This window comes from Homo sapiens, chromosome 5, assembly GCF_000001405.40.
Source record: "Homo sapiens chromosome 5, GRCh38.p14 Primary Assembly".
Lineage (NCBI taxonomy): Eukaryota > Metazoa > Chordata > Mammalia > Primates > Hominidae > Homo > Homo sapiens.
In genome coordinates, this window is record NC_000005.10 from 3,232,253 (window position 1) to 3,376,431 (window position 144,179).

Here is a 144,179-nt window from a genome sequence, read left to right on the forward strand (position 1 = left end):
AGCAGCATCATAATTTGACTAGAAGCACAAATATTTTAGTGAATTAAGTAGCAGAAATTGGAGTGAATCAATGAAATAAAACATTATGTTTTGTAAAATTAGTAAGCTTCAAATGTGGAACAGTTTACTACCAAATGCAATCAGTAGGGTCTTCTGGACCTTTTGTACCACTGTAATTATGGTGTGAGCTATAGATTTTGCTGCGTTGTTGGGATACATTACTGATTTCTCCCTACTTCCATCACACAAATTAAAATAATGTCGAGTTTTACTTCAGGTCTTGTATTATTCTTTTTTTTTTTGTAGCTACAATTTAGAGCCAACTCTGGATGAAAAGAGGGCATTCTGTATTGACCGCTGACATTCTACTTCTGATTCTAGAAATAATATTTCTTTTAAGAATTACCTTTATTAGTTATAGATTGTGTAACTTGAGGGACCTCTGATCTAGGATAATCAAGATTGACTAAGTTAAAGCTGAAAAATAATGTTAATGAAATACGGTATGAGTCACAATTTTAAACACAGTGGTCACTCCCACTGTTCACTGTAGACTCATTTGAACTCTATGGAGTATATTTGCATCTCCAGAATCTTCCCAATAATGTAATCCATTCCAGTGAAGCTCTAAATGGAAAGCAAGGATCTAGGTTCTTTTTAAAAATTGAAACATAATATTTGTATATATTTATTGGGTACATATGATATTTTGTTACATGCATAGAAGGCGGAATGATTAAGTTAAGGCATTTAGGATGTTCGTCACCTTGAGTATTTATCATTTCTATGTATTGGAAACATTACAAGTCTTCCCTTTAGCTAGTTTGAAATATATAATACATCCTTGTTAACTATAGTCACCTCCTCTCCCAGTGATCAATAGGAAAAAAAAAACATAAAACTATAGTCCCCCCTCCCACCCACACACCTTTCCCAGTCTCTGGAATCTATTATTCTACTGTCTAACTCTGTGAGACTTTTTTTTTTTTAGCTCCCACATATGAATAAAAGTGTGATATTTGTCTTTCTGTGAGTGGCTTATGTCACTTAACGTAATGACTTTCAGTTCCATCTGTGTTGCTGCAAATGATATGATTCTTCTTTTTTATGGCTGCATAGTATTCCACTATATATATATTATATATATAATATATATATATATATGTGATGATCTCCCAAAAAACTAAAAATAGAACTACCACACAATCCAGCAATCCCACTACTGAATATTTATTCAAAGGAAAGGAAATATATATATATATATATATAAAACTCTCTATATATATATGTGTGTGTGTGTGTACATATATATGTGTGTGTGTGGAGATATATATATATATATATATATATATATATATATATATACAGTTTCTTTATCCACTCATCTATAGATAGGCACTTTGGTTGATTTCTTATCTTTACTCTTGTGAACAGTCTGTGATAAATAGGAGGATGCCATATGGGTTCCCTTTCCTTTGAATAAATATTCAGTAGTGGGATTGCTGGACTGTGTGGTAGTTCTATTTTTAGTTTTTTGGGTGATCATCACCCTGTTTTCCATAGTGGCTGTACTATAGGACCACAACTCTGAACAGAAAAATACACTGTAAATAATCAGCTTGTGGCCAGGATGCTGCCAGTGGCATTATTTCATTAATAATGCATTTTTGGTTGTCAAAAACAATCAGTATTGTAGCTCTTTCCTAGATATTGTTTATTAGAAATCACTTTGCAACAGTGCATTATTTTGCAGAGAATAAAAAGCAAAACCATTCCATCAGCTGGAATTAACAGTCAGGAAAGACAATCTTTCAGAAAAGGAAAGAGATAAATTAGCATATGGAAATCTGTTCTAAAACATCAGCCTATATTTGTTGACATAGGAAAATGAACAATGTGTATTCAAGCACAGAGATTAAAGTTACTTGAAACATTTCCTAATTGTTGTTGTTGATTAATAAGAAAGTACTGTTTGAGGAATGTCAAATTCTTGTTGTTGTTGTTTTTCAATCCCAGTTGGGGTTTGTACCACATGTAAAATAGATATTTCATGAGCAAGCCTTACAAGAAGACAGAATTGCTTAAATCAGACTGTAATATCGTAACCATATGGTAATCCTCTTCTCAGACCTTTAAAAATCCTATTGTCTACCAATTGCAATAAGATTTCAATTTGTACTTGAGCCTTATTTAGGTGGAATAGAAGAAGACATTGACCACTGTGGTTGCACTTTCAGCACACATGGGTGTGGCCCCGCACTGGCGGGCAGAGTGCTTCTGCCTTTGGAGCAAGAGGCCGAGTTGTGCACCTTCTCCGCCATTGCGATGAGAAGAGACCTTTCCCTGTGGATAAATGGGGCAAAAGTTGTTCAATCCTGAGCTCCATGTGTTTTCTTATGGTGTGGAAACCCAACCTGCCCCATGTCTGGATGTGTGTTTTGTCCCCGCCACCTGTGGAAGCCAGCAGGCCTGTGTGCAGTACGGTTGGCTCAGCTAATTGCCCACTTGCCTAAAGGAAAATGTGAAGCAGCATGTTAAAACTTATTGGAAGGAATCCTGAGTCAAAGTCACAGCTGAGATATCTGCCGGGGGTGTCTAAGGAACAAGGACACCCGGTTGTGACGCTCGGGGGCTCTCGGACTCCAATGAGGGTGCATAAGCCTTTTGTATAAGTAATGGAATAATCCACACTACTCTTCACCTGTTTGGGACAGGAACAGACTCAGTCTTACAATGGAGAAACATGAGATGTGGTATTAAAAGAATTCACTTTTTAAAAACTTAGTCCAGAGACGATGAGCTGCACACCCAACTCAAGAATTAGAACAGGCTGGCCAGCACTCACTCACTCTTTCACTGGTGCATAATTAGAAGACAGAGAGAGACAATGTAAATATTCAAGTCACCATACCTCCACATCGTATAAACTGTAGCACAAGTCAGGGGAGAACATTACTTGCTTCTTTTTCCCTATGTGACCATTTTCAAGGGAGAGCTCTAGAAGAACAAAAGGCCAGACATCCCCTACATCATGCCACTGCTGACACTGACAGAAATGGCAATCTCAGACTTTTGTATCAGAAGGTGTCCATCTGAATCATAACAGGTTGTCCCAGTTATTCTTGGCAGCTATCAGTCCAAGGGTCAAAAGAGCATCTCACCCAGCACCTGTATACAGGTGCATTTGGTTGTGATGACTGTGGGAGGTGTGGCCGGGCACCACAGGGTGACAGGGAGGAAGCCATAGACACACCATGAACAGAAAGGGCCACCTGACCAAGGCTCTTCCACCTTCATGGGGCCTATATTTTGCCTGTTTTCTAGCAAGCTGGGCTCTGCCCAACTTCAAACTAGAAAAGACTTTCTCCCACGGAAATGGATGCCAGGCATTCACCATCAAGAGGCATCTTATGCTCGCCCTTTCTCCGTTCGTTGGCCATTGAACTCAGAGCCCACCTGGCTGTTATGGTGTCTTCTCTCCTGCCATGTTGGATGCACACCTTCCTCACTCCTGGTACGAGTGAGCTTCCTCCAGAATGTCACTGTTCCAGTTCATCCAGGCAACTAGCTCAAGGACCCGCATCAGTACACCCCACATCTTGGCCTAGCCCTGGCACCCTGCTCCCCAAGAGCCTTCCTGGGAGGGGCCATGCTCCCCATTGGCCTGATCTTCCTGGGTCTCAGGTCCCAGGGCTTACACTTAGTGGACTTTGTAGAGTCCACAGGGACCTAATGTTGATGCCTAAGAAGAAATTTGATGCATGGTTTGCTAAACTCAGACCTCATGGCCAACTGTAGGAACAAGGACTGAAGCAGTGTGGCCCTGGAATCACAACCCTGCTCCCTGTCTTCCCTTCTCCCTGTCTTCCCTGCTCCCTGTCTTCCCTTCTGAAACCTTATGCCCCAGGCCCAGTTCCCAGTGAGTGGAGCCTCTGGGCAACCACAAGAATTCTTTCCTGCCATCTGATACCTCACCATATGGCCAGTACCACGCATGCTCCCTTGGCTGCAAGACGGAGAGGGAGCCTTCACGAGTGGGAATGTCACTCATGCACGGTGGCGGGAAAGGGTGCTCCACATCTGCTGCTCCAAAGTGTCCCTGAGAGGACCGTGAGGAGCTCCGCAGGACTGGCGTGACGCTCCATTTGCCACCTCCCCCGCTTTGTCTCATCTGCCTATTCCCAGTGGATGAAGGAACACATGAAATCCTTGCCTCCTCTGTTCAAAGAGGAGGGTCAGCCATTATGTTGGCAAATTGACACTTTCTGTACAGAAACTGATGTGAATGGCTGCCCTGATGAATGCATCAGTTTCTGTGATGAAAAGCCTCTTTTAGCTTGAAGCTGGACAAAACCTAGTTTGTTAGAAAACAAGCAAAATACTGGTGTTGGGGCCCCATCAAGGTGGAAGAGCCTTGGTCAGGTGGCCCTCTCTGTTCATGGTGCGCCAATGGCTTCCTCCCTGCCACCCTGTGGTGCCCGGCCACACCTCCCACAGTCTTTACAACCGAAATGTGAGGAGACAACCGCACCCTCTGTCCTATGATCTGGCCCTACGTGAGGTGCTGGGAAGAGTGACCAGGCAGGTGATTCAGGGCCAGCCTCACCTGCCAGGATCCCAGAGTGGATGGGGCCTGAGGTGCTGGCAGAAAAGTGTCCCCCATGCTGGTGGCCTCTGTGTCCACCTGGCACAATGACCAAGCACTTACTGATCAGTTTCTTAATTCAGGTAGGCTTGATCTGTGGGTGGATTCATCGTATAGGAGAGTACATGCACTAGATAAAGCATGATTCACGGTCCACACTGGGTGCGGTCAGCGACGGCCACCATCAGCAGTGAGCTCTAGTCAGAAACAGACACATGAGGAAGGGGAGCCACACCATTGATTCCAAGGCCAAGTGCTATGTCGTGGTGTTCACTGGATACATCTCTCAAATTGGAAGCAGGAGCTCATTCCAAAAAAAATGGTCCCGAGAGGCACGAAAACACTCCCTTGGGGTGGCCTGCCTATCTGCTGCAACCATGGGGTTTGGCCGCCACCGTCTGGAGCAAGTGCAGCCCCATGGAAGCAGGCAGCAGAAGGGTGGAACTGTTTCCAATGCCTTTGTCTCTAGGCTGTCCATGTATGCAATGGCCTCACTGCCGAGCTGGCCCCCATTCCATGTGTCTGTGCAGCACCACAGAGCACTGACCCTGGGGACCTCCTTGCCTGGAGAACTTCATTGACTTGTTGGCTTACCTTGATTAGGTGGATCGTGTTCCAATCAGTCACAGGTACCATCCACAGATTCAAGGTGGCTGAAGAACCGCTCCAGCGAGAGGCATTCTCATGCTCCTAGCCCAAGGTACCTTCAAGAAGTCTGGGTCTGACACCAAGTCCTGCCGGTTCGCCATGGAGGTAGGTACCTGCTGGTTCGCCATGGAGGTGGGTACCTGCTGGTTCGCCATGGCAGTACTCACACCATGCAGGGGCCTCTGCCTTATTCTGCACTAAGTCTACTAAGCTCCTGGGGTCCTGAGCTGCATTGCTGCACAGAGCTTGGGTTTGGGGAGAGGCGTTGAGGGAGCCACAGGGTCCTAGGGCAGAGTTGGGAGTTCTGTGCCTATGCTCAGTGTCAGCACTCACAGCATGGGGCAGGGGAGGGGAGGGCCAGGTTTTTTTTCTCGAAATTGCCTCCTCTGAGACCATAACTCTCTTGTCTTGTTGGTAAAATGGCTCGTTTTGCTTCTGGAATTGGACATTCCTCAGTCTACTGGCCTCATTCCCATGGGAGGTGTCTGCATGATGATCTGTTTCATGAGGTAGGTTCCCACTTTGGAGAAGACATTTAAGACATTTGAGATGTTAATTCACTTTGTCCATACCTACCAGTTCCGGACCCTGACCAGATAAAACTTTCAAGAGGTTTCCAGAGAAGTTTCCCAGGCCTCTTCCCAGCCAGCACAGGACTGGGCACTTTCCCATAAATGCACCCTGCCCAAGGACCACTGTCTCCGGGGAGCCGCATCGGCCTCAGCATTTCCTGTATCCTTTGCTTCACCAGGCTTGATGGATGACAACTTATCTGAACTCTGTGACACTGAGGGAGACCTTTGAGATAGGCTTTGCCCGGCGAGCAACTGAGCACAGCCTCACACCAGCCCTGTCAGGAGAGACAATCTTCCACAAAGCCAACCAGTTACACTTGGCCACACAGCTGTTGCCCACAAAACCTTGGCAGCCACCCTTTGCATGGCTAAAGTCACCAATCTCTCTGATGGACAGTCCATTTTTGCCATTTTGTAAACAGCAGAGTCCCTGTACAGACATGAGAGGTTGAGGAAGCGGTATAGGATCATTGATGCTGGACAGCTAAGCTGCTAAGACCACCAGCATTGGCAACAACAACTCCTGTGCTTAGCCCAGCAGGGGAGCGTAGGAATGGCATGGGGAGAAAGTGGGAAACCTCTCTCCCTACCCCAGACATGCTCTGCTGCTGTTCGGAAATTATGGAGAATTTCAAAATAGTGGCAGCAGAGCCTACATTAAGCAGGGGACTTATAATTTCATAGGCTGCGACCCCGGGAAGATTGTCTGCTCAGCCCTATACCAGCTACCTTCAACCCAGCATAAACATCCCAGGAAAGAATATTCTCTAGGCTTCATGGGCCATTTCTGAATCCACTGGCACAGAGCCCATGCCCTGTATTGCTCTCCTCTCAACAAGCCCTGCCCTCCAGCCGTGGTGCATTCCCATCTCTGCTTCTTCACTTACCTCTGGCTTAGAATGCAGGTGTGACCTCTTGGGGCCCTCTAGACAGATGCATATTCTCTCCCTGCATTCCAGCAGAACATCTGCTGGCTGACTCAGAGATGCCTGGTAATGATGGGCAGGGTCCCAGAGACCCTCCTGTCCGAATCCCAGCATCTGACAAGTCACATCCCTTCATGGTTTCAATGCAGGATCCTTTCATCTTTACTAGAAAGAGACTCAGGGATTTTTTTTTTTTTTGAGACAGAGTCTTGCTATGTTGCCCAGGCTGAAGTGCAGTGGCGCGATCTCGGCTCACTGCAACCTCCGCCTCCCGGGTTTAAGTGATTCTCCTGCCTCAGCCTCCGGAGTAGCTGGGATTACAGGCGTGCACCACCACGCCTGGCTAAATTTTGTATTGATTCTGAAGGATTCCTAACAGAGGTATTGTTGCAATCACATATGGAGTTATCTGTATAGAGTTAGTCATCTGTTTAGAATTCTCTATAAAGTCTCTACAGTTATTTGTATAGAGAAACAACTGCATAGGCCAAACTGGGCATGCCCAAAGAAGAGATGATGTCAGTGTTATCGTTGATAATGGAACACACACAGGAGGGAACGTTCAAAAGCAAACAAAAAACATACAGAAAAAAATTTACTTGAGGACAAATAATTTATTATTTTGAGTGTTTCACCGTTTGTAAAATTAATAGAAATATAAATCTCAGCCTTAAAATAAAAGATGGAGTTGGAAATTTCTCAGAGCTTTGATAGTTCTAGGAAAACTTAAGTCTTTATTACACCATTGTGTTAAATCTAACAAATTAGAGAGGGAATGACATTTTCATATATTGAGTCTTCTGATACCTGAGCATGGTATATCTCTCTATTTATTGAGATATTTTAAAATTTTCCCCAGCAATGTTTTACAGTGTTCTGCTTACAGGTTTTGCACCTTATTATTTTTAAAAATTTATTTACTTATTTATTTATTTTGAGACAGAGTCTCGCTCTGTTGCCCAGGCTGGAGTGCAGTGGCACGATCTCAGCTCACTGCAAGCTCTGCCTCCCGGGTTCATGCCATTCTGCTGCCTCAGCCTCCTGAGTAGCTGGGACCACAGGCACCCGCCACCACACCTGGCTAATTTTTTGTATTTTTAGTACAGACAGCGTTTCGCCATGTTAGACAGGATGGTCTCCATCTCCTGACCTCATGATCCGCCCACCTCGGCCTCCCAAAGTGCTAGGATTACAGGCGTGAGCTACCGCGCCAGGCCACACATTATTTTGCAAATTTACCTTTATTCTTTAGAAAAATTTTGATACTGTTTTAAATAATAATTGTTTAAAATTTTTAATTTCTTATTTTTGTTGCTACTCTGTATCCTACACCCTTAGTAAACTCATAAGTTCTAATATCATTTTGTATATCCCTTTGAATTTTATAAAAAAGTATTAAATTTGTAAGTAGAAAAGGATTTGCTTCATTTCCCACCCAAATCCATATGATTTTGTTTCTTTTTCTCATCCTATTTCACTACTACAACCTCTAGAATATGTTGAATACAGGACATCTTTTCCTTTTCCTGATCTTATGCAATTTTATTTTAGAGCAATTTTGGTTTCATATAAAATTAAGTGAAAGTTACAGAGATTCCATGAAGGAAGCTATGTATGCTCTCACACATGCAGAGCTTCTCCCATTATCAGCATCCCCTACCAGAGTGGAACATTTGTTACACTTGATGAACCTGCATTAACACATCATAATCATCCAAAGTCTATAGTTTACCTTAGGGTTCACTCTTGCTGTAATGACATGTATCCAACATTGTAGGATAATACAGAGTATTTTTCACTGCCCTTAAAATCCTCTGCATTTCAACTATTCCTTTTTCTTCTCGCTTCCAATTCCTGACAACCATTTATATTTTTCTCTTTTGCCTTTTTGAGAATGTCATACTGATGGAATCACACAGGATGTAGCCCTTTCAGATTGGCTTTTTTTCACTTAGTAACATGCTTGATAGCTCATTTCCTTTTAGTTCTGAATAATATCATATTTTTTTGAAGAATCATGGTTAATTTATTTCATCACACAGGGAGTGACATCTTGGTTGACTCCAAGTTTTGGCAATTATGAATAAAGCTTTTATAAACATCTATGTGCAGGTTTTTGTACAGAACTAAGTTCTCATCTCTTTTGGGTAGATATCCAGAAGTGTGATTTCTGTATCACATGGCAACAGTGTGTTTAGTTTTGTAAGAAACTGCCAAACTGTTCCCCAGAGTGGCTGTACCATCCTGCATTTCTACCAGCAATAAAGGAGAGTTCCTGTTGCTCCACATCCTCACCAACATTTGATGTTGTCAGTGGTCTAGATTTTGGCCATTCTGATAGGTAAGTGGTCTCATTTTATTGATTTTTTTTTTTTTAGACCAAGTCTCACTCTTATCCCCCAGGCACGGTCTCAGCTCACTGCAACCTCTGCCTCTCGGCTTCAAGAGATTCTCATGCCTCAGCCTCCTGAGTAGCTGGGATTACCGACGGCTGCCACCACAACTGGCTAATTTTTGTATTTTTAGTAGAGATGGGGTTTCACCATGTTGGCCAGGCTGGTTTCGAACTCCTGACCTCAGGTCATCCATTCACCTCAGCCTCCCAAAGTGCTGGGATTACAGGCGTGAGCCACTGTGCCCGGCCTTATTGATGTTTTCATTTGCGCTTCTCTGATGACATATGAAGTGGAGCATCTTTTCCTATGCTTACTTGCCGTGTGTATATCTTTCTTGGTAAGATGTCTCTTAAGGTCCGGCTAATTTTGAAATCTGGTTGTTTGTTTTGTCATTGAGTTTTTAAATTTTGGATATTAGTCATTTATTCAATGTTTCCTTTGCAAATAGCTTCTTTTAGTCTGTGGCTTGTCTTCTCATTCTCCTGACATTGTCTTTCATAGAGCAGAACTTTTACATTTTATTGAAGCCTAGCTTATCAATTACTTTTCTCAAGGATTATGCCTTTGGCATATATCAAAAAAAGTTATCACCATCCAAGGTAATCTAGGTTTTCTCCTATATTTCTTCTAGGGTTTTATAGTTTTGCATGTTACATTTAAATCTGTGATCCATTTTGAGTTAATTTTTTGTGAAGAGTTTAAGGTCTGTGTCTGAATCCATTTTTACAGGTGGCAGTCCAGTTGTTCCAGCACCATTTGCTGAAAAAAGATTCTCTTTTCTTCATTGTATTTATCTTGCTCTGTCTCAAAAATCAACTGATTATATTTACGTGGGTCTATTCGTGGGCTTTCTGTTCTGTTCCACTGATCTATTTGTTAATACCCCACTGTATTTTATTATGGTAGCTTTATGGTAAGTCTGGAAGTTGGGTAGTATCAGTCCTGCAATGTTCTTCTCTGTCAATATTTCATTGGTCATCCTGGCCTTTTTGGTTTTCCCTATAAACTTTAGAATCATTTTTTGACACCTATAAAATCACAGTTGAAATTTTGATTGGAATAAAAATTCATCTACATATGAAAGTGATTCTATTAGGGAGAATTAACTCAAATGATTACAAAGGTGAAGTCCCATGACAGGCTGTCTGCAAGCTGGAGAAAGAGAAAAGCGAGTAGTGTGGCTTCCAGGGAAGGTGGTAGCATGGCACAGTTTAATTCCAAAAGCCTCAAAACCATAGAAGCTGACAATGTAGCCCCTGGTCCGAGGCCAATGGCCTGAGATCCCCTGGGTGGCTGCTGGTGCAAGATGCAGAGTTTGAAAGCCAAAGAAACAACCTGGAGTCTGATGTCCAAGGGCTGGAGGAGAAAAACTATCCTGCTCCAGAAGAGAAAGTACAGGGTGAGAGGCAGAGAGAGAGAAAGAGAACAGGCAAATGAGAGTTAAGCACCTGACATACCCCCTCTTCCACCTGCTTTGTTTTAGTCACGTCTGCAGCTGATTAGGTAGTACCCAACCTCATTAGGAAGCACCTTTCTCTCTCAGTCCACTGGCTCACAGGTAAATCTCTTATGGAAGCACCTTCACAGACACACCCAGAAACAACACTTCATCAGTCGTCTAGGCATATCTCAATCCAGTCAATTTGACACCTAATAATAATCATCCCAAGTTCGCCCTGCGTCAACTTGACATCCATATGCATCTCCTTAAGGTATACTTAATTTCCAAACAAAGACAATAGGAAGGTCATCATTCCACCTGATATACAACTGAAAACACACTAATCCTATCCCCAGAAAAGGAAGTAAATTATTGAGTAATGTTAATTTCTGATATCCAATAACTTAAACACTATGATGCAAAATTTATAATACTTAAATGCTGACATAAAGTTAATTAACATTACGTTACGTGATAAAGGAATAACAGAAAATAAAACAAAGATATTTTCTTAATATGAGTGTATATAGCACATATTCCTAACAAAATAAGGAGAAAATACTCATCACAATTTCAGTCTTTATTACTATAATCTGTCATGCGGTTGTAGCTGGTATTTGTAACTATCTTCATCTACTACTCATTGTGTATTCCCTTGGCCTTCAGCAGGCCCTCCAGCTGATCATGGTTCTTCACCTAGTGAGGTGACCCAAACCTTTGTTCCTGAAGGGCCTGGGCCATTCATAATCCCTCTTGGATTGGTTGTTGTAGTTTCCAATTGACCTTAATTACAGGGCACAGTAATATTAAAAGAAGCCCTAGGGACCTTGTGTATTCCAGACATAATCTTTCTTACTTCCATGTAGTCCAATTTCCTTTTGGTAGTTTGGATTAATCATCCCAGCCAACACTGTAACTCCCTTCTTAGACTTTTGACTAAGAGGCATGAGGAGCCCAAAGTGGCTGGGTGGCAATCCTAACTTCCAGTTTCGTAACATCATGGTTGCGTCTCCTGGTAGAAGCATTCCTCCCTCTGGAACTCTAGGCCAGCAGTGGAGCATCTTAAAGTCTTTGCCTTAGTCTCTGTTCTCCGCTTGTCTCATCACACCCTTAATCTTCCTCTTATAAGAATCTTTGTGATTACATTGGGCTTATTTAGACAGTCCAGAATAACCTCCCAACTCCCTTTCTTTTTGTTTTTTTTTTGAGATGGGTCTCTCTCTGTAGCCCAGGCTGGAGTACAGTGGCGCGATCTCCGCTCACTGCAAACTCTGCCTCCCGGGTTCACGCCATTCTCCTGCCTCAGCCTCCTGAGTAGCTGGGACTACAGGCGCCCGCCACCAAGCCCGGGTACTTTTTTTTGTAGTTTTAGTACAGACGGGGTTTCACCGTGTTAGCCAGGATGGTCTCGATCTCCTGACCTCATGATCCACCTGCCTCAGCCTCCCAAAGTGCTAGGATTACAGGCGTGAGCCACCGCGCCCGGCCTAACCTCCCCACTCTTAGTACCGAATTTCTGTCTTAGTTCTGTTCATGTTGCTATACAGGGATAGCTGAGTAATTTTTAAAGAAAAGAGGTTTATTTGGCTCTGTTCTGCAGGCTGTAGAAGCACGGCACAAGCTTCTGCTTGGCTTCTGATGGGAACTCATGCTGCTTCCACTCACCAGGAAGGCAAAAGGGAGCTGATGTGCAGAGATCATATAATGAGAGCAGAAGCAAGAGAGAGGAGTAGGAGGTGCTCGGCTTCCTTCAACAACCAGCTCTGGCAGGAACCAACAGAGTGAGAACTCAACTGTGACCTCAAGGATAGCACCAAGCCATTTACCAGGGAATCACCTACCCTATGACCAAACACCTTTCACAAGGCCCCACTCCAAACACTAGGACCAAATTCCAAAATGAGGAGTGGAGGGCCAAACATCCACACCAAAACATCAATGTATTTATTTTTGGGGGTGCTAATGTAAATAGTATTGCATTTTAAATTTTAAAATTCTGCTTGTTCATTGCTGGTATGTAAGAAAGCTAGTGATGATTGTATACTAACTTTATATACTGAAAACTTGCCGTAATTGCCCATTGTTCCAGGAAACTTTTGTTTGATTCACTTGGATTTTCTATATAATGACCATGTAATCTGCAAAAAGAGTTTTATTTCCTCTTTCCTAATAGTGTAACTTTTTTTTATTTCTTGTCTTATTGCATTAGCTAAAACTTTCAGTACAATGTTGAAAAGGAGCAGAAATAGGAAACATCCTTGCATTGTTTTCAACCTTAGTGAGAAAGCTTAAGTTTCTCACCATTAGGTATGATGTTAGCTGTAGGCTTTTTGTAGATATCTATTGTCAAGCTGAGCTAGTTCTCCTCTATTCCTGGCTTACTGAGAGATTTTATCAGGGCTGAGTGTTAGTTTTTTTCTTTTTTTTTCTGTGCTTTTTTGGTATCAATTAATATGATCACGTTTTTATTTTTTTAGCCTATTGATATGATGAATTATATTAACTGGCATTTGAATTTTGAACCAGCCTTGCATATTTAACATAAATCCTACATGGTCATGGTATATAATCAATTTTATACATTTATAGATTTGATTTGCTAATATTTTGTTGAGAATTTTTGCATCTAAGCTCATAAGAGATAGTGGTCTGTGTTTTCTTTTCTTGTAATATCTTTGTTTTATATTGGCATTAGAGTGATACCAGTCTCAAAGAGTTAGAAAATATTCCCTCTGCATTCTACCTTCTTAAAGAGATTATAGAGACTTGGTATAGTATTTTTCTTACATGATTGGTACAGTTTACCAGTGAACATATCTAAGTCTGGTGCTTTCAGATTACTTGTTCAATTTATTTAATATATACAGTTCTATTTAGATTGGTTATTTCTTCTTATGTGAGCTTTGGCAGATTGTGTCTTTCAATAATTTGTCTATTTCATCTAGGTTATCATAATTGCGGGCATAAAGTTATGCATATCATGGCTTGATTTTTATTTTAATATCTATGGAATCTGCAGTGATATCCTCTTTTTCATTTCTGATGTCCATAATTTGTATTACCTTTCTTTTTTTCTTAGTTACACTAGCTAGAGACTTATCAATTTTATTGATCTTTTCCAGTAATCAACTTTTAGTTTTGCTAGTTTTTAAAAATTTATTTCCTGTTTTCAATTTTATTGATTTCTATTGTACTGCTTTTTTCTTTTTCCTTCTGCTTACTTTGAATTTAATTTGTTATTCTTTTTCTAGTTCCCTAAGGTGGAAACTTAGATTATTGATTTTATGTATTTCTTATTTTCGAATACATGCATTCAATGCTATAAATTTCCCTTTATTCACTGGTTTTGCTGCATCCAACAAATTTTGATAAGTTGTTATTTCATCTTTAGTTAAAAATAATTTTTATTTTTTCTTGAGGTTTCTTCTTTGAACCATTTGTTGTTTGGAAGTGTGTTGTTTAATTTCTTCAAATTTTGAGATTTTCCAGTTGTCTTTCTGTTATTGATTTCTAGTTTAATTTGTTGTTGAGTTCAACTAGGTCCTCACTGACTTTCTGCCTGCTGAATCTGTCCATGTTTTATAGAGGATGTTTGAAATAATCTACTATGATATTTTATTTATTTATTTCTTCTTTCAGTTCTATCAGTTTTTGCCAAACGTAGTTTAACAGTCTGTTGTTAGGTGCATACATGTTAAGGATCATTACGTCTTCTTAGAGAACTGACTCTTTATCGTTATGTAATGCCTTTCTCTATCCCTGATAACTCTCCCTGCTTGGAAGTCTTTTCCGCCTGAAATTAATGTACCTATTCCATCTTTTTTAGATTAGTCTTAGTATGATATATTTTTCTTCATTCGTTTGCTTTTAATCTACATGTGTCTTTATTTTTAAAGTTGCTTTTTCCAGACAATATGGAGTGGGGTCTTATTTTTTGATTCACTCTGGCAGTATCTGTATGTTTTTTTCTTGGAGCATAGATTCAAGTTGCCCTGAATATATATGCACTCAGTCTCAGTTTTTGATTTTGGGAATTTAGTCTATTGAAGTTCAAAATGAATATTTATATAGTTGAATTAGTATCTGCCGTATTTCTTACTGTTTTCCATTTGTTGCCATTGCTTTTTATTCCTATTTTTATTTTTCACTTTTCTGCTTTTTGTGGTTTTAATTGAATGTTTTATATGATTCCCTTTTGTCTCCTTTCTTAGAGTAACAGTTACACCTTTATTAATTTTCTTGCGGTTCCCCTAGATTTTGTAATATTCATTCAACCTAATCTAAACCCTCTTTCAGGTAAAATTATACTATTCACTGATAGTGTGAGTATATTATAATAACAAATTAATCTCAATCACTTTCTCTTTCCTTCTTTATCATCGCTTTTATTCCTTTCTTGTATATGAGAATATAAGCTTATGTATAAGCATTCATTTCTTGTATATAAACATACATAAACATATATGTATACATATTATATATACATAAGCATATGTAATCAAATGCATTGCTGCTATTATTATTTTAGGCACTGTTATCTGTTAAATCAATTGAGAATAAGAACAATAAAAGTTTTCATGTTACCTTCATTTATACCCTTTTTGATGTTCTTTCTTTATCTATAAAAAGCTGAGTTTCTGACCTATATTATTTTTCTTCTCTCTAAAGAACTTCTTTTAATGTTCCTTGGAGGCAGGTCCACTGGCAACACATTCCCTTAATTTTTGTTTGCCTGAGAAATTTATACTTTTTTCTCCTTTACTTTTAAAGAATAATTTTTCAGGATATAAAATCATAACTTGGTGTTTTGTTTTGTTTTGCGTTTTTGCTCTCTCAGCACTTTAAATATAATCTGCTTGGTGTTCTCTAAGAATCCTGGATCTATGATTTAGTGTCTGATTTTAATTTGGATACTTAAAAAAAATTATTTGTGTATTTATTTTTGTTATACTTTAAGTTCTGGGATACATGTGCAGAACATGAAGGTTTGTTACATAGCTATACATATGCCATGGTGGTTTGCTGCACTCATCAACCCATCATCTACATTAGGTATTTCTCCTCATGCTATCCCTCCCCTAGCCCCCATCCCCCGACAGGTCCAGTTTGTGATGTTCCCCTCCCTGTGCCCACGTGTTCTCATTGTTCAACTCCCACTTATGAGTGGGAACATGTGGTGTTTGGTTTTCTGTTCCTGTGTTAGTTTGCTGAGGATAATGGTTTCCAGCTTCATCCGTATCCCTGCAAAGTGCATGAACTCATGCTTTTTTATGGCTGAATAGTATTCCGTGGTATATATGTGCCATATTTTCTTTATCCAGTCTACCATTGATGGGCATTTGGGTTGGTTCCAAGTCTTTGCTATTGTGAATAGTGCTGCAATAAACATACGTGTGCATATGTCTTTATAGTAGAATGATTTATAATCCTTTGGGTATCTACCCAGTAATGGGATTGCTGGGTCAAAATAGTATTTCTGGTTCTAGATCCTTGAGGAATCACCACACTGTCTTCCACAATGATTGAACTAATTTACACTCCCACCAACTGTGTAAAAGTGTTCCTATTTCTCCACACCCTTTCCAGCATCTGTTGTTTCCTGACTTTTTAATGATCTCCATTCTAATTGGCTTGAGATGGTATCTCATTGTGGTTTTGATTTGCATTTCTCTAACGACCAACGATGAGCTTTTTTTCATGTTTCTGGCCGCATAAATGTCTTCTTTTGGGAAGTGTCTGTTCATATCTTTCGCCTACCTTTTGATGGGGTTGTTTGTTTTTTTTCTTGCAAATTTGTTTAAGTCCCTTGTAGATTCTGCATATGAGCCCTTTGTCCGATGGATAGATCGCAAAAATTTTCTCCCATTCTGTAGGTTGCCTGCTCACACTGATGATAGTTTCTTTTGCTGTGCAGAAGCTCTTTAGTTTAATTAGATCCCATTTGTCAATTTTGGCTTTTGTTGCCATTGCTTTTGGTGTTTTAGTCATGAAGTCTTCACCTATGCCTATGTCCTGAACGGTATTGCCTAGGTTTTCTTCTAGGGTTTTTATGGTTCTAGGTCTTACATTTAAGTCTTTAATCCATCTTGAATTAATTTTTGAATTTGGAGACTTCTAAAGATATTATTGTTTCAAATATTTCTTCTTTTCTCTCTTCTCTCTCCTTATGGTATTCCTATTATGTGTGTGTTACATCTTTTATACTTGTCCCACAGTCCTTGGATATGTTGTTCTTTTTTTTTCCTTGTCTTTGTTTTCTTTGCTTCTCAGTTTTAGAGGGTTTTATTGATAAATCCTGAAGCTTAGAGATTCCTTCCTCAGTCATGTCCTGTCTATTAATAAGCCCATCAAAGGCATTCTTTTCTGTTCCAGTGTTTTTGATCTCTAACATTTATTTTTTGTTCTTTCTTAAGATTTTTATCTCTCTGCTTATATTGCCTATCTATTCTAGCATGTTGTCTACTTTATCTATTAGAGCCTTTAACATATTAATCCTTGTTGTTTTAAATTCTCAGTCTGATAATTCCAATATCTTTGCCATGTCTGATCCTGATGCTTTCTCTGTCTCTTCAAATTGTGCGTGTGTGTGTGTGTGTGTGTGTGTGTGTTGCCTTTTAGTATGCCTTGTTATTTTTCTTGATGACTAGACATAACGTACTGGGTAAAAGAAACTGCTGCAAAAAGGCCCTTAGTAATGCAGCAGTGAGGTGTGGGGGAGGAGAATTCTATAGTCCTGTGGTTAGTTGTTCATGTTTTCATAAGTCTGTGTCTCTGGACTTTAAACTTCACAATTGCTCATTAGTCCTCCTCCCCTTCTAAATGAGACAGGATGGGATCAGTGGCTAGAGTTGGATATTTGTCTTCTCTCATGCAGAAGACTAGAGCTGGAGTTGAGTACTTCCACCTCCTCAACATCAGTTAGGCTTTGATAAAACTGCAGCAGATTAAGCACTGGTTGTATTACTTCTTCAGAGGGGAGAGCTTCTGAGGAAGAATGGAGTGTTCTGAACTATTTTAAACTGATATGTTTTGACCTACCCCTGCTAGGAGCAAGAGGAGATTTTTGTCCAATGTTTACTGTGAGAACCTGGTCTAGCTCCTGGAGGTGAAACTCATGAAGTGTGGGCACATGAGTGCACTGCATAATTGGGTCTTCCTGGAGTTTGGTGTTCTCAGGCTTGTCTTTTCTTAGCCTCCAGCAGTTTGCTCATTACAACTTAGGTTCTACTACCATGGCCCTGGCTCCCGTGGTGGTGGTTTCTGCTCCTGTGTTTCTGCTCCTGCAGTACGTGACTCCCTGTATTTGCCTGTCTCTTCAGTCTAGAGCTTAGCAGTTTGCCCTTTGTCTTCACCTTTTTATGGATCCAAGAAGGGGTTTAAGTTTTCAGTCTGTTCAGCTTTTCACCTGTGGTGAGGATGGAGTTGTATTTCCAAGCTTCTTACATGCAGAACTGATAAAGGAAAGTTTAGATGAGTCGACATTTTTAAAGTTAACTTATATTATGAATTACATTGATAAACCAGAAAATGTCTGAGACAGATTTCAATCTATTTAGAGGTTTATTTTGCCAAGGTTGAGGATGTGCTCAGGAAAAGACACACAAGTTCCAGCAGGATCTGCGATCCGTGCTTTTTCCAAGAAGGTTTTTGAGGACCTTACATTTAAAGGAAAAAGAGCAGGCAGGTGGGGAAGGAGGAATAAAAAAAAAGAAATAAACAGAGAAAGGGGGATATAGACGATGAAATGGTTACACTCTTGTGAAGCTTTGATTAGTGCTCACTGAATCCACATTTTACATGTGAGAAGAGGGGAGTAGAAAAAAATTGTTATGCATTCATCCTGTGTGCAGTAGCTCTACATTTTACATAAGATAAGGTCAGTATAGTGTAGAGGAAGAACTCGAATACGCAGTAGTCTCAGGGTGGTCAGGTGGATGATTTCTAGTCTTGTCTTTGTCCCATATCTGTGAAGACAAACTCTTAATTTACGCTGTCTGAGTGAGATTCAATAGACCTTTGTTTTAGGGTTAGTTTATGAGGGGGATATATATTCTGAAAGATTTGGGGGCCCACAAGAAATTTCCTTGTGAGCAATTTGTGAGGACCACCTGGAGAGAGACGTGGCCTTCTATGTCACAGCTATCTGGGAACAAACAAGAAAGCAGTTTTATTATTATTATTCTTACTATTTTGGCATGACTCAGTTCCCAAGTTAAACTTTCCCTCTGGGATAGTGAATGTGGGGTCCCAATATTTTATTTTCCTTTCATACAATGATTAATTTTTAAAATAAAAAGCAACATTGCATTCATGAGATGAAGCCTATTTAGTTAAGATGCATCAACATTTTTATATATTTTTAGACTTTATATTATACAGTTGTGTTAAAAATCGTTGCCCCTGTTTTCTTGAAAGGCATTGACCCATAGTTGATTTTTTTCTTCCTAATATTTTTATCAAGATAATGTTGCCTTCATGCCGAATTAGTTTATGTAGAATAGGTATTAATTCTTCTTTTAATATTTTCTAAAATTCACTAGTAAAGCCATTTGGATCTGGAGGTGTCTTTGTGAGAAAATCTTTAAATACAGGTTCAATTTCTTTAAAAGATACAGGGCTTTTGATATTATCAATTTTGTTTCAGGTGAGCTTACTTATATTGTATTTTTCAGTGAATATGTCCATTTCACTAAGTCATGAAATTCATTTTTATGCAATCTTTTATAATATGCCATTACATCTTTTAACTGTTTGCTGCATGAGTAGAAATGTACCTGCTGTCATTTATGATAGTAGTAATTTGTACCTTTGCTCTGTTTTTCCTAATCAGCCTGGCTAGAGATTTATCAGTTTTATTGATCTTCTCAAGGAAACAGCCTTCGGTTTATTTGATTTTCTATATCAATTTCCTGTTTTCTATTTTGTTGATTTTTGTTCTTATGCTAAGTATCTCTTTTTATCTGCCTTTCTTTGGTGTTAGGGCTTTCCCCTTTGTTATGTATGAGCAGACCCAGATGCCAGCACCAGATGACACGGCCCCTCCCTCCATTCCCTGTGTCCCCTCTGGGAAGGACCGCACACCTTCCTGCAGGAGGTAAGTTTGGGCTGTTGCCTTCCTTGATGTGCTGCCTGCTTTGGCCCGGGGCTCTCCTCCCTGAGGTACCCCCAGAGCACTGTCCTGTGGCTGTTTACACAGTTGTCCCATGTGGGCTGGACTTCAGACACAAGCGAGGAAGTCCAGAACTGTGGCCCCTCAGGTATTCGGTTTGGAGAATTACTCCTGGATACAATGGCATAAATCCCCTACTGTGAAGACTTAGAGAGCCTGGAGGTGTGAAGAGTGTTAACTACTTTAACTCAGAGCAATTATTAAAGTAATTGTCTACCTTGAGTCACATGTGAGGTAAATCACTGGGCATGAGCAGCAGCCTCAACTGATATCCTTTTAACACAGACAGAACATGCTTGGGACTTACCAAGGAAGGAGAAGCAACTTTCCCACTGTTATCAGAGCAGGAGGCCTCACCTTTCTCTGGGAGGAGAGGTCCTCAGCCCCCATCACTGCCCTTTCTGGAGAACTGTGAGTTCTTCTCCTGATGGCAGTGAGACTCTGGGCTGATGTGCTGCCTGATCCAGGGACGACCCTCTCTTGGGCAGTGAAAGGCAACTTCAACAGAATCTGAAGTTCAGCCCAGACATCAGAATCCAGAGAGAAGCCAGTGGGGAGGAGGATGAGAACTTAAAAAAATGGGCAATAAAAATTTCAAAATGGAAATGACAAGATACTCGTTACAGTGGCACCAAAAATGCAATATTTAGAGATAAATATAACACAATATATGTAATATCTGTACACTGAAAACTGCAGAATGCTGTAGTGAGGAATTTAAAAAGAACTAAATAATGGAGCGCCACCCCATCAGAAGCCACCATCGTGAAGAACACAGGCAAATTCTACATGATATTCTATGATCAGAAGACGCCACTGTTAAGAACAGAGGTGAAATCTTACATACTGGAAAGAAAAGAGGAGAGAAAGATTAGAACTTTTATAAGCAGAACATTGATTCTTAGTGTGCTAGGTCAGGACACGGAAGAGAGGGGCCTGTTGGTACAAACTGAGGTCAGATGAGAGAAGTAATCTGGGGACATGAGGCACTATAGAATACCTGGGGTCTAATGATGGGGCTTGATAGGGTTTCCTAAACTGAGACAGGAGGGACAAGAGGCCATAGCAGGCAACCTAAAAAATGGTTTCTACCCTCAAACAATTATTTGGTAAAGATTCAAAGGCTTCCATATCACCATCTCCCCACCCTCTGTTTTGTCACAATCCCCACAGAGGCTAAGTCCTCTGTTCCTCCTCCACTTCTCTGCTCAGAAGACACACTGCTAGTATCCTTTCTATTAGGGCATTAGCAACAATAGAGTTTTGGGACTTGACAACTTCTTACAGGCAACTTGGCTTGGAGTCCACAGATAGGTTTCCATCTAGGAAAAACACGTGTGTTTGTCAGTACTGTTCATGGATGTGATTGGAAGGGGCTGGGAAATTTCTGTTTTACTCACCTTGACCATTTCCCAAATCCTGTTAAATAGAGAAATTGGTTGACTTGGGAGAGGCCACCTAAGTTGGAAATGATGGGTGGTTTATTCCTTCCATTCCATGGTGGCACAGTGGGAGAACCACTAGCATGGATTAGGGAGTTTGAACAGCTGTGGGTCACTAGAAAATTTATTGAAGTCTGTGTGTCACCTGCATTGGTGGAGATTCAACCAATGGACTCATATTCCCTTTCAAGGTCAAACACGATATGGTTTTAGAAGGATGTTCTTCAAGTTCAGGAAACTGAGGAAAACCACAGAAAGCCCATCTGACTCTCTAGCAGTTTATCCTCTGTGCATCGCACAGAGCCCAGCAGAGAGGATCTCTCTGTGGGATCATGCACAGAAGCCAATGAAGATGATAAAAGAGGCAAGCTAGGAAAACTACAAAGCAATAAAACACTTGGAACCCCAGGCTAGGAAAGCTACGCAGGAATAAAACACTCTGGAATCCACAAAACCCAATGAGCTTGTAGGTATCAGTAAGGACGTTTTAAACTCCCAAGATTATAAACCTTAATGGGTGATTAAAAATATATGATTTATTTCTAGCCAATGTCAAAATTAAATGAACAGCAATACCCACTCAGATGTGAAAGTCTCCAGTTTTCAGCTTTTACTTTTGAAACCATATTCAATGTTCAATGTCAGTTAGTTGCTTTGCTAAACAAGTGTATGATTCTTGAAGAACACAAATATTCCACTTAATTTGGAAGAAGAGAGTGTCTGGCTGGAGAGAGAGAGGATAGTGGCTAATTTTTCTCCAGATTCACAAGAAGGAGCAAAGCTTGCAAGAAGACTAATGCTTCACCAGGCCTTCAACTCCTTGACTGTTGATTCAAAGGAAATGTCAGTGTACAAGATACACTATATGTGCAATTAACTGCAGGATTTTTAATAAAAGGCAAAAAGACTGGTTACAACGCAGCCGGGCTTGCATTGCCTATGCATGGCCACTTGCTGCTTCAGCCTGCAGAGGCCTCCCAGTAACTAACTGGGTACATGCGTTGAGGTGGCGGCTTGGGGCTCTCTCTCCCATTGGGGGTGCTGGCTTTACAATCAGATGGGTCAGTGCTCAGGGCTGATGAATGCTTCTGCCCTTCCTTCCTGATTCACCTGCCATGGATAGCAGGACCTAAAACATCTGACAAATACCCGTGGTTGAATGGTTGAATTAAAAGTTAAGAATAAGGCAGGAAGTGGTTTGAGCAGAAACTATGATCTTCTTCACCCCAGATCCATGCATGCTCTGCAAAGTTTTCCATGGACACATGCATTAAAATAAAATATTCCTTTAGCCTCATTAATCTGGCTCTGGAGACAAAAATACTATAAGAGTGAGGTGCTCACACCTGTCTGCTCACCTCAGAAGCCCATTCTGGGGGATGATGCAGTGTGAATATTGGGTTTACACTTGAAATATTCCAAGAAGCAGCTGTGTGCCTGGTAGAGGATGAAAGGCATTTTATTTTTAGTTTTTGCTTGCTTGTTGTTGCCCTTAAAGAGTGCATCTGGACATATTTCCAGCAGGTGGAAGCAACAGGAGGAAATCATAGCACTGTGGCACGGTGGAAGCACCATTAGCCCGGATTCCAAAAGCCAGGGGAGACTCAGGGCACTGGAGAATTCACTGAAGTCTCTGCATCTCACCTGCAAAATATGGGGATTGGGCCAGACTAACTCAAAGGCCCCTTCAAGGTTAATCATGATATGAGTTTGGAGGGAAGTAAACGTAACAGAGGTTGGCAGGATGGAAGATTTTCCTGCACATTTCACCACCATTTAAGATTGGAGGGTGGCACAATTGATTTTTATGGCTGCAGCAACCCTCTTCTATCCTCATAGCAACCTTTTCTCGGGGGTGTGATGAAAGAACAACTTTGAGGAAATAAGGAGAAACTCCAGTGTGTCCGGGGGTTGGTACTGATGTTATAAGCACAGAATGGTGAGAATCGCGTGCTTCTTCAGCTGCACGAGTTAGTTCAGCTCAGGACTGGAAACAGTTATGATGCAGGAACCTGCAGAATCCTCCTGTCATCCAGGGGCTCTGTAAAGCGTTTGATTTAGTGTCCCTGTTTGCAGATGACATGATTGTATATCTAGAAAACCCCATTGTCTCAGCCCAAAATCTCCTTAAGCTGATAAGCAACTTAAGCAAAGTCTCAGGATACAAAATCAATGTACAAAAATCACAAGCATTCTTATACACCAATAACAGACAAACAGAGAGCCAAATCATGAGTGAACCCCCATTCACAATTGCTTCAAAGAGAATAAAATACCTAGGAATCCAACTTACAAGGGACATGAAGGACCTCTTCAAGGAGAACTACAAACCACTGCTCAATGAAATAAAAGAGGATACAAAGAAATGGAAGAACATTCCATGCTCATGGGTAGGAAGAATCAATATCGTGAAAATGGCCATACTGCCCAAGGTAATTTATAGATTCAATGCCATCCCCATCAAGCTACCAATGACATTCTTCACAGAATTGGAAAAAACTACTTTAAAGTTCATATGGAACCAAAAAAGAGCCCGCATCACCAAGTCAATCCTAAGCCAAAAGAACAAAGCTGGAGGCATCACGCTACCTGACTTCAAACTATACTAAAAGGCTACAGTAACCACAACAGCATGGTACTGGTACCAAAACAGAGATATAGATCAATGGAACAGAACAGAGCCCTCAGAAACAATGCCACATATCTACAACTATCTGATCTTTGACAAACCTGAGAAAAACAAGCAATGGGGAAAAGATTCCCTATTTAATAAATGGTGCTGGGAAAACTGGCTAGCCATACGTAGAAAGCTGAAACTGGATCCCTTCCTTACACCTTATACAAAAATTAATTCAAGGTGGATTAAAGACTTAAAAGCTATACCTAAAACCATAAAAACCCTAGAAGAAAACCTAGGCATTACCATTCAGGACATAGGCATGGGCAAGGACTTCATGTCTAAAATACCAAAAGCAATGGCAACAAAAGCCAAAATCGACAAATCGGATCTCATTAAACTAAAGAGCTTCTGCACAGCAAAAGAAACTACCATCAGAGTGAACAGGCAACCTACAAAATGGGAGAAAATTTTCGCAACCTACTCATCTGACAAAGGGCTAATATCCAGAATCTACAATGAACTCAAACAAATTTACAAGAAAAAACAAACAACCCCATCCAAAAGTGGGTGAAGGACATGAACAGACACTTCTCAAAAGAAGACATCTATGCAGCCAAAAAACACATGAAAAAATGCTCATCATCACTGGCCATCAGACAAATGCAAATCAAAACCACAATGAGATACCATCTCACACCAGTTAGAATGGCGATCAGTAAAAAGTCAGGAAACAACAGGTGCTGGAGAGGATGTGGAGAAACAGGAACACTTTTACACTGTTGGTGGGACTGTAAACTAGTTCAACCACTGTGGAAGTCAGTGTGGCGATTCCTCAGGGATCTAGAACTAGAAATACCATTTGACCCAGCCATCCCATTACTGGGTATATACCCAAAGGACTATAAATCATGCTGCTATAAAGACACATGCACACGTATGTTTATTGCGGCACTATTCACAATAGCAAAGACTTGGAACCAACCCAAATGTCCAACAATGATAGACTGGATTAAGAAAATGTGGCACATATACACCATGCAATACTATGCAGCCATAAAAAATGATGAGTTCATGTCCTTTGTAGGGACATGGATGAAATTGGAAATCATCATTCTCAGTAAACTATCGCAAGGACAAAAAACCAAACACCGCATGTTCTCACTCACAGGTGGGTGAGAACAATGAGAACACGTGGACACAGGAAGGGGAACATAACACTCTGGGGACTGTTGTGGGGTGGGGAGATGGGGGAGGGATAGCATTAGGAGATATATCTAACGCTAAATGACGAGTTAATGGGTGCAGCACACCAGTATGGCAAATGTATACATATGTAACTAACCTGCACATTGTGCACATGTACCCTAAAACTTAAAGTATAATAATAATAAAATAAAATAAAATAAAGTAAAAAGAACACTCTAAGCACTCACATTTTATTTCCTTGCTATCTATAAAATTGACTAAAGAGAAATCCAAGTTTTGCTGCTAACAGGTGCCCCAAAAACAACCTTGGAAGACAAACCAGGAAGCCCAGGTCTTCCTCTGGCTCTGCTCCCAGCTTGCTCTGCGACCCGGAAAATTCCTCTCACCTTCCCGGGCTTTAGTTTGTTTGTCCCTAAAATGGAGCCAGGTGGACAAATTCATCATCACCATTTCACTGGCCGGAGTTAAACAAACAAACATAGCTCTATGCGTTGGTGGTGTATGCATTCCTAATGCATCTTGAGGTACTCATATATGAAAAAACAAAACCATGTTTTGCTTGGTAAATAGGTTACCTATACTGGTCATTAAAACAAGGCACCCACTGCTGAAAAAGAGAGCCTTCTGTACTAGGACGAATTGCAATCTTTTGAGAATAAAGCAGAATGAGATGGCTTGGGCTCATCTAACTTGCATAGGTCCAGTCTTCGAGCATTCCTGTTTATTTTTGTGTTCAAAATTGTTTGTCAAAATAGCAGTGAGAAAACAAGGTGGGTTTGTCTCTGTGGTAGCAGCGCCCGGTGCCCCTGCTGCCCTTCTGTCCAGGCAGACGAAGGGAGAGCTGTCCTCTGAAGCCATGGCGGCCTTTCCCAGTAGCTGCTCTCCGGTCATCTGACACCCTGACAGAGCCACCAACAGCCGCACATCTGATCTGGAAGAATTGTGTCTCATCTGCTGAGTGGAGGCATTGTGACTGCTGAACTTGCATTGGAGGTGATTCAGCACATCGTGTCTTGAAATCAGATCCCAAGAGGGCCACCAAACACATGGGAACCTCTGTGTGGGAAAGAGTTTGACCAAATCTTAGCATTTCACGCAGCAGCCCACGTGACTGGTAATGCTGTTCTAACCCAGCTCGGTAATGCTCATGAAGACATTTATTAGAATAGAAAGACTGTAAAAAGGAAACTGGAAGTCTAATTAAAAGAGGAGAAGACAAATCTAGTCTATGATAGCTCATCAGGATGGTGACGGTCAACAATAATTTACTGCAGATGTTAAAAATAACTAAAAGAGTATTTAAGTGGAATGTTTGTAGCACAAAGAAATGACAAACGCTTGAGGTGATGGACAGCCTGTTTGCCTTTATGTGATTGTTACGCATTGTATACCTAGATCAAAATAGTTCACTGACCCCATACTACTATACACCTACCCTGCACTCCTAAAAATTAAAAAGAAAAAAGAAATACAAGCAAGCAAGTGTATCACTGATATGTTTTCAGGAAGGTTCAAAAAACAACTAGCCATAGACAACAGGCTAATAAACATGTCACAAAGCAGGAAAAAAGTGAGGTTCTGATGCAACTTCAGCAGTATGTTTTCGTGAAAATAAAATTTTTCATTTTTTTACATTAAAATGTTTATCTGTATATTATTTGCCAAGTAAATGCTACAGATTCCATAATAAAAATAAGAGGGTTTCTATGAACCACAATGAGATCCATGAATGGTCTTAAAATGTTTGATTTGTGCACTACTCTATGCAGATCAAATAATTAAGCATTTTATTCTGACTGACAAAGATGAGCATGGTAGAGAAACAATTGCGAAATGCATATCTGTGTAAATCAAATTGTGCATTAAATCACAGAGGAATAAAAAGGAATAGGTAAATCTAAGCAGACTGATTAACTAAATCTAAGCAGACTGATTAAATAGTTATTTTAAATTTTTCCATTTAGGTTTTTGAGTGATAAAAATCAAAGACTCTCTCACATCATAAAACTGGTAATGTTTACTACACATGACTAAATAAAAATTGCATTTGGTAAGATAATATTTGCCGTGTTCATAGCACTTACACCGGCAAGGTATGTGGAAGCAGACAGCACGTTATTCTGTTTCCATGTAAGATTTTTACATATGTTGTTATACATGATATTCTCAAAAGCCTAAGAATCTAACCATAACAGGTGCTTGCTCCGAGCGCAGTGCCCCACTGCCATGAGTTCTCAGTTATAAATAACAAATCACTGGGTTCCCATGGACTTTCCTTTAAACACATCTACTGTTCTCAATCAATATAATTAATAGCAAGGAGCGCATATTTATATTGAAGATGGCGAAAGTCAATTTGTTGTGGAAATTCAAGGGGTCCCTTGGATATCAGTCCTCCATTTAGTGCGTGTTATCACCCTCAATCATATTAAGAAGTGGTTTTCAATGCATTTCTCAAAATTCCTCTTCTGATTTCTCATGTCAAGGGAGAGTCTAATTGGATTTTTAATCCTTGGCTAATCATGCTACACATGGCATGCTGGGTTTAGGTGGAAACTGAAAGGTGCTTTCCACCAACCTATTATTGCAAGGCAGGCTTGAATGTAACCCGAATCAGTAGAAAAATAATGCAGTAAGCCCTTCTACTGTATAGACATTACATGAAAACAATACGCTCCTTTCTTCACGAGGAAGCCCCTCCCCTGCCTTTGAAGCAGCTTTGAAATAATGGACTGCCATGGGCTATTTTCTTCTGGTTTCTATGTTTCAATACCAGGCTTGTCTCTTCTGTTTGTTTTCAGCTAATTGCCTCAAGATCTAATAAGTTAGTGATGACGGGTGTTGAGCACCAGTGACCCTGCCAAAAGAAATATCATGTCGCACCAAAGTTGAAGGAGCAGTCCTGGTGGGTCAAAAATGCTTTCTCTGAGGGGCTCTAATTCCTCTAGTGGGGTCAGGAATGGCACCAGTGATTGGATTGGGTTCCTTAAGAGTCTGCACAAGGGAGCTGCTCTAAGAGAGGGACCAATAGACACACTCGTCATTGGATGCTTGGGTTCTTGACCTTGTTGAAAAGACATTACCGTGGCACAGTCCTGTCTTCCTGCAAAGCACTCACGCCACCCTTTCTTTGAGAGCCATTACAGGAAAATTCAACTTTGATGAGAAGTTTAATCTGGTTGTTTCATTCTTCCCACGGAACATGCTTTCCTGAAGTTTTATCCAATGTACTTCCCTCCTCAGGGCAACGAAGTCTCATAAAGGAAATGGATGGTGTTGGTTGCAGGGAGCATCTCATTCCAGGAAGCTAAAACACACACTGGCCAACATTTGATCAATGAACAACATCTTCCATTAAAAGAAAAAATCAAGGTGTCTTAACAAAATGATGAGAGATTATACGCATGAACAAATCCAGAGGCAGAAGCCTGTGGTGTTGTAAACTGAAATCCCAGCTCAAAGTGAGGTCGGGGCAGTCTGGTTAATGCCAAAGCATTAGTACAACAGCGTCCCTTTCCCATTCTGAGAAATGCACATGGCATCCATTTCTTAGGGCTGCCATGACAAATTGCCACACAGTTGGTGGCTTAAAATTACAGAACTTTATTATCTCACAGTGCTGGAGGCCAGAAGTCTGGAATCAAGGTGCTGGAGTGTGGTGCTTGCTCTGAAGGCTCCAGGGAAGAGTCTGCTTCTTGTGTTTCTCCTCACTTCTAGGACTGTGGGTGCTCCTCGGCTTGTGTCTGCATCTCTCCAATCCTGTCTTTTCTTCACCTGGCCACACTCCCTCTGTGTGTCTCTTCTTTGTGTGTCTCTTCTGTGTGTTCTCCTTTGTGTGTCTTTGTGTCCACATTTCATCATTTTATAGGGACACCAGTCACTGGATTAAGGTCCACCCTAACCCCGTGTGATGCCACCTTGCCTTGATTATAGACACAAAGGCCCTATTTCCAGATAATGGCACATTGGCAGGTGCAAGGGCTGGGCCTCCAACATATCTTTCTGGGGGACACAGTTCCACCCACCACGCACACTGTGAAGGAAAGTTGCGCATTTATCTCACAGGTAATCTCCCCAAGCCCACTCTGGTCATCTGTGTGAAGGGGCTTTGGCGTTTCCATCATCAGCTTCTCTCCCCTCCTATTCTGTGCTTCTGATCTCCCAGTTATCACCCTGGGGCTCCCTGTGCCCTCAGTTGGCGTCCAGGATCTGGAAGAGCTCCAGCCTGGCAGGTTGACTCTTCCTGCAAGGATGTCTGATTACAGGTTCTCATGGGCGTGCAGAGCTTGCAACCTGAGTCTCAGCACCAGTCTTGTGTTTGGAGGTCTTCCAAAGCCCACGATTCTAATCCTTTCTTACAACACTGCAAAGCATGAGTGTTTTCTCAGGAGGTAATATTGAGAGCAGGGAGGAGGTATGGTGAGAAGACAGTGCTAAATTGCACAATACTAGGTGAGACTTCTGCCACCTGGCTGTACTCACCACACCTCTCATGCAAACACCCCAACCTCCAACCACATGTCCTTTGCCCCCTCATCCACTTCCCAGAGGGTCTCCTTCCTCTGGTTGCCCCCACTGGGTCTCTACTTGTCTATGCTCACCATCATCTCTTTGCATGCCACAGTCAACCATGGGACCACTGAGAAGCTCACTGAAGGGCAGGTGATATGGCTTGGCTCTGTGTCCCCACCCAAATCAATCTCATCTCAAATTGAAATCCCCATGTGTCAAGGGAGGGAGGTGGTTTGACCATGGGGGCGGTTTCTCCCATGCTGTTCTCATGGCAGTGAGTGAGTTCTCCCAAGATCTGATAGTTTTATAAGGGGCTCTTTCTCCTTCACTCCACCCTTCTCCCTCCTGTTGCCCTGTGAAGATGTGCTTACTTCCCCTTCACCTTCTGCCATGATTGGAAGCTTCCTGAGGCCTCCTGGCCATGCTTCTTGTACAGCATGCGGAACTGTGAGCCAATTAAACCTCTTTTCTTTATAAATTACCTAGTCTCAGATAGTATTCTTTATAGCAGTGTGAGAACAGACTAATAAAGCGGGAGAGGATGAAGCTATTGGTACTTGCACTTTTATATTTTTGTTCCTGTTACTGTTTTTTAATATGCAAAAACAAATTTATTTTTTGTTTATGAGCCACATGCTAAAACTGTTTTAAATATGCAGTTGTGTAAGTGCATGAAGAAAAGTGGTCAGGAAAGGGCCATGCTGGCCAGTGAGGCCCCAAGCTTCTGAGAGGGGAGGGGGGCTATGGAGGAGAAGCACAGGAGGGGAGCAAGTGGGCAGTGGGAGGAAACCGGGCTGGGATGGTCTGGAGCCCGGAGGCCAGGGACAAAGGAGGGCCACCAAAGACAAGATTCAGGGACAGTCAGAGGAGCTGTGGGCCGGAGACCTTGAGCAGGACTGAAGCATGTGACATACAATAGTCATCAACTGTCGTGACATATCTACCAGACAAGCAGTACCACCCTTTCACTGATGGAAAGAATGTGACACAGAGGTAAAATTCCTCACCCCAAATCTCTTCATGGATTGACGGTAGCACCAGGATTGGCCAAGTCAACCCGGGGCCAAACCCATGTTTACTAATTAAATGCAGAAACAACTGTTTTGAGCTATAAGTTACAGAGATTGTAAGACCCAATGAGAAAATATGTTGTGCTTTGTTCAAAGATTAGATGCAATGTAACTAAAAGCCTTCTGTGTGGACTTGGGAGGAGGGTGGGTGCCTGTGAGGGACCTTGGGATTGTCTGGGGTTGGGAGAGGCCAGGAAGGGGCCAGGACCCGAACCTCTGCAGACCTGACCCGCCTCCCTGGGACATGTGCACGACTCCCAGTCTTTTATTAGAAACCCGTTTTTCGCTGAAACCAATTGTTCCTGCTGGATTGAATTTTACGAGGATTAAAAAGTACATATAGGCCAGGCGCAATGGCTCACGCTTGTAATCTCAACACTTTGGGAGGCCTAGGTGGGAGGATCACTTGAGCCCAGGGGTTTGAGACCAGCCTGGGCAACACAGTGAGACCCCGTGTCTGAAAAAAAAAAAATTAACTGGGTGTGGTGGCACATGCCTGCAGTCCCAGTTATTTGGGGCTGAGGTGGGAGGATCACCTGGGTCTAGGGAGGTCGAGGCTTCAGTGAGCAGTGATCACACCGCCGCACTTCAGCCTGAGCTGCAGAGTGAGACCTTGTCTCAAAAAAACAAAACAAATTTCCAACATATAATTGGAGAAGGAAAATTAAGAAAAAACTGAGATCCAGGAAACCCAGAGTCAATGGGCAGAAATCCCTCCACCTTCCTGGGATCTCCCTGGTGGTGCCACCACACCCGCCTGTGGCATGAATCAGGCTCTGCCGTCCACAGGGACACTTCTGTGTCCATAGAAGCAGGGGAGGGAGAAGCCCACTCTTTCTTTCTTATTTGTGCAATAATTCAATCTTCTATCCACTTCATTTATCTCTCCAATTTGACTAGGGATTAGTTTTTATTTTATTACTATTTTTTCTTAATATTTTTTGCATATACTTGGATTTAGAAACCTACATTTAATCTGAGATATTTACCAAACTAAATATAAAATCTTCACATATAATAATATATTTAACTGGAAAGGTTTAGACTTGATTCACTCTCAGGAAAAAAGAAATCATTTTCTTAATAAGAAATATTATTTGGCTTGTTTTGAAAATAATTCTCCAAGTTAGAATTTATTTTGAATCATTTCCTGACACTGACATAGGTATCCTGCCGTGCTTCACAGATTTTGGTGATATCACACACCCTCTCAGTAGAAATCACAAATATACACTGAATGCATATGAGCTTTGAAAGTTGTGTTTTAAAGAGACTTAACCCCTTTTCTGATTGAGATCATGTTTGCTGTTCCCTTTGTTTAAAATATGTCTACGAATTCTTCTTCTCCTGCAAAAATAAATGATAAATTATTTATACATACCAATTATTTATTATTATTTATGCAAAGCTTGTCAGATTATGCATGCATGGGGGGATTGAATTGCTGTTGGCCCACAATGCCTTTAGGGGCATGATATGATGGGCAAAGGGTAGCAGGTGGGATTGCCATATGCATTCAGAGCCTACGCATTGTTTACATACATTGCTGGGCTGATAACAGGAAGAAAACCAGCACATCACAACCAGTATTGCTTATTCATCTAATTCTAAATTTTGTTACCTTGGCATTAAATAAATATCTCACCCAAGGAAAGAAGCATGAAAGTATGGCGGGCATTGTAAGGTAGACATAAAAATGCCCATGGGTTTAAGCTTAAAACTAAAAGAAACAGATGAGCTCAACTTAAAAAAATGATACTTTTCCTAGGGCAATTCTTTGACACATAATAACAACATATTACAATCAAGAAATAGAGATAAATCAGGAAAATACCATGATATGATGACTTGTCATGGTGCTTTCTGATAGCATTTTGAATTTCAAGGCAAATTCAGTGAAGGTTTTTTTTTTTCCAAAATACTAATGCATATAAATGAAATTATTAGCAGCATTCATTTTTAATGGGAAAGCTAATGGAGAGCTTGCAAAATGACATAACTATCCTTTGATCCTGTGAAGGAATGTTTTCCAGTTCCTAGGGCAAAAATTATATCCAATATGACAATGCTAAAAAGCCACCTATATTTGCAATTGACAGTTTCAAGATGTGGAGTATGTTTGGCCTCTGTGGGAAGTGTGTCAATGCATTTGCTGTGTAAGTTGGTGCAAGCGGGGTTTGCAGACAGGCTCTGGAAGGGCTGGCCCTAGAGCAGAAGCAGGCACGGAGAAGCTGAAAGTCCACGAGTCCACCTGATTATTTACAAACTTAATTTGCCTGTGGCATCCCAGAGAGTTGAGTGATTTGAAATCTTGTTTTCTTAACCAAAATTGCCCCATCACTTCTGTAATTTTGTGATGTTTATTGCTCATTCTGGTCACATTTCGGGTCATGTTTGTTCATCTTGTCCACATTGGCATTACTCAATTCTTCTTTGATGTTATGCAATATTCATAACCTTGAAAAATGTATCATGGTAACTCTAGGAATGGGTGAAACAAATGGCCCTTCCCTTTACAGCCCCAGCCCACCTCTGTTTTCCAGCCTCAGAAGCAATGACCTTGCCAAGATCCATGTGAAGTCTACCACTCAGGTCCTGCTTACAGGTCTCCTAAGACAAATCAAGTCAGATTCCTCTCACTTTTAAGCCTTCCAGTGAAATAAAATATGCATCTTCTTTGTAGCTATGCCTGGCAATTAGTACCCTCCAGAAGCTCTCTCTCTGATTTGTAGTAACACTTCCTCTTTGTTTTCAATCCGAGCTCTGCTGTGCTCTGTTTCTTTTGGTTCTGTCCTCAGACAATAGCTTTTCAGACATAGCACACTCTTTGTATTTGCAACAGATAGATTCTAAAACCTTTGTGAATTCCCAGATTCGCAAATATCAGTATGTAATATAATTCCCTTCGTAAGAGGCAGTTAAGTATAGTTGAAAAATGCAAATGACATGTTAAGACCATCAAGGAAGCAACAGAATACCAAAGGTATATACCAACTAATTAGCATAAGTTCTCCCCTGCAAAGTACATCACAGCAGAACATTACTGGACCAGTTTTAACCACGTGTGTCTCTACATTGGTAAAACTGGGGCAGAGGTGGGGCTCCATCCCTTCCTATAGGCATCTTGCAAGGGTGAAGGAGTGAGGAAACCTACTGTCCTACAGTAAGACATTAGGCTTCGGTGCCTCTGACAGAGCTGGCTCAGCCGTCTTCCACCCTGGCAAGGTAGCGGAATCCTAAGGGAGATTTGAAACACGCCAAGGCCCAGGACTCAGCCTCAGTGGCACTGACATAATTTGCCTGATGTACCACCCGGGGATTGGAAATGTTTTTGAACACTTAGGCTAGCCTAATGTACAGCCAGAGATGACCACTGGACTTATGGAAGACAGCCCTTCTGAGTGCTTGGTTGGCTTTTCTTTTCAAATTTGAATAGGTTTCTTGATAGATTTGTGTCTTGACTAATTGTCAGTCTCTATTGCATCAAGGTATTACAGGTGATGGAGATGGGGATGGCATTGCTGGTAGCAAATCCATGAGCATGCTCAGTGCCTTCTCCAGTAGGGAGGAAGGAGCCCCATTCAGGGACAAAGTGTACCTGGGCTGGGACCAGACCCCAGGATTAAGGTTCCCACTCTTCTGCGTGTTGGTTGGATGATCTTTGGCCTGCTACATAGCAAATCTGGGCCTCAGTTTCTCATTGATAAAATGAAGATATCGACAGTGCTGATTTTGGAGGGCTGAAAAGACTCTCTTAATAGCATGGACTATGTTGCCCTGTCCCTGCCTCATGGCTAACTCTGCAAACGTCCCTGCCTCCTGCGTGGCCTGTTAACCCCCATCTCTTGAAACTTCAGTGCTCTAGTTCTTAAGATCAAATGCACCATCAGCTTAAAGAAAATGCCCCGTGGCTGTCCAGCCAACAGCAGTGCTGGAGACACACGCTCTGGGCACACACAGCAGAAGGTGCAGGAGCCAGTGGACAAGAGCAGAGCTCTGTGTGTCACGCCTTCCGGTGTGGCTGTGTCAACAGCTGGGATTGTTTGCCTCAAAATGCTCAGTACAAATAATAAAGCCAACCCCCCACCTGTCCCTGGTGTCTGCAGGCGAGAGGACCCCAAAGGGAATGACAACCATAATGCCACCCTGAGCTGAGCCCAAGAACAAGCAGTGAAGTGCATGTCCACTCATCTGAGTGCCATCAGACGCAGTCTCCCTGAAAGGGAGGGTGGGCTGCCGGGGGATTCTCCTGGGTCTCCCTGGTCCTTCCTGGGAGGCCCACACCTGTGTAGATGGCTGTGAGTGGAGGAAAGGGAGGGGCTGGTCCATCCCCCAGTGCAGCAACAATCCCCAAAGGACACATGGACCTCCGCTGTGCTCCCAGGAAGCAGAGCTTCCACACCCTGGTGGCCATGGGGACTTGACCCTGATGACCGAGGTAAGGGAAGTTCAACTGGGTTGCTCGGCTTGAGGTTCTCGTCCTGCCCTGCTCTGCTGCCTCGCTGGGCCCGTGGGAAGCCCATCTCATCCAGGGGCTCTCTGTTCAAGGAGGGGTCCCACAGCACCTGGGCGGGGCCTCTGGGAAAGGCGCTATTTCATTCTTATCACCCAGGCTCTCACCCCGGGGCTCCTCCAGTCAAAATGGTTTGCCTCTGACTCTCCTATAGTACACGGCATTTATTTATTTATTTAAAGAGATGAGGACTCACTCTGTTGCCCTGGCTGGAGTGCAGTGGCACGATCTCAACTCCCCGCAGCCTCAAGCTCCAGGCCTCAGGTGATCATCCTGCCTCGGCCTCCTAAGTAGCTGGGACTGCAGGTGTGTGCCACCACACCCTGCTAATCTATATATAATATATATATGTAATATAAAAATATGGTATATAATGTGTGTGTGTATATATACATACACACATATATATATATATATTTGTAGAGAAGGGGTTTCACCATTTTTCTCAGGCTGCTCTCAAACTTCTGCACTCAAGCCATCTGTGCGCCTCTAACAGAAGCAATGCAACGGCCCCACTGCCCTCCAGAGCCTCCTCCCACACCGCACCCCACAGCCCTGGCCTCAGCCATCTGATGCCTCTGTGTCTGCCGCTCAGTGCCAAATAAGGCTGAGTTCTTTCCCGTGGACTCTAAGATGGTGGGAAAATGAGAAGACAGCTTTCTTGATGTTCAAGCTCACCCATCCAGAGCCGCCTCTGGATGTGGCAGGACTCCCAGGAGACCACCTTCCTCTGCCTTCATGATCTGGGGGGCAGGTGCCAGGCAACTGGGGACAGCCTAGTGGCTTAGAGCTGCCTTGCTCTGCCTGCCTTTCCCCCAGGAGCCCCAACAGCGCCGATGTCTGAAGCCTTCCCCTCTCTCCAGCCCTGCCTCCTGACCCCTTGGTTCTCTCCCATAGGGCCCGTGTGGAGCACTCGGCCTCCGGCCTCTAGGACCTGTGAGCATGGCAAACTGTGTTTTCCTGAGCCTTTTCTGTGTCTACTGTGTGGCTGCACCTGACTGACCATTTCATGTGAGAATTCATAACACGTGCACACACACATATGCACACACATGCACACACATGGCCACACACACAGGGTACTTGGGCCACATTGGCCACCTCCAGGTGACTTTAGGGCTCCAGGCCATGAATCTTAGAAGCCCTTTTCACCTCTGGTGGCCACCCTGCCTGTCGTGGGATCCAGTGTGGAGCCTGCCGTCTGCTTTTGCTCTCAAACCATCTAGGGTGCGGAGGAGGCTCTGTCTTCTGCTGTCTCAGCAGCAAACACCAACAGCTGAGTGTGCAAGGCCACATCCCCACCTTCCCCCTTAGAGGAGCTCCTTGAGGGGTGTGGAAAGACCCACATTCCAGCTCCGTACCCCAGACCTGCCAGAGAGGGCTCCAGAAGTGGACCCCAGCACCCATGCATTTCAGAAGTTAGTAAGGAGGGGTGGTTTCCAGGGAGAAGCTGGGTCATGGAAGGTGAAGACAGGAAGGCACCCTTTCAGGGGCGCATCCACCACGCTCTGACAACATCTGGCCTGGGCACTCTCCCCAGGAGACACACGTGAGGCCAACACAGCCCACTTAGCTCACACTTGAGTTCACACAATGCTGCCCGTCTGCATCTGTACATGTGGTATGAAGGCAGCTGGAGACACCCTCTGTGCTTTAAGAAACCCATTTCCCTACAGGTGGAACAGATGCAGAGTCCCAACCAGGGGCAGCCCCAGACCCACAGGGTCCTGAGAATGTCCCCAGCAGCTTGAGCTTTCCAAGGCTGTGCAGTGGACTGCAGGGGACTGCAGGGGACTCGAGGGAAGAAACCCACAGGAGGCCCTCATGCTCAAGGTTAGTGAAGAGAGGCAAGAGGGGAGTCACGTCCCCTTACGCCCCCTCAGCGTCTCTGTTGACTTCTGTGTCCAGGGTGGGATCGTGCGTGTGTGTGTGTGGGGGGGGGGGTGCAGAACATAGAACTGTTGCAAAATACAAACAGGTTGTCATCTGCAAAGCACAATTCCCCATGCATCCTGTGCACAGACGCTGATACGTGTCCGCAGTATCTCCTAGTCATTTAAAAGGGTAATTAGTACGCGGCATCTTCCTAGGGTCCTCGGAGGGTGAGTGTCCATCCTGTTTCTCACTGCTTCTCTCCTAATCCCCTCTAATGAGGGTTTATGTTAACACGGATAAGCCCTCGCGGTGTGCACTACCAGGCTGGCTGGGCCCACGGAGGACGGGCTGCTCAAATGTCACCGCCTTTGGCAATGTGGCTGTGAGACGTCAGAAGGGCGTCGCAGGAGAGCTTCTGTGTGGATCGCTCCATTTTGTAGAAGGGAAATCCCTTTCATAGGGTGCCTCTGCTTCTTTTCTGTTCTTTCCAGGATTTTGTCTCCATTTAATTTCTGCAGCTAGCAGCTGGTTCGCGGCGTTTTATTCTGGAGGAGGAGGCCCTGGCGTTGCTGTTTCAGGACGCACTGAGCCGGCCACCTCCTCCCCATGAAGATGCAGTCACTGCCCAGCTGAGCCTGCCTGAGCTTTGTTGTTCTCTAGGACCTGAAACTTCTGCAGAAGGCCAGTGAAGACTCGGGATTATCTGGAGTTGGTGGCAGGACTCAGACGTCATTGACCTTCAGAGCTGGTGCTAGGCCTTTCTTTCCCTCTGCAGTACTTAGTGAGACCTTCAGGGAGGGCACTGTGTGGGGAAGGCAGCTTCGCACCCATCAGCCGGGCCATCCGCTTCCCGCAGGTGTGTGCTTGCCACAACATTCATTTAAATTCAATATCATAATGAAAAAGGGAAACTATTGTAAAATAATACTTAACCAAATTCAACAAAAATTGACATTCGAGGTGTGCTACTGTGCACACATTCACACTCACATGGGCTATCTTATTTAGTCTACTTGATAATTCTGTGCTGGAAGCATAATTACCAGTCTTTTTTTTTTTTTTTTTTTTTGAGACGGACTCTCACTGTCGCCCAGGCTGGAGTACAGTGGCGTGATCTCAGCTCACTGCAGGCTTTGCCCCCTGGGGGTTCACGCCATTCTCCTGCCTCAGCCTCCCGAGTAGCTGGGACTACAGGCGCCCGCCACCTCGCCCAGCTAATTTTTTGGATTTTTAGTAGAGATGGGGTTTCACCGTGTTAGCCAGGATGGTCTCGATCTCCTGACCTCGTGCTCCACATGCCTTGGCCTCCCAAAGTGCTGGGATTACCGGCGTGAGCCACCGCGCCTGGCCAGTTACCAGTCTTCTTTTACATGGAAGCTCCAGTCTTCAGCACCCGGCCCCACTTCTGCTCTGCTGGGCTGGGTGGTCATATCAATCGTAAAGCTGCCCAAGTAAGGACTGACCTGTCCTCTGCCCGCTTAGCTGGATTTCTGTCCTTTTTGCAGAGTAAGATGGAGTTTCCTCCCTTCTCTATTATCATTTTCTTGGCAATGAGTTGTCATCTTCAAGACACATGATTTTTAAGTGTGTCATCTTGCGCACGCTGGGTTGAGCTGCCCATGACGGATAACAGGCTTGTGGCCACAGTGTTTCTCACTTCCTTCTGGACTTGCTTGATTCAGGCAACTAGTGTGGGAAAGGGGGTCAGAGACAGCGACTGGGCTGCGGGCTGCACACCGTTCACCGTGCAGGCTGCTGACATGGGACCCAGCACAGTGGCCACCCAGCACGGCCAGGGAAGGGCCCCTGTGCTTGCCCAGCAGCCCCCTTCCCTCCCTTCAAGCACTTCTGGAGACTCAGATGACTTTCAAGAACAAACAAGAGGACTGGACGCTGCTTAGCACCAGGCAAAATGGAAATCTCTGCCAACACAGGGGACCCACACACTTCGTTCATCCAGAGCACTTCCATTTTTAAAGACTGTTTAACAATGGTTCAGCTAAAGCAAAAGATCCATCCATGCTCCTGAGTCAGAGGGGAAGACGCTCAGAAATTTCCTGTTCTACCTGTCCCAGTTCTACCTGTGAGGACATCTCATAACGACATCTGTGCCCCCCACCCTGGGACAGGTAGAACCCATCACTGTGGATTGAGCTGTGACCACATTTATATGCTTGAGTTCTAATCCCTTGTTCCCCTAATAGAGAATGTGACTGTATTTGGAGATAGAGTCTTTATAGAGGTTACTCAGAGAAGTGAGGCCATGAGGAAGGTCTCAATCCAAGATGACTGGTCTCCTTACAAAAAGGAGAAATTAGACACCCACTCACGCAGAGGGGAAGGCTGTGTGAAGATGAAGGCAGAGACGGGGTGATGCTTCCAGAAGGCACGAACACCAAAGACTGCCAGCAGGCCGTGAGGAGCCACCGCCGAGGCTGCAGCAGGTCCTCCCACAGCCTTGGGAGGAACCAGCCCCGCCCACACCATGATCTCAAGCTTCCAGCCCCCAGGACTGTGAGGAAACAAGAGTCTGTGTTTAAGGCACCCATTCTGCAGGACTTCATGAAGGCAGCCCTAGCAAACAAACATACCCACCTAGAGAAAAATGTAAACGCCTTTTCCTTTGGTGAACCTGGCACTTTCAAATGTCATAAAATGCAAACATTCTACCTGGGGTCCATCTGTGCACAAAGCCCCAGTCTATACCTTAAGTAGAGGGAGAGGTAGCACAGGCGTGAGATGCCCGTCCAGAGTAGGATTGCCAGATTCAGCAAGTACACGGGGAAGACCCTGGCTGCATTTGAAATTCAGACAAACAATGAGTAACTTTTTTTTTTTTTTTGAGACAGCGTTTCACTCTTGTTGCCCAGGCTGGAATGCAATGGCACGATCTCTGCTCACCGCAACTTCCGCCTCTCGGGTTCAAGCGATTCTCATGCCTCAGCCTCTCAAGTAGCTGAGATTACAGGCATGCACCGCCACGCCCAGCTAATTCTGTATTTTTAATAGAGATGGGGTTTCTCCATGTTGGTCAGTCTGGTCTTGAACTCCTGACCTTAGGTGATCCGCCCGCCTCCGCCTCCCAAAGTGCTGGGATTACAGGCGTGAGCCACCGCGCCCGGCCATCAATGAGTAACTTTTAGAACAAGTGTGTCCCAGGCAGTATTTGGAGATGCTGACACTAAGCAATCGCTCCTGTTTCTCTGGAATTCACAGGTGACTGGGTGTCCCGTGTTTCATCTAAGTCCCCCTTCGTGGGGTCCCCTGCCATGACTTATTTAAAGCGGAGACACGAAGCTCACAGTACTCTGACAGTTTTTAAGAGCGTGACGGCATCTCCAGCCTTCTCTGCTAGGGGAGCTCCGTGGGCTTCCGCCTGACTCCCACACTGTTTGACTGAGATTCAGCAGCTTGTTCAGCCCCAGTGCCCCGTGGGGTTGCCTCAGTGTCCGCTGTTGACACAGTCGGAGCTGCATGCCCAGAAAACAGCCACCCGCAGGCAGAGCTGCCCCTCTTGCGGGGAGGATAAATCACTTCTCCAGCCCACTCCGCGCTTAGATTTTCTGCTGAGGCTGCAACACAGGGTCAGATTTATGACCTTTTGGGGCGAATTTTCATGGTCATCTCTCCTTTAGGAGCTATAACCAGACCTTCTCACACAGACCCTGAATCCAACGGAGGCCAAGGGCCTTGGCGGGAGAGCACTGGACCATGCTGAGTTGTGTGGCGCCCATGTGGCAAGACCTCACAGAATACTTTTTTTGGTTCAATTTCTGAAAACGAAAAACAAAAACCAAAAAAACCGATAAACCAGTCCCTCCAAAAACACAGTAATAAAACTACACTAAGCATGGATATAAATGGCTCCTGAACCTCAGAGGGTAGGAGCGCACTCAGGTTTGCTGTGCAGAGCTGGGGTAGGCTGCGTGCTGAGGCTCTGTCTGCACCAGGCATGGCCACAGTTTATCCCATTTGGGTTCACATCATGAGGCAGGGCGTACTGTGGCATGCATTGTTTTCTCAAGTCCAACATACACTCCCAGAATTATCTAGTCAACACTTTCATCAGAATTTTTTTAAAGTTCCTTTAGTAAAAGGATGAATGTGGAATATTTCTGCAGATGGTAGTATCTGTCTTCCAAATAATGCACATGTCTACAGCTAAGGTCATGCATACTCACATCGTGAAGAAGGAAAGTTAGTCTCCCATGTTCTAGCTCAAATTTGCAAGATGCATTCTCTTGGAAGAGCATGCATGAGTAAGGAGGCAGGATGCATGGCCTTCCTGGAGTGAAAGTGTTGCAAACAGAATGTAGAAGCTCGAAACTGAGGAGGAATCTTAGTTGTCATTCAACATGCTCATCCAACAGCGTTCCTGACAAATGCTTGAAACTGCCGTCAAGGTGGACATGTGTACCTCCCAAGGTCTAGCCTGCATCCTTCCCTTCTGAGGCAGATGCATTTGTATAAACACATCTCCTCACCCACCAGGTCCTGCACATGGCCCCAGCTCTCTGTGGCATCCACATCTTCGACAGAAGCCTGGGCCTGCAGAATCACTATTCCAGGACACTCCCTCCCCCATTTTTAGCCCACCAAGTATCCAACACCATCTGTCATAGTTCTTAAAAGCTTCTCTTTCCAAAAATAACAATTGAAACCCCCTTTACTGCTCTGCCGGTAGCATAATACACTGCAAATCATTTTATGTTTGAATTCTGCGCTGCTGGCTTTGTGCTCAAAAGTATCACTCTCGCTCAGAAACGTGCAATGTGGAAGCCAAATATGGCTTTTATATACATCCTTCTTCTGTTTCTGTTCATTCATTCCTGCAAATCTCTTCCCCTAATGGCACTTATTCCCAGGCACAGCAGGGGACCATCGTTGGGTGGAATCCATGGGTCTTCATACAGGAGCTATTATTTTCAACACAACTTCCCAAGAAAAGCAGATGACAAATTTCCAGCCAGGTCTAATACAGCTTCACCCACACCCCTATCTCCCCATTTAACTCCAGAGGTCACGGGAAGCCATGAGGGGTTGCGGACCCGCCCTCAAGGAGTCCATGGTGCTGAGTGCATCTCTCCAAATGTCCATCCCTGCCCTGCCTCACCCTATGTGGCTACCATGCAGCGGTCTCCCCACCAGACAGTGCCCCTGTTGAGAGTGAAGACTGTGTCCCCCCAGCTCTCCTTCCCTGGCCTACTGGGAGGTAGCAGCACCTGAGAAACACTGGCAGAATTCACGAGTTAGTTAGCAAAGCCCGAATCTGCAGCTCCACAGTGTGCAGAAATGAGGTCCTTCCCTGGGTTGTTTCTAATGCTCCATGCCATATGTGCTTTAAAAAAAATCATGCCCACCAATATGAGAAGAATCTCTTCCCTTTTTTATCACCTAATAGCATGGTCCCACTGTCACCTCTACCTTTACAGGCCACATTCTTTCACACCTATCATTTGACATCAGTGCCCCTTTACCCACCTCCCTAGATCTCTTTCCATGTTCTCAAGTTATTTTTCAAACCTCTCAACCTTCTTTTGTGCAGAGATAAGCCTTCCCTTGCTGTACACTGACTCCTCCCAAAAAGATGAAGGGTGGCAGCTGGCTCTGTGGAGCCTGGACCCTGCCGGGCCTATGCTGGCCCTTTATTCTGCCACACAGGGGGAGCAGCTGTCCAGACTGGGCCATTGGCTCCTGCCGTGAGCTGGATTTGGAAGTCCGTCCTTGTTGCTCGGCCCCTACGTGAGCTACAGGGTGTGGTCCAGGGTCCTCTGCCTCCCCCTCCTCTTTATCAAGGCTGGGCCTGTCCTGCCCTGGGCTGCCCACTCCACAGCTTCCTCTGCCTTTATGTGTCTCTGGAAACTCCCTGATGAGCAGCCCAGACAGTTATTTCTGGAGTGGGTGGGTGCCTGTCTCCATCCCCTCCCTCCCGACCTTGTGCAGGTGAGCCCTGCCCTCGTCCCTCACTGTCCAGCCCCACACCTTTCTGGGTCTCTTCACCGGATTCTCGCCAGGCTGCTTGGGGAGCTCGTGGTCATTTCTTTTGCTTGGCATTAGCTCTCACCCAATTCTCTGGCATGGTCAGTCTGGAAAATGAAGACACTGACACCTGTGCATGATGTGCCCGGCCGTGCCAACCCCCTGTGGAATTAGCAGTCCCTCCTCACAGGGCGAGGCCGTGCAGGGAACGCTCGGTCTGTTTGTTTCCCCATCGCCCTGTCACCTGCACTCGTGGGGCTCCTGCCTTTCCAGGTGAGCTGGGTCAGGCTGTGTTAAATTTTTGGACATTCTGATAATGATGAGGCTAACACAGGGGCAAGGAAGAAACATTCACTTAAAGTCTGCTGCTTCATTAAGTGCTAGTTTCCAGAAATTTCTATTTAACCTCAAATGGCTTATAATTCAGGGCAAATGTGCCCATAAAGCTCAAACATACAAAATGTTACCTATTCCAAGAACCCGTCCCATCTGCTTAGAGAAGTTAACTGTGAATCTGTGACTAGCTACCTCATCTACACTGAGGCCCTTGTTAGATCACGCCTGAAATCTATTCTCTTGTTCCTGGTGTTGCAAGATTGGCCTTAGATGAGAGGGAAAGGAGCACAAAGAAACTTGCACAATTCTGAAAGGGTCCGGTGTGTCAGCCCCTGCAGGGCAATGACAATGGCCTTAGTCCGGGCCCTCGGAGAAGCAGGTGCTAAAATCAAGATATTTTCTGATGTTATCAGGAGAAATGCTCACAGAGCCAGGAATGGCTTCAAGAACCCCAGACCACCATGCAAGTCTGACCCCAAATGAAGGAGGGAGGGGAGGAAGGAGGGAGAGGATGAAGGAGGGAGGGGAGGAAGGAGGGAGAGGATGAAGGAGGGAGAGGATGAAGGAGGGAGGGGAGGAAGGAGGGGGGGATGAAGGAGGGAGAGGATGAAGGAGGGAGGGGAGGAAGGAGGGAGAGGATGAAGGAGGGAGGGGAGGAAGGAGGGAGAGGATGAAGGAGGGAGGGGAGGAAGGAGGGAGAGGATGAAGGAGGGAGGGGAGGAAGGAGGGAGGGGAGGAAGGAGGGAGGGGAGGAAGGAGGGAGGGCAGGAAGGAGGGAGAGGATGAAGGAGGGAGGGGAGGAAGGAGGGAGAGGATGAAGGAGGGAGGGGAGGAAGGAGGGAGGGGATGGAGGGCGGGCAGGAAGGAAGGTTAGCAGATGCGTCAAAGAGACCATCTTCAGGTGTCCCAGGCCTGCGTCTGCCTCAGTGTCCGTGCCCTGCCAAGTCTTGAGCTGAGAGTAGCCCGGGGTTAGGACGGCCTCAGCAGCAAGACAGTGGTGGGGTTCAGACTTTGGTACCAAGAGCCCCGGGCAGCTTGACCCCACCCTTGGATCCTGCATGGAGCCTCCTCACCATGCCACAGCGTCATGTTTGCTGGGCTTGGTAGAGTGTTGGGCACACGTGGACTTCCTGAGATGGTGCAGTGCAGAAGCGGGGGTGGGACCCACACGGTTCTTACGCGGCCCTGCAGGGCAACAGGGGAAGCTTCCTCCCATCTTGAAGTTCCTTCCTTTCCCTGATCTGACTTTTTTGTTGGGCAAAGGCCAAGGCCTTCCTCCTGCTATCAACTCAATGGCACTGACACAATGCCCAGAGCCACCCTGAGCCTCCCCTGCTGTGCTCAGCCTCCTGGGTGCTGGGATCCGGGGCTCTGGGGCCTCTGGTGTGACCTGAGGGTGCCGAGGAGACAAGGGCTCAGGCTGAGGACAGCAGGTGGCTTCCACTGGGCCTCTGTGCTCTGAGCTCATTCCTGTGTTGAAGGGACTCTGACCACGTGGAACTCCAGGGATCCAGGAGAAACCACTGAAGCTAGGAGGCTGTGGGAGGTGGCGGTGAGGGGAGGCACTAGCAGAACTCTGAGAAAGAGACGGGGGAGGCGGAAGAGCAGGGCTTGTCTGCTGGCTTGTTTGAAGGGACTGTTCCAGGCAGGACTGCCTGGCGCTGCACACTGCTCAGACAGACATGGGGAGCAGGGCCGGGGGCTGCAGGCTGGAGGAATAGAGAGGAAAAAAGACTGGCCCCTGTGTGTTTAATAAATTTTTTTAAAAAAGAGATAATCATTCTGGGGCCAAAACAGGGAGAAAAAGGTGAGGAAAAGATAGGAAATAAAAGGAAGAGTCGGGGGACAGAAAGGGTAGGAAATGAGGGTGGAGGGAAGGGCAGGGCCGGGAAGGGGAGTAGAGGAGAGAGGAGGGAAGGGGAGGGGAGGAGAGGGGAGGGAGGGGAGAAGAGGGGAGGGGAGGGGAAGAGAGGAGAGGGTAGGGGGAGGGAAGGGGAGGGAGGGGGAGGGAAGGGGAGGGAAAGAGAGGGGAAGGGGAGGAGATGAGAAGGGAGGGGAGGGGAGGATTGAGGAGGAGAAGGGAAGCAGAGCTGAGTGAGAGAAGGTGTTTTAAGGATAAGAGCAGAAGAGAGAGAGGCAGGTAAAAAGAAAAGTACAATAAGTCTGGATTTAATAGGGAATTATCCCCGTATTTAAAACCTGTCAGTTCTCATTTAAGCTTGAGATAATTTCCCTGCAAAACCCTAACAGGCAGGCACATTAATGGAGGCTGTGAGAGGGCAGGTGTTTCTCAGGGCTCACTGTGGGCTGTGGGTGCAGCTTTCGAAGCCTTGGGGGTCCCCCTTCGAAGCCTTTTGGTTGTTCTTTTTTTTTCTAATTAAGGAGGGTATGCAAAGTGATTCCACAACAGTGATCCCACAACAAAGAGACGTGTGCTCCCGGGGAGAGGAAGTGCCTCTCAGAGCCAGCAGAGGTGGGGACAGCCCCTGCATGCAGTCTGAGTCCTCTTGCAGGGAGCAGGCCAGGCCATCCTTCCAGCTGCGAGATTATCCCCCCTGGGAGGATAAAATGGGACAAATTTTCCCTTCAGCTTTGCCGACTGCCCAGTGGGACAGGCTGAAGTCACATACTGATAACTGTTATAATTTCCATACCTTAAATAATTTAATGTGAAATCACATAAATAAAATGCTATAACTGAGCATAATTCTTTATACATTTTTCTAATAATCCTAGCCTTTTAAATTAGCATAATAACACTTAGAATAATTGAAGAATTTAATTGCATGGAGCGCTGGAATATTATCTGCTGTGCTGTGGGCCGCGATGAAACTCTGATTAGCTTTAATTTAGTTGGTTTTCTCAATTTAGTTTTCATATTAGATAATGCTGCAGAAGGTAGAAGCACATACAAATAAACTGTGGGATGTGTAATTGTTCCTAAGTGCCTACATGCTCTGAGGAAAACCTCTAGGCTTGCCGCTCTTGAACTTGAACGGAGGAAGAGAATTAGTGACTTCACAATATGAATGTTGCTTTTCTCACTGTTGTGCACTCACAATTATCCACACGCCCTGACATTAAGTTCTTCAGTGCTCTAGGCTAGAGGTAAAGGCTCTTTCCTTATTTTCCTTCTAATTTCCCCTTATTTCCTTCCTTTCTTTCTTTCTTCCTTCCTTTCTTCCTTTTTTCCTCCCTCCCTTCCTCCTCCTTCTCCTTCTTCCCTTCCCTTTCCTTACCTTCCTTTCCCTTCCTGCCCACTTCCCTTCCCTTCCTCCCCCTTCTCTTCTGTTCCTCCTCCCTCCCTTCCTTCCTCCCTCCCTTCCTCCCTCCCTCCTCCTTCCTTTCCCTTCCCTTCCTCCCCCTTCTCTTCTGTTCCTCCTCCCTCCCACCATCCCTCCATTCCTTCCTTCCTTCCTTCCCTCTTCCCTCCCTTCCTCCCTCCCTCCTTCCTCTCCTCCCATTCTTTCTTCCTTCCACAGTTATGCAATGATGGCTATGTACAAAATATTCAAGTCACTGCCTTTACAGCAGAACTGTGCTGTTAATTTAGGAATAACTTTCATTCTGCATGAGCTTTACAAATATAACCAGAAGAAGAAATTGTATTCTGTATACATTTTAGAAGTATAAATAAAGTTCTTTGTTTGTTTGTTTGTTTTTGAGACGGCGTTTTCCTCTTGTTGCCCAGGCTGGAGTGCAATGCCGTGATCTTGGCTCACTGCAACCTCCGCCTCCCAGATTCAAGTGATTCTCCTGACTCAGCCTCCTGAGTAGCTGGGATTACAGGCATGTGCCACCACACCCGGCTAACTTTGTATTTTTTTAATACAGATGGGGTTTCACCATGTTGGTCAGGCTCGTCTCGAACTCCTGACCTCAGGTGATCCATCTTCCTCGGCCTCCCAAAGTACTGGGATTACAGGCATGAGCCACCACGCCTGGCCCCTAAATAGTTTTTAAGGCCATTTCAAAGCCCCATGAGAAATAGACATCACCAATAAAAAATAACATTTTGCTTCAAGAAAAGTCTATATTTGCAAATTTTGATTCACAAAGTGGATGCATTAGTAGGGTCAGCAGATTTTTCAGTTTATGAGAGCGCTTAATTCCAATTTCTTTAATGATCTATTCTAACACATTTTTAAATCATGACAGTGCATTACTATTCTGTTGTTGCAGGAAAAATTACCAGAAATTTTGTGGCTTAAAAGGACATGCTTTCATGGTTTCAGAGTTTGTGGGTTGAGTCTTCTGCTTGGCTGTAGCTGAGGGGTCCCAGGCTGGGTGTGCATCTGAGGTTCTCCTGGGAAGGGATCTATTCCTAGGCTCACCTAGGTAATTGGCAGAGTTTATTTCCTTATGGATCCAGAACTGATGGCCCCAGCTTCTTGCTGGCATCGGACGGAGGCTGTTCTTAGCAACTATGAGTGACCCTTAGCTCCTTGCCCTCTGGGTCTCCCAACATGGCCACTTATTCTTCCAAGCCAGCAAGAGGGAGTCTCTAGAGTGAGTCTGCTAGCAAGACAGTCTTAGGTGCGTAATGCAATCACAGATGGGATGCCCCATCAATCACCTCGGCCATTGTACAGGCCCTGCCCACGCTCAGAGCAAAGGTTTTGGAGTTCCCCCATTGAGCAGCTTTGCCAAGTAATGTATACAACTGGATGGGAGTCCTGATGCAAACCCCAGTTTGTACGTGTGAGCCAATGGAAGGCGTGTGTGTGTGCGTGTGGTTTTAAAGAAGCCATAAATGTATTTCAAGTTCTATTTTCTCAAGTTTATCATATTGTTAATGTCTAATGATCATTTCTAGAATTTGAGAATTACATATATTCTCAAAGGAACAGAAAATGTCAGGTAGAGTTTTAATCTGCCTAACACAGGATCTCTGATCAAGGCATATGCACACACACACAATGCACACACACACAGACAATACCTAGGCACACATGCATACACAGACACACAGCCACAGTGCCTGAGGCAGCGGGATGTCCAGTCCTTCCTCCCTGCCCTGCCGTTCAGGATTCCTGGGGATGAGACTCCAAACGAGCAGGATTGCCCTGGGTCATAAGTCCGGGATTGACAAGGCTTGCCTGCACCCAGGAGTGGCTCCAGCCCCCTATGCTATCCCACTCTCCAGATCACTGCCCTGCCGACCTTGTACAAGCTTCATGTTGGCTCCAGCATTTCACAGACTGTTTTTAGAGCAATACTTATAAGACATTCTTTTTGGCAATTCAGGTCATACCTTCCGCACCTGGATGTACATAGCCACCCTACACCAAGTGTGTATAGTTCAGTGGTTGGAGGGTAGAGCCCTGAGCCCCACAGGTGCTGCACAAGGGTAGGTCTGGGACACACACTGAGTGACTCTCTGCAGTGCTGACTTTGATGCCAATGATTGCAAATGAGTTGGGACTCACGCTCAGGCTGATGAATGCTGCCAAGATGGAGGAGGCCAGGAGCTCTACTCCTACCAGGCTGATGGCTGGTGGTGCTGGATCCTAGACTCTCGGCGGTACACCAGTCACTAGTGAGAGATCTGCATATATAGGCCAGTCAGTGTCAGGGCCACAGAAGGAAAGTGTGGAGAGATGGTCTAAATCCAGCCCTCCTACTGGAAGAGATCATTTCAAATGATTACGTCGTTACAGATTGGGCAGATTTGAAGCTAAGGGCCATGCAACTGCTGAGAGACAAACTAGGTCTGGGTGCTCCTGGCATCAGAAGTCTCTTCATCCAGGTGGCCACTCCTCACTACCCCCGAGAGGAGAGAGGGGTGAGAATGAGCTCTCTGACATCTGGTTCCCCCAGTCAGTGACTTGGGCCCAGCATGATTCTTCCCCCAGGCACTGAGCAGGGTCCTATGGAGGGCCCCAGAGAGAATCTCAGGAGGAGGCTGCAGGCTGCAGTAAGGACGTGGGCTGATGACCAGGTTGAATCTGCGTTAAGCTGGCTGGAGCCAAGCAGAGTTGGTTACCGTGGAAGCAGCGAGTGCAGGGGACAGGTGAGGCTCAGGGAACTAGAGACCGTGCCTGGGGGTGTCTGGCCTGCAGGATATGATTCCTGGGATGCTGAGGATGCTGAGACCACATCCCAGATAAAGGGGCTGGCCGTCACAGGGCAGGAACACCCAGGGAAGAAGGAAAAGGAAGCAGGGTTGGTGCAGGTCTTCATTGCTGGAAGGCATTACCGGCAGACCCTCTGTCTCCGTAGCTCCTTGTCCTCTGCTCAGCGACAACAGAGCCTACATACCCTCGGCCCTCCTGGGGATGACCCAGGCCATCCATGGGCATGCGCTGAAAAGCTTCACCCTGCCACATCCACAGCTGATGAGACCAGGGATTGCCCTGCCCAGGACAGGCCGACAGTACAGTGGCCTTCATCAGGAGGTTTCTCGTTCATTCACATATGAAGCACCTGCTGTGTGCTGGCTCTATGCTAAGTACTAGAGATGTTGATGCTTTTTTTTTAATGGGGGGGGTGGAATTTGGAGAATTCACTGAAGGAAGTGGCTAACAGTGGGCTAAGATGGAAAGAAACGAAGGAGAAATCTGGAAAGTTGGTGAAAACGAGAGGGATTTTGGCCAGCCAAGGATGTGAGGGGTCAGAACTTTGAGTCCTCAGTAGAGGTCTGGGAGGAAGGGGCAGCTGGTAGTAAGTTAGTGTCCTGGGGCAGCTGAGACCAAAGACTGCTAAGGTGGATGAACACAACAGGTGCCATCCCCTCGCAGTGCCTAGGTTGCCCATTTGAAAAACTTGCTGTCCGATGTCACCTCTCCTGGGAGGAGCAAGCAAGAGGCTGGGGAAGCCAGTTACATAGGCAAAACCATCTCTGCTTTTGGCATAAGGGGTATAGCCCTGGGGCTGGATGGCCTCAGAGAGAGGCACAAACAGGTGCTAGGTGTGCCTGGGGTACTTGGGCCCTGCTTAAGCATGGCTGAACGTCCAGAGAACATTTCCAGGAACTGCAAATGCCCAGGTTCCTCCATGTGCAGCCACTGAGCCTGAGCCTAAGCCTTCCCCTCACGGGGAGCCTGCGTGGAGTGCGGCAGAGGTGTCAGAGGGGCCTGCAGACAGCTGGGCCTTGGGTTCCTGGTCTAAGCAGAGGGAAAGAGTCTTTGTGTCCTCACCTGGAAGTCTCATTTCTCCTCCTCCTCCTGCCTTTACTCACCTACAGATAGGCCCATGAGCACACACATGAACACAGGCACAGACATGCACAGGCGCACACATGGGCACAGACACGCACAGGCGCACACACGGGCACAGACACGCACAGGTGCACACACGGGCACAGACACGCACAGGCGCACACACATGAACACAGGCACAGACACGCACAGGCGGACACACAGGCACAGACACGCACAGGCGGACACACAGGCACAGACACACACAGGCGCACACACATGAACACAGGCACAGACACCCACAGGTGCACACACAGGCACAGACATGCACAGGCGCACACACGGGCACAGACACGCACAGGTGGACACACAGGCACAGACACACACAGGCGCACACACGGGCACAGACACGCACAGGTGCACACACAGGCACAGACACACACAGGTGCACACACAGGCACAGACACGCACAGGCGCACACACATGAACACAGGCACAGACACACACAGGCGCACACACGGGCACAGACACGCACGGGCGCACACAGGGATACACACAGGCAGGACCACCCCCAGGGTGCTGTGAGGTGAGCCTGCTGGTTGTGGCACAGTCCTGAGTGGGTGTGACCTCTTCCAAAGAAAACCCATAAAGCCGGTGATTGATTTCATCATTAAAATATCCTGTGGGTTTAACAACCAATTACAAGATCCTTAATAACCAGTTTGCTGAGAATATGGGTGTGCTCCTGCTTCCCAAGAACCCTAATTATCTCGTCTCCTTGTTTGACACGAGGCTGGCTGAAGCCTCCACTGTGGGAATCCGAATACGGAACTCAGGCTTTGGGGACACCACAAACCTGTGTCTGTTTTTCCCATTAAAACTGATGAGGGCTGCAGTCCTATGTTGGCGTCCACCCTGAGGAGGGAAGAAGAGCGTGCTAAGGCAGCCAGTATTGATGGAGCTATGAAGAGAAGGACTTTTAGAAGCAAAGGCCCTTGCCAGGTGCATCCTAGCATCTCACGCAGGGTGCACTCTGGGAGACTTCTTCCTCTCTTGGTATGTCTGTTTCTTCTCCCACAGTGGGTCTGGAGCTCACCTGTCCCAGGCGTGTGAGGCAGCTCAGGGTGAAACAGTGCAGGGTTCCCGGTTGGTTCTGCTCCAAGGAAAGTACCTGCTTGTCTAATTAACAGAAGTGGGCCCCAGTGGGCAGGAGTCCTCCTAGAGGAGGACAGACACCAGTGCGCCTGACACCATTGAGGTGGGTCCTGAATGTGGAGCCCTGGGGAGGTGGCATCCGGGCAGCCATTTCCTGGAGAGCCTGGCTGGGGGACACGCGTTGGGAGGGCATGCTCCTGCCATCATCAGATACAGGTGGATGGGGTCAAAGCCTATAAAGGCAGATTTCCTAAACACGAGAGGACAAGGGGTCCTGCAGGAGCCTGCCACATGCTTGGTGCTGCATTGTCCAGCCCAGGCTTGCCTGAAGGTCACAGGAGGCTGAGTCCAAGGACACAGGGCAGCGTCCAGAGCAGGGCAGCCTGGCTTGTGTCCCCATGATGCACTCCGTACCATCTAATCATGGCAAGCAAGGAAAACGTTTAGCTTCAGTCCTGGCACACAGGACACCCTCCTGTTGGAAGCCATGGCTCACTCCCCTTGAAGCAAGATAAGGTGTCAGGATGTTTGTCCCAAGGTCGTGTGTTTAGTGAGCCCTACATAGGGGAAAGGACCTGTGTGTGTCCCTGTGTGCACCTGTGCATGTCTGTGCCTGTGTGTGTCCATGCATATGTCCGTGTGTGTGCTTGTGTGGATGTCTCTAGGTGAGTAAACCTGCATCTTGGCAGGCTCGCCAATGGGTAGGAGGCTAGAGGCCACAGTGACAATCCACAGCTACCTTTCCCAGAAGGATGGGACCCTCACACTGAGGCCCGAGCAGGGGCCCTGTCCTGGCACCCTTACAAACATGCTTGAAGTTGGGTTGGGATTTGCAATCATTGTGAGCTTCATGGAGCAATGCCTCCACCGAGCTCACACTGCCTGCCCACAGCCTTTGTGCACAGTGGTCTGGCTGTTCCCATGCTTGGCATGGCATTCAGCAACAGGAAGGCTAGCTGGAGTTTACCTATATCTTCAAATCGGCAAAGTCTTATCTACACATCAGATGTCATTTATGTCCCAAGCTTGAGTTTTAGAACCAGCTATTTTTTTTTTTTTTAGAACCAGCTAATTTTGTCAGACATCCTCGAAAGTATTTTCTGAATCAGAAAAATATATGTTTTTATTGGTTTGCATAACTGAAAACAGGTTGAGAAATTCCCTTGTGTTTCCCAAAAACAAAACAAAACTCTAACACCTCTCATTTAATATGGAGTCTGGAAAATGTGTGATTTCTGGAAAACCATCATGTGATAATTTAATAAACATGGAGACTGTTTTTAAATTTTTATTGAAGCTCACTAAGAACAGATGGTAAAAACTACAGTCCCGACAGCCTTTTACATCCACGTTAGGAAAGTAAACTCGAAAATCTATCAATGAAGCCACTGTTGCCACTTCTGTTTTAAAGGGCAATGATTTCTTTCCATGAGATCCCAAGTCTTGACCTGGGCCAGAATTAGAGTGCAGGATATTTGCTTTTTGTGAGAGATGAATCCGGAGGTAATTACATTCATGTGTTTCTTTCTCCCTGTGCTTGTTCACATGTGTGTATTGGGGTTCTCTCGTGTCCATCCGGAGTGCGGAGCGCCAAGGAGTTTTCTGGCAGGGGTCAGAAGAACCAGCACATGAGGTATAAAGAGGTAAAGAAGCTTGGCCTGATTCTAAACCCATGGTTTATAGTCAAGATTCTTTCTTATTAAGGCAAACTTTGTATTATAAATAACACAGACACAGAAAACGTGCCCACATCCTAAGGGTGCGGCACAGTGAATTTTTCAAGCAAAAACGCAGTGATCAAGGACATTACAGGCACCCGGAAGCCTTCATCCAGCCCCTTCGGGTCATTAGGGACCCTCCCCCCACAGGTAATCAGGATGCCACCAAGGGCCAGCCCTGCCTGATGGTGAACTGACATCAACGCCTGAGCCTGGCTCTTTCCGTGGTGTTGGGTGTGACTGCAGCGACTTATTTCGATGGCTGTGTAGTATGCCATTGCAAGAGCACACTCCGATATACTTAAGCGGCGTGCTGGCAACAGTACGGTTCTTTTCAATCTGGGCAATTACAGAGAGTGTTGCTATAAGTGTTCTTCTCTGCCTTGTGTGACATGTCAGCATTTCCGTTGAATTTACACTGTGACATGGAATCGCCGGGTCATAGGCAGGGCACACTTAGCTTTTGTAGATTCTACCGGTTTTCCAAAATGGCTAAGCCAATTGACAAGCCCCGAACCTGGTGGATCCACACCCTCACTTGGCCATGTAACTCTGCTTCACGTACGTGTCCTCTGGGACGAAATGATGAGCGTGCCTACTTTGCAGAACCAATTCAAGAATTAAACAGAGCAGTAGGCATTTTTCCACACCCTGGGGACATGGTGGATTTTTGTTATCAGGGCTCTAACGATGAAGAAATGCTTGGAATATCTCACCGAGTGTAGTGGTGAAAGGCCAGCTCCCTTTCCAGCCCTCACATTTGCAATCGGAGGGGTGGAAGACAGAGGAAACTTTCAAGTTAGGAACAACAAAAGAGGTGAAGTTTCCAAAGTAGAATTTGCACATTGCTATGCTCAGGCAGGTTGTCCAACTTGCAGAAGAGTCTGGTCCCGGTCTTGTGAAACAGAACCCGGGCTCCCTTTCACTGCCAGCAGGCTCAGTCACTGGAACCACAGCTGCCAGGGAGGGGCTGCTCCAGGATGCGACCTGGGTTTGCTGCCCTGTCATTCATTCATTCAGTGAATATCTGCCCAGCTGCCACCATGTGCCAAGTCCTGCGGGATCTTGGGGCTTCGTGATGGGGAAGTTTCTGCCCTTGAGGAGGTCAGGGTCAGGGCAGGTGGGTGCAGGCAGGGGAATCAACCCTCACAACATGGCATGCTGCTTGCAGCTCAAGGCCCATCTGCCCCAGCACTCCCTGGTAAACAGGGTCTACCTCCAACTGCATGCCTGGGATGGGGTAGAATTTGAAGGCACGAGGGTCTCAGAAAGGGGAGAAGCCTTCCAGGTAGAGGAAGCATAAAGACGGGGCTTGTGACTATTTCCAGCAGAAATCATTTAGCATTGTTCTTAGAAAGAGAGAAATATCTCCAAACACCACTGAATTCTCCCTCACTAGGTATAATTCCCAGTCTCAGGACACTTTCCAGGAAACCCTCAGCTCACCTGTGTCTTTCCTCCCAAAATAAGGTTTTTATTCATTTAACAATTTTTTTTTGAGAAAATCTCTTAATTTGTTGCAGAATACAGGCGCTAAATCTGCCGCCAAAAGGTGGAGGGAGCTAGCGTGTAATTTTCACCCTTTACCAAAATGTCAAGTCCAATCTTCAAATGAGTAGATAAAATCAAGCTAGCCTTTTTGCGGCTAAATGTGATGTGCTGGAGTTTAACTTACAGTGCTGACAACACGAAGCTGAGTTCACATGCTCTAGTGGAACTGCAGACTTTTCAAGCATGGATTCTCATTGACTTAGAGAATTCGCTGTCTCTGGGGAGCAGTTGCTTTCTGTGGCCTTCCCCGCACAGTGGGATTTAGAGAATTTCTGCGCTTTCCCCCAAGGGGCGTGCATCAGCCATAAAACAGCAAATCCTACCTCCTGGGCCTTGGGGCCCTTCCCCCACCAGCACTGCACCGATCCCCATATTCTGGTATGACCTCTTCTTCCCTGAGAGCTGGGGTCACAGCTCACCTCTGCATGTGCAGAGAGCAGAGTGCATCACAGAGAAACCTGTTCCTGCCTCTGTGACCCTCCCAGCTCCATGCAGCCATGGAGGACGAGTCTGTGGGCCTGCAGGACACTGGGCGGCTGCCAGAGCAGTCTGCATTTCCACAGCCTTTGCGCCCCAGCACCCAGAGCTCAGACCCCCTGTCCACCGGCCAGGACTACCCCAGATAAGGACTACCCCAGGCAGCTCCTGGAGCAGGAGGCTGGGGCGCCAGAGCACAATGGAGTCGACACCGGGGCCTGACCCAAGGGTGTTTGTTCCTGACGCTCTGACCCCACTCTTGTCTCTGTCCCAATACCTGATGATGTCTCCATCCTGGCATGCTTGGGCATCCTCTCCTCCACCTCATTTATAAATGAATTCATTTTATAAATGAATACAAACCTAATGAATAGATTATTGATGGCTGGAAGTAAACTGCTAAACATTGTGAATCTAAGGATTTCATGTAACATGTGAACATGGCAAACATACACACATGCACACTCACATACATGCACACACACATGCTGATCCTAGAGGGAAAATCGTGGAGTTTCTCCAGATGGAAAAAAATTGAGATTAGTATTTTCTCTTTAATTGCAACGTCACAAGAAGGGTTACCTCCTTCACACCTCACACCCAAGTTTTAAAATAAATTCTCTACTTTTGACTTCAGTTTTGAAATTATCAATGATTTTACAAAAAGTGAATGGGTGTCTTTAGATAAATTATTTCTGCAATCTGCTTTGATTTGCCTTCTTTTATATACTAAAAGAGAACAAAAATCTAAAAATCAAGAGCTGGCACTGTCCTTCTGATCGTCTGAGGTATTTCGGGGGATATTTTCTGCTTCTCGGCGAGAGCGCGCGCTGACACAGGCTAGGTCCAGGCCGCCAGCAGCCAGGACTCAGGGAAGCGTGAGCCGGCCAGTGCGCTGAGGACAGTATTGCTCTCCGCGCGACGCGTGGGAAGCCCCTGGTTTCTAGCGGCCTGTGCCTGCCTTTCAATCACCATTCCCATACTTAATATGAGGTTTTTAAAATATTTTCCTCGTTTTCAAGCATGATTTACAAAAGGGTAAAAGGGCTGCTTTCCATTCTTCTTTTTATCTCTAGAAGTTGTGTGGAAATGAAAAACAGGATTGGCTAAGAAGGGAAAGTTGTTGACTCCAGGTTCTGAGAAACCAGTTGACTCAAATTCCATCGCCCTTCTTCGAGACAAAGCGGCCTCAGTGGTGACGTTTGTTCCTGTCCAAGTCTTTGTGAGTCGCTGCACACTTTCGGGCATGGTGTCCGAACTGCTCTGTGCACACCCACCTTTATTTTCTGTGTCATCTGTTCTTTTTCTGATCCTCAGTACATACACGCACACACAAGCACACGCACACACATGCACACGCACACACACACATGCCACACATGTTCTAATCACGACTGAAATGAGCCCCAAGTTCTCAACCACTGATTACATTTTTAAAAATATTCAGAACAATAAATATTCAACCCAAAAAAATTGAGAAATTCAGGAGAACATCTCTCTTTTCAATAATTCTCCTGAATATCACACTGCAGTTGGCCATGTTAAAAAAAAAAATAGAAAATCCAGGTGTTTGTGAGGGCGCACGCCTCCAAAGAATACATAAAATGCCCAACACCTGTTAAACCAATTAATCAACTTACTATATGTATTTTCTCTTAAAAAATTAATTAAAAAATACAAAGTACATTATAAGTCATATATTTATATTATACGTTATGGTGTTATATATTTTTTACTTTGTGTGTTATATGTAACAAGATATATGTTATGTTAAATTATAAACTGTAAATAAATTTATAACTATAGAATATACATTTATTACGTTATAACTTAATGTAAGCATAAAATCATAATTTAATAAGTAGAAATTATAGTGCCCTTGATCATGGAGAGTAGAAGCAGGTTTCTTTTAGCATCGTTCTTGGTTTCCCTTCAACGTGTGTACAATACTCATCAAGATGGGGATACTTAAATGCAGTCAATGCTCCAGCAAATTCTGGAGTGTAAGAGGCATCTCAGGTGAGAGTCTGTGTGGTCAACTTACTCAATTTAATTTAAACTTAAGTGTAAATAGTTTAAGGCGATAGCCCGTTACTGCTCACATCTGAATTCACATGGGCCCCCCGGCTGGAACAGAATCCAAACAAACAAACAAACAAACAAAACTAATCTAGACATCTGAAGTCTCCACTCTCTTGGTGAGTGACAGATCTGCAAGACAGGTCTGAAAAGGAACTTTCTCTTTATATTCCAAACATTGATTTTTTGCATCTACCCACAAACCCATCTGATCTATGAGATCTCAGTTCTGGGGACAAAGGCATGTAAGTGACCTATGGAGATATTTATGGTCAGTTCCAGAGAAGCAAGACACATACCCTGCCTACTGGACATTGATCTGTTTGTGGAATCACCCAAGAATGAACTGAAACAGGGCTATTGGCCTCTTTCTGAAATAACCTTTATGTCCAAATAAGGAAAAAAAAACATGTAACTAGCAAAATTGGCATGCACCTGGTTTTACTTACACAGTAGCCCTAATGGACCTGAAAAAACCAAACCATAGCCCTATTGCCACTACATTCAATTTGGCAATCTCCTAGTCATCCATTTTTTTTGTTTTTTTCTGAGACGGAGTCTTGCCCTGTCTCCCAGGCTAGAGTGCAGTGGCGCAATCTCCACTCACAGCAACCTCTGCCTGCGAGGTTCAAGAGATTTTCCTGCCCCAGACTCCTGAGTTGCTGGGATTACAGGCACATGCTGCCACGTCCAGCTAATTTTTTGTATTTTTAGTAGAGACAGGGTTTCACCATGTTGGCCAGGCTGGTTTCGAACTCCTGACCTCGTGATCTGCCCGCCTCGACCTCCCAAAGTGCTGAAATTACAGGTGTGAGCCACTGCACCTGGCCGGTTATCCATATTTTTGAGGTTACTTCAACTAATGAAGAAAAACTTGCTTCTCCACCGATACTGGTCTATTCAGACCACATCTTGATCTAGAAACCTACACAGAAGCATCTCTGCTTCAGAAACCATTAAAGGATATAGCCGTACTTCTTTTAGATTCCCTCTGCATAAGATACAGTTGCCAACTAAGAAATCCACACTGAGAAATTAGGGAAATGTCACAAGTGTTTCAAACCATGACACATGGTATGTTTTTAAGAGTTATTTCTTGCTCCTCCAAGTCTAAAAGAAGCAAGGACTCCTTCAAGGATCTAGTGCCAGCCACAAGGCCACCTGCTCTGTGCAGAATTTGTCAGGGTGGGAACAACGTGCTGTGGAGGTTTCAGGCACTAAAGCAAGACTGGGACTAACATGTTAGACCTAAAACCATAAAAACCCTAGAAGAAAATCTAGGCAGTACCATTCAGGACATAGGCATGGGCAAGGACTTCATGTCTAAAACACCAAAAGCAATGGCAACAAAAGCCAAAATTGACAAATGGGATCTCATTAAACTAAAGAGCTTCTGCACAGCAAAAGAAACTACCATCAGAGTGAACAGGCAACCTACAAAATGGGAGAAAATTTTCGCAACCTACTCATCTGACAAAGGGCTAATATCCAGAATCTACAATGAACTCAAATTTACAAGAGAAAAACAAACAACCCCATCAAAAAGTGGGAGAAGGATATGAACAGACACTTCTAAAAAGAAGACATTTATGCAGCCAAAAAACACATGAAAAAATGCTCACCATCACTGGCCATCAGAGAAATGCAAATCAAAACCACAATGAGATACCATCTCACACCAGTTAGAATGGCGATCAGTAAAAAGTCAGGAAACAACAGGCGCTGGAGAGGATGTGGAGAAATAGGAACACTTTTACACTGCTGGTGGGACTGTGAACTAGTTCAACCATTGTGGAAGTCAGTGTGGCGATTCCTCACGGATCTAGAACTAGAAATACCATTTGACCCAGCCATCCCATTACTGGGTATATACCCAAAGGATTATAAATCATGCTGCTATAAAGACACATGCACACGTATGTTTATTGCGGCACTATTCACAATAGCAAAGACTTGGAACCAACCCAAATGTCCAACAACGATAGACTGGATTAAGAAAATGTGGCACATATACACCATGGAATACTATGCAGCCATAAAAAATGAAGAGTTCATGTCCTTTGTAGGGACATGGATGAAACTGGAAACCATCATTCTCAGCAAACTATCACAAGGACAAAAAACCAAATACCGCATGTTCTCACTCATAGGTGGGAATTGAACAATGAGAACACATGGACACAGGAAGGGGAACATCACACTCCGGGGACTGTTGTGGGGTGGGGGGAGAGGGGAGGGATAGCATTAGGAGATATACCTAATGTAAATGATGAGTTAATGGGTGCAGCACACCAACATGGCATATGTATACATATGTAACTAACCTGCACATTGTGCACATGTACCCTAAAACTTAAAGTATAATAATAATAAAAAATAAAAATAAAAAAAAGACTGGGAACTGATGTGAGGCCTAATCCTGGAATGGCTTGCTTGAGTCAGTAAATGAACTGTTGATCCACATAAAGTTAAAAAGAATTCTGGAGGAATAAAAACACGGTCATTTGAGAGCAATCAGTGGATTTCAGGCTGATCAATCAGTGGTTAAAACAAGTGACCGGTTGAACTGCTGATGGATTTATTACCATAGTCCTCACTTAGGACATGCCAAAGTCTGCAGAGACTAATTGGTTTGCTCATTTTCAATAAACACACTTTTTCTCACACGATAAAGCTAAGTCATTCATTCATGTTCATTCATTAAAAAAAAAATTTAGTCAAACTTTGAATAACCTGGAGAAAATGTAAGATCTGCCACCAGTGGTTGGGATGGGAGAAATATAAAGGAATTTGGAAGGTTTCTGATGGGAAGAAATTTGAAAGTTACTTAAAAATATAAAAAGAAAAATTGAGAATATAATTAAATTAAAGATATCTATCCTGTTTAGCATTTCCCCCCTCTAAGCAAGAAACTTAATCTATCTTTTTCTCTGATCTATCCCTCATGCCTAGAATAGTGCCATGTACATAGTAAGTTCTTAATAAATATTTGTTGAATACATGAATGAACAAACACCTGTACTCAAAATATGAACAGGGCTGGAGAATGTTGAGGAGGTAAAAATCCGAGTCCACAATGTTATGGATAGGATAAAATTAACGGAATTTTTTTTTTTTTTTTTTTTTTTTTTTGAGACAGAGTCTCGCTCTGTCGCCCAGGCTGAAGTGCAGTAGCACTATCTTGGCTCACTGCAAGCTCCCCTTCAGCCTCTGTGTAGCTGGGACTACTAGCGCCCGCCACCACGCCCGGCTAATTTTTTGTATTTTTATTAGAGACGGGGTTTCACCATGTTAACCAGGATGGTCTCGATTTCCTGACCTCATGATCCACCCACCTCGGCCTCCCAAAGTGCTGGGATTGCAGGCGTGAGCCACTGTGCCCGGCCGATTAACGGATTTTTTTAGCACCCTCCTTGCTCTCTCTTCTCCTGAGCCTCTGAGTGCAGAAGACTGGACTTCGTCAATGCAAGGTAACTTTTTGTGATTTCCTGGTTTCATTTTCCTTCATCTCTCATGCCAAGAGTCCTTTGAGAGTGGACCTAAGCTTCTAAACTCTAAGAAGATGGATGCACTTTTCGAGGTGGAGTGGTTCTCATCTTGGTCCTCACCTGTTCAGGTTGGCCCCTGCTGTACTTCCTTCCTGTCCTCTGGCCTCCAATGAGATGTGCATGCTCCTGTTGTCTGGGCTTTGAGGGCACATGGGAAATGTGACTTGGTCCCCCCTTTGCACACCCGCACACACCCCACGCACTTTACTCTGCCCAGGTGTGCGAGGCAGTTGTTTCAACAGGGCATGGAAAACTCTGAGACGCTGGCGGCAAGTGGGAGGTGCAGAGGTTCCCCCATTCTTGGGGGCGCCAAACTCTTCTTCAGTTTCCATCACAACCCCTTTCCCTGCAGACCTTGGCTTAGGGAGGTGGAACATAGGCCCCTTCCTCAGAAGACCCATCAGGAACTTTCTAGATTCCCTTTGGATTCTATCTTTCAATCATTTAGGATTTGTACCCTGTTCCAGGGAAAGATCCTTAGGGTCTTCTATTCTTCACAATCTATGTGTGTTCCCATATTTTCTTGCAATAAAAAACCCTTTCTTTCAAAACTCAAGTTTTTGCCCTGAGTTTCAAAAACCTGTTTAGGCCGCAAGAGCCCAGCATTGACATCTCTGTGTGTTCCTCTTTTCTGCCTCTCACTGAGGCAGGCCATAAAGACTTCCCACCCTGGCTTGAGGGGTCTGCCAAAGTCCTGGGCACCCAAGGGAGGAAAGATGCCCCTGGTTAATTCCTGGAAACAATGCCTGGTTAGAGGTTAAGCCAGGTGGTCATCAATGCGGCCAGTAACTCATACTTGGGGACGCTTCTAGAAAAATGTGTTTTGAGCTGGGTCTACTAACAAGGAAAAAAGCTTGCCGAGCAGACAGATGGTCCCCAAAGTGTGGTTAGAGGGAGTGGCAAGAGTACATGCATGTGAGTGTCTATGGGCATATGTGTGTGGGCATCTGCATATATGTCCATGGTTGGGGGACCCTGCAGGAGCAAGAGTGAGATTATACAAAGGAAAACCCAGGAGATGGTTCCTGCAGAATGAGGATGGTTAGTTACAGAAAAGATGGTTGGTTGAAGATGATAATGTTTGAATTAGTTCCTCCAATAATCAGTTTTGTCTACTGAGTCATTTGTGGTGTCCAGTGATTTAATCAAACACTAATCTAGGTGTTGTTGTGGAGGCGGTTTATAGATGACTTTCAGTAAATCATGCTTGATTATCTGTGTGGGCCTGATCTAATCACATGAAAGAACTTAAGGGCAGAACTGAGGTTTCTGTGAAGAAGACTTTCCACCTGTGGACAGCAGCATCAGCTCCCGCCACAGTGTTTCCAGCCAACTGCCAGCTCTATGGATTTCAGACTTCCCTAGCTATGCTCCACAATGGAATGAATGAGCTGATTCTTTGCAATAAATATCTCTATCTGTCCCTATATCTATCTCTGTATCTATCTCTGTCTCTATCTCAGTATCCTTCTCTGTCTCTGTCTCATCTCTATCATTGCCTCTATCTCTGCAGCTACATCTATGTCTGTGTGTTTCCTCCTGGTTCTGTTCCTTTGCTGAAATCAAAACTCATGCAGATTTTGGCCTGGTGAGTGGTTCTAGAGGGATAAAATCTTAAGCATGAGTTTTCTGAGTTTTCTTAATTGGTTCTGGGGTTTCTAAGATTGGCTCTTTACTCTGGTTTGACTTAAAGGCATGAATGATTCTATTTCTGGTAGTGAAGAGATCATTGATAGTTATGCAATGTTGAAATAGAGATACGCAAACTATCACAACTAAATACTTGTAATCAAGTGCTTCTAAGAGGCAATGTTCTGATTGGTTGTGTATAGGAAACCTTAGAACATTTTAGTCAAACTGAGAGATTTGATGAGGTTGGCTGTTTGCTCTAAACTATGCTGGAAAAAGTGAGGAATGAAAATAATGAGCTCAGCTCTGCATAGGTGACCTGAAAGTTTCTACATCTTCCCTGGAAGAAATCTTTATCTCCTGTAGCTATAGCTGCTGAGGTTTCTAAGAATATAACTCAGAGGCTCAGTGTGAGTTGCTGAAATATAACCCAATTTGAATTCTCAACCAGGAAGGGTGTCTAGTGTCAGAGTGAGAGTGTTAATTAGGAAGAAATGAGGTCATAAAAATGGAATGAGGATATATGAGAAGATTCTGATGAAGCTAGAGACATTCAACCATTGAACCCCTAAATTCTGAGGAATCTTTTTTTTTTTTTTTTGAGACAGAGTCTTGCACTGTCACCCAGGCTGGAGTGCTGTGGTGCAATCTCAGCTCACTGCAAGGTCCACCTCCCAGGTTCATGCCATTCTCCTGCCTCAGCCTCCTAAGTAGCTGGGACTACAGGCGTCCACCACCGTGCCTGGCTAATTTTTTTGTATTTTTAGTAGAGACGGGGTTTCACCGTGTTAGCCAGAATGAGGAATCTTCTTTGCCAGTAAAAACAACTGTTCCACCCTGGTCTGAGGAGATTAACCCTGCTTTCCATGAGGAAGCGTCAATGGTCTTCCCTGAGGTCATTGCTTTGCTTAATCTTCCTTATTCTTTTTAGAGCCTATACACACCACACCTCCTTGCTTATAGACCAATAACTTGACTAAGGTCTCAGCAGGCTCCAAAGTGTAAGGTTAAGGTACAAAATGTGACCACTTCTAAAAATGGCATGATTTTTTCTCATTTATACAGACACCCAGAGGAAAAGACAAGAAGTATGAGGGACAGTGTGACCATAGAGACAGAGATTGGAGTGATCCAGCCCCAAGCCGAGGAACGCCTGCAGCCACCAGGAACTGGGAGAGATGAGGAAAGAGCCTCCTCTAGAGCCTTCTGAAGGAGTGTGAACCTGTCAACACCTTGATTTTGGACTTCTGACTTCCAGGACTGGGACATAACACATGTCTGTTATGTTAAACCTCCCAGTTTGTTGCAGTTTGTAACAGCAGGCCATGGAGGCTAGAACAGTCTCATTCAGCCTCAACAACTCCATCATACAGGCATATTTAGGCACCTTGGTCCTACTGTCTGGGGACATTCAGTCAGCCCACTGTAAGTTTCTGACCAGTGATTTGGTCCTAGTCTGAACATTTGTGTTGCAGGAAACTGTTCCAGGGCTCAGGAGACCTGCATTCTCAGTTTGCCACTTAGGTAGTCTTCTGGTCATAAACAAGACATTCAGCTTCTCTCATCTACAAAATAAAGGGAAAGATACTTATGCCCCAAAGGAGCTAAACGTGCACCTTTGAAGCACCTGGCTCGATGCTGGGTCTGGAGAATATGTTTGGCCACTGCTCTCCACTCTGCAGAGCCCCCTGAGGTCCTTGCTACAGCCAACGTCACGTGGTCTTATCATGGGTCTGACACCACTCCCCTATTGCCTTTACCTACTAAACTCACTTTTATTTTTAACTATGCCCTGGCTTAGATAATTAAATTTCTGTATTCAATTCGGGGAAAGAAATGTTTATAAAAACTCTTTAAAAAGGGCAAAGCTTCACGAGGGCTGATGGTCCCTATTTGGATGACTGTGCTACACCCACCTCACCTGTTGTTTTGACTTAAGGCTTAATGCCAGAACAATTTGAATTCTAATTTCAGTTTAATAGCATATTAAGAATATAGATACGTATTAAGAATATAGATAGCGTATTAAGAATATAGATGTATTAAGAATATAGCGTATTAAGAAATATAGAATATTTCACCTGTTTAAGCTTCAGTGTCTACACATATAAACTGGGAGTATTAATTGTGCATACTTTCTAAGGTTAGTGTGGTTATGAAATCACACACGTCAAACACTGAACACACCACAGCACTATCGGTGTTAGCTACTGTTGTCCCTATTGGAAAGTAGGGGATTTCTAAAAATTCAGGCAACTTCGTTTCACTCTTATAGTATAAAAATTGTTCTCCTTGAATGATGCAAACTTACATTTTTATACTGTCATATTCTTTCATTGAGGCTTTTCTCATTATTCCTTTATTCTCTTTGATAACTTTTCAGAAATTGTGTTAAAATATGTAACACTCAAGTGCACAGTTCTATGGCATTACATACATTCACATTATCATGCAACCATTACCACCATTTATTTCATCCCAAACTAAAACTCTGTCTCCATTAAATACTAACTCCCTATCCTTTCCTTCTCCACAGCCCCTGGTAACCTCTAATCCTCATTCTCTATGAATGTTCCTACTCTAGATATTTCATATAAATGGAATTATATGATATTTGTGCTTTTCTTTCTGGCTTATATCATTTAGTAATGTCTTCAAGGTTTATACAGGTTGTAACATGTGCCCCATTTCCTTCCTTTTTGAGGCTGAGTAATATCCCATTGTATGGACAGACCATGTTTTGTTTATTTCTTCATCTGATGATGGACTCTTCGGTTGTATCCATCTTTTGGCTATTGCAAATAATGCTGCTAATACCACTGGTGTACAAATATCTCTTTGAGACCTGCCTCTTAATGCTTTTGGGTATTTACTCAGAAGTGAAATTGCTTGATCACATCGTAATCCTATGTTTAAGTTTTTGAGGAATTACCATATCATTTTCTCTCTTTGATAGTTTTTCTTATTTTTATAATTTTTTTGATTATTCAAAAACTTGCAGTTCTTGGGGTCACTTTTTGGCTGGTTTTTGCTTCGCATGCTATTTTTTCCCAGTTTTGTTTCCCTTTGGCTTGTTTTGAGTAACAGTATGTGTTCAGCCCAGTGCACGTCCCCACAGAGGAGCAAGACATGAGCTTCTCTGAGGTCTTGCAGCTGGCTCAGCTCTGGATACACAAGTTCACGGGGAATAAAAGTGCTGCCCCACATAGTTTTGTGGGACAGGCTTGGGGTTTACTTAGTTTTAAGAGACTTTTCTTTAAACAATTTCTAGGTAAATATCATGCCACCTTGGTTTTTTTTGTTTTTGTTTTTGTTTGTTTTGTTTTTGTTTTTTCTGAAGCAGTGGGTCTATTTTCTCTTGCGGCAACACTTGATGAGTTATGCATTAATGTGGGAGTTTCAGTATCAGATCCTTGTCTTACTTGGGACCGAGGCTAAAGCACCTTGATTTGTGAAAGCCCAGCCTCTGATTTGTGATATCTGTGCCAGATAACCTGGCCACTGCAGTGGAAGTTCATACATTTAGCCTAAACTCAATTTTTACATTTCCTTTTTATTTTAAATTCCCTTCCTAGTAAAGATGTTTCCTTTGAGCTCAGAGATTTATGTGTATGTTAAGCTTTATATTTTGAAAGAATTGTAAACTCAAAGGAAGTCACAAAATAATAGAGAGATGTCCTGTCTACCTGGCTTTCTCCAAATGTATTTTTAGCTATGAATTTTTAGTTTTGAAAATTCTTGTATTTCTATTTTTTAATGGCATAAACAAATTAGAAGTTTATTTTTCTTTCAGGTAAGGTCCAGAAGTGAGCAGTTGAAATGGTGTGGCACTTCTATTCCACTAGGTCTTCAGGAACCTACACTTCTGTTTGCTCACAATGATCCTTGTGGTGCAAGATAGTGCCTAGAGCTCCAGCCATCACAACTGTATTCCAGGAATCACCTATGAATTTTCAACAATTATATTTTGTTAACTGTTTCTGTGCATTTGGAGCAGGAGAATCAGGTATATTTACTCAGTCTTCTCTGTTGCCGAAATCTGAATCCCCCTTTCAAATTCTCCCCAGAAGCTTTCTGATCATGACTTGTTATGTAGGTTTTCATCCTTTAGTGTGTCACTCTGGGGTGTGTGTGTGAGCGCACCTGCACATGTGTGTTCCTACATGTCCAGGTTCTCCCAGGGCAACACTGGCATTTCCTACATTTCTGTGGCCTGGTGTGATGGCGAGGCTCTCGTGCCTGCTTGCTGATGGAAGCATGGAAGAAGAGGGGCTCTCACAGATAGCTGAGCCCAGCACAGTGCAGGCAGCATCAACAGGGCTCCTAAATCCAGCCCAGCAATTCTAGCTTTCAAGTGAACACAATAAGGTAATTTTGAGTATTTGGTTTACAAGAAGGTGGGCAGGGAAGTTAAATATAAGGAATGGAAAAGGGTCTGACACTTCTTTTTTTGAAAAAGAGCAAGCCCTCATTTTTGGGGGTAGTATACAAATAGATAGCTATGACTCACTACACAGCTTGCATTCTTTAAAAAACCTATAGTCTTTAGGTGAGTATCTAGAAAACTTGACATTCTCATGTCATTCTAACCTTGATCACGTGTGAAAACCTAACTTGCATTGGAGATGAAACCCCCACGCATGGTCCAAGGTAACATCCTGAGACGGCTCCTCCAGGAGCTGGCCTCCTTTTTGAAGGGCCAGAGCAGGCTCTTCCCCCACAAACAACGCTCCCATGGGCCCTGCATGGGCTCCACTCAAAAGTGGCCCAGCTCTTCCTAGGGAGACCTCTCCAGACGGCTGTGGGGAGGCACTCCTCCTGGGGTTTCTGAGCTGGGCTGCAGGGATGGTGTAATGCACAGGGTTTCTTGGAGAAGGGCGCCCTGGAGATGCTGAGATACCTGTAGCACATAGGTATGCGTCAAACACTCTATTTGTTGGTTGTTTTTTCCATATGATGACTCTGAACTACTTCTGACACAGTGAAATGAAACCAAACCAAATCAAATCCAAACCAATCCAATCCAAAGAACTTGCTTAACCTCAGGCTTAGCTTGTGATCTTTTAGTTGGAAAGAAATCACAGTTCTCACAAGTGTAGTACCAACCACTTGCCTAAAAAGTTACTGCGGTGCTTAGTTAAGATTATCTTTATCTGGTGTATACCACCTTTTGGGTTATAGATAGATAGATAGATAGTTTCATTGTGCCACAACCTGGCATTTTCATGTTTCTTTGACCAAGTACAGAATTTGCTTGACTCTAACCTGGAGAGTTCCTTAGGTGATGACCTTTCATGGAAGTTCTATGACAGTAAATAAACTATTAACTGAAGGAAAATGTTATAATTAATATGTCTCTTTGCTGCATCGTATATGGATTAAGTGATAAAAACACTTAAGTAGTCGACCTTCAGAGCCATATATTTGAGAACACTCAAATCATTAACTATTATATTTTCCTACAAAATTTTTTTATAAATCTAGTTTTAAATTATGTTATAAAAATAGGAAACTCGGCATATATATATATATATATATATATATATATATATATATATATGTTATATAGTTTCAGGGATTTTGTCAGTGTTGAAAGCACCGATGTTCATCTTCATATTTATATACATGACTTAAATTTTGTCTCAAGTAATTTTGAAATTTTAAATAAAACTGCCATGATTTCTCAAAAATAAATAAATAAATAAATAAATAAAACCTGTGCTTTTTACATGGTGAACTTCCAAGCTTTGTCTGTAGAGCACTGCTGAAAAAAAAAAAAAAAAGATCCAGAGGGGGAAAATGGGTACCAGGGCTGAGTGCAGGCAGGCACACACCCCAGGGTACGGGGCTGCTGCTGTGCACATTAGCAGGTGTGGTCCTCAACAAAAACAGAGACCCAGTGACAACGATCCTCCGCCCCGGTGCACTGGCAAAGGAAGCCACGGTTTCCCCGTTTCACATTAACTGGGACCCGTTATCGGGGTGTGACCTCTGCCAGAAGCAGAAAGTGCTGATTCCTGCACAACCGGTAAGTGATGAGAAGGTGGAATCTCCCTTCTGCCAGTTACAACGGTGATTGCCATGCAAGGAAGTTAATGTTTTGTGGAATTTACAACCCGATATTAATGGTTTCTCTTCCAGCACTCTCTTCTTACTTTGTTTTCACCCCGATTTTTTTTTTTAACAACAAAGGAAACCGGACAATATGTGAAGCTTCATTAATTCTCTTTAGTTTTGATTTTTCCTTTCTTTTTTTTTCTCCCCTCCTTCTGGAGGTTAAGCGAGAGGCTTGTCATGGGGCCTTTCCATAAACTCTGGTTCATGGGAGGGTGAAAGTTACAGTCTCGCCTAGAAGCGGGCATGGGGTGGAGGGCTGGCTTTCAATTCCCCCAGCCCTTTAACTGCCCGCAGTTTTATGGCCCTCTTGATCACCAATTACACAACCAGGAACAATGGAACTACCACTTAAATGACCAGGCCTCAAATTTGCCTTGATTTGCCAATGTGTGTCATAGCAACACTTTCTTTGCACCTCGGGAGAGCCTAATTGCGGGAATGAAGATGGATCGGGACCTGAGAAAAGCTGCTCCCAGGAACAATATGCTCGGCCCCCTGCCCCCGTAGGCCGGACTGCATTCTCCTGACCCCGGGCTGCCCTGCTAGCACTCCCCCTGACCTGAGGCTGCTGAAAGGAAACTGTCTGTGTCTTCGGGACCTTTCAAGTGCTGCAGAAACTGTGTGGTGGGGTCAGGGGAGGGGGAGCGCTGAGTTCAGGGGCTCTGGAGTCTAGGAAAAATAAATTGTAGGATGGGACTCAGACAAGACGCAAGTCTCAGGATGCCAGGATGTGTCCTGGATCTCTGTTTTTATCTGGTAACTGTGGTGGAAATCTGAGCACCGCAATAAACATACTTGTGCATGTGTCTTTATAGCAGCATGATTTATATTCCTTTGGGTATATACCCAGTAATGGGATGGCTGGGTCAAATGGTATTTCTAGTTCTAGAACCCTGAAAAAAAAAAAAGAAATCTGAGCACCTTCACACTCTTGCCCCACTCAGGGCCCAGGGGAAAGCCTCTGCCTTCTGCCCTAGGCACACTTTAGTCACGCGGGGAAGTAGCTCTCCGTCTGTACATACTTTAAAAAAAAACTGTAAGAAAAATAATGAATGGTAAAAGTTGAGGATAACTGAAACATTTCCAAAGTGAAGAGGCTGATTCTGGCAGAAAATAAATGAGGAAAACATCATTTATCTAATAAGCATCTTTTCTATACAACTTTGTTGTTTATTATTCTTTTGTCCCGTGTTGGGGATCGCCAACTTAAGTATTACATCTGTTTTCTTTTTTCCCACACTGCATAGATGTTGCTTCAGAGCTGATGGTAAGTGCAGTCCACCCCTCACCACCTGCTGGAGTCCACCCCCAGGACAGGAAACTTGGTGTAGAAAAGGAAAACCACCTTAAAGAAACCAACAAGAGCAGAGAAGACAGACTTGCCTAAGGTTGTGGAATTTCTAGAACTGGTCTGTGCTGGTTTCCTAGGCCTGCACAAACATATTACTGTAAACTGGGTGACCTAAAGCAACAGAAATGTACTCTCACAGTTCTGGGGGCCAGACGTCTGAAATGAAGGTGTCTTGGGGCCAAGGTCTCTCTGGAGGCCCCAGGGGAGGACCCTTTCTGGCCTCCTCCAGGTCCCCCTGGGGGATGCCAGCTGTCCTGGGCTGCCTTTGCCTCACAGAAGCATCAGCCTTTTGCTGCCTCTGCTGTCTCTCCCTGTGTGTCCCTGTTGTGTTTCTGTCTTGTCTTCTCTTTGTAGGAACACCAGGCATGGCCTTAGGGACCACCTTAATCCAGTGTGGCCTCAGCTTAACTAATGGCATCTGCAAAGACCCAACTTCCAATGAGGCCACATTCACAAGGTACCAGGGGTTAGGGCTTCAACACATACTTCTGAGAAACACAATCTGACCCACCAGAGGCCTTGACCAAGATGCCGTTTACAGGGCGGGCCCAGAAGATAAGACTTTGACTTCCCTAGAGGGGTCTTCAATCCCAGGAGCCCCAGGCATCCTGTGGCTTCAGGGTCTGCAGTATGAGCTCCTCACCCCACTGAGAGCCCCCTCTATGTCGGAAGACACCCCCAAGCCTCCAGGATGCTTCACAAAGAAGAGCAGGGCCTACAATGTATGTGCAGGGAGAGGCCCTCATCTCCATTCCTTAGCCCCTGGAAGCATCCATTAGGAGAGACCCCGGCTGTGTCTGTGAACCCCATATTCTAAAACACATGATCAAGGCTAAAATGACGACAATCACATGTAAAGACTGTTAACAAGACTTTTTCCTTCTTCATCTAATTTTTCACTGACGGCTTAAATCTCTGTTCTTAACATAAAACCCTCCTTTGAGTGTTAGAGCATGTGTAAAAGGTGCAGCCTTAGTGAGAACAGACCATCCCATAGCATCTTTCCCTTTAAGAAATAAAGGAAAAAAATACCTTGACCAAGTTCAGAGTCAGTTGAGCCCAGTTTCCATCTTAATGAGCACTTTCTGGGATAAACTTGGTCCTTTAGAAATAGAAGCTTTCTGCTGGGCCAGGTGGCTCACGCCTGTAATCCCAGCACTCTAGGAGGCTGAGGTGAGTGGATCACCTGAGGTCAGGAGCTCGAGACCAGCCTGGCTAACATGGGGAAAAACCCTGTCTCTACCAAAAGTACAAAAGTTAGCCGGATGTGGTGGCGGGCCCTGTAATCCCAGCTACTCAGGAGGCTGAGGCGGGAGAATTGCTTCAACCAGGGAGGCGGAGGTTGCAGTGAGCTGAGATCGCGCCACTGCATTCCAGCCTGGGCGACAGAGAGACTGCCTCAAAAAAAAAAAAAAAAAAAGAAGAAGAAATAGGACCTTTCTTCGTATTTTGATGCTAATAAAATCTTGAGTGTTCTTTACTCTGAGCAATATTTTAAACACAGGAAGACATTTTTTAAAAATAACAAAAATGTGATCTCATTTCCCTTCCAACCCCGGGAAAAAAAAGTGCTGATTCCTTCCGGTGCTGTTTGCCAAGGGAAATCTATGCCTTAATTCAGGGCAGCTGTCATCTTTTGCAGTTTCTCCAGGAGAAAGAGTTATTCAGCCTCTCTGGGACTGCACAGCAAGGGAAGAAGGTACAGGAATATTCTGTGGTCTGATTTCTCAGTGACAGGCCACATGGTCTGTTGTGAGTTTCACCAAATAGCATTTTCTTATCTTTGGATCTCCTGTAATGGCCAGGGTGAAAACTCTGGATTCCACAGATTTGTCTAATTCTTACCGCAATTAAGGCAGTTGGGAAGTTTTTTCAGTTTTTATTTCATTTTAGCTCTTTTAAAAAGTCTTTTGCCCCAGATTGTTTTAATTTCTTGGTCTATCGGTGAACTGTTAATATAGTACTTGATACATGAATTGTGGGAAGAGCTTCAGCTATTCTATTGGGAGAAGGAGCCCAGCCGCCCAGGCCCACAGTCTCTGGCCCTGTTACCTTCATCTGGTGTGGGGCTGGCAGGGCCTGGGGTGGCTCTTGGACTGGCCTTCGCTGCCTCTGGTCTTCCTTTACTGAAAGCTGCCTTCACGTGGGGCATGCACGGCATCCTGGCCTTGCTGTCTGCTCTCCTCCAGGTCCAAACGGCAGATCAGAGGGTTGTTGGCACTGTAGAGACGTGCCCCCCACTCCCAGCCCTGCCACCTTCAGGGAGGGCTGGGGGCCTCTGACTATTGGCCCTGCCCCGACACCAAGAGGCCGACACAGGTGGCAGCAAGGGGTGTGAGACGCAGAGGCAGGCACGGTCCCCATAGCTCAGCTCTGGCCCCCAAGCCACCACCTATTGGCTGTGTACTTTAGAAGCCACAGCGGCCCTCCAGGGCCTTCTCCGTTATCTCCCAGCATGCCGAACAGTGCCAAAGGGAGCAGGAAAAAAGGACAAGAGGAAGCTTCCAGTTTCTATAAAAATTGCTTTTTGATAGCCCTGTCTTTTAGGCTCATCTCGGTATCTTGCATCTCTCTGCATATCTGTGAGAACTCGTTGAGAGGGAATGCAGTCTCTGGCCTACTCAGGCATCTACAATGGGGAGCTAATCTAGTCTAGGTTATTTGAAGCTCTGCTAAAATACTTTAAGTCTCTAAAGTTACTAGGGTTGCCTCCCGAGTAATCTAAGTCCCAGAGGTGAATTCTGGCACTTTCTAGGGATTTAGAGTCTTGTTATAAAAGAGAGTCAACCAACAGGGTGATCAATGAACTTTTGAATCTTATCCAATGACGTCCATTTGATGCTTATCATTAACTTCACCGAGAAATACACCAAGCATTGTGGGGGAATACGAATGAATTCTAAAACATGGTATATTGTACAGAATTCACAACTCAACAGTATATTTATGATTTAGATAAGGAGATAAGACTTAAGCAAATAAATCAGTGTGATAAAAAACCAAAATGAGATTAAAACAAACAAACCTGAGCGAGTGGTGTGCCCTGGTCCAGGAGACACAGGTGGAAGAGTCAGGACAAACATCTCGAAGGAGCTGGAGATTAACGGGACGTAGGGGTGATTTCACTAGCGTTGGGGCAGCGGTCCTCGGGCGCTGGGGCGAGCAGGAGTAACCGCACGGGTGTGAGGACAGGCACGGAGCGGCCCAGGCCGCGTTTCCCTGGAGGAGAGTGTGGGTGAGGGGCTGGGGGTGGGCAGGGAACCCGTGCACGCTGCGCCAGAATCCCAGGTTTCTCCTGGAGCCGCTGCAGGCCAGGACAGCTGCCGTGATGGGGGTGCTTTAGAAAGGTTCGTTTGGCGGCGGTGAGCAAGTGGAAGGTCATCTTGACTCTCCTTGGAAAATCGCCGTCCCCAGAGCCGCACTCTGAGCCTGCACGTGTTCCCCAGCGTCTGCCGCCCGTGCTTCTCCTGGTTCAGAAGGACGCGGAGCTCTCCCGCAGTGGCCGAGGCTCCCGCAGCGGGGGAGCGGAGATATTCATTTGCCTATTTCCAGCACTGCTATCTCAGTGGTATCTGCGCTCACAGAACAAGTGCCCATTGGCTGCCTTTTGCCCACCCGTGCAGATAAATCTCCCAGTTTATCTCCGCACACACAGGTGCCAAGTATTCACGAGGCTCCAGACCAGAGGCCCTTCTTAATTGCCCGCCATCAGGGTGCTCCCAGGGAGGCTTCCACAGCAAGGATAGCACCTGCCGCCTGCACATAGAGTCTTCGAATTCTACAGGGGTCGCTCCTGTCTTAGATCTTCTGGGAGCCTCGGAGTTACTGACTGAGGGCTGGGGAGAGACCAACTGGACCCACAGCAGCTCTGGGGGATCCCCAATCGGGGGTTCTGGCAGAGAACGAGCCCGGCCTGCTTCAGTAGCATGGAGCTGGGGGTCCAGAACGCTGCCCACTCGCAGGTCCCGCTCCTCGGCTGTGAACACCACTCCAGTTCATGTGAAGGAACCACACTGGCCAGAGAATAGCCCTTAAAGGTTATTCTCTAAATACTGATGCTTGAAAGCACCACCCCAGGGCTGAGAAAAGCACCTCCCAACAGGAGACGTTTGTTCTCAGTGTGGACTCTGCGGGAGGCTTTGGGGTCCTGTAGAGGACAACGACCCGCTGGGAGCCTTGAGTTTGTGTGGAGGGCAACTATCGTGCAAGACCAATGCTCTTCTCTGACACCGGTCACCTGGCACCTGCAACGCCATGCAGCTCACCACACCCCGCAGTTCCTGGGCATCTGCAGGCTCCTGTGGTTCCAGGGGGCCTGGGGAGCTCAGCTCTGCCATGTCTTTGGGAAGAGGCCTTCTCCCCACAGGGCTGCAGTGACCCTCAGGCCCACACATCTTAGTCACTGGTACATGTGCAGGTTACTAAGTGGGCCCTGGGGGACACTGGCTGTTACAGGAGGTGTCCTGAGTGTCATGGTGAGATCTCCAGCATCCCATGCTTTTCGGGTTGTGTGGAGGGCCACAGGCCCTGGCATCTGACCTGGGGAAGGTGTCCCGGGTCCTGTGCCCTGCACAAGTGGTGTGTCCCTCAGCATGCTTGCTGAGAGGTAACACGTGACACAGGTAGCTACTGCCCACTCCTCCACGGCTTCCAGCAACACACCTAGAGACTGTCTCCTCTTTCCCAGCATTCCCCAACTGACGACATCGTCTTGCAAAATGTTGTTTAACCATCCTATGACTTAACTTTACAATTGGTAAAACCCCAGGCAGTACCCGCCATAGTTCCACCCCAGCACTCACTGCAGAGGCATCTGTTCCGATGTCTGGATCTGTTGTGGAAGTGCCTTGGGATCTTCACCTGCAGTGGTTATTGGTCACAGTCTATGGCACACATCTGCAGGTGGAGGAGGAGGGGGAGAAGGGGTTTGGCCCATGGTGGTGACTGGCACCTCGAATGTCAGGCTTGGCGTAGCCCAGTGGTGCAGCCCACAGGCACTTCAGAGACATGGAGGGTGAGGCAGCGGGAGCTTCGAGATGAGCCCTAAGATTTGCAGCCTCTGATGTCCAGGCCCAAGTACACCCTTCCCCTGGGGTGTGATCAGACCTGTGGATGGCATGGGATTTTGATCCCATGATGATTAGGTGACTTTGTAGGATGCATTCCTCAGCCAAGGCTGCCGTAACAACACAGCCGCACAGCCTGGGGCTTGGACGATGGGGATTTGTCGTCTCACGGTGCTGGAGCTGAAGCCAGAGGTGAGGGGTCAGCATGGCCATTCCCTCCTGAGGCCTCTCTCCTGGGCATGTAGGCAGTGTCTTCTCTCCGTGTCCTCTGTGTCTGTGTCCTGACCTCCTCTTCTGAATCTGCTCCAGGCCTCTGTTCCAGCTCCTGGTAGTCGCTGGCAACTCTTGCTGTTGCTGGGCTGGTGGAAGCATCACCCCAGTCTCTGCCTTCACTGTCATGGGGCGTTCTCCCTGTTTGTATGTCTGTCTCCAAATATGTCCTTTGTATAAGGACAGCAGCCATAGTGGATTAGAACCCACCCCACATGGCCTCAGATAACTGTAATATCCTCTTTAAAGGATCCACCTCCAAATCCACTCACATTCTGAGGTATTGAGGGTTAGGACGTCAGCATATAGATTTTGTGGGGAATATACAATTTAGCCCAGAACATATGACCAAGATGAAGACATTTTGCATTTATAATTAAGGTCACAAATCAGGTGAGCTTTGAATCAATTAAAAGGAAAATTACCTTTGGTGGGCCTGACCTAATCAGGTGAGAACCCTAGAAGAGGGTCTGGGCTCTTCTGCAAAGAGAATGACACTTCTCTGCAGGCCTTGAATAAGCACACAGCCATGCTGTGAGCTGCGTGTGGAAGAGGTGGCTTCTAGAGCTGAGGGCTTTAGTGTCGCAGACACAGGAGGCTGAGTTCCATCAACACCATCCGCGGCTGGGGAGCCTCTTCCTAGCTGAGTTTCCTGGTGGAAATGCAGCTCGGCAGGCACCTTGACTGCAGCCTAGACAAACCTCGGGCAGAAGACCCAGCTAAGGCCTGCCCAGACTGACTCACCAGAGCTGTCAGATCCTAAATGAGTGCTGCACAGCTGGCGGTAATTACTTCTGCAGAAACAGAAAACTACCTGGATGGGGAATGTTCTAGGTCCTCAGTCCAGGGAGAGTTTCTTCTCCCGTCCTTTATGATTGCAGAAATGATCAAAACCTTCACATAATGCAAGCTTTCTGTGTTTGCTTGCATTTACTTATCTAATTTCTAGAAAAAGGAAGGCCTTGATTCTAGGAGAGAAAAGCAGAAGAGAAAATGCAATCCCTAAATGCCCTTGGGTAAACGAAGAATTCCTGGATCCATCAGTTTTTTTGGGGAAGCATTTGTCCTGAGCTTTTGGGGTGGTGGGTGTGGGCAGCTTTGCCTCTGCAGGCCGGGCTGAGCCCGCGGACTCCCTGGAGCCTCCCCTTTCCCCTTTGTCTCTCAAGGGAACTCATTGTTTACTTTTTGCATCGAGGCCCGGGGGTGCATGCGTGTTCTGGTGCTTCTCATCCCATGCTGGTTCACTACTCGATGCTCTGAGGAGTGTGGTGGGTTCGTAGGATTTTATGTAGAAAAAAAGTGATTTTCACCACTCGGATGTGGGCTTTCCTTAAGCTCTCTTTTCTCTCAACCTTACTTTCACAGACTGTCTCAAATTCTCCTCCCATTTGTCAGTCTCTAAACATGATGGCCTGTGTCTGCCCTGCCCACTCCACAGGCTTGAACTATTGAAGCCTGGGAGAGGCTGTAACAGAGACTTGAGTTGTATGTTGCAGTGCCAAGATCTTGGCTCACTGCAGCCTCCACCTCCTGGGTTCAACCGATTCTCCTGCCTCAGCCTCCTGAGTAGCTGGGATTACAGGCGCACGCCACCACACCCAGCTAAGTTTTGTAGTTTTAGTAGAGACGGGGTTTCGCCATGTTGGCCAGGATGGTCTTGATCTCTTGACCTCATGATCCGCGGCCTCCCAAAGCGCTGGGATTACAGGCGTGAGCCACCACACCTGGCCTGAATCTTCTTAAATGCGTCACAGGCCTTGGCTCGAGAACCAACCCTCCTTCTCACCAGATGCTGAACCTCCATCAGCCACTTATGGCTCCGAGCCTCAGCTTCCTCTCTGGTAAAGGGGAGGTTGTACCATTCCTGTCTACAGAGGGATGCACCTGGAATGGGCTGCACACTCTTGATACGCAGGTTGTCGTCATCCTAGACCCAAGGAGGCTTTCTTGTGACTGAACAGAAGAGGGTGGCACCGGCAGCCTGGTGGTTAGCGGTCCTCGTGGCCGCTCCAAAGCCACCCAGTGCAATGAGCTGCCACACCTGCAAAGCTCCATTCAGCTGGGCGTGACTTTTAAATTCCGGGAACTACAAAAGGTGATTCATCTTTCATTTGCATAGAAAGCATCCCTTGAGACATCTCTTATTTTTCTGATGTACAGTGACTTATCTTTATAGAAAATGACGATTTTTACATGGGCACTATCAATCAAGAGGGTCGTCTTGATCCACATTGTTGAAATGGGGCTCATGTTGGGAGAGGCAGGGCCTCCAGATCTCTCTCTGGCCCTGTCCCTTGCCATCCAGCTGAGCCTAAAAAAGGTCTGGCCCATCTCTTACTCAGAACCAGTGGCCTCCTCATACACAGAACCAGTGGGTTGGGAAGGATGATCACATTTACTCCTAAACATACAACTCAAGTATCTGTTATGGCCTTTCCTAAGCTTCAATGGCTCAAGCCTGTAGAGTGGGCAGGACAGACACAGGCCATCATGTTTAGAGTGAACAGAACAGAATGATTTTCTAAATATCATTAAGTCATCATACCAGGCATCATTAGCTCTTATTTGGTCTCTGATTCACTTAAAGACTGACATCAGGTCGAAAGGCCTTTTTGAAAGAAAGTCATTGGGAAATTCTGCTGAAGTGAGCTCAATGTTCTTTTTGGGATTTCAACTATGGAGGCTGCAATCTCTCTGTCCTTAGGTCCTTTAATGCAATCTACCTGCCCCCAAAGACACCCACCCTGCTGGGCCAGCTGACTCTAAACAGGTCCAATCTTTGTAAATGGGGGTAGCAAACTGATTACCAAATCTAAGAAAAATGTTATCCTATTAAGACAACAGGCTGGTGCCTTATTTGCCTGGAACGTTGAGTTAAAATAATAAGAGACACTCATTAAAAGGACAAAATGTGGAATTGTCTACTCCACAAACTCAGCAATGCAAAGTATGCCAAAGCGTGAGTGTCTGCCTGGCTCTTTTGAAATCTGAGCTGGAGTCTTTATTAAATCGCCTGCGGATCGCTGCCTGGCATCACCGTACACGTGTGAGAACACCTCCAGCGCCTGTGCTCACCAGACAGGAATGCTAGGATCACTCGGGGCGATTGTGCATCTCCTAATCCCCACAAAATAAAACAAGGGGATAACTAATCATAACTGGTAGCAATTTGGTGGGTACAGTTCTTCATTTATCATCTTTATGTACATATCAATAACAGTCAACGCCCTTTGGCAAACTTTCTGAGGATACGTTGCCATCAACAACAATAAATCATGTGTGAGCATATGTAGCAATTATCACTGGAAATAAAGGAGTTCAGTCCTAGTGAGGGGGAGAACCCGACACAGATCTTAATTCACAGATCTTAACACACCCGGCCGGGTCGCCGGAGGCCCTTGTGGCTGGGGTGACTCTGCCACTGCGTATGTGGTGGATGGTTAGACAACCAGGCGGGGTGAGCCCTGCGTGCCTGCGTGGAGACAATGGGCCCCGCGAGCGTGTGTGCTGCCAGCTGCTCTGGAACAATGGGGCCCTTTATGTCGCTCGTGCACCTCAGCACGGATTTAGTAATGTTTTGATTTATCAAGGACAAGCGTCAGCAGGCAGGAGAGAGGCTGTTTATACCTAAGAGCTGCTTTTCCGTGAGGTCTGTAGTGAAGGTAATGTGGGCTTGCGGTGGACTGTCCGAGGAGAACCCCTGGGCGCACTTGCATGGAGGCTTTGGCCTTTGCAGCGGGGTTCTGGTGCCTTTGTGGCAGCAATGGAGGGTCCTTTAACAGGGGATGATGACACAATCCCCCACTCAGCACTGGGCTGGGCAATGAGACCATATGTTCTCACCGCCTTTCCCCTCTGAGAGGGTTTCCATGCAGAGCCCTGCCTCGGAGTCTGATTTCCAGGCGACTTCCTGTGCCAGGAGTCAGTTGGAAAGAGTGAGGTCACCTTGAGCAAAAGCAATGCTGGGAATATTTGCCGGACATGAAAAGAACTCAGGTATTTCCCTTACCAACCTCTACCGTCAGGAAGAATGTCAAGAGTTGGAGGTTCTCACTGCTCAGCTGCCCCCACGCCTTCACTCTTTCTCTCTTGCCCCGTTCTCCCCTGACACATTCTGACTCCATACACACAGAGCTTAAAATCTACTTAGTAACAGTTGCTAGGAAATAGCAATTTACCATCTCTCATGGCACACCTCTCTAGCAGTGGAGGACTCGATCTTAAGAAAGTCCTCCTTGTCTCTGACTCCCATGCCCACCCTTTCTCCATCTCACTTTCAGCTTCCGGGGTTCAGAGCTAAACAGGGCTGCATGGGTACAAATGGCCAGGCCCATCCTGTGATACAGGGACAAAATTCCACCTGGGTGAGAACAATTATTTCCCCCTTAAGCAGATCTGCAAACTCTAAGATATATTTTTATTTTCCTTAAAAAACCTCTAAATAATTAAGTGGGTTGGAGGACACATCACACCCAGCCCAGCCCAGCCCCTGACCTTCCTGTTCTTTCTGTGTGAACCCAGGTGGGTGCTGGAAGCCCATGATCTGCATGTCCCTTCTCTGTAAGAATGAGGTGGTTCATACCCCAGGTAGTTTCCTGGATGGGTAGAAAAGCCACGGGGTAAAGCGTGAGGCCATGGCTTGAAGTCTCACTTACTGCCAGCACCAGCCTCCAGACTTAGAGGCGTCAGCCTCTGAGCATCTCCTCAGAAGTTCACTGCCCCCAGAGGATCTCCCCCAGCACATTCCCACAGTTCCCACATTGAGTTAATCCCTGAGAACCATCTAACCACGTGCCCACCATGTGTTGACAGTCAAGCTATGCTCCATCGCTAGATTTCATTACCATTTTTATCCCTAGCCCTCTTGACCACTCATTCTTGGAATGTTGATGGGAACAAGTGAGCTGCTTTTATTCGTGTCTCCAAATGGGCTGGATTACAACAGCCAATTGACTGTTGACCCTGTGTTTTCTAACTACAGTGACAGCCTCAGAGGGCAGAGTGCAGTGTGAACATAGAGAAAGGAACCTGGTGAAGCTCCTGCAGTTAAACTGCTTATAAAGCTGTCTTCTGGGCACCCAAGGTTTGGGCTGCCATCTTGAACAGGAGCTACCAGCACGCTGATGACTGGGTGTGGGATGACCAAGAAGATGGCATGCGGGAGATGTCATGGGCTTGGCAACTCACAAACCGAGTAGGTGGTCCTGGGGACTGGCATCCAACCTCAGTACCTTCACAGTGTGTTCCTGCTCAGCCGGAGCCTGTGCCTGTGGCCCAGGGCCCTGATTTTCCCAGCTGGAGCAGCTCTAGGGAAAGGCAGCCAGTTAGAGAAAGAGCAACTGCCGTGGGTGGGTTCTATTTCTGCCACGCATGGCCTGTACCCATTATCAGGAGAGTATCAATGGCACCACCTTCTCCTAGAGAGAAGCTGGCATGCACTTGTGTGGCATGCTTGCCACTTATTTCTCCAAGAGATTACAAGATCCAGGACGACAGAGATGGTTTTATCCATCTTAGGACACCTTCTACTGCCAGCAGCCACTCCCTGAGTAAGGGCTGTAGAAACACATAATGAGCTTGAGTGTGTGTTGCTTGAAGAAAAGTAGTGTCTTTTATTGTTCAAAATTAGTAAAATTTGATATCTTTCATTGACTTCCCTGTGCTTGCTTGCACACTTAAATATTGTGCATTGATCTTACATCAACCCTTATACATATTTTCCCCCATTAATCAGAAAATGGAGAGGAGTTGTGTCAGTTAACGTTTCTGCAGACAACTTCACAGCAAAGGCTGCATGCTTACACCTTATTGTCACCCCAGGATGACGTGTATCCATGGAGAATCTTTAGAGCACTTCCACCTGCATCATTGCACTGGCCTTTCTATGCGTGCTGTGAACTACACTAAGAGTCACCACGATTTCCAACCTACAGATAGGAAACTGGAGGTCCCAGGTCTACCATGGTGACCTGCTCAGCAGAGCTTGGGCCAAAAGTCAGGTCTTCATGTGGTACTTCCAAAGGAGAAATTACAAAAGGTGAGAATAGTTTAAAATGCTGACAGTGGTTATTTCTGAATATGAGGTTCCGGACTTTTTCCTTCTTTTGCTCATCATCTATGTTTTCAACTTTAGCCATAAGGAGCATTTGTTTGTCTTGCCTTGCTCTGCAGGGCATTCGGTTTGACAGGGCTGCTTCCATAGTGGAAGCTGTCTCTGAAGCATGTGTGATCACCTAGGAAGAAGCAATGTTGCACCCTAAGTGCTCATGGGGCAGGGCATCGAGAGGATCACATGGATAGCCGCCACCCACCCATGATGAGACCATTGCAAACGCAGGCCTGGGATGAGTCTCCAGATGCCCAGTGCTGGCTAGTCATGGTGTATACAGCTTAAATATAACCTACACACAGCATATATGTGGCCCACATATAGCCTGCATGTAGTCTACACACTGGCTACATACAGCCTATATATGGTCCACATAAAGCCTACATACAACCCACATGTAGTTCACATGATGGCTGCATACAGCCTACATACAACCCACATGCAGCCCACACAATGTCTCCATACAGCCTGCATACAACCCACATGCAGTCCACACCATGGCTCTATGTAGGGCTCCCTGCTGCACTGCTCCTCTCCTTGCCTCCCTCATCCTCCTTGCAGCCCTCCCTGGCTCTCCTTGGGCCACAGGAATGCCTCTCACTCACTTGTCATTTGCTTCACCAGGACCTCCTCAAGGTCTTCAAGTGAGATCCTGTCCTCCAGGGGTTGGACAAGGTCTCATCTTCCTGGAACCTCTGTCTTGGGCAGCAACAGAGCCTCCCCAGGTGTGCACATGAGCAGGGGCACTGGGACTCGGCAGCGCTGTGGGGCACAGTGAGAATTTGGGGTGGAGCGGCCTCTCCGAGGAGACATCTAAGTTGAGATCTGAAGAATTAGAAGTTAGCCATTCAAGGATCTGGAGAGAGCATTTTGGAGAGGGAGGAGCCTGGAGGAAGTCTTGGGTTGGGGAAGGTCAGTCCTTGGAGCTGGAGTCAAACTTGGAGGAGACACAGCAGATGTGGCTTCAGGGGACACGGTGAGTGCTTAGACATCATCCTGCACCTGACAGCAAGCAGAAGAGGCATTTTTTCTTTAATTAATACACTATTTTTTTAAGAGAAGTTTAAGGTTTACAGAATAATTGAGTGGAAAATACAGAAAGTGTCTATACATACCCTTACCCCCACATAAACAACACACATGCACACACACACACACACACACACAGAGTTTTCTCTACTGTATTAAAATTTATTCTAATTACTGTAGAATTAATGTATTAGAATTTTCCAGAGAAACAGAACCAGATGACTGATAGGTCAATAGACCAATCAATAGACATTGTGAGAACAGGGTCACCCCATGGTGGAGGCCACGAAGCCTCAGGAATGCAGACTGCAAGCTCAGGTTCAGCCTTCGTATTGTACATTCTGTGGGTTTTGACAAATATCAAACAGCACAGATCCACCATTACAGGATCACATAGAGTGTTTTCACAGCCCTAAAATCCTCTGTGCTCTGCCCATTCATCCCTCCGTTCCCCCAGTCCCTGGCAACCAATGATCATTTTCTCTTTTGCCTTTTTCAGAATGTCATGTAGTTGGTATCATACAGTGTGCAGCCTACTGAGACTGTCTTCTTTCACTTAGTAATATGCATTTAAGGTTTCTTTATCCCTTTTTGTGGTTTGATAGCTCATTTCTTTTTATTACTGAATCTTATTCCATTGTCTGGATATACTGCAGTTTGTTTATTCACTCACTTATTGAAGGGCATCTTGTCCTTCCATAGTATTGGCAGTTACGGATAAAGCTGCTATAAACATCCATGTGCAGGGTTTTGTGTTATCCTGAGTTTTCAATCCAGTTGGGTAATTCCAAGGAGTGCAATGGCTGGATCATATGGTCTGAGTACACTTAGTTTTGTAGGACCTGCCAGACTGCTTTGCAAAGTAGCTGTGCCATTTTGCATTTTCACTAGCAATGAATGCAAGTTCCCATTGTTCCACATTCTTGCCAGCATCTGGTGCTGTCAATGTTTTGGATTTTGGCCATTCTAATAGGTGTGCTGTGGCCTATGAGGCATTTTAATCAGAAGGGTCACAGGAACTGACTGACATTTTCAAAGATGATTCTGGCTGCTCTGGGGCGGAGTGATGGAGATCAGCAAGGATGCAGGAATGGCAGCCAGGTTGGGGGCGGCAGGCATGGGTGAGGGCAGAGTATGGAGAAGAAGAGATACCACGTGTCACACATGTCAGGGAATACCCGACAGGACTGGCCCAGGGGTTGGGCTGGGAGAAGATGGAAAGGGAGTCCCTAGTGTCATTGTGTGAGCTGCCAGCTGGGTGGTCATGCTCTCCCAGACACAAGACACTTCCTAAGCTCTGGGTTTCCATCAGGAACCCAGTGGAGGTGTCACAGAAGGTTAGGGCTTTGAAGTCTCAAGCTCTAGGGAGAGGGGGGGAATTGGGACATGCATCAGGGCTCACCCTAGAACACCCTATCTCCTCCTGTCCCCCAGCTCTTTCCTCTGGCTCCTGCCACTCCTCAGATCTTAGTTCAAATATCATGTCATCAAGGAGACCCTCCACTTTCCCCATGAGGGTGGAGCCTGTCATTCCCTGTATGATGCACAGGACCCAGAATTTCCTGGACCTTAATACCCACTACTCCTTCAGACTTCAGGTTCTTCCAGGGCACTGCTGTCTGCGTCATTCTCTCTGCTTCTGTAGCCGATTGAATTATAGGCTCCAGGTAAATATTCATTAAATAAGCAGAACTTATACAAATATCATAAAAAGTGGCTCCAAGTACTTGGAGGATGCAGTGAATTATAAAAAAGCAGAGCAAGAAATCCAATAGTTCATGATGAATACTCGTTCCAAACTGTCTTCTTAAAATTGCACAGCTAAATATCAGCATTTTCATCTTCTTTTGTAATTTGCCTCAATGGTTGTTCCAACAAAATCAATAACTGCCCTGAGTTCCCACCCCCCAGCAGCCCCATCCCTCTGCAGCTGCTCTCTTCTCTTCTGGACAGAGGGGTCCCGAGGTAGTCAAGGTGCCAAATCACTATCTTTTTCCTCTTCGGAATCTCAACATGTTTCCCATCAAATGTCAACAGAAGAGACTCAACTTACATGCAAACGCCACTGAATGAGACGCTGGAAATTTGATCCAAACTTATAAAGCATGGTTAATCATTTTTATCTGACAATTTCAGATTTGCAATAGTAATTGCACAGGTACCTGCCATCCGAAAATGTACTGGAGAAGCAAAACAAAACAAGTGAATTGCACTAGCATCCCGGAGAGTGTTCCGAAACCTCAGGTTCTACATAGGAGAGATAGGCTTGGATGGGATCTCAGATCAGCTTCCACATCTACTATTACCTAACAGCAGAGGCAAGAGGTTGAACTTACAAAATCCCAGCTCTCATAATAGAGCTGGTTCTGAAACCGCGAAGGCCCTCTGGATAAGCTGTGATATTACATTCAGCAATGCCCAGAATGATGCAATTTGGTTTCCCAGGTCAGCCTAGTTTGTTTTGCTAAACTGTGTGTATTGTAATCCAAAATCCTATGCTACACAAACATCAATTAGTTAGCTCTGACCTAATGATAATGATCTTGCTGCATATTAAAGTCAGCTGATACCTTCCCTAATTAGAGAAGGCTCCAATTATAGTTAACCCAAAGGTCAGGCTCCCAGCTCTCAGGGCTGAGTGAGGCATTGGAGCTGATAGGGGGTATCATGGAAATTAGCCATGCAACTCTCACGTCGCCTAATGGAAACTTGGAGGGAGACAGTTCATATTTCCATGTGCTATTCCTGACCCCGAGTGTGGTTCTGTGGCCAGCTTTCCACCTGGGCCGCCAGGATGTCCTTTTTCTCCCTTTTGTTCTCAACATTTCCCCGGCCATTCTTTTTCCTATCTGGGTCGGGAAAACTACATTTAATCACCTCATAAATATGAATGAGTCACTATTCTTGACAAATTATTAATTGGGATGGTATTTTCCAATGTTTTGTAGCAATTAAAGAACTTAAATAAAATATTCATATGCATTTCTTAATTAAAACATTTTTCTTAAAGTGTGTTGGTGTCATGGCATTAAGCCTTTTAGTGTCTCTCTGCTCTATGGCTCTGATTTTGAAATGTCCACACCACACCTAGCTCATTCTCCTCTGATTTTTTTTTCCATTAACCAGTGCAAACCCCTATTGTCAAAAACATCTCATACAAACATGACCAGAGATGCCATATATTATGAAAAAATTACAGAAATTCTCAAAATGAGCAGTCACATTCGGTACAAAAGTCCTCCCTATCTGCTGTTATCTCGTATTCATAGAAATGAGTTAAATAACCATAAACATAAAATGACAAATATTAGGTAGCTTTTAATTCTATACATTTTTAATCTAAGAAAATAGCAGTTGTATTTTACTATTGACACTGTTTTCAAAAAGACAACTCTCCTAAATATATGTTTATAACACATATGTGTATGTGATCAAAAAATCGTGCTTTCAAAATAAATCAAACATGGGTACAATAAAGACTGTTTAGATTTAAAAGTGCACTTATCAAATGAGTTTTACTTTCAGGCACACTCCCAGTCCAGCAAATAACTGTCTCTCAAAGCTTAGATTTATCCAATCAATGGCATAACCTTTTTATTCCTGTAAAAGTGCAGTAAGATCCCCATCTAGAAAGCTAAACATAGGAGCAAAAATTACTACCACGAGAAGCTTTGTAGAATATATCGCATTGTTTCCATACCGCATGTACCTGAAGGATTTCTGGAAGGTCAGCAAATTTAACCACAATAAGACACTGTATTCGAATATTCATTATGTCGTGATGCTGACAGAAAAAAAGAACTGTCAGAAACATTTACCGAAAGAAATCATTTCAGTGTCTCACTTCTGAAGCAGCAAGCAGGCCTCCAGCCTAGGCCTGAGCTTCTCTCACTTTCCAGGGATTATTTTCACCACAGGAGGGCTCCCATATGAAAAATAAACTATTTACAGAGAAATTAATCATAAAAATAGAAAGTTGGCACAAAATGCACTAAAATAAAGCTAATGTGATATTTGCTGTTCATCACAGATTAAACACTTGAAGACCGACCTTCAGGAACCCCAAATACTCCAACCACCTGCCGAACACAGGGCAGTTACTGACGAACTCCGGCAGTTCTCCAACCACGGCCCAGCAAAGCCAGGTGCACACGCTGCCTACCACAGTGCCATCTCTACAGTTTATTGACGTAGAAAAGAGAGTCATGTGTCTCTATAACTTTAAAAATATTACCTTTGTGATAGTTTGCTGAGAATGATGGTTTCCAGTTTCATCCATGTCCCTACAAAGGACATGAACTCATCACTTTTTATGGCTGCATAGTATTCCATGGTGGATATGTGCCACATTTTCTTAATCCAGTCTATCGTTGTTGGACATTTAGGTTGGTTCCAAGTCTTTGCTATTGTGAATAGTGCCACAATAAACATACGTGTGCATGTGTCTTTATAGCAGCATGATTTAAGGACAAAAAAACCAAACACCGCATGTTCTCACTCTTAGGTGGGAATTGAACAATGAGAACACATGGACACAGGAAGGGGAACATCACACACCGGGGACTGTTGTGGGGTGGGGGAGGGGGGAGGGATAGCACTGGGAGATATACCTAATGCTAAATGACGAGTTAGTGGGTGCAGCGCACCGGCATGGCACATGTATACATATGTAACTAACCTGCACATTGTGCACATGTACCCTAAAACTTAAAGTATAATAAAATAAAATAAAATAAAATAAATTATCCATCCATCAATCAATTTACTTATTTATTCATGCTCTACCCCTCCAATTTTACTGCACACCTATCATGGGTCTAACCTGGCTGGGCTCAGAGCTCCTGGGAATATGATATTGGACAAATGGAGATCTTTCCTTTCGGGGAACATCAATGTTTTATCCTTTTTTCTTCCTGAGCAAGAAGTTCCCACTGGGGATGGACCTAATAACTTTGAGGAACACCCCGAGGCCTGCTCTCAAGGAGGCACAGGCTGGGGTGGAAGGCCGCCCCCACTGTGGGCCTCCAGGGGCTGGGAGCTCTCATTTCCAGGTGTTCTCCACAGGGAATGAGGTGCGTGGCAAGTTTTCTGTATAAGTGAAGAGCTAGCCGAGGAACGTTTTTATTTTACGACTGAAAACAGAGCATCGGAGATTTTTACGCTTGCTTTAATTCGGATTGCAGGCAATCTACTTGGATGATTCAACTAGAGCTTCAAAACGGTGGGCTTCATTTTCTTCATCTCTACCATGAGAGGTGGGATTTCTAAGGCACCACCTCCTGGGTCTAAACTTCTGCCCTTTATGCATCTTGTTTGGGAAAGTGGACTCATTTTTGATGAATTTGGTTTTGTGTCTTTCTCTGATAAAAAGGGAAGACGGGTGACAGAGCAAGACTCTGTCTCAAAAAAAAAAAAAAAAAAAAGAGAAAAAAAAAAAGGGAAGACAGACTCCTGCTCGGAACACACGAGGGCTTCTCCTCACTGCCGGATTGTGCCCTCAAAGCCGCGCTGAGGCAGGACGGCACCAGACATGGGTACAGGAGACCTCACCCCCTTTCTAAAGCCCAGGGCAGAGCCCTGCAGAGAGCCCCAGCCTTCAGGAGGCAGGGTGGACCTTCAGCCTCGGCGGCCTGACTCCCTGATGGCAAAGCTCTGCCCCCGACACACAAAACAGCTCCCTCCCAGGGTGAGATTGAAATGCAGGTGGCGTGATGTCCAACAACCGGTTTGGTGTTTTTTGGCGTCATAGGGACCCAAGCAGACCCGGAAACCAGCCGGCTGGCAGAGCTTCAGTCAGGGGCTCTGCCCTACCCAAGCTTGGTTTTTATAATGAGGACAAAAAATTGACTCATCACTCCACAGGATGTCCAAAGAAAACAGAAGTCCCTGGAAAGGCTGAGTCTCTTGGAAACGTTGACTACTGCTAGAGTTCACAGATTTCAATGATGCCGTGTCGTGGACTGACTGTCCTCATGGCTCTGCACCCGCAGAGGTGGCTTTGCAAGAGCGACAGTCAGTGAGGCGTTTGCTCGGCACCGTTTTTTCTGGTCCGATGGCTACTTGTTTTTGTTGTAGTTTTTAACACATTTTCACCATCATTATCAGCTTTAGATGCAGAAAGGCTTTTGGAATTGCACCTTTTAAACACCGATGTGACTCAGCTGCCATCTGTTCTATTTTTTTTTTTTTTTTTTGGAGATGGAGTCTCACTCTGTTGCCCAGGCTGGAGTGCAGTAGCGCAATCTCAGCTCCGCCACCAAGCCCAGCTAATTTTTTGTATTTTAGTAGACATGGAGTTTCACGGTGTTGCCCAGGCTGGTCTCGAACTCCTGAGCTCAGGCGATCCGCCTGCCTCGGCCTCCCAAAGCGCTAGGATTACAGGCGTGAGCCACTGCACCCAGCCAGCTGTCATCTATTCTAAACACACAGAACTGTTTTCATCTTCAGATCTTGAAAATAAGCCAAAAATGTAAACTCTGGGAATTTGTGTATATCTGTATCCATCTATATGATCACATGTACATATATATGCATCTCATATGGATCCTACATTTTTATCTGTTTATATTTTAAAAAAGCATATTGTTTGTGGGGCTTGGAGGGTTGGCTCTGTGTATTCCTCCTAATACATGCTTTCTGGACTTCTCATAATCTGCTTTCGTCTTGCTTTTAGCAGAGTATGATTTCAGAAGTCAAAAAATCCAGAATATGCCAGGAGAGCGTGATTGTTAAATATGCTGTGTGCATTTTGTGGCAAATGTCCAGCTACATGGACTGCTTAAAATCTCGGATTGGATCAATGTTCACGGCCACTAGCTTTACTTAGAGAATGAAACTTCCCCAGTGGTCATTAACTGCTCAGTAAACTGTCTGAAGATTCCATGTTGCTGTGGGATTAATAAAGCCCACATTAAGAAAGATGAAGTTAATCATGACGTTGGAGGGGCTCCTTCATCACGGCCTCACACCCACTGTCACTGGCTCCCACCATGAGCACCTAAAGACCGTCGTGAGCCCTGCAATAGGAATCAGTAGCTCGGAAACTGAAGTGCTGGGCAGGGATTCGCTAGGTGTAAATCACATCTTTTGAGATCTTTGGAGTTTTTGGTTCACACTCCTGGTTCCCGTCTTACACAGAGTAGCAGGGAGAGCCAGGGCTCAGCGGTTGCGGGACTATCTCCCGGCACGGAAGGTGCAAGGTCCTGGCTTTCCACGTGTCCCTCGGAGACCCCCTGGAGCCAGGAGCAGGTGATTAGGCACCCTGGAAGTCGGAGGCTCAGGGGTAGCCAGGGAGCACCTCATGAGGGGCGGGATGGGCAGACTTCACCACATTCTCATGTTTGAACCAGGACAGTTTTGCTTCCTGCGGAGCTGTGAGCAGGCCAGGAGTGGGAGCTCTTTCTGTGGAGAGGGCCTCACATGGACTCAGGTATTCAGGGTTGAGGAGGTGGGCAGTGTGTGTGTGTGTGTGTGTGAGAGTGCGTGCGTGTGTGCACGTGTGTACGCACACTTATGTGTGTGCATGTGCACACCTCTGCATGTGTATGTGTGTGGGGTGTAAGCATTTATGTGTATATTTGTGTATGTGTGATATGTGTGTGTGATGTGTGTACCCCATCCATGAGCAGAGTGTGCTGTGTGAGTGTATATGTGTGTGGTGTCTGTGTGCATGTGTGGTATATGTGGTGTGTATCTGTGATGTGTGTGGTATATGTGTTATGTATGGGTGATGTATAATGCGTGTGTATCTATGGTGTGTGTTCAATGTATGTGTGATATGTGGTATGTGGGGTGTGTATGGGTGTGTGGTACAAGAGATTTGATATGTGTGGTGTGTGATGTTAGTTTGTGGGTCATGTGTGGTGTGTGTGGTATGAGCCTGTGCTATGCGATGTGTGTTATATGTAGTTGTGGTGCGTGATGTGTGGTTTATTGTGTATGGTGTGAGTGGTGTGGTATGTGTGGTGTGTGATGTGTGCCATGTGGTATATGATGTGTGACATGTGTGAGTGTGTGTGATGTATGGGGTGTCAGTGTGTGGTGCATGTGGTGTGTGATGTGCCTGGCATGTTTTATCTTAGTGTGTGGTATGTGTGATGTGAGCCTGTGGTATGTGATATGTGTTATGGGCAGTATGCTGTGTGTGCTGTGTGGCATGTATAGTGAATAGTGAATGCGTTATCTGTGGTGGGTGATGTGTGATGTGTGTGGTTGTATGGGTGTGTGATGTATGATGTCAGTGTGGTGTGTGATGTGTGTGGTATGAGCCTGTGGTATATGATGTGTATTATGTGCGGTATCTGGTGTATGATGTGTGGTATGATTGTGTGGTATTTGTGGTGTGTGGTGTGTAATGTGTGTGTTGTGTGTGTGGCGTGGGAGGTACATAGTTTGTGGTGTGTGGAGTGTGTTGTGTGTGTGCGTGGTGTGTGATGTATGTGGTGTGTGATGTGTGGTGTGTGGTATGAGTTGGGTGGTATCTGTAGTGTGTGTTGTGTGTGTGGAATGTGATATATGTGGTGTGCTGTGTGTGGTATGAGTTGAGTGGTATCTGTGGTGTGTGATATGTGTTGTGTCTGTGGCATGTGATGTATGTAGTGTGTGTTGTGTGTTTTGTGTGTGATGTATATGGTATGTGGTGTGTGGTGTTTGATACGAGTAGTTTGGTATCTGTGGTGTGTGATGTGTGTGTCTGTTTAGCGTGTTATGTATGTGGTGTGTGTTTTGTGGTGTGTGTTATGAGTTGTGTGGTATCTGTGGTGTGTGATGTGTGTTGTGTGCGTGGTGTGTGATGCAGGTGGTGTGTGATGTGTGGCGTGTGGTATGAGTTGTGTGGTATCTGTGGTGTGTGATGTGTGTGTTGTGTGTGTGGTGTGTGATGCAGGTGGTGTGTGATGTGTGGCGTGTGGTATGAGTTGTGTGGTGTCTGTAGTGTGTGATGTGTGTGTGGTGTATTGTGTATGTGGTGTGTGATGTGTGGCGTGTGGTATGAGTTGTGTGGTATCTGTGGTGTGTGATGTGTGTGTTGTGTGGTATCTGTGGTGTGAGATGCACGTGGTGTGTGATGTGTGGCATGTGGTATGAGTTGTGTGGTATCTGTGGTGTGTGATGTGTGTGTTGTGTGGTATCTGTGGTGTGTGATGCACTTGGTGTGTGGGGTGTGGCGTGTGGTATGAGTTGTGTGGAATCTGTGGTGTGTCATGTGTGTGTGGTGTATTGTGTATGTGGTGTGTGATGTGTGGCGTGTGGTATGAGTTGTGTGGTGTCTGTGGTGTGTGATGTGTGTGTGGTGTATTGTGTATGTGGTGTGTGATGTGTGGCGTGTGGTATGAGTTGTGTGGTGTCTGTGGTGTGTGATATGCGGTGTATTGTGTATGTGGTGTGTGATGTGTGGCGTGTGGTAGGAGTTGTGTGGTATCTGTGGTGTGTGATGTGTGTGTTGTGTGTGTGGTGTGTGATGCACTTGGTGTGTGGGGTGTGGCGTGTGGTATGAGTTGTGTGGTATCTGTGGTGTGTGATGCACGTGGTGTGTGGGGTGTGGCGTGTGGTATGAGTTGTGTGGAATCTGTGGTGTGTCATGTGTGTGTGCAAAGCTTCAGTTTACCAGTCGGTAGGGTGGCATGAGGTCCCCCTGTTTACGGGGCTTCTTGAATTTGGGATGGGAGGAGGTGTGAAGGCAGCTGTGGGCGCACCAGCTGGAGCGCGGCGGCTTTCACCAGCCTTGAGGCTGATCCTCCTCCTGACCCGGCGCGGTGGGGCTGGGTCCCAGGCTGGCTCCCCGCCCTCCCTCCTACTGTGATCCCAGGACCCTCGGCCACCGCCCTTCCTGCCCAGGCCCGTCCTGGGACCCGGGTGGCCCTCGTCATAGAAGGCTGTGTTGCCCCCAGCAAGAGCAAAGCCACCGCTCCACGCCTGCCCGGGGAATTGGTGGCCGAGCTTATCTGGGACCACTGGTCCACGCGATGCCCCGTGACGGGCCAGGAAGGGTTCAGGCTTGGAAATGTCGGACGGGGACGACTCTGGGCCTTGCTGGTTGGTGGAGCTGGGAGCAGCTTCATTCTCCTCTGACTGTGTGGACACAGCCCTCAAGGGGAGAGGGCCGCATCCCTGTTCCCCGCCTTCCTCGCCATGACTGGACGCAGCGGGGCGCCCTGTCCCTGCCTGGAGCTCTTCCAGCTCAGGGCCCCATCAGCGCCACCACCTTGGACTGCCGCCATCCAGGGCGCAGGGCCCGCTGCCCCACACCTGAGGGACACAGCCAGGCTTTCTGCTTGGCCTGCTGTTCTCTACGTCTCACAGGCGTCTTGCTTTCCACCATGCAACTTCACAATCTGCCCAAATGTCCTTTTATTAAAACTAGTCGACAAAGTCCCAAAGCCCTAGCTGTTCGGCGTGTGTGTGTGTGTGTGTGAGCGCGCGCGTGCGTGGGGTTAAGTGTTTCCATAATTGCATCTCTCTTGAAAATCAAAACAGAACAAACCGTGCTTTATGTACGAGTAAGAGTCATGATTCAACAATGGGGCCTGCCTGAAGGAGCTGCCTATTTAGTCACATACCACAGCAACCTACTGGCTTGTCATTTTATGATCTGGCACGGAGCCGACGGCGCACACGGTGTCTTGGGCAGCCTTGGGAGCCCGTGACAGTGCTGTGACCAGCGGGGGCCAGTCCTGTCCTTCAGATGCTGTGAAGGGCTTGTGCTGGGTGGTAAATAGCACAGGACTTTTCCAAGCCCACCGCAAGGCAGGCGACGCGCATAAAGGCATTTCCATATTTCTGCAAACTCACAAAGTATGAGACGTTTCCCTTTCATATTTAATAAAGATCTCCTCCGTCAGCTGCAGACAGTGATAAGTGTAATATCCTTAAATGGTTAATCCAGGGATCATGGCTCAAGTGCTTTCCGAGGGCTGGGGCAGAAAGGCTGTCGGTAGCTGCTGTGTGCATTTCATAAACCCAGGGAAGAAATATATATTTTTTTGATTTGGCTTTTTACTCTATCTTAAATGCTTTATTTTTCAGGGGTGAGATAAGGCCTGGTTCTTCACATAAAACTAGAGCTTAGCCGTTCCTGCGTCTCCCTCCGTTAAGGAAAAGGTCCTGTCTGTGCACAGATGTCTCAGATTAAATTGTATCTCATAGTCCTTACAGTGCTCAGCACTAGATGAACTGCCAACAGGGCCGTAGGCAAGAACTAAATTGCTTTGGTTTCAGTACACAGTGAATTTGGCTCAGACAAGCTGAATCAGTACATTAAATGCGAATCCCTCACAGATTTGAAAGCAGCCTTTAGCACAATTATTGACTGTGAGTGATGATTGCGTCTAATTGAAGGAGACTTTTGCTACCTGTGGCTCTGCTGGAGTCCACCCGCGCCGCGGCGGGCGCTGCGTCTTAATTCAATGTTCCGGCTTCAGAGCAGCCGTGGAAGCCGGGCCCTGAAGTGTGTGCACATGGTCGATAAACTGTAATAAACTTTACGGGTTCGGTAACGAGGCTGCGTGTATAATTCAATTTTTTAATTCTGGAAAAGAAAATAGCTAACAAGTATGTCGGGCTGCAATAATGCATTACTTCCCCACGTGCGGCCACCACCCCCGAAACAGGAGGAGGCCCGACTCCCCACCGAGGGTCGCCCCTGGCTGGTTTCACGCCTTCCCGGGGAGGGCCAGCCCGGCTGCCTGGACGAGCACCAATTCTCAGCAAATTTGTGAGGCAAACAAAATAATGTGACAATTTCGTATCTTTTGTTATGGAGATTATGCCAAGGATCCGGGAAACGGATGGATTTCTTAACAGATTCCGCCGGCCTGCCTAGACCTAGCCTGTCCTGAGTAACTCCTACCCTGGCCACCAGGCTCCAGATATGGCTTAATCCTGCCCCAAAGTTACTGATTTTTCTCAGGGAACTAAAGGCAGTTTTCTTATGGGTCTTACATTTAGAATCTTATTTTTTCGTGTTCTTTGAAAAAGGCACACACACACGCATGCACACACGCATGCACACACACCCACACACACACACACCAGCAGACCCTGTCAATGTGTTGGCTGTGGATGTCTCTTTCCCCAAGTGCATGTGTGTGTGCGTGTGTGCATGTATGTGTGTGTGCGTGTGTGCATGTGTACTTGTGTGTGTGTGCATGTGTGCACGCGTGTGTGCATGTGTGTGCATGCCTGTGCATGTGTGCGTGTGTGCATGTGTGTGTGCATGTGTGTGCATGCATGTGCACGTGTGCATGTGTGCACGTGTGTGCATATGTGTGTGTGCACACACGCGCACATGTGGTTTTAACCCATGGGCAGTTTTCTAGTTTGAGCAAATTCATTTTGAATGAACACTTGGGTCACTTGACATAATTTTCTTTTTTTTTTCTTTTTTTTTTTTTTTTGAGACGGAGTGTCGCTCTGTCGCCCAGGCTGGAGTGCAGTGGCGCAATCTCGGCTCACTGCAAGCTCCGCCTCCCGGGTTCACGCCATTCTCCTGCCTCAGCCTCCCAAGTAGCTGGGACTACAGGCGCCCGCCACTACGCCCGGCTAATTTTTTGTATTTTTAGTAGAGACGGGGTTTCACCGTTTTAGCCGGGATGGTCTCGATCTCCTGACCTCGTGATCCGCCCGCCTCGGCCTCCCAAAGTGCTGGGATTACAGGCGTGAGCCACCGCGCCCGGCCTTGACATAATTTTCAAGAGCACTTTATGGCAGGGTTTGTAAATAAATTCCTTTCCTTCTCTGAAACTCAGAGCTCAGCCATGCTTCTCTGTGAACTCATTCCTTAGGCTTTGCACAATCCTGGTCTCCAGGCTTGTTTGCCATTAATCTTCCTTGTGAGGAATGGGCCAGTGTCCACATGGATTTGTGCTATGATTTTTTTGTAAATTGGAGCATTTGTTAGAGCAATAAACACACAACCCTACCCAGGACTGAGTTGATTCTGAAAGCAGTCGGAACGACAGAAGTTCATTCTCCGCACTCACAGGGGCCCAGGGTATGCCTGGCTGCCTCGCACCCCCAGGTCCCGCGGCTGTGACACGTCTGCTGCCTCTGGACCCAGGTCTCAGCTCACATCGGCGTGTCTGTGAGCCTGTCTCACAAAGACTCAAGATGAAGCATTTCTGCTGGGTTCACTAGAAGCCTATGTAGCATTTTGTTCAGTGTTTAAATTGGGAACAAAATATTAATTCACCATTTCAAGGTGATTGCCTCACCCTTTCTTTTTAAAACTCGGGTCAGCCCCTTGGGAAATCATTCTAGGGGTCTGGAAGGGGTTGGGGGCAACACACTCACCAGGTGCCTTCTTAGACCTTATCTCTGAATCTCAGGGGAGGCCACGGAGAAACGTCTGCCCTGCATCCAGCAAGATTCTCATGAAAAGAAAAAAGGACACTCTTTATGATTTAAGAACTTCCAAAACAATAGCTAAATGCTAGGTGACAAACACTTGTCTAGTGTCATTATTTCTGATTTCTCATTTATTCAACAACACATGTTTACTAAGTGTTATGAAATAAATGTTTGGAGGCCCCCAAAATTTATATTTTCAAACTTCAGGCACCAATGTGATGGTATTTGGCGGCCTTTGGCAGGCGATTATATAATGAGAGCTGCACCCTCATGAATGGGATTAGTGCCCTTCGGAGAAGAGGCAGGGGGACTTCCTTCCTCTCTGCCACAGGGAGAGAAGGGAGCTGTCTGCAGCCCAGGGGAGGCCAGCACCAGCCCCGACCTCACGCACCTTGACCTTGGACCTCCCGTCTCCAGAACAGCGGGGAATGAATATGCTGTGTAAGCCTCCCAGCATCTGGTGTTTTTGTTATAGCAGCTTCAGCTGCCTGAGACACTGAGCATAGCTGCAGCCGACGTTCTGGTGAGGCTCCTAGAAAGCAATTCGCCATGAAGAGGCACAGACTCTACTTAAAAGGCGACATAAATCTCCCTTTAAGGAGATTCACTAAGGCAGGTGCTCACATAACTGACTGCACCCCAGTATATGGGTTTTAAACGTATGAATGACACACAAGGGGCTTGGTTCAATGCCTTTATCTGCTAGGGGTCGAATGCAATGACAGTTTACTGAATTAAATTGGATTCCAGAACTTAAGGAGAGGAAGTCAGTCTCTCCAGCAGGGAGCCCAGACACACTGCTGTAGCACAGAAGAAAACTGAGTGGCTGAAGGCACTCACACTCTCTGCCATTTCCTATTTCTCCTAACCCTCCAAGCAGTGTGCATTTTTATTTGGAGAAATATTATTTTGGATAAGTGCAAGATTTACTAAAATAAATAACAAGCTTTTACAGGAAACTTCTAGACTCCATTGACTCAAGGGCAAAAAGTCTTGATTTTCTTTAAAAAGTTGGCTCTTGTAGAAGTTCCAGCACCCATAGTCCTCCTTCTGTTGGGACAAATATGCTGATTGCCAAGGTATTGAATTTCTCAAGCCAATGGCTGCATGCTTTTATGGTTCTTTCTCACATAGTTTAGTAGGCGATTTAAGGCTATATTTATTATTAAAAAGGAGAGAACACTTCTCAACGGGGGCTCTATGAGCACGGCTATTCCAAACATGATGCCTGAGAGCTGTGATTAGACTTTTAAATGCAGAGAAGCCCCTTTGCTTTGCTCCCTCCTGAGATGCTATCTCACCAACCCTGATCCTGACCCAGTGGACACACGGCCCGGGCCCAGGCCACTCTGCAGAGGCTGGCAGGTCTATTCTGGTCTGTTGGCCACCTCCTGCCACCTACTTCCTCTGTTGAGCAAGCCTCATTGCCTGTGGGTTCTCACCCATCTTTCTGGGCAGGGTGCCATGGAGTTAGCCTGCTGTTTCCTACAGGGGTGACCTTGGACACATGTCTTCTTCTCTCCATGCCTCAAGTTCCCATGGGGAAAGTGGAGAGGATGAAGCAGGCCCTACCCTCCGGGGTTGCTGGGGAGTCACCGTGCACAGGCAGCTTTCTCAGGGGAAGTGTGTCTGGTACACTCGTAGTTCTCTGGACTGCTGGCCGTTGTGGCTGTCACTGTCAACACTGCATTCAGTTTCCTGTGGCTGCTGCAATGAGTGGTCACACACTCAGTGGCTTAACATGACACAGATTCATGATCCCGCAGCTCTGGAGGTTAGAGTTCCAAAACGATTTCTATGGGGACAAAGTCAAGGTGTTGCCGGGGCTGGTCTTGCTGGAGGCTCGAGGGGGGAAACCATCACTTGGCTTTTCCAGTTTTCCAGAGGCCACCACTTCCTTGGTTTGTGTCCCTTTCCTCCACCCTCAGCACCAGCAGCATAGCCTCTTCTCTGCTCTCACCTCTGCGCTCATCCTTACATCTTCTCGTTCTCACTTGGATGCTCCTGCCTCTCTCTTCTGAGAACCCCTGTGATTAACTGGACCCTCCCAGAGAGGCCAGGATGATCTCCCCTTTTCAAGGTTCCCCCACCACATCCGCAAAGTCCTTTTTACCATGTAGGGTGAGAGCCACAGGTCCTTGGAATCAGGACCCTGTCATCATTGGAGGCCATTATTCAGTCGACCACCAGTGCTACCCCAGCTACTGCTATGATCCTGCAATCCCTGTTACCGCTGACCCTTCCCCAGGGTCCAGTCTGGCTTTATTGTTGGGCAGAGAGATTGGTTCAGAAACCCACACGTGACCCAATCCAGGCTGATCCGAGCTTGTCCACAGTTTCGGAAGTTACTGCCCTTTTCCTTGGACTCACCGAATGTGGTGGCAATGCAAGCTGGAGATGCCAGAGGCAATGCCTTCTGACCTGTGGGAGCTTGCACCTGAGGATGGAGCATCACAGAAGACAGCAGGAGGTAATGGCAGACAGACGGGGTCTCTTGGTCCGTGGCTGGGGATCCCAAACCTTGCTGTTCCTGAAGCCTGTGAACTCCTGGACTCCCCACTTTTAAGCAACAGAAATATGCTTTGTTTAAACTGGTTTAATTTTTGCTTTGACTGTTCTTATCAGAAAACAATGTCATGTCCAATATGGCAGAAATTACAGCTCAGTGAGCCCTAATTTCATGCTGCTTTCCCCTTTACAGAAGGAAGAAATTCCTTCATGGTGATGGACATCTCTTGGTATACACAGCCCTCCCACCGCCGGCTTCAGGGTGGTTCTTGTGAAATCTGAGAAAGTAATTTTCTCTCAATGTGTATTTACAGTGGATTCATGTGATCACACTTAGCATTGTTTTTCAAAATGTGGCGAACACCAAACCATGATCATCGTTGCTTGTTCACTCAACATCTAAACAATCTAAGAACATAGTCGCCCCGCCCACCAGCTCATACATCTGCAGTTTCCAGGTTGGTGGGCTGTCAGCCACCAAGGATCCTGGTCCCAGAGTTACCTACACACAGGCAGGTGAAGGCTGCACCTTGTTGCATGCAGCTCCATTGGTGCTCAGTGTTTCTTTCTGAATGTGCAGTTATCTCTGCATTTTCATATTCTCTATACATTTCAGTAAGTGCTGCTGGAACTGTTTCTTTGTGTGTGTATTTTTATGCTACTTTTGCAAACTGGAATGACATGTAAACATTCCACAGGGAAAGACAAACAACACAGATTGAATTTAGAAATAATTATGGCAAGAGGCGAGGGGCAAAGGAAACTCCAGTTGAGGCATTTGTCTTTCTTACCCTTGTGGGACCTGGCACCATGGCCCTCGAGCCCATCCTAAACTCTTGCTAATTGTAGGATTGTCACATTGACATCGGCAATGCAAATTCCAGACCATCTCATCTTACTGAAGAGAGGCCACGATAGTCTTCCAAAGTCTCCCTGCATTGCTGTTTCTGGGCAACCCTGAGGGACCCTCCAAGGGCCCTTAACCTGCCTGGTGACTGTGAATGGTGTCAGCAGGGTGACTGCCTCCTCTCCAGGTCTCTATGTCTATGTCTGCTGCTCACGGCATGGTGAGGTGGCTGCTCACTGAGTGCTTATATCCACAGCAGGTCTACAGGTCTGAGTGTCCTTGAACTTGGGGTCTCCAATGGCCAGGGTGGAAGAGGAGCAGTGTCTTTGCCAAATGTGATGGGTAACTTCAGGCATCAATGTGGCTGGATTAAGAGATATCTAGATACCTGGGCTGGCCCACCGTCCACATGCAGTCCATGAGTGTGAGCCTGCAGGCAAGCCATGCACACCCTGAGTGCCCACACAGGGCGGTCTTGCCCAGCTTTGTCATTACATGGGCCGGCACCCGGGCCACAGTGCAATGAAAGAGGCTGCCTTCATTACAGTGGGGACAGCACCCGCAATCCATGCAACTCCATAGAACACAGAGTCATCATCCTGCTGGGCACCTGGCCACCAGGAAGAGGATCAGGGCTCTTTGAGGAAGAGAAGGCGGGCCACACAGGGTGGCAGCCAGCAGCCCTGCCATGGCTCTGCTGAGAAAGCATTGTTTCCCAAAGAGACATTTGGTGCAGTGTACTGAGTAAGGAAGTTACACTCTCACTTAATGTGTGCAGGCACTATGTCATTGGCCAAGGGCTGAGGGCCTGGAGAGAACAAAATGGCAGAAGAAAGGCAAATGTACTCTTTCTTGTGGAGCTGGGAGATCCATCTTCTCCTGAACTTGGACCTCCAGGTTCTCCAGCCTGTGGACCATGGAACATGCACCCGTGGCCTCCCAGGTTCTCTGGCCTTTGGCCTCAGACTGAGAATTGCCCCATCAGCGTCCCTGGTTCTGAGGCCTTCGGACTTGGACTGAGCCGCAGTGTTGGCATCCCTGGATCTCCATGTGCCGGGGGCCTGTCCCTATCATGGGAGTTCTCAGCCTCCAATTCCCTTCATAAATCTCCTCTCATACATCTACATCTGTTTGCATCTGCATCCAGCCTATTGGGTCTGTGTTTCCGGAGAGCACCGACTATTCCACCAACCCTTCGCCATGTCACCCCGGGTCCCACACAGGCCCTGGAGCAGTTAGTTCTTGGCATCTGCCCTCGTCCCTGCCTGGAGCCCCTCAGCCTCCCTCTTCTGTTTCTGGCCTTGTCCGTTTAGTCCCAGAGCTCAGGTCAAGGGTCATGCAGGGAACAGACCCTTTGCCCTCTGCCCCAGCACTCAGGGGAGCCACGGCAAGGCTGCTGGCTGCCACCCTCTGTAACCCTTCTTCTGTTCTGCGAAGAGCTCTGATTCTTGTCCTGGTGGTCAGGTGCCCAGCAGGACGATGACTGTGTTCTGTGGAATTGCATGGATCACGGGCACTGTGCCCACTCTGATGAAGGCAGCGTCTTCCATTGTCCTGTGGCCCAGGTGCTGGCCTAGGTAATGAGGTAGCCAGGCAGATTGCTCTATGTGGGCACTCAGGGTGTGTACAGCTCGCCTCCAGGCCCACGTTCATGGACTGTGTGTGGATCGTGGGCCAGTCTGGGCCAGCTCCCAGCCCCATGAGCCACCTTGCCCAAAGACCATGCACGTCCTGCTCCTCCATGGCTATGAGCACTCTATGGCTGGCTGCTCACCGAGATCCTCCCACAAAGCCAGCCATGCATGGGGAGCTCCCACCTCATCCCACCTCATAGAGCCCATCCATCCAGGGCTGCTCCTGGGACGTGGCTTACATGCCCTGCACACAGCGCGCCCCTTCCTTCCACGTGTGCCCTGGGGCTCTGTAACCCACTGTGCTTGCCTCCATGGATCAACCCCTAGATTCCTAAAGAAGCAGTCTGACCTCCTCAGGTTTCATGACTGCCTTCTGCTGCTAGCTAGACCAGGCGCGATATCATCTGCGCTGCCTCTCTCCACCTAGCTGCATTTGACGTGTGGTCTTGAATCTTTGAGTGGATACAGTGCGTCATCTTCACGCAGAACCTGGGCAACGGGATGTTGAGCTTTCTCTCTGTGTTTCAAAGCATTTTCTAAAAATTATTATTGGAATTTTCTGTCCTTGGAAAAAGAGAAGACAGGGTCATATTAAACGATGATAAAACAGATGTTGGAGCTATTTTGGTTTAAGTATATTCTAAATGAGGAGTGATGTGTAGTCTTCCAGCAAACCCAGCAGAGGAAGATTCAGGTACCCGCCTAGCCTGTGAAGGTGCAGGGGCGCTGGTGGGGGGATGGACTTGGGTACAAGACAGTCAAGGCAGAGGCAGGGTGGGAGCCCGTCCCAAGGAGAGAGTCTCCGGGGAAGGTGAGCATCTGCTTCCAAGTCCCCAAGTTTGAAGACCACCCTCTGGGACCTGGCAATGCTGGCAGTAAGGGCAGGCCCAGCAGTCACCTCAGGGTCCTGAGAGGGTGAGTCCTGCCAAATGCCACACACAGGACTGCAGGGCAGGTTCTGATGCTTCCAGGGTTCCCCGGGCAGGTTCCCGATGCTTCCAGGGTGGTCCCCTCCCCATGGGTCGCACCCACTGAAGCCGAGGGTGGAGTCTTGCTTGGGATTTTAGATCTCTTCTGTGGATGTGGCTCATGTTGGCCAGCTGTTGTAAAATTCTACAATGTATCTATTCTATATTATATAGAGAGTATATAGTTATATACATATATACGGAGAATTAACATATTCTATATACAAACTGCATGCACACACACACTCATGTATTAATGATTATAGTATATTCAAACCACATTCCTGGCACACACGCTACTATCCTTTGCACTACAATCACCCCCTATTCAGATAATGTGTAGGCTTGTATTTTCCTAACATTTTAAAGCATGAACCCCTAAGCCTCCTCCAGTGTAAATAATGCATTGAAGTAAAATATGGACTGTCAAACTTAAGCAACAATTAATTATATAGCACATAAATCCTTCCTTGGAAATGAGTAATACCCAGTCCTTTGTGCATAAATGTTTCTCTGAATTTTGTTTGAACTGCTAGCCTCATAACATTAGATGGTGCAGTCAGGATAATTTTCATTAGAAAAATAATTATAGGCTAAACACGGTTAATAAAACATTAACTATAAATTTGAATATTTTAAAAGCATGTGCTTCTAGGAGCAGCTTCTAATGAATTTTGATGAAAATACCATGATTACTTAAGAAAAAATAAATAGACATGATTATTATCCACAATTGTGAGATTGATGAATTACAAAAAAAAAGCGATTTTAACTCAGAAAGAATTATTCTGCAAACCTATTTCATAAAATAGATAATTCTAGGAAGAAGAGAAAAAATAATTCTTTATGCTTGACAGAACATTATGCTTAATTTTAATCCCATTGTCGATTCATGAATTTGCAGTTATTAGTAAATCATAAAGCCTTCAAGTTTTAAAGTTTAAAATAATGTTAAAAGATAAACTTCTGTTGAAAGGTTTGACCTCAGCTCTGAAGGGCGCTCTGTGCGGTTGGTGGGGCCTGAAGAGAGGCTGGGGCCGATCTTCTCTCAGCCCGTTCCATCCCTTCCCCGTGGCCTCATGCACTCATCCGTCCTCCCAGCAAACCTGCATCCTCCATACGTCCCTCAGTGAAATCCATTCCAGTCCTGTATTCAACACCAACACCAGCATCTATTCTAGACTCCCACACCTTGGGGACCGTGGGATGTGGGGCCTCGCCGGGTGACAGTAAACTCATCAGATACACTAACCTAGGCCACTTTCCAAGATGGAGAAATGACACCGGGGTGGTGCCTGTCCTGCTGGGTAACCAGCCCCACAACGGGGGGCTGCAGGAGGAGCTCTAGTCAGGGACGGCGGTCCTGGGGCCCACCGAGCAGCACCTCGGGCCATCACTGACTGGGCCTTTTGCCGTGCAAGTGAAGCTTTGCCTGTGCTAGGAAGGCAGTGGACTACTGGTCCTGACATGCCCCAAAGAGGCGTCTCCCTTGATACCTGTCGCTGGGAAAAGCAATCTCAAAACTTGGTCACCTCTTCTCCCTTCTTACCTCCCACCCTCCCACACACCCCACGCAGGAGGTAGAAGGGCCTACTTTCACGGACACCATTTCTCTGTAAAGAATTTAAAATAGTTTCTAAAGCACTTTTCCATGTCTTCTCTATTTTTATCCTTTCAGGAAACTTGCAAAGCCATAATATTATTTTACTTTTTTGGTGTAAAATGGAGCCCAAAAGGCTGTAAGGTGTGGTCATCCTGCAGCAGCTGGGGCATGGAGCACAGGGGAGCTGGCCTTCACACTGTGGGGTCTGCATTTGCTGTGGCAGACAAGCTCGTGGAGGTAACACCGCGCAAGGACAGTGAGCTGGAGAGAGGAGCCTGAGATGCTTGGGGTAAAGGTGCTTTCACCTTTGGAGGCAGGTTCCTTCCATCCGAGCAGAGGGCCCTGGACAGCCCTTCGTGAAACCTAGCAGTGAGAAGGTGTGTCTAGACTTGCTTCCATCCACACAGTGCCCTGGTGTCCCTTAAACTTTCCCATCACTCAGGGCCTTGGGCAGCAGCTGCACGGAGCGGGACCCTCAGAGACACTGTTGGATGGTCCTTTAAGATGGCAGGTGTTCTATTCCATGCACGTTTTGTAGATGAGAAACTAAAAACCGATGAAGTGACTTGCCTAACTTAAGCCACCCAGCTAATACATTGTAAAAGCAACATTTGAATCCAGATGGGAGAACCTATGTTCTGCAGAGAGCTTGAAAGGGTGAAAGGAGGAAGAACTCTTGCTTCCCTAGGGAGCCCGGGGAGGGAGACAGAGCCAGGAGTTAAGAAACTGTCCATGCATGAGAACTCGAGACTCTCACAAAGCTGCAAGCTGTGCACTATGACACCCATTTGATAGAGAGGGAAACTGAGGCTCAGAGGTTCAAGGACGGAGACCGGTATTGATCCCAGCTCTGACAGCAATGCTCCACGCTGCCTCCACTGCACATAAAGAGAAATCTCCTTGGCGTTGGGACCGCTGAACCCCACGATAGCAGCTGGTCCCCGGATCTGGATGTCTGGCCCCACAGAGAACCCGTTGAAGGCAGCATTGGAATCATGATGAGGCCGATACCATGGACGACCCCAGGAGGTGCATGTGGTGGGAAGTGGGTGGGCACGACCCCCAGGCCACCCATGCTGTCTTGACACTGGAGCTGCTGCCCTGGCCTCTGACCGGCTGGCCAGCCTCCGTGGCGCCTCCCCACCAAGCACTGGCTTCCGTGGCCTGAAGATCCCAGTGCAAATGAATCAGAAACACATGGCTGACTTTTCCCTGGAATTACACGTGATTTGACAAATGGTTAGAAGTCTCTGGCAAAATACATTTGGGATTATTTTATTGTCTAAAAGTTTGAAAAATAAGTTTGAGATGTTCCAAAAGTCTGAACACGGCTTTCCTTACTCATCATGCTGTTGAACAAGGAGTAAATAACTGCCGGTGTGACACCCCAGAGAAGCCCTTCCTGATGCAGTCGACGGGGGTGAGAACGTCGCGGGAAATATTCCCTCACTAACCCCCACTTTGGGCTACACAGCGGCCTTGGAGAGGACCACACTCTACAGGAAAAACATCAGGCTTGCAAAGATGTTTACAATAGCAGAGGCATGGAGTTGGTAGAAGAGAAAGATCTCCAAGCAAAGAATGGGTTTTCCCTGAGAAGGTCGCATCCCATGCAGACAACCCATTTCGCCTCACCAGGAAAGCTGAACTCAGACCCCTGTGAGTTGTGTTCATAGCGCTTTACGTCCATCTCCTTAAAACTGTGGTGGTGGCTTACGTCTGTCATCCCCGCACTTTGGGAAGCTGAGGCGGGCAGATGATGAGATCAAGAGTTTGAGACCATCCTGGCCAACACGGTGAAACCCCATCTCTACTAAAAATACAAAAATTAGCTGGGCGTGGTGGAGCGTGCCTGCAGTCCCAGCTACTTGGGAGGCTGAAGCAGGAGAATCACTTGAACCCGGGAGGCAGAGCTTGCAGTGAGCCGAGATCGTGCCATTGCCCTCCAGCCTGGTGACAGAGCGAGACTCCGTCTCAGAAAAACAAAAACAAAAACAAACTGTGGCATCTTCAAGAAGATGGCATTTTATCCAATTCCCCTTTAATGAGAATGTGAGCTTAAGTTAGGCTAACTTTTGTCTCTCTGTTGTCCCTAATCGGACTAAGAAAAGCCACGTGATCTTGAGCAGAACAAGGAACATTTCAGCCCCCCGGCCTGTAACAGGGAAGGTGAGTGGCTGGGGGTGGGAGGCGGATGCCCTTTCTTCATTCCTGCCCAGCTCTGGTGCTCCTGGCTGGGGGCTTCCTCTGAGGCTCTGTTCCCTGGGCAGTCAGGGCTTGGGCATGGGGCCTTTCCTCTTCTTGTCTTACAACTGAGTCACAGAGACCCCTCTGGAGGGGGTCACACCCCAAATCAAGGAAGTGCTGATAAGGCTGGGACAGCTTGAAGGAACCATGAGAGGGCTGAGCGGGGAGGCTGGATTCAGGGTTCTGCCCCATTGATCATCTTTGATGGTGTGGGACAGGCAGAAGAGGAGGGAAGGCGGTAGGCAGGGGACACCTGGATCCCTTCCATGTACAGCAGTGAGGGTGTCCTGTGGGTGGAGGGTGGGGCAGCCTGTGCACAGAAAAACCGTCCCCAGCCTGGAACTGAGCCCCAGGTGGAGACCACCGTGGCCCTAGGCCCTCTTCCCTCTACCTCCCGCCTCGTTTCTCACCGGGACCCTGCAGTGTCCACACCTGAGCATGTCTGGGCCCAGCACGAACCAGCCTGTGCCTGGTGCTCCCACCTCTGTCTGGACCCCACGATGGCTTCCTCGTCCTCCTGGCTTCTGCTTCCTCGCCGTCCTCCACCCCCACAGGGTTGTGATTTTCTCCCTGAACCTCATCATAATCACGCCACTTCTCTTCCATCCATCTCCATGTCCCCCACCTGGGCCTGGAGACCTCCAGGTGCCTGCCCAGTCGCCCCTGGCCCCTTTGTATAGGGAATCTGGATGTCGACTCTAAATATGGAGCTTCCTCCTGTCTCCTGGCCCCTCCCCTTGAGAACCATGAGCATTTTTCCTGACACCCCCTTAAGGCAGGGCTCTCTCCACTGGATCCTGGAACCCCAAAGCTCTGTGCCAGTCCCTCCCCAGCATCTCAAACTGACCTGCAAATAGCAGGCGTCCACTGAAATTCTGCCTATGTGAGTGGAAGTTCCTGCTTGTTCCTCTTACTGTGTGATTTGGGAGAGGGCTGTCCTCATCCCTGGTGCACCCTTTCGTCATCCGCTTAAATCTCAGCGAAGCCACCTCAGCTTCCAGTGACAGCGGCCGGCGGGAGGCAGCCCTGAGAATTTTGAGCAAACACAGTTTGGAAAACTCAGGGTGGAGGCAGAAAGGACCAGGGATGAGCGGATTCAGAACGAAAGCTGGTGGGCAGGTGGGGGTACAGGTGGGCACTCTCATGGCCTTCTTCCAGATCTCGTCTAACAGGAGTTTAAAAAATGATTTAATGAACAAAAAGTACCAGGGGATTCCCCACACACGGTGCACAAAGAGCAGAGGGGGTGAGAATTAACGCTGGCGATGCGGTAATTACCGTAATTACCAGACTCAACAATTGTTCATTATCTGAGACTTCACGTCTTCAAACAGTTGGAGACATGACCTGCGAGAGGCCGGTCTGCGTTGCTTTCATGGTGCTGTCCTGGGATGCCAGTGTCAGTTCCGGGGTCTGTGCACTTGGCACAGGGGTTCATGCGGGTCGGGGTCCGTGTGGCGTGAGGGGCTCCACGCTGCACCCAGGGGCACACCAGGAAATGAAGTTTTGCTTTGCTCACCTTGAAACCACACGGAACGTTCTAAATTGTGCATTCCACATTTGTGCCTGTTGAGTGTGTAAGTGGCAATTGCACAGAACGTTTAAAGTGAGGCTGGGACATCCAAAAGGCAGTTGCCAAATTTTTTGGTGAGTTCATTGTCAGTGAATCAGAAACATATGACTTGAATTACCATACAAATTCATGTTTAGAATCTTATGAGCACCGTCTTTGGCAAACCAAAGCTCAGAGTCACCAGGGAGGAGCTTGGACACCGAGTGAGGAGAGAGACCACCACGCAGTTTCAAAGCGGCGGCGCCTGTGGCTGGGTGTGTGGAGTGGAGGGTCCTGACTGTGAAGGTGATCTCCTCGCCCCCAGGCTCCCAGCTCTGTTACAGGCCTGGGTCTGAGGCTGCTGTGTCCAGGAGCATCCAGGCAGAGCACCCTGGAGCCCGAAGCAGAGTCCCACTCAATGCTTACCCATGCTTCAGGCATGGAGGCCACCCGCTGTGCCAGCTTGTGATGGGGATGGTGGGAAGTACAGCCGCCTCTCCTCCAGGCCGGATGTTTCCTTGCTTCCTCGGGAAGTTGGGGCCAAGGGAGCCGTGCACCCTCTGCTTTTGTACAGTTCTCCAGAAACGACAGAGGCGTCCCACTTCTTTTACAGCCTGTATTTATTTCTCATGAAGTTAAAAAGAAAGCAAACTGTTGTGCTGCCTCCTGGTCTCTGAGGTCAGGGTGGATGCTCAGTCCTGTGATCCTATGTACTGAATGATCTCCTTCTTCAGATGAGAAAATGAAGTGACAGCCACAGGCATGACAGCCCTCACGGTGGCACAGGAGTCCCTGGCCGCAGCCTCTGACCCTATCTGTTACTCCAAGCCATCACTTCCAGCACCAGCCCTGGGCTCCTTGAGTCTCTGTTCTGATGCCAAAGCAGGTGCCAGTGAAGCTCCTCTGGCTGACTCATTCTTCCAGTCCCTCTTGATGGGACCATCGGGGTCAACATGCCCTGCCACCTTTTTCTCTGTGTCTGTTCAGTGGAATCACGGCTTCAGCCGGGGCACCACATTCAAGACCGTCCCTTTCTCTCATCCAGTGATTAGGCATTCCTCGGAGGTGCTGGGCCCCAGCCTGGACAGGAGGGCCCTGGGCGGGCTCTTGCTTCTCAACCACACGAGACACATCACCAGCCAGGCAGGCACCTCTGTGGTGGTGCTATCCAGGGCTGCACGGCGCAGCTACTCTCCCGAGTGCACCGGCCAGGTCAGAGAAAAGCCTGCTCCCTGTCTATTGCCACGTGGCCTCAGAAAAAGGTTCCATGGAGGCTGTGGTTTTCCCAGTGCCAGTGCTGAGACAGACACTGCACCAGGGTGGGAAATTGGAATCGCAGAGCGCTTGGGGCAGGGAGGCAGAGCTGGTGGGTGGATCAATTCTTTCCTGCCAACTGCAGGCCAGCAGCAGATTCCTCAGTAATGAAGGTGGGTCCCAGCAGTGCCTGTTGTTCGTCTGCTTTTCCTTCTCTTCTGTGCTCTTGTTCGTGATTCTGGAAGTTAGCACAAGCTACCCTGGTGTTCTCCAGAGCCGCACACCTTGACAAAGCAGTATCTTACAATGTGCAGCTATTCAGATCCCTCTCGCACCGATGCGAAGAGGGAACAGCGGTTTCCTGTGGCTATTTCACAGGTGGCATCTCCATCGTCACCATATAATCAGCGATTCTGCTGGCATAAAGGCAAGAAAAATTAATTTCATAAACTAAACCTACAATGTATAAATCACAGAAGTTGTTATTTTTCCACTCCTGGGAAAACTGCCAGCCCATTCATAGGACAGCCAGACATGCATGATGATCAGATTTAGAATCTGTCCTTGCTGTTGCCCCGTCTTACAGCCTTGAAAAACTTTACTCCCGCAACTACATTGTAGCATTGCTATCTTGAAGGCAGATTATTTGAAGGTATATTTGAAGTATATTTGAAGGTAGAAGGTAGAAAAATAAAACACATCTCTGTTTGCTAACTTGGTCTTTGGCTGTTAAATATTTAGCTATTTGGCATAAGGGCCTCCAATGATGCTCTTGCACAAGCCTGTCCGTGCCACAGATGGCCTGCTCGGGGTAGAGTCCTCAGCCCCTGCCCTCCACAGCCTCCTGCTCCCAGTGTGCATGGAAGAGGGTGAGGCCAGCCATGGAGACAGCTAGAGCGTGCCCAGCCCTGCCTGTCTTAACAGCGATTTTGCAGAGGAATTGTCTAAAATTAATGACTCAACTCTTTATGTTTGCTGGAACATTTCTATTGTCTGGATCACCCTGCCTCTAAACCTTCCAGTAGGTTCCAACCTCCAGGAATGAGCACAGCTGCACTGGATCCCAATTCGCCTTTCAGCGATGCCTCTCCAGGCACACACGCTACCAGCAGCACTTGTTCCTTTGTCCTTCTGCCACAGCGGAAGCAGAGCCCACATCATCCTGAACTCTCTATGCAGTCAGGACAGTCCTCAAAGCCGTTCCCACCCGTGCCGTGCACTCTGAATTGGAGGACATCAAGGTTGGCAGGGTCTCCCGGCAGAATCTGCTCCAGGAGGCCCTTCAGTGAGCAGGAGGCTGCCCCAGGACCCCGGGCCCCGAAGGAAGAAATCCTCAGCTCCTCTTCCCACCCACCCTCTCATCTCAAGCTAGCGCCTCCCAATGGCCAAAACCAACAGGAAGTCTGAGGGCCAGGGGATCCTGGGTGAGCAGGACAGAGAAAGGGCAGAGAGGCCTGGTGGGCAGTAGGGCCCTGTATGAATACGGCCCTGACCCTGATGAATGGGTACAGAACAGCGTGGCAGAGGACAAAGGTTTGGGCATGAGGGTCCCACAAACCTGGCTTCCTATGAAGTCTGCCACCTGTGCTAGAGGCCTGCCCAGCCCAATGATCCCTCCGTTTGCTTGAGACTTGTCACCCTAAGCGTCCTCCTGGTGCCTGCCCAGCTGGCCCTCAGCACTCAGGGATGGCAGAGTGCTTCGGCCCTCCTGTCCTGGGCCACACCAGATGTGAGAAGCATCTTCCCCAGTTGAGCTCTGATGACAGTGGTGCCTCTGCCCTCTGGTCCTGGGCCACACCGGATGTGAGAAACATTTTCCCCGGTTGAGCTCTGATGACAGCGGTGCCTCGGCCCTCTTGTCCTGGGCCACACCAGATGTGAGAAATGCCTTCCCTGGTTGAGCTCTGATGACAGTGGTGCCTCTGCCCTCTGGTCCTGGGCCACACCGGGTGTGAGAAACGCCTTCCCCGGGTTGAGCTCCAGTGCTTCTCTTGGCAGTGGGCACTTACGAGTCCCCTGCACCTCTCTGGACCTGGCCTGGCCCACCTGCCTCTTCTTCCTCCTCAGTCTTTCAGGTGCTGGGGCCCGTCCTTCCCAAGAACGCAGCCCCCGTGCCCAGCTGAACCTCAGCCACCACATCCCAGAGCCCCTCAGCATCTCAGGTGAACAGAACTCACTTGCTTCCCGACACCCCCCTCCATGTGTGGCATGAGGCTGCCAGGGACCCTAAACAAGGCCCAACCTCCCCCTCCATATGTGGCATGAGGCTGCCGGGGACCTTGAACAAGGCCCCACCTTTGGAGGATCCAGTCCCTTCGCTGGGGCATGACTGGGTTGAACAAGGTGTCTCCCAACCCTCTGTCCTTAATGCCAGTGCTCTCTCTCACCTGAGGATGCAGCTCAAAAGTACTCAATGTTTATTTTTCTAATTGACTTTCTCAATGTGTGAAACAGACTGCAGCAGCTGCTTCTGCTTTTAGGGGCTGGAGGGAGCAGATCAGGGCTGTGGCAAAGAGAACCCTGAGCCGGGGCCTCCGCTCCTGGGGATGGGGGTGCTGCTGTAGAGGAGCTGGCGGGTGGAGGTGAGAGTCAAAAAGAAAGTTCCCTGTTGTAGAGATTTTCAGCTTGTCCTCCAGCACCTGACAAAGGTAAGCAGAGTCAACACCTGATAAAGGTAAGCGGAGTCTGGGTGACCTGCTTGCCCTGTGTAGGCTACTCACACAGCAGATGCAAAGTGCAGCCACAGGGTCAGACCTGCTCAAGTCTCCCCACCCCACCGACAGCCTTTCTCTCCCCTCCTCCTCTCTCCTCCCTCCTCCATCCCACCACCCACCTCTCTCCCCCCACCCTTCTCTCTCCCCCCACCCTGTCTCTGTCATAAGCACTTTCTTTTTTTTCCTTTATTTTTCTCCTGAAACAAAGAAAGGAAGGCAAGGTCGTTGGAGGCGGGCTTTCTTTTCACTCGGGGAGTGAATAGCGTTTGGGGGTGCCTGGCACCCCCACCCATGCTGTCTGTCTCAATTGGTGCTTGACTTATCGTGCTGGGAGACTGGGAAGAAGCAGGGTGGGAGCATGCCCGCCTTTTATCCTTCTATCCACAGTTCTTCTACAGCACCAATAAGCTGCTTTGCTTATGGCATAGAAACATGTCCCTGAGTTGCTGAAAAATTACTTTCTTCTCTTCTCACTACTGACATGACTCGGTGCCTACCCTTTTCTTCCCCTCATTCTTCTTTTGTCCCTTGGACTACAGCTCAAGATGCCACATGGCGAGGCTCTGCAGCCCATCTGCTCAAACCTGCCCACACCGCACCTTGCTCCCGGGAGCCCTAAACCCCTCGCCGAGTCTCAGGCTGAGCAGGGGTCTCAGATCTGGCTGCCCATTAGAAACCTGGTAGGCTCTCACCCAATGCAAAGGATGCTGTGATCCCCTCAGCAGGTCCTGAGAGAGGTGAGTGATTTCTTTTTGTTAAGCTGGCCAGGTGATTTCACTGTGAGTCCAAGGTGGAGAGCTGGGGTCTAAGTCACGCAAGCTCAGCAGGACCAGTATCTCCCCACGGGGGCAGACATTGGTTCATGGGGAATAAAATGTCTTAATCTTCATATACCTCAATTACAGGTAAGCATGCAATACCCAGACAGAGAGCTTCCTAGATGAGGGGCAATTAGGAAATAATAACCTAAAACCCTCTCTAGGTAGACAATAATGAAAAACGGTGGTATATAAATCATATCTAAAAAAGTCTGTGATAAATACACACACACACACACATATATATGTACATGTGATGAAAGTGTGTAAAAAAGGCGATCTAAATGCACCTGGCCCCACGGGGCTAAAGCCCCAGTTTTATTAAATGCCACTCCCAGGTGGCCGTGCTGCATTCAGCACCATGATGTTAACAAACACCACAGTAAAGTCTTCTGATTCTATACAACCTGCTGAGGTCCACGGGAGGAGTCAAGAGGGGAAGAGGGTTTGGACCGAAAGCCGTAGCAGGGGGAGTGACCGTATAGGCTTCTAGCGCTGCTGGACACCTGGGAAGCCCTGTTTGGCTGCGGGTGCACGCTGGTTAGGGAGGGTAGCTGGGATGGCCTGGATGGCTTGCAGGGGCTGCATGTTCTCTGGGCAGAAAAGAGGCATCTTGGTGGAGAGGCACCGTCCGTCCCTCAGGACCGTCTGTCTTTAACATGCTCCATACCCACCAGAGACACTTTGTGAGGTGTGCCTGTCCCTGGCACACACACCCTCCTGGGACACTTGTGGGCTATTGTTCCTGAAGGCTGGCAGCTGAAGTCATTCCCTGTACACCTTGACCTCCTGTTCTGTCTGGCAAAACCCAACAATGGCACCATGACAACAGTGCAATCGTTGGCCACTTGGGGTGGAGGAGAGGACACCCTGCCATCTCCTGCTGGAGGAGGAATGATTATCCTCATTACTCTTGTTGGGATCCACTGCTTTTGCCATGATTATCCCTGTGGCTGCATCTCGGGGCATCTGTGGGCTTGTTGCCTTGTGGTAAACACATGCAGACGGAGCTGATGCAGATGCATTCAGCAGCGCAGGGCTCCTATCTCCTGACCGGATGTGGACATGGTCTTCTCGGGATGGCAGCCCTGCAGCCCTGAGCTGAGTCTGCCCTGTGGGTTTGCGGTCACCAGTGTCCCCGAGGCCCCTCAGGCCCGAGCTGCCCAATGCATCCATGCTCTCTTTCAAACTTTCACATTTCTGTTTATTTCACTTAGCATCTATTTTGGATTATGTTCTAGGGTAGAAATTTAATAGTTTTCTAATCGTTATCCTTCTGTATAATCAGTCTTTCTGCATTGGTTTGCAAGGACTCAGCCACTGCACACCCACACTGGTCTCTGGAGGGGCAGCCACGTTCTATCGTGTAAGTATGTACATAGTTAATGCATATTCACCTATATTTCTTTCATCTTATTCAGATGTTAGTGTATCTGCACAGACTTTTCTTAACTAAAACACAGCTATGTTTTTGGGTATGTGTAGAGGATAAAGTTGGGAAATTGACCAACCTCTCTCAACTGTGCATATCTCTCTCATCAATGTCTCTGTCTCCATGTCTGCCTTTCTCTGTGTGTGTATAAATGCATGTATACATAAACATGCATCATGTAAGCCACAGTGATATGTGTTACATAGTTTCTGTATTTACAGTATATTCATATCCTGACTTCCTAATTTGTTCCATTTATCTTTCTGTCTAATCTTAGCCAGGTCATGGTTTGTGGTACGATTGGTACCAACATGTTGTTCATTAAGGCACAGATGTACACCTTGTCTTTGAAAATATTGTCTTGCCTATTCTTACACGCTTATTCTCCCAGGTAACCTTTAAAAGTATCACACCAGGTTCTCGGAAATGTGCATTGGAATTAGAATTGAATTAAACATATAAACACTCTGAGGGAGCTTGTCTCTTCCCAGGGTAACGTCCGCCCCGTGGCAGGGACTGCTGACTGTCCCTACGCTCTCCTCCTTCCTCTTGGTGATGGAAGCTACCACCCGCCGAGTTGCAGATGCCCACATTTCCCGGACCCTGTGCAGCTCGCTGTGGCACAGAGACTGCATGTGGGACAATGGGAATACTACCAAAGGCAAGGAAGACAATTTCCAGGTGGTCTTTTCAAAGTCCAGGCCACATGTCCCAACTTCTTATCTCCCTTCCCACAGAGAGGCTGAGGAGTGAGGTGAGCCAGCCTCCATCCCGTGGGAGAGAACCACATGACGGGCCAGCCCCATCCCGTGGGAGAGAACCACATGACGGGCCAGCCCCATCCCGTGGGAGAGAACCACATGACGGGCCAGCCCAATCCTGTGGGAGAGAACCACATGACGGTGGAGCCACACGTCCACCAGAGCCTAAGCGTTGGGGCCCCGAGTGACCACACGGAACCACGCTGCCCCAGGCACAGGAGCACTCAACTCTGCAGCCTCACCAGAGGGAGACGGCGCTGCCTGCCCGAGCCGCTTCACACTCAGACCTTTTCACTACAGCAGATTCATCTACTCACAACAAAGGGGTTGTGAGTTCTCCAAGAACATGTTTTTAAATATCTTTCAGTAAATCTATTACAAGTTCTCATTAGATTGAATTTATTCTTAAGTTGTTTTATCTCAGTTGCTATTATAAATAAATTAATTTATTCCATGCCAATTGGTACTTTGGTTAGACAGGAAACATCAATTTTGAGAATATATTTAATAATCGGCTTCTTTGTAATTTTTTATTAGTTACTTCATGCGTGTGCATGTGTGTGTGTGAATGTTTACAAACATGGAACATGCAAATAGTGGTGACTTTTTGTCCGTTTCTCTGAGGGAATGAGCTGAAGACTGTCTCGATACCTGACTTTTTCTTTCTTTATACTTTTCCTTTGGAATCCAACTCCTTACACACACCCAGATGCCTCCTTACAGACACATCTCCCTATTCGACCTCTCTCTAGATGATGCATTTTGTCATTTCTCCACCAAGGTATCTTTCTCTACCATCGAGCTATTAAATTGACCCACAATTTCTCCAGCGCCAGCTTCCCTGGGGGAGCCATTGTCCTGGGCGCACAGCCCCACCTCCTTCAATCACTGGCAGCACCTAATTCTTCTTTCAGGTCTAGCTGGGCCTCTGCCCTCTAAAGACCACGGTGGCCTCTCTTCACCTGGACATCTTATGCTCACTGCCTGTGCCCCTTTTTAAAAAGAATGTTGGTATTTCTGTTTAAATAATTTGACCCATTAAAGCCCGCTGGAAGGGTAGGATGCATAGATGCTATATCCCCTGGTACTACACATTGCAGGCTCTCAATGTGGAATTAAGTTTAATTCAACAAATACCAAATGCCTGTCACATGCCACCAAGCCCCAGGAGAGAGGCATTCCTCATTGTTGAAGGAGGCAGATGGATGTTGGTGGCTAAACAATGCTTTTAATAGGGCCCAGAACAGTTTCTCTATGCAGAGCAGCAAGGGCTGACCTTGATCAAGTCTATGTTTTTCCTCATTAATGGCACACGGGTATAGTCTAACCACTGACAGGCTGGGGAATGGGGTGAGCCAGCCTCTATCCCCTGGGAGAGAACCACACCCCACATGAGAGTTGAGCCACCGGTCCACCACCGCCCAAGTGTTGGGGCCCTGAATGACTGCATGGAGCAGAGCTACCCCAAGCGCAGGAGCACTCAACTCAGCGGCCTCATCAGAGGCAGATGGTGCTGCCTGCCCATCTCTGCCCCTGAAGTGGAGAGTATAGATTTTATTCCCAGTTATACACTGTCCTGATGTTGAGCAAGCTCCTCCAGCTTCCTGTGCCCCCTCCTCTAGGTGAAGCCTCCCTACCTTCCACAACCCCACAGCATCCCTCCCTCCTTATACTTCTGCTAGAGATGTCTTGAGAATAAATGAGGCATTAGCAACCTGTTCTGAGGAAGACACTGTGTAAATATGATGCAGGGTTTCACCTGCCCTAAACTGCTAAAAGAATTGCTGATTCTGTGCTAAACAGATGACCACGTTATTTTCCCATGGAGCCTCCTTTCTGCTAACAGGGAGAGTCCCCACCAGGCCAAGCCTCTTAAAAGGAGTGTGAAGAAAAACAATGGAAGGTGCCTTGGTTTATAAATGGCTGTATTATTCTTAGCATGCACCCTATCGGGACGCCTGTGAAGTTGCTGACGCGACTCAATTTAATGAGGTGAGATCAATGGGGCCTGCAGTCCCCAAGTGCAGGACTCATGCTCCTGGTGGCCTCAGTCTGCCCATTCCCTGTGGTGGGTGTTGATGCTACTTTGGGTTTGAATGATAATCTTTTTAATGATGAACTGAAAGTAAAGAAAGGCCCTGAAAGAAAAAAATAAACACAATGATAAGCAAAGGAAACCCTGCTCCGTTACATAAGAAAACAGCCTCAGCCCCGCGCCAGCTGCGTTCAGAGCCAGCCCGTTCCAGCAGCATGCTCAGGTGGTGTTTCCGCATCCCCCGCGAGGGAGCATCTCCTAGTATCCTTAGCAATCCCACATGAAAAACTAGCATGTTTTCCATCTGGAGCACTCGAGACCTGACACAGGATGCCATGCTTACATAGTCAGAAGTCCAGCTCGTGAAGGCCCAAGAGCCAACGCCGGTGCTCCCCTTCCCGGGACGTTTCACAATCAGCCCTGATGGGGCGATGCCAGGCTGGTCACAGGCATCTCACCAGGAGGGGCAGGGGCACAGGCCACACAGTGGCTGTGTTGCAGGTGCTGGTGAACACTTGTGTGCCCTGATGTAGATGCACTGCCCAGGAGACCCCAGGGCTAGGTGAGAGGTCTCCACACTCCACTCCATCCCGTTGTCCAGGATGGAGTGGCAACTTACAACGCCAGGCCCCAGGACTGGTTATCAGGTGTTGGCAGAGGGTGAAAGCGTGTGGCTCCTCCTGAAAGCCTGCTCTGTCCACCACTGTTGGAGGTGACATCTTCGTGGTTCAGATCACAGACTCTATTTTGGCTTTGTGTCTCAAGCATGCTGGTGAGGGCAGAGCCTGTGGGCTGTGGATTCTCAGAGGCTCAGCAGCAAGAGCCCCTGCGCCACCAGCCTCAGGTCCCACCAGTGGCCTGGGAGCTGTCCCTGGCAGATGCAGCACCTCCATATGACATGCCTACATCGTAGCGGTTTGTCCCTGGCTTTGTGTGAGAGCAAACATCCCCTCCCATCATCTGGAAGCAAATTCCAAGGACCTCTCAGATGAAGCACTGAAGAACAGTTGTCTAACAATAAATAAATAACAGAATAGATAGAGCTTCATTCTATCAAAATTGGAGAGACCTGCCAGCTATCTCATGGTGCTCCAGTCCGTTTGCAGGCATGGCCCTCCACAGCGCACGTGCTACAAAGGACTATCCCTGGAAAGACCCAGAGCAGGTGGCCCTGGACTTAGTGTGGGCTCCCGAACACAATCCTCTACACACATACACACTCTGCACACATACAGCCCTGCACACACACAGCCCTGTACAAACCTGCACTCACACAGCCCTATACACACATACTCTGTACACACACACACCCTGCACACACATCCTGCACACACACAGCCCTGTACACACACCTTGCACACACATACCCTGAACACACACTTTGCACACAGTCTTAAACACACACACAGCCCTCCACACACACCTTGAACACACATACCCTGAACACACACACTTTGCACACAGTCTTAAACACACACACAGCCCTGTACAAACAGCCCTGTACACACACCCTGCACAGACACAGCCTTGTACACACATCCCCTACACAACCCCGTGCACGCACACCTTGCACACACTCTGAACACAAACACTTTGCACAGACACAGCCCTGCACACACACAATGTGCACACACCTTGTACACACAGCTCTACACACACAGTTCCTCCTGCCAGGCTCTCTATGGCTTTCTGTTGAGCCCTTCCTTGCACATGTTTGGACTGCTGAGTGAGAGCACTGTTGGCCTCATCTGACTTCCTCGCAGGCGATCACACGGCATATGACTCTGGCCACTGTAGACCCATGGAGTCAAATGTGGCTGCGGGGCCCAGACGCGATAGAGATGGCACAGTCCACATTTACAAGCACCCTTTCAGTGATAACTCAAGCCTGGCATTCATTCAGGGTTACCGGTTTAAATAGTGGGTCTTTAATAGTGGGACATAAGCCAGAAGGCCAAGCTGAGATACCCAGAGCTATATGGATAAAAAACTCATATTTTCTTCTGATGAAATTACCAGCAAACATCTTTCAGACTTTTAAGATAGAAAATGTATATGGAGCTACCAAAAAGTAAACAACTCTGAGTATATATTCCAACATAAAGCCATTAGCCACTGGCTTAATTACTTAAATTTTATATTTCCACTAAATGCAGTTAGTGGCAACTGTGATTTTTTTTAAAGGCTGTCACTCTGTCTCCCAGGTTGGAGTGCAGTGGGGCAATCATAGCCCACCGCACCCTCCACTTCCTGGGCTTAAGAGATCCTCCTGCCTCAGCCTCCTGAGTAGCAGGGACTACAGGCATACCACCACAGTGGGCTAACTTTATTTTATTTGTAGAGACAGGGCTCATTCTGTTGCCCAGGCTCGTCTTGAACTGGGCTCAAGTGATCCCCTCACCTGGGCCTCCTGAGTGGCTGGGATGTGGGCGTGAGCCCCTGTGCCCGGCCAAACTATGAGTTGTGATGTGCATCTCCCTGCACAGATTCCTTCACAGACCCTGGACACCAGATGCCAGCACAGCCACAAGCAGGCGGTGAAGGGGCATCTCCCCAAGCTGCCCAGGATTGGAATAAAAATAAGCATGGCTAGTCTTGGACTAACTTGAAAACAGACCAAGTTTCCCAAAACCCTCCAGCCTCTTCCTTCTGTTTAATTTTCCATGAGTCTAAATACTGTTGCCTTCTCTTTTTCCCAAGGGAATCTGATGGGACCTTTGCGTTCCTGGGTCCCCCTGTCCAGCAAGCTCCTCCCAGGGTCTTGCTTCCAAGCCTCAGCTCTGGGTGGCAAATGAATCTGGTCTTCACCAGGCTTTGCTCCAGAAACCAACTGGAAGAACAATTATGCAATGAGGCTCCCCCAAGTTACACCACATAAAGTTCAAGGTCAATGATGTAGCTTTCAGGTTTGTAAAGAAAGTTGACCCTGTTTGAAAGTGACCTGTGCAAAAGTGTCTAGATGGCCTTCCCCCAGTTAATAGCTGTTCATTGAAAGTCAATGTCTTTGCCTATTAAAAGAAAACTCGGCATTATTTTCCTGCAGATCTGAAGTATACCCTATAGCCCTTGGGGTGTGGAAATCTTTAGAGTGACTTTTACTTTCACACCCTCTGCTGTTCTCTTCCTGCAGGTCTGCATCCCAGAGTGAGGCCCATGTGTGAAAAGCAGGGCGGCAGCATGTCACTTGCTGTCCAGGGAATCAGCCTGTTAATGTGTCAGACAAAAGTCTCTGCTCAAACTTGGCTAGTGAGACTGGTCCAGGCCAACCTGGCCAAGCACCATAAATAAATGACAGCCTCACGGAGCAGAAAACCAGCACTTAATTACAGTTGTTCCCTCCACCTACCAAGCTGGCCACCAAGCAGGGGCAGCCTCAGGTTTCCACAAGCAGGAAGTGGACAGGCCAGTGCCGGCTGGACTCCAGAGGTGGGACTGCTGCCCAGGGTGATGCCTTCAGAACACATGCTGGGGGCATGCCTCTGTCAGAGGATATCTGTCTCCACAGCTTGCTTTTCTTGTTAAGGCACATTTTCATTTTTCTAGAGAGCTCCCTGGCTTTCAGAGTGGAGGTCTCTGTGCTGCAGGGATGGCCCCATCAAGTGAATAAACATCCAGGGCTGGGGACTCAGGGACACTCCACAGACACACGCACAAAAACAGCATACAGGGACGGAGCGGGACATAGGCAGTGTGGGGAGTGTGTGGGTTGAGGGAGGGGGGCAGGTGTCACAGGGTGTGGCCCAGAGCAAGCAGGAACTCAGTAGGGACCGAGGAGGAACTCGGCAGTCTAGGAGGACTTCTGGAATCACACTGATGATCCCTGCCAGCTATTTTCCAAAGAACAAGATGGGAGAGACCAGACGACCCTTGCAGGCAAAAGTGAATCATTATTTAGGAAAAGACTTGGATTTGCCAGGTAGATCTAGAGGCATCTCTGCAAATTATCAGGCTATCAATAGGTCTGTGAGTTGTTCTTTGCATACAAGATTTTAACCTTTACAAATTTGCCATATTTATAATGGCAAGGATGAGGCTAGGAGTGGCCACCAGGTCCCTGTTTATGAGATCCTGCTGTTCTCTATTAGTTTTCTGGGGTTGCTGTAACAAATTACCAACAATCAAGTGGCTTAAAACAACAAAATTTATTCTCTCCCAGTTCTGAAGGCCAGAATCGGAAGTTAAGGCACTAGCAAAGCCCTGGCCCTTCAGAAAGGTCACGAGGAGGACTTTCTAGGCTCTTTAGCTCCTGGTGGTTCTGCATGTTCCTTGGCTGTGGCTGCATCACCCCCATCTCTGCCTCCATCTGCACGGGACCTTCCCCCCATGTCTGTGTCTCAGATCTCTCCTTCAGCTCACTGACGGTAGCAGAAGCCATCACCATCCCTTCCACGTGAGGTCTGCCCGCCTCTGGACCAGCTGGACCATGTTCAACTCCTGCCCGCAGAAAGTCCTGCTGCACTCTGCCCTTCCAAGTTCTCCTTGGAGCACTCCAGATACGAGGATCTGAACCCATGCCTTGTGGATGATCTAAGGTCAACTTCCTTCACTTAACTCCATCTGCCAAAACTCTTCTCAAATAAGGTCACAGTCACAGGGTCTTGTGGGGCATATCTTTTATTAGGGAGTGGGAGGGACACTGTTCAGCATACTACACCAAGCAATATGTAAGGTCCACACATACAAGGCATATGTCACCATACATGGGAGGACACGTTTACCCTTGTCCTTTCAATGCTCCCTACATAGGACAGTGTCTTCCATGGGGCAGGGAGAAGGGTGGAAGGTGGAGGCAGAGACCTGGCACACTGGGGATGCTGAAAAACTGTCCACTGATGTTCTGCCCTATTTTCAATTATTTCTAAATTACAGAACAAAATTACTCTACACAGCATTATGAATTTCTGACCCTAAGCTGAAGATCAATCAAGAATGGCCAGAACGCACAGAGAAAGGGAAACTGGAGTGGGGCTGGAGGGACGGGATGTTCTTCAGGATGGATGTAGTTACAGCCGGTTGGAGGTGATTCTAGGCGGTTATCCTTAAACCATGTACTCAGCCTGCCTTTCACTTTGAGTCTGTGTTAGGCCTGGAATCCAGCCAGATGCCCCCACCTTGAGGTGCTCCTCATCCTCCCAGGTCTTTCTGCAGTGTCTTCCACAGGCGCTTTGAGGATGAGCATCCACGGGTCTCTAGAAACCTGGGGGCCCTTTGCAGGGGGCAAATGGATGGGTTGTGTGGCCCAGGGGCCCTGAGCTGCAGAGGCTGCAGTGTACCAAGTCGCAGATGCACTGTGTCCCATGCCTACTCCTAGTTACTCAAACGTGTAGATTCTCTAGCCCTGGGGACAGACACGGGGTGCATCCCAGATCTCCTTTCAAAAGCAATTCAGAGTCTCTTGGGAGAGAGAAAGAGAAGGCAGGGGATGAAAGGAGAACTCAGAAACTCCTGGAAGCCAAAGAAAACCTTACGTTTAGAGAAACTTGCAGCAATTAGTGCTTGGAGTTGGCAGCAAAATGGTGCGAGGTAATTAATTAACACCTACAGTCTAAACAGCGTCTTTCCACAGGGGCCTGAAAAACCCCCAAGAAAGACCGAAGTGGAGGAAAAGGGAGAATAAGATGGAGACGGGGGGCAGGAAATGAGAGGGGCTTTGGTGACTGAGATAGTTAATGGGCCTTAATTTTCCCCCAATTTATCATGATCTCAGTTGAGCACTTCCTGGATGACAATGAGGGTGCAAAGTCCAACTGTGCAGGTCTTGCTGCTTAGACTCAGGTCTGTATCTGCCAATCACAGGGAGACACAGGCAGATCAAGAGTCAGGAGCACAGGGCATCAAGAAAAGGGGACACACGCCTGAGAATCCAGCTTGAAAATGCATCCATTGGATATATTCTGTCAGCACTGAGAGGGAAGGCTGGATAGTCATCTCAAAAATCACCATGCCATTGGTGCCCACCAAATATTCTCTGCCAAAGAGTTTTGGCTACATACAATTTGGAGATTTTATTTCCCTTTGCAAAGTATCTAAGGCATGTTTCAGGTTGGGAGACATTGGAAAACATCTGTGTTTGCTTTGCCCTTTCTTATTTTATGTGAATATTTCACTGTTAACAAGAGAAATTTCCTGAGTAAAGAAATCTCTTGGAACTCAACAGAGAGTCTGTGTCAGGCCACGAGAGAGCGGAAGAATATTCTATACAGACAACCTGCGCCCCTGCAAAGGGCCCCTCTGCTCACCAAGGGTGATGTGTTGGCAATGTCCATCTCAGACACGGCTGTGTCTCTAGAGGATTCGTATGGCTCCCGCTCACTACTAAACAAGATGTGCTGTGGTCAATCCACAAAGTTGAACTTATCTCTAAAGAGTTGAAAGCCGCTAAGGCCCCTTCTTCTGTAAAACAACTTCCTGGGAAAATGTTAATTATTACAACAATTAGAGGCAATAAAAAGCCTAAAAGAGTATGGTTAATAGATGGACTGAGCAACTCATTCACTGCCCAGTTATAATTCCACTTTGAATGCAGACTTTGGGTTAACGTATACAGCTCACAATGTGTGTTGGGACTGAAAAATGGCACCCTTATCATGATTCTATTACTTAGGGCTTGCTTCCATCCTCTTAGCTATTTTTTTCCTACAGCCAGTGCTAAGAATAGACTGTCTGAGTGATGTCAAATTTTGGAGAAAAAAATAAAATAAAATGAGTAGCTCAATTGTTACAGGATTAGGGCTATAAAAATGCAGCAATTACTAATTCAAGGGTGTAGAAAACACTTTACAAAATCCACTTCAGGCACCATTTCATGTTCCCTTTAAGAACTGAAGATTAGCCAAAAATGTCTCCTGAGTAATACAGCTTCTGGCTGAAGTTTGGATTTTAAGCAGGATGTACTTTAAAAGCAAGAGAGGCTTGCCCCTAGCTCACAGCAGCAGAGGTCTTTGCCAGGTGCATTCTCTAAGCAATTGAGGAAGAGCTGGAAAACCTGGCTCCACGAACCAGGGCTGCATCTCTGCAGCTCTACACTCCTCTCCAAGAAGGGCTGCATCTCTGTAGCTCTTCTTGGTAAGTACAGGGTCTTTCCTCACTCTTTCCTCCTTTCCTGTTCTCGGCAGCAATTATTTGGAAAAGGCGGGTTCTGAAGCAATCTGCTCATGTCACTTGGAGTCCCCCACACACATACTCTAAGAGTGCAGAGGGTCTCCCTGGAGTTCCCTGTGAAGACGAACCAAGGCAGTGTCATCTGGGGGGATAATTTTATGTGTCACCCTGACAGGGCCCCTGACGCCAGGATTCATGGTTAGGCACAATATCTGTGGGGATACTTCTGGATGAGATTAACATTTGAATCCATAGACCGAGGGAAGCTGTTTCCCTCCCTGGTGTGGGTGGACCTCATTCAATCCACTGAAGAGCTGAATAGAATAAAAAGCTGGACAGGAAAGAATTTTTTCTCTCTTCCTGATTGTCTTTGAGCTGAGCCATTGGTCTCCTGCCTTCAGACTTGAATGCACACTGGGGCTTCCTCCAGCAGCTCCCTGTGCCTCCTCCAGCTGCCCAGTTTCAGGCCACCAAGGGACTTGCCAGGCTCCACATCACAGAAGGCAATTTTTATAGAAAATCTCTTGATAGATGACAGAGGAAGATGATGGAGCTAGAGCCAGAGATGCATGGGTAGATGTGCCATCTGTGGAGCTGGGTTCTCCTTGAGGACACCTACAAAGCCACTCCTCAAGACAGTCTTCCCATGCAGTTCATGTTCCCAGGTGGGAGCATGGCAGAGGCATTGGCCAAAGTCCTCCCACCATGTGGGAGGACCATTTTAGACTTTCTTCTCAACACTGAGAAAGTGACCATACTTGCTCATCTTCAGAGTGGTGACATCGACTGTATCCATACATTCAAGGGAAGGAACAACTTGGAAAGAGCTGAGCACTAATCAGCCCTGCACAGCTCCGGAGATAATTCCCACGGCAGCACTATGGCTACAGTGCATATTAAACGCATCCCTATTACTGAAAAGAACCTTTAAGCATCATATGTCAATTCAGTAGGATTCACGATCTCAGAGAAGTTTCTGCATCCATTATCAGCTTTTAATCTTATCCACATCATCCCTTTTTAGGAAAAAAACAAAAACAAAAACAAACCAAACTCATGAATACTTTTCCGTAAGTCATTCTACTTCCTTCAAACGGGAAAAACTTTGGAATCGCAGAAAACATCCTTTCTGCTTGGCATGGCTCACCTCTTCCAGTCTGAGAAAGGTACCATTGTGTGACTTCAGTAAATTTGATAAACTACGAGTTTAGCAGCCTTTTATTTTTGAGAAGTGAATAGCGACTTTCTCTGTCCTCGGTGGCACCCCCCTCTCCCTAACTCTCCACATTATGCAGACTTCAAGGAGTGGAGCAGCCCTGTCAGAGGAGCCCTGATAGGAAGGAACTCCTGAGTGGTTCAGGCACTGGCAGCGTCTTTAGTCCCTAGACAGGCACATTAGTCTGGATGTTAGCTGCGTCTCCTTAATTGGATTGCCTGCATAAATTGCAATACAGGGTGGACAAGTGATAGGAATAAATATGTTTTTCCCCTTAAAAAGAACCCAAATATGTAAACAACCCATCATGTAGGAGAGAGTGTATGTGCATCTTATTGAAAGGGGAGAAATAATTTGGAGAGATGAGAAAAGAGCACAGGGTAAAAGCTGATATTCTTCTTTTATAACGGATAGCCCCAAGTTGTAGAGGCCATTATTTCTTGCATTTTCAGAGCAAATGAACTTGACAGATGGCCGTGTCACCCAAACCCCCACCTACCAACTTGATTATGCAGAAAACAATACAATAGAAAAGAAATCATTACTGAAGGAACCTGGTTAGTCCGCAGAGGGCCGGGGAATGCAGAAGAACAAAATTACAGTGGTGGAATTGAACAGCAAGAATGCATTTAACACAAAGTGGGTTACAGCGAGGCAATCAGTCATGGCTAAAGCTATTGTCTGGGCTTGCTTGCATGGTATATGAAGTAATCTGTCATCTCCCACGAAATTTATGCTTAGTTTATAGGAGAAAACTACAAAGGTTTTGCCAGGACATGTGCTGGTAGCCTTAAGTAGCTCAAGTGTGGACCAACAGAAAGGACACGTTGGACATCTCAGGACGCCTGCTGCCTTCTTTGTGGGGGCCATTATCTTATCACTGAGGTGCTCCCATCTGATGCTCACATGATTTGCTGATGTGTTTGGGGAAGTTAAGGGCACAGATTCATTCAGCTTCAACAATGGACAGCCCGGGACGGCAGCAGCGCGGACACCAACAGCACTGGTTGGGAAGACAGAAGACCATAGTTAGAGTGGGGCTTTTCAAAACGTAGAAAAGTGTGCTGCCGTGAGTTTAGAAAGACTAACAGCCTTCCTACTTGTGGCGGTGTGTATGTGTCAGGACAGGTCGACACCAAATATATAAGCCTCACCATGTATGCAACAGGCAGCCTGGGATAGACAGTGAAATCATGTTTTCAGCTGCGCTAGGCAGTCATACACCACATTTAAGACGGTGCTTCCACACCAGAAATGGTTTCTTGAGACTAAGTCATCTCCTCTGTTCCTTTGCTGAAAAATGACGGGGTCTTGCCTCCTTTATTTCCTGTTGTGTGGTATTCCTCCCACCTGAAAACATCTTCCCCATCCATTGCTACTTCCTGGGTGGGCCCAGCCTAAAAGGCCCAGCTCACAGGTAACTCCGGGGGCACCTGCCCTCTGCAAGGCCTGCACCCCTATTATCCCAGGACTCCATGCTTCCTGGCACTGGCTGTTTTGGTTCTATCTCAGCTCTCATATTAGACTCCGTACTCCCGAGGCAAGTGTCTGCATCACATCCATCCATGCCAGTAGCTTTCATCTGTCTACATATTACAATCTCTCTTCATACATAGATATGATATACAGACATGGGTCTCTAGCTATTTAATATTAATTCTGTACTGTCTGGCACAATATCTTATATACCCACAGATCAGGGATATGGATATACAGAGTACTTAATAACTTAATATAACTAATAATCTAACTTAACGTACTATTAAATATAATCATACAGGTTAAGTATTCCTTATCCAAAATGCTTGGAACCAGAAGTGTTTCCGATTTCTCATTTTTTTCAGGTTTTGGAATAGTCATATATACATAATAAGATCTCTTGGGGATGAAACCCAAGTCTAAAGACAAAATTCATTTATGTTTTATATATACTCTATACACAGATCCTGAAGGTAATTTTATGCATTATGTTTAATAATTTTGTGAAACCTATTACATGAGGTCGAGGGTGAAATTTTACACTTCAGTTTTGAATTTTGGAGCATCTCAGATTTCTGATTTTTGGATTAGGGATGCTCAACCTGTATAATATTAATGTAATTAAATAATATATTTAATATGTTATTTATATTATATAATAATATATAAATATAATTTTATATTAAAAATAAATTTATATGTATATATACTATAAATAATATTATAACATAATAATATATTCAATATATCATTTAATATGTTAATAACAATATAGGTAATAATTTGTTGAGATTAAATACAAATTTGTTAAAAATTGACCCAAGGATTATATGCAGCTTTCAGAAAATTAAAACAATCTTCCAAGCTTTCACTGTATCTCTTGAATTATGCCTACTGTTTTCCGACATATTTGTAATCAGTGACTTATGTCTTTATTTTACTTTTACTTGATGAAATGTAAGTAGTTAGCAGTGCTGTTATTTGTACCTTAGTATTACCTCAAACTAAAGAACAAGCACAGAAATGTGTCTTAGATTATTCTAATTTCAGAAAGTCCTAGTTCAAAAATCCAATGTTGAAGCATGTATAGAAATGTATTTTCCCAGATTCACAGCCAAGGAGCAGAAGATAATCCCCTTTTACATACACAAGGAGCAGAGGATAGACCCCTTTTACATACACAAGGAGCAGAAGATAGACCCCTTTTACATACACAAGGAGCAGAGGATAGATCACATTTACCCACAGCCGCTCATAAAGTCTCCCAGGATATCACATTTGCTGGTCATCATGAAGCTTGCAACCCCTAGAGAAGGATGTGTTCAGTTTATTTGGAATGGAAACACTGCCTGTTCTGCGGCAGAGCTCAGCACCTGCGTCTCTAAAATAGAAACAGTCACTCAAACAAGGAAGCTTTAGAGAATCAATGCTTAGAGCAGCCAGACCTGGTTTCCTACTGCCCGTGGCAAGCAGGAGTTCAGAGCTTCACCTCTAATACTCTGATGAGATCATGGATTTGTATGTCATCTGAGAACTCAGCCCTGTTCCAGGCAGGGGCTGTTTGGGGACAGTGCTGTGGTGCTGATTTCCGAGTGGACAGCAGGTACAGTGAGAGGGCAAAATAGCAGCCACTACTAATATGGAGCAATGGGGACTGACATCATCCAGCTTCACTTGTACCCCAATATTAACCTCAAAGCATTACATAATGCACCACCAATTAAATTTGCCCTCAATATTATGTGGGGCAAGGTGATTGCTGATAGCCACAGGTGAGAAATATCTGGACAACAAAATATAATTTATCTCAGAAGAATATAGGTTAATTCAGGAAATAAATTCTGCTTTCAAGTCCAGAATGTCTGTGGGATTCCCTTGAAAGTTAATAAACGGAAAATAAAGGACAATGCTTCTTAGAGTTAAGGGGCGGTGGTGTCTGTAGCTGGGATCCTCCAACTACAGCCACAGATATGGTCTCGGGGAGGTGGTTCCTTCCTCCCTAAATACCCACTGTGTCTGAGTTGTTTCTAGGAGCCCACTCTCCACGCTTCTCTTAGGGTAGCAGAATTATGGCCTCCCAAATATGTCCACATCGTAACCCCAGAACCTGTGAGCATGTAGACTACATACCCAAGGGAGCCGAGGCTCTCATTGGAATGCAGGTCACGGAGGAACTGGCCTCGAGGTGGCAGATCCTCCTGTGTGATCCTGCTGCATGACCTGGACAGACTCAGTGCAATCACCAGGCTGTTATAAGGAAGACAGGGACAGAAGAGAGGGTTGGGGAGAGAGTAGAAGATGCCACACTGCTGTTTGTGAAGACGGAGGAAGGAGCCACAAGCCAAGGAATGCTTGTGGCCTCTGGAAGCTGGAAGAGGTGGGGAAATGGGTTTTCCTCTGGCCCTTCCAGAAGGGAGGCAGCCCTGCTGATGCCTGGACTTCAGCCCAGTGAGACCCACTTCAGACTTCTGCCTCCAGAGCTGTAAGGTCCCAAGTCTGTGTTGTTTAAGCTGCTAACTTAGTGGTCCTTTGTTACAGTAGAAATAAGAAACAAATACATCTCCACCTGCAATCCGTTTATTTAAATTTATTTTTCAGTTTCTAGTATTTAGAATGGTGCTCAGTGCATGTGATGGACATGGTTCTTGAGGGAATGAATTCATTCTACACTATTCACGAGGAGCGGTGTTCTGACGAGACTCTGAGGTTGAAAAAGGTCATTAAGACTCAACACCTCCAGACTTAGCACAAGAATGAAAACAGGCCAGGCACGGTGGCTCAGCCTGTAATCCCAGCACTTTGGGAGGCCAAGGTGGGCGGATCACTTGAGGTCAGGAGTTCAAGATCAGCCTGGCTGATCCTCGTCAAAACCTCGTCTCTACTAAAAATACAAAATTTAGCCGGCTGTGGTGGCTCACGCCTGTACTCCCAGCTACTTGGGAGGCTGAGGTGGGATAATCACTTGAACCTGGGAGGCAGAGGTTGCAGTGTGCTGAGATTGCACCACTGTACTCCAGCCTGGGTAACAGAGTAAGACTGTGGCCTTCTCATGGCATCTGCCATAGGGTCTATTCCCACCACAGTGGCCCCAAAGGTTTCTCTTTCCAGGGGAGGCCATCTTACATCCCTTGACCACGTTCCCGTGTGGGCTCTGAGTGCCACACCATTCTGCTCACACGTCTGTCTTCATGTCCTTCATTCCATCAGCAAGCATTGATCTGTGTCCTGCCCTGGGCTAAGGCCATGTGTAATGTTCCTTTGAGAGTGAGGAATGTATACATACATGTTTCTATTGTTTGTAGACATGGCTCCTGCCCTGATTAAGTGTATATTCTAAATGATGACTCGGAGGATAAATGAACCACGCAGAATTCATGCTACAGAGAGTGAGAAGTGGTCAGGGATAGCCTTTTGGAAGAGGTGACACATAAGCAGAGACCTAAAGAATGAGAGGAAGGCAGGCACTCAGGGGAAGGGGGTCCTGGGCAGCCAGAGCCATTGGATGCTGGAAAGTTCAGCCCCGTGAATTGCAGGGGAGGCTGGGCCCATGAATTCAGCCCTGAAACATTGATTGAGGGGCTGCCCTCAAGGAGGCTGCATTCTAGTGGGTGGGTCGGGGAGAGAAAATTAATAACCACACAAGTAAGCATGTGCATCCCATGCCAGAGGGGAGAGGACCGCTAAATGAGAGTCACGCAGGGGCCTCCCCAAAGCAGGATCCAAAGAGACTGTGATGTGGGCATCTCCAGAGGCCGCTCCTGGCCCTGGGAGGAGAAGAGCTCAGGAGAGGGCCCATGGCAGCCCAGCCCTGCATGAAGAGACGGAACTGTACTATGGATGGTGGGGGTAGTGGGGCCCCTGAAGACCTGGAGGATGACCAAGAAGTAGCCCCCTCATCAGGATGATCCCCAGTCTCCAGTCCTTAGGTCAGGCTGTGCTGTGCACAGCAGCCTGTGCAGTGGTTTGAGGGGGACCTCAAAGGAAAGGGAGGGGGCCCCCTTCTCATTTCTGGCCCTTCTTGCTCACTCCCCACCACCGTGTGATGACAGGAGCCATTCATGGAGACCTCTTGCTCTCTTTCCAGGGCTCACTGTATTTGCACAAGGCTGGCCCCTCTCCTCTCCCATGCCTGCAGCCTGGGCCCCACAAATGTGTGTGTCTCCCTGTGTTCACAGCAGGTGGGCAGAGGAGGAGCACGCCTCATTGCAGGGCGCACAGTGACATCATAAGTTCTCTTTTCCTAGTGGTATTGACTCAGGTCAATGCCTGCGAGGGCTTTGCAGAAGGGGCTCAAAGCCCCTTCCAAACCTGTCCCACAACTGTAGGTGGTAAGAGACAAGTGGAACCAGCTGGAAAATATGTAGCTGAACACAGTGGCAAAGGGGAGGGCACTGGGCCTGGAGTAGGGACACCAGTGCCCATGCCCACTGCCCAGACACCCCTGACGTGTGGTTTCAGAACTTGGCCTTCTGCAGCTTCACTTCCAACTGTCACCTCTGGGGTCCTTCCTAGCATGAAGGTTCTTGGCTGCATCCTCTGCAAGCCCAGGGAGGGCTCCTGATCAGACAGAGGGGTGTAGATGGTTCAGGGCAAATTCGTCACAGCTCAGAACACGCCTTCCGCAGGACTGTGGGTCAATATTGCCATCTTCATCTACTCAGAGAAGCGCCTGCTTAGTGAGGGGCAAGGGAGCGCTCTATCAGCATAACTTTTTAAAATAGTGACATAAGTATCTATCATTTCACTATATATGAATTTTTTAATATTTCCAATATAGACGATGCTGAATGTGGAATTTCATGAGATATGATACCAGTTAGCCTGGGGGCCTTTGATTCCTCTAACGTTTTTTTATCAGGTTTCATCAGCTTTATTGGAAAATGGGATAGTGCCTTATTGGAAGATAGGTGGAAATTTGTCAAACACTTAGCCATGCTATCAGTCTCAAGCACAGTCTTTGCTACAGATGCAATTATTGCAGTGGGGGTTTGGATTTTGAGAGCTCCCAGGAAAGAAAATATGGGTAAACACAGTATGAAAGCTCCTCTTACCTACGCAGCCACTCCTACTAGGAGATGGGAAGACTGCGGTAAACGAGAGAGAGATGATCATGGTGCATTCAATGAACTCTGTGGCGGAATACTCAAATGTGGAACTAGCAAAAACGACAAATATTTTCATGCTGGAATTAGGGAGAGAGACTTGAATCAAGGCTGAAATTATTTCTTAAATGACCACGTGCAAGAGTGTACTACTTTCTCCAAATGGAAGCCCTAAGAGAAGTCTAAGGGGGGAAACTGAATTTTCTAGGGTATTTCTATGCTGAGGAGTGGGGTGAGAGTGAGATAGCAGACGGCATCAGGCCAGAGTGAGGTTGCGAGAAATCCACTCTGGTTGTTGGTTTAAGGAGACTGGTCAACAGTGTCTCACACTGCAGAGGCTCGGAGAGCGTGGTCCAGAAAGTCCTCTGAGTTGATCATTAAGGGCTTTTCAGAGTGCTAGTTCTCTATGTGGGGTCGCCACACCAGCAGCATCACAGTTACCTGGGAATTCGGTGGAAATGCAAATTCCTAGGGGACTCACAAAAGAGCCAGTGAACAAGATACTCCGGGGGTGTCTTGTTCACAGTCTGTGCAGACAAAGCCTTCCAGGGGAGCCAGATGTATGCCCTGCTTGAGGACCAGGATTCTGGGATGTCGCTGCAGCAAAACAGGATAGAGGGCAGGAGACACAGAGGGGTTCCATAAACAATGGAACAGAGAGAAGACTTTTGGTGTTAAGGAAATATCCTTCCAAGATAGGGAATGTTTGGAGACGAGGAAGACCGACTGTGAGAGGGAGGAAGTAAAGATGAGAGGGGGGTGCAGGGCACCCCACGGAAGCTGTGGAGCAGGAGCAGGTGATCAGGTGAGGACAGAAGGGAGGGAAGGATGATGCAGGAATGAAGCCTGGTTAGGTGGACAGGAGATGGAGGAGGCAATGTCTTGGTTGGCTTTTCCTCCAACCTGCCTTGGTTGTCTTTGAGAATATTATTTTCCAGATCGAATCTTCAATCTATTTGTGCACAGTCTAAGGCTTTCTCTAAGGCTTCCCTTGCATTTATGCTCAGGGAAGGTTTTGATGTATTCTTCGGTGAGCAGATTTCCTTCATGATGATGAGAAGAGGCACCTTGTGTGCCCTGTAATGGAGTTGAAGTCGGCCTCCCTGCCTCTGATGCCAGGAGGCTGGGGGCATCCCAAAGAAAGACTGGTCAGAGTATTTCATATTATTGATGACATCATCAGCATTTTGGCACCATGGAGTTTTAAAATCCCATGAAAAGCTGACCAAAGGAATTTTAAAATATTGATTTCTTTGTAGCATAAGGGCATGATTTATTATCTTCTCCTGGGATCCTCACGGATAGGAGACGAGGCTCAGATGCTACACCCTGGAGCTGCTTCTCCTGATGAAGCATTTAATGCAGACATGGGGGAACTGGAGACACAGGTGACAAACTATCAGGAAACAATTCAGGTAGAAAATGGGAAGGGCCTATTCAAATGTCTGAAAATCTTCAGTCACCACAATAGAGCAAAAGATATAGAGCAATCACTTTAAGGAAAACATAAGTCCACTCCATTGAGAAGGCATCTTGTTCCGGTAGAGACATGTTGGTTGGGGACACTCCTAGCCCACTGTTTTCATTTCTCTGTGGAGCACCCCTGCCTGGCACAGCTGTGTGGCTACTCGTGCATTGGAGGAAATCTGAAGCTTTACATACTTGAGTCACTGATGCAACAGAGATTTATACAGGACAGGCCCTGCACTGAGAGCACGTGAGCAACAGCAGCCGTTGTGAGATGCACCATGGTTTAACCCTACACCAGGAGCCTGGGGACCTGGAGCTTAGGGAGCTGTGCAGGACTAGGATGTTATCACAAAACTAAAATGTGTTTCCCAGGTAATTAGTACATCTCTTCAGCAAGTAAAAAATTAAATATAATAGTCAGATAAAAAGCAGAGAGGAGGAAAAAAGAAAAGAGGGAGAAAGAGGGGCTGTTTCAGGGTAGAAATGGAGGGGAGCCTGTTCTGTGGAGTTGGTGTCAGCTGCCTCATCTTTAGGGTCTCAGAGACTGTTTTGGCTCCCTTTAAGTTCTCTCCCTGCACTCACTCTGGCCTAAACTTCACATGCTGTCTAACAAACACAGGTGAACTTCTGCAAGGGCCCGCAGTGCAGGCTCCCACAGCCTGACGCTGCTGTAGAAACTTGGAGACATTACCATGAACCCCAGTTACCCCTAAGGGCCACTCTACCTACTGTGGGCCCCTTGGGGGTCTTCCCTTGGTGAGCTATATAGCAGTGGGGTCTGCCTGGGACCAGCAGCGTGATCCAACTGGTTCTAGTCAAACTGCAGATAGCCTTGGTGCTTGGGACAGTCCCTCTGGGAGTCAGCCCACCTCCCCGCTGGGCTCCACAGTAGCTTGTGGCTCCAGTGGAATCAAGCAATGCCACCAAGCACCTCCTCAGCATCCTGAGGCCATGCCCAGAAGGGCCATGGCCTCTTGGCAAGCCCACGGGCATGTCTGAAAGTCAGCCAAGACTCAGAATACCCAAGATGGTCCCCATGATCCTCTCCCTCCAATCAGGTCTTCTGCTGCAGATCTGTCTCTCAATGGGAGGCAGGAGCCCCCATCCTGGGACCCACCCTGGACACCTCCCTTCCCCACCCCCACACTCAAGGCTACTGGCCTGAGTCATTTCCTCTCCCAGGCTCCCCTTACACCTGTGCTTTTCTGCAGCCCTGCCCTCCCCTGATCCAATCAGCATCATATCACTTGACTCTCCCTTTGATTTTTGGGTCCCTAGATGTGTTCCATTCTTTTGCTGTATCCAAAGTGATCTTTTTAAAATGAAAATCCAATCCCCAAGCTCTTTCCTTGAAAAATCTCAAAGTAAAGATTTCACACTGGTAGTCCGCAAGATAAATTTGTTTTGAGAACATGGTTTCTCTGGTTCACATTTTTGGTTAATAGTTGAATCAGGAAACCAGCACCCTGGCCACCCGGTCCCACATGGTGTTAGATGCTGGTTCTGAATAGTGATGGCTCCTTTAAAAGAGGTGAGCTGCCCACCCAGCCATCACCATACATGGACACCACCTGCCAGGTGTCTACTTTCTGTTTCTATATATTTTGTCTATTCTGGAAATGTTTATTTCTCCTATCTACCTGTAATTAATTACATATTCTTTGACCAAAATCTTCCCATTACTACTCCTCTTAACCACCCTAGCCTCTGGCAACATTGTTGTACTCTGTCATTCTATGAGATCAGCTTTTTTAGATTCTACAGGTCATGAGGTATTTGTCTTTCTGTGTTTGGATGATTTTATTTAACATAATGACTTCCAGGCTTATTCATATTGCTGCAAATGACGGGATTTTTTTTAATGGGTGATTAGTATTTAATAGTGTGTATAAATCACAATCTTTTTATCCATTCATTTGTTTGTTTGTTATGAAACGGGGTCTCACTATGTTGCTCAGACTGGTCTGGACCTCCCAAGCTCAGGTGATCCTTCCACTTTAGACTGCTGAGTAGCTGGGACCACATCTGCATGTCACCACACCTGGCTAATTTTTAATTTTTTTTTCTTTTTTTTGTAGAAACAGGGTCTCCCATATTTCCCAGATTGATCTCAAGCTCCTGGGCTCATGCAATTCTTTTTCCTCAGCCTCCCAAAGCATTGGGAGCCACCATTCCTGGCCCATTCATTTGTTTGTTGATGGATGCGTAGGTTGAGTTTATGTCTTGGCTATTGTGAATAAACTGCAATAAACATAGAATCTAGATATCTCTTTGACATCCTGATTCCATTTCCTCTGGACATATACTCAACAGTGTAATTGCTAAGCATATGGTAGTTTTACTTTTTAGTATTTTAAGAAACCTCCATACTATTTTTCATAATGGCTGTACTAATTTACATTTCCATCCGCAGTGAGTGAGTGTTCTCCTCTCTCCACATCCTCAGTGACACTCATTATATTTTGTCTTTTTGAAAACAGTGATTCTAACAGGTGTGAAGTGATATTTCATTGCAATTTCCATTTGCATTTTCCAGATGATTAGTCATGTCGAACATTTTTCATATATATTTTGGCCATTTTTATGTGTTATTTGGGAAAAAAATCTATTCAGTTATTTTGCACATTTTTAATAGGGTTATTTGTTTTCTTGCTATTGAGTTTGTATTTTGGATATTAAGTCCTTGTCAGATGTATGTTTAAAAATATTTTCTTACATTCTGTAGGTTGTCTTTCCACTCTGTTGATTGTTTCCTTTGCTGTGCAAAAGCTCTTTAATTCGATGTAATTCCATTTGTCCATTTCTGCTTTTGTTGCCTGTGCTTTTGATGTCTTATCCCAAAAAAAGTTGCCCATACCAATGTTATGAAGCACTTTCCCTCTGTTTTCTTTTAGTACTTTCATAGTTTTGAGTCTTAAGTATTTAATTCATTTTGAGCTTATTTTTGTATATGGTGAGAAACAGGGTCAAATTTAAGTCTTCTGTATGTGAATATCTAGTTTTTCCAACTTCATTTATTGAAAAATATTGTTCTTTCCCCAGTGTGTGTCCTTGGCTTGTCAAAAATCAGCCAACTGTAAATTCATGAATTTATTTCTGGGCTTTCTATTCTGTCCCCTTGCCCTATATGTTGTTTTTTTTATGACAGTGTCACGTTGCTTTGGTTACTAGAGCCTTATAGTATGTCTTGAAATCAGGTAGTGTGGTGCCTTTAGCTTTGTTTTGTTGTTATTGTTTTTGTTCAAGATGGTTTTGGCTATTCAGGGTCTTTTATGGTTTCATATAAATTTTAGAATCTTTTTTTTCTATTTCTGTGAATAATGTCATTGGTATTTTGACAGAGATTGCATTGAATCTGTAAATTGCTTTGGGCAGTTTGGTCATTTTAACAATATGAATTCTTCTAATCCATGAACATGAGACATTTTTTCATTTATTTGTGTCTTCTTCAATTTCTTTCATCAGTGTTTTATGGTTTTTATTGTGGAAATCATGCACCTCTTTGGTTAAATCTATTCTTAGGCATTTAATATTTTGTAATTAGTATAAATGGTATTGTTTTCTTTAGTTTTTACATATTTTGCTATGAACATATAAAAACACTACTGATTTTTTTTTCTTTTAAGACATAGTCTGCTTCATTGCCCAGGCTAGAGTGCAGTGGCATGATTTCAGCTTGCTGCAACCTCCACCTCCTGGGTTCAAGCGATTCTCATACCTCAGCCTCCCAAGTAGCTAGGATTACAGGTGTGTGCCACCATGCCCAGCTAACTTTTTGTATTTTTAATATAGATGGTGTTCCACCATGTTGGCCAGTCTGGTCTCCATCTCACCGACTCAGATGATTCACCCACCTTGGCCTCCCAAACTGCTAGGATTACAGGAATGAGCTACCATGTCTGGCCACTACTGATTTTTGTATACTGATTTTGTATCCTGAAACTTTACTGAATTTGTTTATTAGTTCTAACAGTTTTTTTGGAGTTGTTAAGAATTTTCTATATATAAGATCATCTTCTCTGCAGATAGGGACAATTTAACTCCCTCCTAAAAGGTATCCAATTTGGGTACCTTTTCAATACAGTACAAAGGGCATGATTTCATTCTTTTTTATGGCCGTGTAGTATTCCATGGTGTGTATGTACCACATTTTCTTTATCCAGTCTGCCACTGATGGGCACATAGGTTGATTTTATGTCTTTGGTATGGTGAACACAAGTGTGCATTTGTCTTTTTGACAGAATTATTTATTTACTTTTGTGTGTATACCCAGTAGTGCAGTCAATGGGTCAAATGGTAGCTCTGTTTTAAATTCCTTGAGAAATTTTCAAACTGCTTTCCACAGGGGCTGAATTAATTTACATTTCCACCTACATTGTATAACTATACCATTTTATCTGCAGCCTCACCAGCATTTGTTGTTTTGACTTTTTAATAATTGCCATTTTGACTTGTGTGAAAATTCATATTCATTTTGATTTGCATTTCTCTGATTATTAATGATGCTGAGCATTTTTTCATGTTTGCTAGCCACTCGTATGTCTTCTTTTGAAAAGTGTCTCTTCATGCCTTTTGTCCAATTTTTAATGTGTTTATCTGTTTTTTTCTTATTAAGTTTCCTATAGAGTCTAGATGTTAGACCTTTGTTGAATGTAGTTTGCAAATGTTTTCTACAATTCAGTCTGTTGTCTCTTTATTATATTGATAGTCTATCTTGCTGTGCAGAAGTCCTTTGGTTTAATTAGGTCCCAAAAGGCTTTTTAACTAAAAATTAATTCTCCTTGCTCATTATTAGTCTATTCAGATTTTCTATTTTTTCATAATTCGATCTCAGTGGGTTTATGTGTCCAGAAACTTACCCATTTTTTTCTAGGCTCCAATTTGTTGGTGTACAGTTGTTCAGAACAGTCTCCTATGATCCCTTGTCTTTCTGCGATATTAGTTGTAAGGTCTCTTTTTTATTTCTGATTTTATTTATTTGAGTTTTTTTTTCTTATTCTAGCTACAAATTTGTCAATTTTGTTTATCTTTTTAACATAAATTCTTTATTACATTGATATTTTGTACAGTTTTTTAGTCTCTTTTTTTTTGCTCTAATCTTTATTATTTCTTTAATTTTACTAATTTTGGGCTTAGGGGTTTTTTGTGTTTGTTTTTCTAGTTCCTTGAGGTGCAATATTAGATCTTTCTACCTTTTTGGTGTAGGTGTGTGTTTATTGCTATAAACTTATTTTAAAACTCTTTTTGCTAAATCTTACAGATTTGTGTATTTTGTTTCTCCATTTTTATTTGTCTTGATAATTTATTTTTATGTACGTCTTCAATGACCCATTAATTGTTCAGAAGCATACTGTTTAATTTCCAAGCATTTGTGAAGTTTCTAAAGTTTGTCTTGTTTTTGAGTTCTAGTTTTATATTATTGTGGTCAGAAAAGTTATGTGATATAATTTCAATCTTCTTAAGTTTGTTAAGACTTATTTTGTGGTGTAACATATAATTTACCTTGGAGAATGTTCCTTGTGCAGTTAAGAAAAATGTGAATCTTGCAGCTATCGGATAGAATGTTCTATAAATGTCTGTAAGGTTCATTTCATGTAGAGTGATATTTATTTGTTTTTTTATTTATTTGAGATAGAGTTTTGCTCTTGTTGTCCAGGCTGGAGTGCAACGGCACAATCTCAGCTCACTGCAATCTCTGCCTCTTGGGTTAAAGTGATTCTCCTGCCTCAGCCTCCCATGTAGATGGGATTATGGGTAAGTGACACCATGCCTGGCTAAGTTTTGTATTTTTAGTAGAGATGGGTTTTCACCATGTTGGTCAGGCTGATCTCGAACTCCTGGCCTCAGGTGATCCGCCTTCCTTGGGCTCCCAGTGTGCTGCGCTTACAGGCATAAGCCACCACACCCAGCATAGAGTGCAATTTGAATCCGATGTTTGTGTTATAGTTTTCTGTCCGGATTGTCTGCCATTGCTTTAAGTGGGGTGCTGAAGTCCCCAACTATTATTGTATTTTATTCTATCTCTCCCTTTAGATCTATTTTATTACTTCTTTTATAAATTTAGGTGCTTTGAGGTTGAGTGTACATATATTTACAATTGTTATATCATCTATCTGAATTGACTCCATCATTATATAATGCTGTTCTTTATTTTTTTAGTTTTTAACTTAAAGTCTATTTTATCTGATATAAGTATAGCTACTCCTGCTGTCTTTTCATTTCCATTTGCATGAAATATCTTTTTCCATCCCTTCACTTTGAAGATATATATCCCTCTAGTTGAAGTGAGTCTCCTGCGGGTAGCCTATAGTTGAGTCTTAAAAACATCAATTCAGTCACTTTATATATTTTAATTGAAGAATTTAATTCATTTATATTCAAAGTCATTATTGATAGGTAAGGACTTACTACTGTTATTTTTTTATTGCTTTCTAGTCTTGTAGATCCTTTTTTCTTTTCTTTGTCCTTACTGTCTTCCTTTGTGGTTAAGTGATTTTCTCTAGTTGTATATTTTGTTTCTTTGCTTTTTGTTTTTAGTATCTCTTATAAGTTTTTAATTTGTGATTACTATGAGGCTTACAAAAAATCTTCTAGTTATAACAAATTATTTTAAACTTATAACAATTTCACTTTGATTACATTTAAAAAAACTTTGTGCTTACCTCACACACTTATTTTGAATTTTTGATGTCATAATTTACAACTTTTTATATTGCATATTCTTTAACAAATTGTTGTAGTTATCACTGTTTTAAAAAAGTTTTGTCTTTTAGTGTTCATACTAAAGATATATTTTTTTACACAATCCAATCCCAGTATTAGAATATTCTTAGTAGACTGTATACTTACTTTTACTGTGAGTTTTATATCTTTAGATATTTTCATGTTACTTATTAGTATAATTTTCTTTTATCTTGAAGAACTCCCTGTAAAATTTCTTGTAAAACACGTCTGGTAGTGATAAATTCCCTCAGCTTTTCTTTGTTTGGGAGAGTCTTCATATCCTTTGATTCTGGATGATAGTTTTGGTTTGCTAGATATAGTATTTTTTAGCTGACAGGTATATTTCTTTTTGGTTTTCTTTCAGTACTTTTAATATATCAGCTTACTTCCTTCTGGGCTGGATGTTTCTCTGATAAGTCTGATGATAGGTATATTGGGACTCTCTTATGTTATTGGTTTCTTTTCTGCCACTGCTTTCAGAATTTTTTTTTTTTTTTTGCCTTTAACTTTTGACAGTTTGATTATAATGTAGCCTTGGATTACATCTGTTTGGTGGCTTTTGACCTTCCTGTATCTTTCTCCAAGCTTAGAGAGTCTTCTGCCTGTATTTATTTAAATAAACTTTATTTAAATAAACTTTTTACTCCTTTGTCTTTCTCTACTCCCCTCTGAACTCCAAAGACCTCAAAACTTGCCTTTTGATGTTGTCCCACAAATCCCACAAGCTTTCTTTATTTCTTTCTATTTTTTTCTTTTTTTCCCTCTTACTAATATATATTTTCAAATAGTCTATCTTCAAGCTCACTGAGTCTTTCTTTTGCTTGTTCTGGTCTGCTGTTTATGCTCTCTATTGCATTTTTCATTTCTTTCATTGTATTTTTTAGCTCCAGAATATCTGATTAATTTCAAAAAATTATTTCAATGTATTTGTTAAATTTGTCTGCTAAATTTATGAGTTTTAGCATATTTAGCTGTATTTTATTAAAGTTTGCTGAGCTTTCTTGAAATAGCTATTTTAAATTATTTGTCCTGTAGATTATACGTCTCCATGTCTTTAGGATCTGTCACTGGCACCTAATTTTTGCCTGTTTGATGACATTATGGTTCTCTAATTGTTCTTTATTCTTGTGTTTATTTATTAACATCTGTAGATTAGATGTAAGTGTTTATTCCAGTCTGTGCAGCATGACTTTGGCTATGACTGTTCTTCTACAGTAAGCCTGTCCAGGAATTCCGAGTAGACTGTTGTGGTCTGTAATCCCATGGCTGCTACCACAGTTGCAGAACTAGAAAACGCCCTAAGCCTAAGGCCACCATGGCTGACATGACCCAGGTTGAAATCTCATAAGAGGCTGGCAAAGGGGTGAGTGACTGCTTCAAGAGTCTCTGAAAATGAGGTGCTTATTAGGGGCCCTGAGGAACTGGCTTCCTCTGGATCTTTGGGAGGATCCTGTTGAATCATTGGATGGGTTCCTGGGCTGGCCATTTTACTCAAGTCCATAACTGCCATGGGCTGGAACTAAGATACAGAGTTGTTTCAGGTACACACCTGAGACTGAGATCTTTAGACTTGACTTCAGGTCACACACAGATGTGTCTCCCAGTGGGTTCCTGTGTGAGCAGGCTTGCTTTCAGACTGTTGTTAAGGAGAGTTGGAGCCAATTTTTAGGGCAGTTCCAAGAGTCACAACGTGATTCAAGTCAGGGCATCAGCCTGCAGAACCACTACTGAGTGTCCCTCCCTCCAAGTCTCCAGGCAAGCAGTACTGCTCTCAGTTTACAGATGAGAGAGGGCAGGATCAAGGGCTGTTTGAGGATCAACTGAGGGACAAAGGTTGACAAGCTTACCACAGGACTCAGATGGGCATGCCTCCCAGTAGGACTCTCACTGCATAGGATTGCTACCAGACCACAGCTGGGAGGGGCTGAAACTGAGACAAGGCCACCTTGGGATGTGTTGTGGGATGGAGGCTGGCAAGACTGTCTTGATGACTCAGATGAGTGTGTCTCCCAGCAGTTCTCTGCACAGGTTGTGTAGTTTGCTGGCCATAGCAATGAGGAGCTGAAACTGAGACAGGGCCTCTTTAGGAGCTGTTGTGGAGCAGAGGCCAGAAATCCTGTCCTGGTGGCTCAAACAGGTGCATGCATGGGTAAAATTACTCCTGGGCTATGGCAGAAAGGATCTAGAGCCAAGACAGGGTCCCTTCAGGATTTGCTGTGGGACAGAGGTCAGCAAGCCTAGCCCAGTAGCTCAGACAGGCACATCTCCCTCTGGATCCTTTGTGAGTAGCATGATTCTGGGACCACAGCTGAGGGAGGCTGGAGCCACATTACAGGGTAACCCTCAGGTCCACTGCTAACACCACTCTGGGAGGCAGAAGAGCCTCTCTGCAGAAATACTAGTGTGTGTGTGCTTCCTCCAAGACCACTTGACAGATGATTTTGGTTATAGGGTCAAGGCCAAGCAGGGCTGTAGCCAAGCTCTTGAGGGGCAAGGCTGTTTCTGAATTGGAACCTGAAAGCGTGACTGGAGGATCAGAAACAGGGGTGCAGATCTGTACTCTCAAGACAACTGTCCCAGGTCTTGGGCTCTACCAGAGTTTCACAATCTACCTGATTCCAAGGACTCCCACAAGGAGACCTTTGTGGATGAGTGCGGAATTATTGTTGTTGTTGAGGGTATGAGTGGGTGACCTCCTATTTTGCCATCTTGCTGATGGCACTCGCTTAACCTTCTTTCCAACTCAAATTTCTCATTAACTTGGGCTTGAGTGTGTTTAGGAGGATGGCAGCCCTGAAGGGGGGTTCATGCTTCTGTTCTCGTCCTCAAAATTCCTAACATATGCTATCTTCCACAAATCTTCTTTTCAATCTCCAAATGTTACAGATAAATATGTGACTATTAAATTGAGAAAACTAAAAAAAGATATGCTTTTAGTTTACTTCCCAGATACAGAAATCTAAGTGTCAACTAATAATTTTTGACCTTATTTTTTCTTTCAGCCATGACAGAATAACTGGTATTAGATGAACTCTCCTGCCATAAAACTACAACGCGGGACAGTTTCAAGGCATTGTACAGCAAGTGGTACAAGACCAGAATCCTTCATTCATATACTCATCAGTGCACTCATTCATCAATCAAGTAGGCATTAAGCACCCATGCTACAGTGGCCATCTTGCTAGCGGAGGAAGAATAATAGGTGAGAATAGGAAGAACAGTAAGCCAGGCAAATGTTTGCCCTTCTTTTGATAAGAAACTCTAAACCCTTCTGGGGATCTATGTCTCTCACACCCTGCTCATGTGGCTTATTTGACTTGAACAATCCCAAACACCCATCTTGTTTGCAGGCTTCCATCCCTGCACCAAGCTTCTATACCTGTACCAACTATTAGGAACATTGTGGCCACTCTGTGCTTCTCCACGATGTTGTTGCTGAGTAGAAGAGAGAAAAAAAACCAATGACTTATCTTGCCTTGGTTAAACTGTACTTGGAGCCACAGTAGCAGATGCTGTTGGTGCCTTAACAGTTTTCCTCGAGTCCTCATCCTTTCTGTACACTTGGAGGACTTTGTGCTGCAGAGAACTTTCCGGCTGAGGTCCTTCTCTGGTCTGGGAGCATGTTCTGTCTATATGAGAAGCGTGCTAGAGGTGCAAGGGAATTAATTTCCCTAGGAGCAGCCCTCAAACAATGATGAGTGGTAGTGGTTATAAAGACCTCAGCTTCCTCGAACCATGGATAGAAAACTCTAAGTGTGCTGTATGGGGTGGCCCCGAGGCCCTCATTAGGACTGAGCTTCTGTTTGTCCACAGTGTTCACCCGCCCATTAGGGCATTCTCAACTTACCCCTTCCCTACCCTGTATCACTTGCTCACACTGCCACTGTTGCTTCCTGGGATTACCTCCTAAAATATCTGCTAGCACTCAATCCCTGTCTCAGGGTTGGCTTCTGAGGGACCTACATTGGAATGGCCATTGTACTCATAGGTGTGCAATTGGGTCTCCCAGATCTCTTTGGCACTGTGGCTTCTTTTTTAGTTTGCTGTGATATACATTTCCTCCCTGACTCTGGCCCCTTCCCTAGCAAGCTAGAACCAGGGATAAATTCCCCAGGGACGATTTGAATAATATAGTTCCTCATTCTAAATCTGAAGACATACTTGCTTACTCCCAGCCAGTGCCTCATACCAGCCATGAGCACCACCCTGAGTGAGTCAATACACTCTGCTCCTGTATTGCCAAGGGGTATAGAAAGGGGTCCCTGCCCTCCAGCTGTTCATGGTCTCAGTCACAGACTCAAGACACCCAGCCATAAAAATCAAGCTACATTCTCTCCCATAGGCTTGTTTATTTACATCTAATTTATAAGAGCTAAAATGAGCAAAGTCAGGTTGTCAGCACCAGCTGCTTGATCTACTGCCCAGAATCCTTTGCACACCTTTTGATAAGAAACTCTAAACCCTGTGAAATTTGCCGTGTGGTTGCAATTGGATGTATATTTGCATACTTGTCAAGCTCAGCCCAGCAGCAAGTTGCAAGTAAACTGCAGGAGGTAGAAATGTTTTCTTTAATTTTTTCAGTATTTCTATGTATTTATTTCAGTGTTTGCAAAAGCTCTGTAATTCAGAAAAGGGCCTCTGGGTCTACATAAAATACTTAGACATCACATGTCCGATATAAGCTGAACTGGAAGCCACCCAACAGATCAAATCAGTCCCTGTGATTTTTGACAAAGCCACCTGGGAACATAGTTCTTCAGGTGTTTTCACTGCTTTGTAA

At 46.0% G+C, this 144,179-nt stretch overlaps 8 annotated features.

The window, feature by feature from the left end:
- Positions 19,473-20,293: an enhancer, noted in NCBI's record as "NANOG hESC enhancer chr5:3251839-3252659 (GRCh37/hg19 assembly coordinates)". NCBI's record gives its function as "activates a minimal SCP1, AML or CMV promoter by ChIP-STARR-seq in naive H9 embryonic stem cells {active_cell/tissue: H9 hESC(naive)}" and the evidence as "EXISTENCE:reporter gene assay evidence [ECO:0000049][PMID:30033119]".
- Positions 34,576-35,574: an enhancer, noted in NCBI's record as "H3K4me1 hESC enhancer chr5:3266942-3267940 (GRCh37/hg19 assembly coordinates)". NCBI's record gives its function as "activates a minimal SCP1, AML or CMV promoter by ChIP-STARR-seq in naive H9 embryonic stem cells {active_cell/tissue: H9 hESC(naive)}" and the evidence as "EXISTENCE:reporter gene assay evidence [ECO:0000049][PMID:30033119]".
- Positions 68,787-69,288: an enhancer, noted in NCBI's record as "H3K4me1 hESC enhancer chr5:3301153-3301654 (GRCh37/hg19 assembly coordinates)". NCBI's record gives its function as "activates a minimal SCP1, AML or CMV promoter by ChIP-STARR-seq in naive and primed H9 embryonic stem cells {active_cell/tissue: H9 hESC(naive and primed)}" and the evidence as "EXISTENCE:reporter gene assay evidence [ECO:0000049][PMID:30033119]".
- Positions 69,289-69,788: an enhancer, noted in NCBI's record as "H3K4me1 hESC enhancer chr5:3301655-3302154 (GRCh37/hg19 assembly coordinates)". NCBI's record gives its function as "activates a minimal SCP1, AML or CMV promoter by ChIP-STARR-seq in naive H9 embryonic stem cells {active_cell/tissue: H9 hESC(naive)}" and the evidence as "EXISTENCE:reporter gene assay evidence [ECO:0000049][PMID:30033119]".
- Positions 78,515-79,714: an enhancer, noted in NCBI's record as "MED14-independent group 3 enhancer chr5:3310881-3312080 (GRCh37/hg19 assembly coordinates)". NCBI's record gives its function as "activates an origin of replication core promoter dependent on BRD2, BRD4, P300/CBP and CDK7 cofactors, and independent of MED14, by STARR-seq in HCT116 cells {active_cell/tissue: HCT116}" and the evidence as "EXISTENCE:reporter gene assay evidence [ECO:0000049][PMID:35650434]".
- Positions 93,141-93,322: a silencer, noted in NCBI's record as "fragment chr5:3325507-3325688 (GRCh37/hg19 assembly coordinates)". NCBI's record gives its function as "represses an EF-1alpha promoter that drives an FKBP-Casp9 reporter gene in an ReSE screen in phorbol 12-myristate 13-acetate-treated (for megakaryocytic differentiation) K562 erythroleukemia cells {active_cell/tissue: K562(+PMA)}" and the evidence as "EXISTENCE:reporter gene assay evidence [ECO:0000049][PMID:32094911]".
- Positions 113,809-114,310: an enhancer, noted in NCBI's record as "H3K4me1 hESC enhancer chr5:3346175-3346676 (GRCh37/hg19 assembly coordinates)". NCBI's record gives its function as "activates a minimal SCP1, AML or CMV promoter by ChIP-STARR-seq in naive H9 embryonic stem cells {active_cell/tissue: H9 hESC(naive)}" and the evidence as "EXISTENCE:reporter gene assay evidence [ECO:0000049][PMID:30033119]".
- Positions 114,311-114,810: an enhancer, noted in NCBI's record as "H3K4me1 hESC enhancer chr5:3346677-3347176 (GRCh37/hg19 assembly coordinates)". NCBI's record gives its function as "activates a minimal SCP1, AML or CMV promoter by ChIP-STARR-seq in naive H9 embryonic stem cells {active_cell/tissue: H9 hESC(naive)}" and the evidence as "EXISTENCE:reporter gene assay evidence [ECO:0000049][PMID:30033119]".